Genomic DNA, 144,179 nt, shown 5'->3' with positions numbered 1-144,179 from the left:
CCAGCATGTAGGACACAGCCTGCCAATATGTATCAGTCCCTTGTGAACCACATGAGGTCCGTCAAGAACATCTGAGAGAAATTACAGGACAGTTTTCAGGACTTCTTGCTATCCCTCCACCGTCCCAACTCCATGGTGGTGTTTCTGGGACCTCCCAGAGCTCCTGGTTGCTTTGGGGAAAGAGTGGCTGGTGGAGGGGGAGCTGTAGAAGTGAGGGAGGGATGGTAGCAATGCTGTGAACAAGCACCAACTGTTAAATGGTGGAGCTGAGGAAGATGAGGGCAGGATTAGAGTTTCAGGATTAGAGTTTCCTTGGTTTCTGCAGAGGATGAGCTCTGCAGTGGGAGGTTTGGCAGCAGCAGGCACCCCTTCCGATGAGTCACAGGAGGCTTTCTCAGAGGAAAGGTCTAAGAATTGCGCTAGTGCTGCTCTTGCTTGTTTTTTCCGTTCCTTCTGAAGGCCTTTTTGCTGCCATGCAGTACCTGCTCCACCATCATCCTTGTCCCATACAGGCTGTCTTTGGGGGTTACTTTCCTCCATTTCATTGTTCTCCTCACTACTGTGGTGATTTAGGGAGTGGGGGAAAACTGTCAGGTCAGGAGAGATGCTTTTAAGGCACTAGGATCTGTTTATAGCAATGAGGGTGGAACTTCTGGTTGATGCGAAGTTTGATGGATGTGTGAAAAGTCATCTTGGCGTGGTTGTGGGGGAAGGCAGAAAGGAATCGATTCCCTTTGCAGCCCTCTACCCCCAAAGTTTTGGGAGAGAAGCCCTGAAAATCCATGGGAGATTTGTTACTCCTTCCTGCAAGCCCGTTGTCCCTCTCAAAGGTAGATGGGGTTTGTTGGACCTCTCCCAAACTTGGTGGTAGGGAGATGTTTTCTTCTCCTGTTGACATCCTTTGCCCTCAAGGGCTCTGCTGTAACAGGGACTGAGAAACAGCAGCTTGCTGTTGGGAAGTGGATCTAATTGGCTTGTGTGTCCTGACTGCAGAGAAATTTAAGGTTGTCTTCAGCCCTTAAGAGCGTGGTTGGGCTCATTGGTTTCTCTTGACTGCTCCTTTGCTGTTTCTGCTGTTTCATTACAAACTTACAAAACTCAAAACCAAACCAGTTCATCTTTCAACTTTTTCACGCTCTCTTTTTTTAAAAAATTCCTTCATGTTCCTCTACCCCTTCTCTGCTGCCCCTCCCCAGTTGTGCCATGCCTCCTCCCAAAACACTGGCTGATCTCCCAATTCACAGGTCCCTTGTCCTACTCAGATTAACATTGTTCTGGAGAAAGCCTTGGAACAGGCAGATGAGATCAAGGTAAACACGATGGCTGAATAGTGGCAGTAAAACTGGACTCCTCACGGCAACTCGTTTGCGAGCTGAACTGTGCAGAGAGCCCTGTTCCTCTGTTGTATTAGTCCTGAAGGGTCCCTGCTCGTCCCTACAGTCCTGCAGCACTTCTGCGTTTTCCCTGGGTTTATTTCCTGTTGGTGTGAATAAGCAAATGCAAGGCTCAAATAACAGCATAGACGAGCTGGTTCCAACACGTGAACAGAAGTGCTAGATAGAAAAATAAAGGGGGAGAGTGGATCGCCCGCCTAATCCGTAATGCAGAAAATGCTAAATCCCTCAAGACCTCCTTTTCAGCGTGTACCGTCCGTAAAACCTGTTTAGGATTTGGATCGGCATCGCAGTGGAAACCGGGTGCGCTGCTGCCTGTGTGCAGTGCGTGCCTGTGTGTGTTTGGCAGCAGCACAAAAGAAACCAGTTGATGATATTCATAGGATTAAAGGCCCGATTCCTGGGGACACACTTGGTTGGATGCAATTAAAATGCCTGTCAGGCATTTGATACTAGCAACCCCTTGACAAACTGCTTCAGCAGCCGCGAGGTGCAGCATCCTATTGTAAGTGGATGATGGCGGAGCCGGCTGGTTTGTCATCATTCTCGAAATTTCTGTGGCCAGTGAACTCCCTCTTCCTCTCCCACTCACCCTCTTTTCCTTTTCACCACTGCGGGGACTTCTTCTAATTTGCAGTTTTCCTTTTCCTGACTTACACATGGTAGATACAAGCTGGTGGCTTGCAGACTGCGTCTGTCTGGAGATAGGCAGCGAGCTGATGGATAACAACACTCCAGGAGAATGATTATGCAGCAGTTATTTAAGGATAGGCTTCTGTGGTATGGCAGCATATGAGCTGGTAATGATTTTCTTTTAAAAATGTCAGCTTTGTTTGCTTGTTGACGATTTGAAAGAGTTATACGTTTGTGCTGTAGCTTTTTGGATTTAGTCTGCTGTAGATTAAATTCCATAGCGGTGCACACTGGATGAATTAAAATGTATAGGTAATAAACTTCTGTGGTTTTGTTTATAAATATATTTGATGCGTACATAATGTATATTATATGCACACACACCTCCATACACACATACATGTATGGATATGTTTATGCATCTATGTCTTTATATAATAGAAGAAAAACTTTTCTCACAGCTGAAAACTGTTTTTCAGCAAAAATTAAGTGTTTTCCATTTTTTTTTCCCCCTACCTTTGTTTTATATTAACAGATTCTCCACTATATAGTCTTGGACGTGACGCACTGATTGGAATCTGCTTGTTCACCGATCGAAAAGGTAGGGCACCTCTGTATTTGAATGTGATTTTGAGAGTGTGGGAATGAATGTGATACAGGGTGTGGGCTGTTCTTTGTTGTTTTTTGGTTTGGTGTATTTTTTTTTTATTTAAACAGTAGTTGTTATTCTTCATTTTGTCAAACTATGTTTTGTTGCAGCTTCACATAGATTTTCAAATTGTTTTGGCAGGCACTATAAAGTTATTTTTGATGTGTACGCATATGCTTTAGCTATTTAATTAGTCCTTTCAGCTGCAGCTACCAAAGGGCGAGATACAAACCTGAGTGCTTGTCTATTGTCTTGGGTTAGTGTAGTGGGGGTGCAAAACTGCCTCCAGTCATATCGGATGTGGAGTCATCTTAATATTGATTTTAGCATCAGCAAGAACAGGGTTAAACTCAGTGGCTTGCTCAGAGCAGGTACAATCTATCACAGCACACAGCAGAAAGCATAGTGGTGGTTTCATACTGTATCGCTTTCATGGAGGAGGGAAACTTCTTTTAACCCATTCACTGCTGCCAAAACCTGCATGTGTCTCAGCTCAGGGTTTTTATGCACAGCATTTCAGTAGCCTGGCAGGGTGGGGCAGTGCTGGAAGACTGTCTGTCCGATGGCTTTTTGACATATAACTGGCACTTCAGAAATTATTTCTACGTATCAAAATGAAGCAAAGAGACTGGGTTTTTTTGACAGTGTCATTGCTAGTTCCCAAGAGAAGTAGTTTATTATCCTCTTCCCCCTAATACCTTTTGGCTTTGGTTGCTTTAACCCCTTGATGCTGTAAAAGAAATGGTGAGGTAAAACCCTGCAGAATAAAAAACATGAAGCGACTTTCTTTGTATTGAACTTTTAGATGTGTCAAGTGCTTAAGGAATACAGATCTCATGGATTTGCAGTGGGGACTGTGCCCTTAAAAAAACAAAACAAAACAAAAATCTAGGCAGGATTGAAAATCTGCTCCCTCCACCTTGATGGATAGAGGCAAAGGTACGTCCATCTCACATTAACGAGGCAAAGGTATATCTATCTCACATTAATGAGGCAAAGGTATATCCATCTCGCATTAACTTCTCAGGTGCCAGTTCTCACCCAATACCTTCCAAACCAGACTTTATCATGTGTTGTTTTTCCCAGGTGTCCTACAGCTGATCATACTTCTTAGCTCTGCATGTAGACCTGGAGGGAATATGTGTGTTTGTAGGGCAGCAATCAAAATCTGCATGTGTCTTTAGTCTGAAGTTTCAGGGTACCTTTTGAAAACCAGAATAAAAAAGGTGAGAAATTCTTCAGGAAAGGCAGTTATGTTTCCAGCCTGGGTAAATGAGGAATAATGATGACTCTGTGAGAAAGCCTGGTCTCCTGAAATGTCCAGTTTGGGTCCCTGGACAGGCAGGAACCCCAAGCCAGAACGTCAGTACTGGCAAGGATGTGGGCCATTGCTAGCAGCAATGCGTCCCTCTAAAATGTGATCAATAATCAATTTCATTACAATAAGTTGCTAGGGCTGATTGATAGATGCTGTTTCCTGGAGGAAAGCATTTGTGAATTTTTCAGGATATTCTCTCTCCTGTTTTTCTTATGTACAACTCTGTTCCTCATTTTCTTCTTCTACACATCTTTCACTTCTCTTGCCCCTTGTATTTTTTTTGTCTTTGGCAGAAGGCTTCTTACCTAATAGATTTTCCTGGCTAAATAAAATTCGTCAAAGGAATGCTTTATTTGTTTGTTTTTCTTAGTTGCTTTTAATACTACTTCCTCCTGCTATCAACTATCACTAGACTCATTGAAATAGAAAAACCTGAAGTAAGTAGTGTATAAAATGCTTTAATTCTTGGAAAAAATTCATTCAGTGATCTGTTTTTAGCTGTGAGCAAGTCCCTTCTCTTCCCTCTACTTTTAATTTCACTTCCATTATCCAAGGGCAGCAAGCCAAACTGCAGTCTAATTCTGATTTCATTAATGTTTTGCAAACTCTGTCTCAAGGACTAACACTGCTTGCTGGGCTTGATGTCAAAATCCACGGTTTTGCTGCAGCATTGGAGAAGGGGAAAGGAAGGATCTCTCACAAATAGCAGTGATGGCATTGTTAGCAGACAAGTAGAACTGTGCCTAGTTTTTACAGTACCTGTGGATAATGAGTCAAATTTGCTGACAACATGATCCTCTTGGATGAATGGTTTACATCTCCCATGGAAATGTCTCTTATCTCCTGTGCACAGCATCTTATCAGTCCTCTGTGGTCTCCTAAAAATAAAGAAAGGGTGTCAGCTATTTGTTAATAAATCAGAGTTGGTGAGGAGGCTCTGGTTTTGTTTGTTTGGTTTTTAAATAAACAATACATAGACATTTCTTACACCTCTGATTTATCAGTCATTTTAACCTCCTCCTTTGATCCGAGTTTTTAAGATTCACATTACAAATCGTTCCTTCTGACTGCAAAGAAGAAAATGAGATGTTATGCTGGCAAAAATGGAACTTATTTCAAACAGTATAATTTTCTTGAAGTAGAGGTAAAGGGCACTTACTCTGTAAGGAGAGAATTAATTCTAGATTGATAGGATTTAAAAATCCTATGGCCACAGGGGTAGCATAAGATGGCTTGGAGTGTCAAAAGAAAAACATTTTGTTAGCTGATACAAAAAGGCAACAGAAGCCAGAGCGTGCAGTGGCAATGAGGTGTGTTGGATTACAGTTTGTGGACTCCAGGGCACGCACCCAGAATGACGTGATGTTTGGCACTCGCCTTCATTTAAACAAATGACATGGTGACCAAATACGCCACAGGCGTTCAGAAGCAACTCGTGGCGTCAGTTCATCCCCAGGGCTGTCTTGCGGGGAGCAGCATCAGGAGCGAGCCTGGGCCCCCATGTCTGCCTCCATCCTCAGATCGTGATCCGTTTTGTAACCCCACTTGTTAGACGGCCCTCTCTTAGCACGTGCGATGGAGGTAAGGAGGAATTTTGCTGGACGGCTATTCTAGGCTGGGTTTCAACACCCTTGGTTTGTTTACTAGCATTAGGGTTAGATCACCAGTATTAACGTTGTCTTGTGCTATGATTACATGAAACAAGTATTTTTTTGAGCATCGGAATTAATGGTGCTGACTTTCCTGCTGATGTGTGTCTTGTGCTTGATGACGAATTCTCAGTGAAGATTTTCCTGCTGTTTTACTGATTAGAAATAATATCTCCTAGGCAAATTTTTCAGTGGCAAAAATGGGTCCTATGTTATGGCTTTCCTTTCAGTTGGGACATTGAGGTGGATCACTTGCAGGGTCTGTCTCTTCTACTTGGATGTCTGGTTTCATGTGACTTGTAGGAAGGCAGTTATCTCTGCTTCTGCACCAAAGCAGGTTGAAATTGGTTGATGGACTCAAAAATTATTAGCTGGGGAGAACGTAATCCACATGAAACTGGTTCTCTGTGGGTAAGACTGGAGCTAATGTATCGTGGTCCTGATGAAAGTTGCTTTCCTATGGGTTTACATCTTTTGTGCCCCTCCTCCCCTACCACATCTTCCCTTACCTTTTTGCCAGAGTACCCCAGTTTCTCTGTGGCTGTGTGCTGTCAGCTGGGCAGGACACGGCATGCGCTAGAGCTGCTCTGGGGTGCGGGCTGGCCATCGTGTGCATGTACTGCCTGGCTGGAAGATCAGAGGCAGCAAGTGGTGGGGTTATGTCAGTGTTTTCTTCATTTGGGGGAAGGGAGGACTCATTTCTGCTTTGTTTTTAATTTCTAGGAAGAAAATACATTTCTGTCCTTCACTCTCTGCCAAACGATGTTTAAATATTAGGAGTTAGGGACAGTTAGCCAGTTAGCAGAAGTTTGGTTTAGTAACTTTAGGAAGGACCCTGTATAACCTGTCAAGAAAATAACCATCAAGGTGCACAAATGCAATGGAGGATGAACTGGACCAGGAGCTCAGTTCACGTGGCCTCAACTGGAGAAAGAAGTGATTAGGTGCAGGTCTGTAGTTCCCGTGAAGGGCTGTAAGCTGCCAGGTTCATTTCTGAAAGCTTGTGTCCTCCTTCTCTTCCTTATTTTCTTTGTCTTTAAAACAGACAAAGAAGTGCCAGTGTATTCCTCAGTAGGGGTATTCATCAGCTTCTCAAAATGATTGAGGTCCTTGGTTAGAGGAAGCTGCATATGTGCAAGATTTGATCGTGAGACTTAGTATGGTGGCTTTTGTCTTGGCTGCAGTAACAAAGGGGCTTGTGGTATTACTGTAGTAGCAGTACCAATAAAAAGGTTAGGATACATTTAGTAAAATACTGGATTTCTCCTGCCTTCACCCACCAACTCTTTCTTCCTGTGGAGCTCTTTGCTCTGTAGAATTATTTTTAATTATTGTGATCATACAGGTTTGCGATGGCTTTTAACATGATAACGAATAAATGGCAATTAATTCACCTGTCCCATTTCATACAAAAGGTGGCTATTTCCTGATGGACACTTAAGATGGCATAACAAAGCTGGGAAAGCCACAAGAGGCTGTATTGCCAGTAGCATGCTAGGAAAAAAAGTCTCCATAGCAGCAATGCTGCTGACTCATGCTTTACAAACCTGGAACATTCCCTGAAAGGCTGGAGATGTAGATTAACTTCCTTTCCCTGTCCTGGTCAGGGGACAATTTGTTGTTTTATTTGCCACCAAGTGAAGCCTCTAGATAGTTATGCACTGCTGCGTTTTCACTGACATTTTATGGAGTGCATTAGCATGGAGCTTGCGAGAAATTATGGGCAATTTATTTTAATACATTGGGTGTCAGTCGGTGCTAAATCACAGAAGCTATTTACATTTGTTTTCTGAGTCATCCTTGTGATAAGGTGATTTTTCAATATGTGTGGTTAGTAAATTGGGTTAATCTTTTCTTTTTCTTACTTTGTGTGTATATTTGCTCTTAAAAATGCAAACGTATGCCTTAATTGGCTAAAAGAAAATGAGTCACATTTAAGAAAGTGCCTTTCTTTAGCCTTTTCATCATCAACGGGAAGAGGTTCATGACTGCTAGAGACAGGAATAGAGAGCAGTGGGGGAGACATCACAGAGCTGTGTATTTAAATGTCAGTATAAAACTCCTGGTATCGTCCAGTTGCCTGTGTCTCTTTGGTTCCTAAACTGCTTCCATCCACATGCCGAAAGGGACCTGAGCAATGTGCTGCTCAGCATTGTAGCATTTAATACTGAAAAACTTCATCTTATGGTGGACTCCACAGCCCTGAGTTTGGCTGGGGAGAGAAAGGTACCTGTGACAGCTCTGGGGACTAATGTGCAGCACATCTTCCCCTTCCCCGTTTCAGCCGTTTGAGTTATGGACGTGGAAACAAATCCACAACACATCTCTGTGAAGAGTTCCTCGACAAATCCCTGCCAACTTCGTGTATGGGGCAGCATGGTCCACTGCATGGGTAGTACGGCAGAGAGGAAATCATGCTAAACTGGTGTCTCATTTTTGTACCTAGTTCTGCTCTGTAGGAGCGCTGTTCACCTACTAGGTATATCCTTATGCTGCGAGGCAGTAGAGTTGGTCAGTGTGCTGTCAGGCCCCACGTGTTCTGGCAGCAGTGCACAGGCTAGTGACTGCTGCTCCTTTGCAACTGTATTTTACATCCTCTGTGAGCGTCGGGAAGACTGTCGGTGTTTCATTGTCATTTCTGTGCTGATAATTGTCAAGGTAAGATGGGGAGTTTCACAGGGTTAGAAAACGCTCTTGCCAGGGTGGATTTTCCAAATTCTCCTGCTTTTTTTTTTTTTTAAGATATTTGAGACGTCGTGGAGAAAGGGCAGCAGGGGTGGAAAACATAGGGCTGTAAGGATCTGGAGGTTGATCGGGTTCTGCCTTTGGACACTCTAGCCCTGGAAACCAGGCTGCCCTGTCTGGAAATCATCACTGCTGTACCTTTCTTCCCTTGTATCCAGCCCTGAGCACACAGGAGAGCAGTCTCACTCATAGCTCCAGCTTGCTTTCGTTTCTGTCTGAAAGCAAAGGCATAAAGACCCAGTTCACAGTCACAGTCCACCTGAAGTGGTCTCCGACTGGGGTCAGAGAAGGGACAAACCCAGTACCATTTAATAATTTAGAACAGAACTACCTGCTTTAGGATTTCCATAGTTGTAGCAGTTTAACTGAAATCTGTTTAAGGGTGGATTTACTTGCATCAATCCAAACCCCTTCTCAGCACTTCTTAACGTGATTGCGGTGGCTTGTCTGATGGATTGGCGTTAGGGCCTTCCATGTTGACTTAATGCAGTATAAACTGAGTTTATAATGATTCAAGATGGCTGATACCTGTATTGATAACTTGACAATAAATCAGGGCTTAGTTACTGCTGCAGTTTAAGTGTATGCCAGCAAGTCTGCATTGCCAGGCCTCATTGTGGTGTTACAGCAGGGTGTAATCCTGGCCAGCCGTGGAGGTGCTCAGCTGCTCTAAGGATCAGCTGTCCAGGGAGGACAGATCCCCTGCCCTGATGACATACTGCTCTCGTGACTTCCCCCGCAAAGTTGACTGTAGTCTAACAGTTGATCTTGTCACTTTGTAAAGTTTATAGGAAATCTGAAACATGCATGCTTTATTTTTAAGTGAAGCAAACTGCAGCTGAATGTGTTGTGTAGTGAGCTCCTCACTCAGAACACATGCTCTGCTAGAGCCAGCATGCAGTTCCTACACTGTATGCTCTGAATCTCTAAAGGACAAGACAACAGTTGAGTAATCTTTTCTTAGGTTTAGCAACATGATGATAAAACTAAAGGAACATTAGATGCCAAAGAATGAGTCAAGATTGCACTGATAATATTTTTTTTCATGGTCGTGATAAGATAGAAGTTAAAGCAACAAATTGGGATGCTCAGTAATGTGCTGAATGCGCTCAGAGGAGATAGAAATCCGAGATATAAAACTCTTGTGATCCTCCCCTCACCCCATAGTCCTATACATATGCCAAAGGGGCCTCCATCTCTTTCCAAAACCCACTGGGATCTGCAGAGGTTTGTACTCTCAGCGCCTAGTGCTGTGGGCTCATTGTACTCATGTCTTGGTTTCGGCTGGGATAGAGTTAATTTTCTTCCTAGTAGCTGGTATAGCACTGTGTTTTGGATTTAGTATGAGAATAATGTTGATAACACACTGATGGTTTAGTTGTTGCTAAGTAGTGCTTACACTAAGTCAAGGGCTTTGCAGCTTCCCATGCTCTGCCAGGGGCACAAGAAGCTGGGAGGGGGCACAGCCAGGACAGCTGAACCCAACTGGCCAAAGGGCTGTTCCATACCATATGACATCAGGCTCAGTATATAAGCTGGGGGAGTTGGCCGGGAGGTGACTACTGTTCAGGGACGGGCTGGGCAGCGGTTGGTGTGTGGTGAGCAATTGCATTGTGCATCACTTACTTCATATATTTTATTATTATTATTAATAACAATAATAATTTATTATTTTATTTTCCCTTCCTTTTCTTCCCCCCCCCCCGATTGTCTCCCCCATCCCACTGGAGATGGGGAGAGTGAGCGAACGGCTGTGTGGTGTTTAGCTGCCTGCCGGCTTAAACCACAACAACTCGAGCTGCTGTTGATGTTCCCCTGAGCAGGAGCTTGGTTTCTCCTTGGATGGATGTGCAGTGCCTAGGAGAACTGAATCCTCTTTCTTGTTGCCACAAAGTACTGCAGCAATACAACTAAGCATATTAATAATCATTAAAATAAGAATTGGTGCTATTATTTGTAGCAGTGGTGTTACGTAATGAATGATGAGAACAGCAGTATTTGTAACGGCAGCCGTGAGACGTCGACAGAATTGCTTACTGCAGCAATCTTTCCTGCAAAATACACAAAACGCCTTTGAGTATTAAAACGAATGTGCTTATTCTTAGGTTTATTGTAGCTAGTGTCCATTAGTAAACATGTCTTTCAGCAAACACTTGTGGAAGTACTTATGAAAAGGTAAATGCAAGACTGATGTATGCAACTACTAAAAGCAGTTTTACAGTTGTAGCCAGTGTGTGTAAAAACTTCAAATACCATTGTGTGCATTACTCACAAGAGGAGACTTGAGTACTTTAGTCATTAATTACAGGACAGAAGGGATGGAAACCATGCTCCATGGTACAAGCACTGCATCCATGTGACTCACAAACAGTATACAAACCAAGAATAACTCACTAAAGAACATTTGAATTTAAAAACAAAACAAAACAAACAAACAAAAAACCCCAAAGAGAGTAGTTTTGTGGCTATATCACAGACAAAAGGAGACAAAGAGATTGTCATTCTGAACTGTTGCATGTCTCAGTGATCCCCACTCAGTCTGCTGCGTGCCCTCAGTGTCGTGTTTGCCAAGGGAGGGTGTCAGAGCAGGGTAGTCCGAGATTTTGATCTTCATAGACCTCTTAGTATGATGTGGCTGTACAGCCCTGAGTACAGTGGGACTGGCTAGGGAGGATTCTTGAGAGTTTTTGAGTGAGGATATTGTCCTTATGGTGGAATCCTGTTATTTTCAGTGTTCTTGTCCTGTAACTGTTTCAGCCTCTGAGTGACATTTACAGATCCACCAACGCTTAGGCCCTGCCTTTTTTTTTGTGTGCTGTCGTTCCTCATTCATGTTTTTTTGCAGGAAATGCAATGTGTTGAATTTTATTTAGCATCTTGAATGCAGGTAACAACAGCAGAAGGGTGCATTAAATGTAACAACTCCTCCTCCTGGGAGTTTGTGCTTGGCAGCCAGGCAGCCCAGGTGCAGGTCAAGATCCTGCAGGCAGAATGCTCTGCGCAGTTGTATTGCTGCAGTTTGACTGCACAGCAGTTGTATACACGGATGCCTTTGGGTACGAGGGTCTGCACGTGGCCGAGAGGTGCCTCCCGGTTCTGCTGTCTCCGTGCTGGTGACATTGTTCTTCACTGTGTGTATGAAAGCCACCGTTACTGCCGCCAGCTGTATAACTCCAGGGCTGGGACACCAGCCCTCCTGCGCCAGGAGAAATGAGGCAATTGCACCTTTTGCTAAAGATCATGCAGCACTCCTGAGCAAGACCTGGGCCTTGGGAGCTCTTCTCCTGACACCAATTTGAGTGCTGTAGCAACAAGACTGTCTTGTCCTTTCTTTCTTTCTTTTTTTATTTTTTCCTCTCCCAGTTGTAAGGTGATCTGTGGAGGGGAAATCCCTCCACCTTCTGCTGGTTATGTTTAAACCAGGGCTCCTGGAGGCTCAGGGCTGTTGCAATATCCTTTAACAGGCAACTTGGCAAATGGTTGTGATTTTGTTCCAGAGACATCTCGAGTGCTGGAGCCACCTCAGTTACCTTTTGGATTGCAATTTGATACCATCATGACTGCCCTATAAAATACTTCTTGGCTGTGAAATCCTAAACTTATTTTTTGTTCTTCATATGTTAAAGGTTAATCTGTGCCCAGCAGAGCAAACACAAGTATTCAGCCATAGTGTCAGCTTTGCAAAAGATCTGTGAGTTTCCTCCTAAAATACCAATCTATAATTAAAAATGGAGAAAAGCAGTGGGACACAGGGAAGGAGGTATAGTCACAGTATTGCATTTGCATCCATGTGTTCACTTACATTTTGTTAATGTTTGCATTTACATTTTCCAGAGCTCTCTTTATTATGAGGAGCCCTTGTAATAACACTGTCTTGACCCATAAAATGCCGTTCTGCAGTATCCAAACAGGCAGGAGAAATACCAAAACAAAGTCGTCATCTTAATACTGGTGAAGGAGTGCTGGAGTTAGAATTATTTTTATGAGGTCTGTTGGAATAAAGTACTGTAGAAAACTAATTCCTGGAGCAAATCAGCTTCTTTCAGTAACCAAATATGAATTTGGCCTGTGTATATATGTGTGTATAATCATATATAATACAGAAAAGTAGATTTTAAATCTGCAATGCTAGGGGAAAAAAAAGGAGTGTACCTTCTTTCACTCACCCAGAATTTCACTCAGTTTGTAAAAACCCGGTGTTTGGGCCATTTTTTGGGGGGGCTTTCTACATCTGTCAAAGACGAGATATTTGCTTCAATTTCATTAGGGAAAAAGATTATTTATGCCTTCTGAAATGCTGTTACTGAACAAAATTGATAAAATCATTTTAAAAAATACTCTTACTGGGCCTAATCCAGCATTTATGGAGTTGACTTGACTTGAAAAGCCTTAGGCTAGGCTTCTAGTGAAGGATAGTCACAGATGTGAGCATCTCCTTTCCACCTGTACTTCTGTTTGTATAGTTTACTAAATGTAATGAGGGGTCCAAACTGCTCATACGAATTCTGCCAAAAAATTTTATCACCTTTGGATTCAATTCATGTTACAGTGCTAATATGCTTCCTTGTGGTTATGTCCCCTTTTCTCTTAAAACAATGGAAAGAAATAGTTGTATAATAAACTGTGTCATGGGAAAGAAAGTCATATATTATGACAGAGCTTAAAAAGGCTTTTGAGGATTTACAGCCGTGTTTATGAGAACTGAACCCAGAGCATTTTCATTTCCCAGCAATGCTGCTTGCAGAGATCATCAGAAGACGGACGTATATAAAGATGAAGTAGTGCAGGATGTCAGTCAGGTGGGAAGCAGGGGCACTCAGCCCCTGCAAGAAGCCGTAACGGCTGGCCACGCCTGAAATCCTGACTTGCCAGGCTATGCCTGATAGGCCACCTCGCATCAGAAATACAGCGGCACTCCGTCTCTGGGTAGGTTTGCTGTAGGAAGGTTAAGCCCATGGACTGGAGTAATCCTTGCAATATTAAAAGCCCCAGCCTTGCAGTGTCTAGGGGGGAAGGGCCCATCAGACTTCACAGAAACTTGCTGAGATGGTTTGTCTTACCAGTGCCCTGGTGCCTCCCCTCCAGCTTTTCCGCTTGTCTCTGCCTCCTGGTTTCTCAGGCTCATCAGCACCTGTTGTGTTTGGTAAAAATGGTCCCCATTGCAGAAATTGGCCTTGGATCTGAGGCCCTTGGTTGCTTAGTAGCATTAAGTCTTTCACTGATCCATGTCGTTCAAAATTCACTCTGGCCACCCTGGCTGATACTGGTGGTTTTCTGTTTCTTTTTCCCTGTATCTGTCACTGATTCTCTCTGTACAGAAAGTCTGCCTGGGGACAGCCTGCATCTCTGAAGTGAAACGGGTATCACTTGTGCAGCCCTCTGCCATCTGTGGCAGCTTGTCTCTGCCGAGGCTCAGAAATCTGATGAAACACTGGGCTTGCCAGGCTGGCGGCTGCATTTCCGATGCAGTGCTCCTCTGCTTTTCCCAGAGCTGTGCTGCTTTGTCCCGGGGTCCGATGCACATGTTTGGAAAGCACAGAGGCGTAGCTTATCGCTGCTGTGCAGGAGCATCTGTTGCGGGCTTTGCTTGTTTTGTGCTTGACAGAGAAAATGGGCAAATTTGTAAATGAGAGCATGACCTCTGCACCTGTTTCAGGTTAGAGGGCTCCATGCAACGAGAGCCAGTCTTTGAATCAGCACATGTCTAGAGCTGGGCTGGGCGTAGGAAGACTACTTATCTGTTTAAGTAGACTTGATGGCTATTGTGTGGCTGCCATCTGTCCTCGTTCACACAGGATAACTTTGTTTTATCTTTAACCATATCTTACTAGGTCTCCAAACTGCTGGTCAGTCTGCATTCATTGTTGGATAAAGGAGCTGCCACTCTTCTTAAAAGAAAATAATCGTACTACAATAGTGGTAGATGAGCCTTTTCTCCTCCTTTTTGGCATGAGTGCCTTTCTGCACAAGAATGTGATTGGTAGCAAGGGCCTTACCACAGCATTGATGATCTTGATTAATCACTGCACTTCTAGAGTGCTTTGCTTTAAACAGAAGACAGTAGCTATATAAACAGTAGCTGGAGCATTAAGCATTGAAAGCCAAAACACATTTTATGATTTAATATATTAGGAGGGAAATAAATGCAAGGTTTGGAGGAGAACAAGTGTTGGACATGAAAGATGCTTCAGGGAACTCTGTAAAAAAAAATTTGCTAGCTAGAGTTGAGAGGTTTGAAGGAGTTTTGAAGTGGACTAACAGTCATAAAAATGTAATGGTAAATGTGTAACATATTGTAGGCACTGTTCGTTGTGCCAGTTCGTATCCAAGTCAGTCTGCTTACCTGCTGTCAGGAGATAGTACTGATTCATAAGCCGGTGGCTGGTTCTGCTGTCTGTGTGGCAGTGTTGAGCAGACTGAAGGTCTCTGCATCTCTGGACCAAGTCCAAAGCCAGTTACGTGCAGCAGCTGCAGAAGGTCTGCAGCACTGCATGCGAGTGGGAATAGGAGTTGGTCTGCAGTTCATGTTTTATTGATTTATTCCATCCAGGTGTTCTCAACATCAGCAATAAAGACTTTTGAAGGGCTACAAACACTGAAGTGCCCAAGTGAATTTCAGCTGTCCAAGTTGTAAGAATTTTAATAAGTGCAAGAAAGCAGGAATATTCTGGAAGATTTGTGAAGGTCTTTGTCATCCCAACAGAGGTGAAGCCCATGTGAGTTCAGAGTCCACCACCTGCTGTTGGAGGCATCCTCCCACTGTTGTGCTCCTGAGAGCTTACAGGGTAGGCCCATGGTTTTGTAGAGACCAGAGACTATTGAATTGTCCTTGGGCACTTAACACAGCCTGTTGCTTGTCAGTGCACGTCTGTGAATTAAAAATTGAATGGTATCTTAGCTCCATAGCAAAATCCTGTACAGCTTTCTGTGCTGACAGGCTTATGGGAAGGGGTCAGTCCTCCAGCATGTGAAATGTGGCACTACTCTCAGGACCTTGCTTCCTTCACCAGAGGTGAAAGTTGGGAGTTGGTTGGTGCATGAGCAGGTTAATAAACAATTGAATTTTGAGGTCTTTGCTATTACGTGTTGGTCTCTTTTTGCCAGTTTCCAGTCTGTGTCCCAGAGATACCTGTTGAGCTTCCACAAAAGATTTGAGGTGCTCCAATAAGCACTGCATAAATCCATTCTTAATGTATCCTAAAGGAGATGATGTTATGGAGTGCTGTGCCTGGGTTGTTGAGTCAGTGGTGGTGGTCATCGGCATATCAGCAAGCTGAACGATGGGACCAAGAAAGTGTTTCCTTTTGGTGCTCCTGGTCACAGCTATAGCGTGTCAGGGGTCCCTTGCAGGGAGGGGGCTGCTAGAGGGGCAGTATCTATCTGCAAAGCTTAAGCAGGAGGGAGTGTCTTGAAAAAGAACAACCAACCAAAAAGAAAGGTGGTGGAGGAGGGAGAGGAAGAAAAAGATCCTTTTCTGTTTTGAATTCCTGTTGAGACTAGCCATTGGTGTGGCTTTGGTATTGTTCTGCAGTGAGTAACAATTTGTAGAAAACAAACCTTCGTCCCTCCTGCGCTAACAACCTTGAGCATCATTTGCATTCAGGACAGGGGGAGGAAGGACTGTGGGACTGCTGCAGTCTTACTTAAGCAAAACTAAGGAGCAACTATGAACCAGTCAGACCATTGTAAAAGAAAATGTGAGTAATTGTAGATGGTTAGGCACACTCAATAAAACAGTTTGAGAGTCGAGAAACTGGTGTGGGGACACTGAGACACAACACGATTGCACATATGAAAATATATTCTTAGTTACTAAATAAGCTTCACTCGTGATTTTTTAAGTTCAAAGCAATGGAACAATTGCTACCCTTAGAGGGTAAAAAAAATGGATTAGAGAAAATAAACACCTTCAGGTAAAAGACTTTTTTCCACTCTACAGCACATTGTATTGCACATGTAAAATGTACTGGTTGGGAAGACAGGCGTTTCCAGGACTTGCAGCACATCGATCACAGTACTGCTATGGGAGCCTGCTGCCACACCTTCTGGGTGCCTGTGGAAATGGGTGCTTGGAATTTGTCCAGCAGCAATTGCATGTTTGCTGACTATTGCTCGGGTCATGTTGCCTTTAGGATTTTCCCCGCTTTAGTGTTTCAGGTCTGTTTTTTTGTCTTTTTAGGCTCCAGTCATGCAACTGATAATCCTTGCAAGCCCCAGTGATTTCATGCTGCTTACCTGATATCAGTTGCAGTTTCTGGGAGGGGGAGAGGAGAAGGATGGACATGAAGGAGCAATCCACAAACTTCAAGTAGCTCATGTGATGGGGCAACTCTGCAGTGCTTAACATAAGAGTTCTATAGATGCTGTTGCACAAAATTGCTTGCATGAAGGCAGTTTTCTCCTAGATCTTTCACCGATTGCTCTGTAACTTGGGATGAGTCATCTAATTTCTGCCTTCACACCTGACTACATTTCTCAGCTTTCTTACCTAGAAAATGTGTGGAAAACTGCAAAACCTTCATGTTTCTGGAGGCTATGTGGTAGATACATACAATATATGCATTTATATAGTTATCTAAAGTCTGTACATGCCCTATATTGGCTTGAAACTAGAGTGACTAGGTCAGTCACTTGCCAAGACTGGACCTAGATCTTGCAAAAGGATTGCAGTCCTCCCAGGGGATTTGCAGGTTGAAGGCACTGCTGTGAGAATGTGCCGTTGATGGGGTAAGTGCAAAGAGCTAAGTGACAGTGCTTTGTTTTTTGGAGCAAACAAAACACTGCAGTCTGCAGCATGGGAGGGCAGTAGCCTAGCAAGTGCTTGTATAAGCAGAAATGGTGAATGCTTTTACTGTGATATATGAGACACCAGAAAAGAATGTTTTAAGTGCCTAAAAATCACCCTGTGTAAAACTTGGTATTAGGGCCGAAGGTGTATTGCACAGCATCTGTTATATGAAACTCCTGTGGGTATCTTGGGTCTTGAAACTGCCAGGAAAGCCACTTTAAGGGTGAATCCTATTTGATTGTGTCAAGGCAGAACTGTCAAAAGGCCTGGGTTTAGTTGTTTCCTGGCCTAATAAAGGCCCAGTTGTTGATACTGAACAAAAAAGATAAATGCTTCTGGACTCAATGCAATGAACTCCATATGTCTGTTTTCTGCACTCCCTCAGAGACTTGAGATCTAACAACTGATCTTAGCACTTTAATATGCAGCTTCACCTACCTGCTGTTCGTCCTCTTTCTTAGAATCATCTAACCTCGCCATGGCATGGGGTGAATTTTGTGTGTGTGTGTGTGTGCGCCTGCAATCAGTTCTTGTAGGCTTGTCTGTATGCAAAAACTGTACCATTTGACCCATACATGCATTAAGGGGCTATGGATAGTTAAACAAATGTGCATTTTCTTTGTTATATGGTCTAAGAAACTCTGAAGTTTCCTTTATTCTGGGACTATGTCCCTCTTCTTCTTTTCAGTCTATCTGGCTCTTAGATCTGTAGAGATTTTGATGTTACGTGGGTCCTTGTTTGGTATCATATCACTCGGATACGATGGTCTGTGTGGTCTCAGCCTTGACATGCGAGTTCCCTTTTGGGAGAGAGTACTCTCTCCCTGGGAGAGGGATAGGGACTGGGGGTGATGTCCACAGGGTCAAATACTCAGCTCCTAGAAACAGCCTCTGTGCATGACTGCATCCAAGAGGGAATCAGACTTGCTTACTCTGAGGATATACTCCACATTCCCACTGGGTCTCTTCAGCTGGTAGCTGTCCTTGCACCACAGCTGTGAAATCAGCTTGTGATGGATTCCCGAAATCATTGCTTAGGTCCTAGGCACTGCTGGTATAACAGAATGATCCTTTTGACCACTCTTTCCTTAAGGTAAGGGAACACAGGATTACATTAAAACAGGTTCTCCCCCTTTTCCCCTTGTGTATCTTGTAGGAAGTGTATGATGGTATCAACAGGACTTGATCCAAAGCCTACTAGAAACCAAAGTAAAACTTGTATCAGCTTCGGTGGGTTTTGAATTGGGCCCCTAAGGAGCTGCTTTAATCAGTGAAGAGACCACACTGGACTGATTTAGATACTGGCATGAGAAAGGCTGCTCTTGCTAGCAGGGGCTTTTTTTGCTGAGGTCTGCAGGTGAAGACAGTGGCTCTTTGGGTTTCCTTCTACTGCTGAGGGAAGGAGAAGCAGCCTGTCTGCAGGGCATAAGGCAGCTCAGCCCAGAAGCCGGGGAGGAAGGCATGTCAAATGACAGATCTCACAACATGCAGAGTACATGTACAAAGTGGAGCTGAGACGGCGTGACCTACTTGGCTTAGAAGAACACTTCACCTCCGCTGCAGTCAGTCTTGTTCTGAGAGAAGACGGAGCAAACATGCATTTTTTAACAGGTGACCTGTGAGATAAAGATGAGGAAACTTAATTGGAATTGTCACCATAGAGTCTTTTGCCAGAGGCTGTCATTATGCTGAAAAGTGATGTTAATGATGTTGGCAGAATGGGAGAATTTATTGTTTAATATTAACTACTAAAATACACCTTCTAGGTACTCATGGTGAGCTGATAGAGCTTTGGCTTGCTTTGGTTCCCAAATTGCCATTTCCTCAAAAATGCTCATGGCTGCTGTGGATACACTTGTAATACAGCCCTTACATCTAAAAAGCTCTAAACATCTGCATTTTGCTGGTGGTGTCTATTTCTTGGTTGATCATCTTTAGCAGAGTAAATTGGTATAATGACATCCCATACATTGCTGGTTAAGGTGTAGTTGTGGTGTGAATGTGGAGGTGTTTAGGTATATGCTATGTTTATACAAATGATGATGTTTTAATTCACATAGCTACATAATTATAATGAATATATAGGCAATAATTGTGATGGACTTAGCTGAATGTTTAAAGGTAAGAATGGTGGGGGTAAATACCAAAAAGGCTGTTTAAAATAAATTATATTTCTTTCGAGTGGTTTAACACATGTAGCTGTGTGGGCTCAACCTTAAAAATTAAACTCACGTTGGAATGCTTTCGTTTCCATATTCAAACAGATTTGTGTGGTTTTATTGACTGGTTGCAAACAGTACATTAAAGCATATGCTGTCAAAGTTAGGGCACTGATTCCTACAGCGTAGTTCCTTTCTGCATGTTATTTACTCTCTCCAGCTATGGAAATCCTAGTGGCAGAAGTCCCTACGTATGTTGTCCATAAACCCACCAAGGATGTGTGTTTTATACAGAATGGGGCTCATTAACAATGTGAAAATGGTGCAGACTTTTGACACAGCTTTTAGCTTTCTTGTACATGTTTCAGGATTTCAGAACAAGTTAGAAGTGATTAGTTCCCGTTTGGGCACCTTCTCAGCTGTTGGAGAATGCTGGAAGTTGGATGCAAGCTTTGAACTCACGGCATTCATAGGACAGGCCACAGTGAATATCCCCCCCTTTTGCTCCCTTGTGAGCTCTTTTAACTGTTGCCAGTTGGTGCTGGTTTCCTGTTAAACTGTCTGTCTCGCTTTTGGAAATTATTTTCGATCAGTTGGTGCTACTAATAATCAGTAGTAAAAAGTAATGTTATGGAAGCAGCTTTTAGCAGGGGATCCTTTTGGCTCAATTATAATCAATAAACACTTTCCTTTGCGACTGGTGTGACAGTGTTGGATGGGTAAAAAGGTAATTGGCACATTGTGCTCATCAGGACTGTCCCGTGGTAACAACTGGGACGGCTGCGAGCAGCTTGGGAGGTACACGGAGAGAGGCATCTTTCTGCTGCTGTGCTTTCACCTATGGATAGCAGGAGGGGAGTTGGGACTTAGCTGTCCTCTGATATGCAGGTGTAGGGAGGTAAGTCTCAATCTCAGAGGGGTCCGTGAGGCCATAGTTGCCCTAATGCAAAGGCAGTTATCCTTTTGTGTGTGCATATGTTGCAATAGGAAAGAAGCCTTGTGTGCCCTTGTGGCTCTTAGTATATCTCTGGAAGCCAAGACACACACTAGCCCTCACCATGCAAGGCATTGCCTCATGTGCAACGCATTCAATTATTAGTTCTGATGATAAAATATCTTTTGCAAGATTTTTTCTGTAGGCGGCAAGATTAGGGTGGATTGTTTGTTTCTTTCAAAGAAAGTTACCTTTCTTTTCTTAGGCATAATAAGCTTGGAACGAGTAATTCACAACATGCAGTTTATCCTAAAGAGTTAAGTCCCTTCTTCCAACCTCTTGAGGCATATAAGCACCCGTTAGTCTCTTAGCATTAAAACAGCCACATGGAGTAGTGTTAGTGAGACTGTTTCTTTATTGAATGTTAATCAACAACTGAAAATAGCTGAAGCAAATTTATTACAAATGCACATGTATATACAGGAAATTGTTTTATAGTTGTATTTTCCTGCTTTATATGGTTACTTTCATATCAAGCGTGTGCTCAGTCTTTATTTCAGCATTTCTTTGTTTCCTTGAAGTTTGGGCTGGTTGGTTAAATCCTCTTCAGCTCTTCAAGCTGTTACTTGTGAAGCTATGACTAAGGTATGCCATCTCCTATATCCATCTGAATTGAAAATACCATGGCTAAGTTTGCAGAGTGAGCCACTGAGATGCTAGAACATAGCAAAATTAAACTTTTGTCCAGTAATTACTGATACCTAAGGGGTTGGTTTCACCTAGCTGTGCAGTTTCCAAGTAGAGGTTGCGTGACAGCAGGAGGATGTAGGCTAATTAAGGCAAATCGATTATTTATCTTGTGACACTGAGCACATGTACTGGGTTACAGGAGATTAATTTTCTGTCTTTTCTTTCCCACATTTTATGGCCCCACTGTCACACATGATCAGGATGAGTTGTGTCCGTGTTTACTTCTGGTGGAGCCTTTTATTGGGACACCATATGTCTCTACAGAATTCAGACACAAATTTTTGGTACTGTTATTTTGGTCGCAGCTTCTCCTCTCTGTATGCCTTTGTTTTTCCCTGAGTGAAGAGCACTGTGGTGTGGTTCTGCTTTTGTAACTCAGACTGGACTTAGCAGTTGCTGGTAGGAGGCCTTTGAACTTCTCTGTCTCAGCCTTAATTCCTGTCTCCCACTATCCTCATCATTAAACTGGGATGCGGCACAGCCTGCAGCACCCACCTTCTCTGGGCTTTTGGCCACAGGAGGGAAGACTGTAGTTTCCCTCAAGTAATTTCGGGCTAACGCCCCCGTGACTGGGGTATAGCAAGGGCATAAAAGACCATGACTGTCAATAAGGAGAGCAAAATACAGCTTCACAAAAATATGCTCAGCCAAGAGGCAATTTATTTTGAAAACAGTTTTAATTGGTTTGGCGTAATTTGGGGTGAGCTACTTCACATGGCATATGTTTTCTGGGAGATGGGCCAGCTCAGTAATAAGAGGTCACCAGAAAATTGGCACTATATGTGTCGATGGAAGGGGCTTGAAGGAATGAAATCTTAATAAAGGCTGATGCTATCTGAATAACCTCAAGGGGGCTCAATTCAGATGCCATGTAGTTTCTAGGAGTACTTTGAGGTCTATCTAAACTAGCTTCTGCTTTGAGATGATACCCTCAGCTGGTATAATCTAGAGTTGTGCCATTTAGGTCACTGTGGCTGTTTTGAGTCAGGTCAGGTGACCATATACTTCTTTAGGCACAGATACAGTTCTGGCCAGGTAAGCATAGAAAATTGTAAGTGTGATGAAGTTAGGTGCAATTGTATTAATAAGGAACAGTTTTATCTTTCTGACATCTGGCGGTGTCATTACCAGACAGGGTATCATCCTCTCATTGGCAGATCCAACCCGGACCTGTTCCCACAATCTTACGGCATCATCCCCAAAGCACACTTAAAACTGAGGAGACTATCTCCCCAAAGGAGGGAGCATGCGTGTTGCATATCTGTTACCTAGTATTCTCCCTCCGTACCCAGTTGAGTCCTCATCCAGCACGAGAGAGAAAACATACCACATCATGGCCAGTCCGATGAAGAGCTAGATGTTCCTTCCTTTTGGTGAAGAAGCTCTTGTTCAGCAAAATGTCCTAGTCCATGCTCAGAGGGACAGGTTGGAATAAGTGTCTGTCCATTTGTAATAGCTGACTGAGCAAGGTTTTAATTCCTTCCACATCTCCAGTTTGGCTGTTGCCTCCTCCAGTCTCCAGGCAACTTTTTCTCATCAATATGTGGCTGGAGGATGCCCTTCAGCATGAGAAGAGTGAGACTTCCACCAGCAAGAGGATGAAGGGGCCAGGCAAAGCTCCCTGCTACTCCATTGCTCATTTCATGTATTTTCCCAATTCCTACAAAACCCAGAGAAATCTGTTTCTTAATGCCTGAGAATAAGAAGCAGCGGAGCACTGGGATTTCTTAGTTTGCATTCAAAATACCATGTCTTCTAATCATCTCACAGCAACAGACATGAAAGCTCCTTCCAGAGAGATGTCACAAAAGGTCACGCATTTTCCTTTGAATGATGAGTGGTGCTTTTAAAGGAGCTTAAGATAAACTTCAGGCCTATGGCCCCTATGATCTGTTTACTGCATACAGAGACTGCAGCTAAGCAGGAGCAGTGATTCTGTTGTTAGAGCTCAGATTGAAACTCAGAAAATCTTGCATGAATTTCCCTGATGTGCTATAGAGCCCGTGCATGTTTTCAGGCAAGGCATTTTATCTTCCTTGGCCTCAACTCATAATCTTTAAAAAAAAAAAAAAAAATGCACACAATACAACACAGTTCTTAAAACTATTTTCCTTGAAAATGAATCCACAGATAATCCTCAAAAATCAGAGGCAGTGAGCAGGTGATAGCGCAACAGCTGGAGAATAGGAGACAGGTTGTGGAAGACCAAAGGCAGATAACTTCCCTGTTGTATAACTTATGAATATAGTCTGCACTGATACTGAATTACAAGTTGTTTATTTATTACAGAGAGCCTCTGCATCATAAATACAGGTACATGGTAATAACTGGGGTTTCCTTTTCTATCTTCTCTTTGTCTATATTGGGCTATAAACTCTTCAAGGACCAGTGCCTTTTCTCAGTGTGTGCACTGCCTGCTGTAATGGGTCCTACGCTCAGCCAAAGCCTGCATGTGTTAAGGATGTACTTAGCACGTAGGTATAAACAAGAAATAAGTAGGATCAAATCCTACAAGGTTGTTAGTACTTGCTCGGATGATTATAGCTGATGGAACCATGGTATACAGAACTCAGTGACAGTCTGCTGAAAAAATGAAGTCTTTCAGGTCCTGTGATTGAAAGGAAAATCTTTTTTCTCAGAGTTCAGGCCCCTTACTTCCTAGTCCTGATCTACAAGACAGCTAGAAAAACTTGAGCTGGTTTAGTTACACCCTGGGGAGCTCCGTAAGCTGCAGTGCAGGGCTGACTCCATAAGTGAGACAGGGCTCATCCTGAGCTCAGGATGCACAGGGTTGCACGAACCGAGTCCAGCAGCTGCTCTCCAACAGTGCATGGCTCTGTGATCCCAAGAAAAGGAACCCGTGGCTATAATAACTGGCAGCACTGAGAGGTGGCTGGCTAATCATGTTGCTGGAATCTGGTGGTATCTTCCACGTGTACAGAAAGAGCCACCTATTTCAGCTCTGGGAGCATGTGCCAGGGTTTTCTGCCTCTGCACAGCAACCATGGAAGTTTGCTGTTCCTCTTGGCTAAGGAGGCTTTGATATATCACTCACCTTGCTTATCCTTTTCTAGCACAGAAGTTTGCCTCAACAGAGCTCATTGCCTGACAGATGCTTGACCAAGAGCAATCCCTGAAATTTGGAATGAGGACTGCAAGTGTTGCCACATCCACTTGCATGTGATATGATGGGCAGAACATGATTCTAGAGGTGAAAGTAAGGCCTTTACTTGTGGCATCGTGTTATATCCCTAAGCAGTATGGTTCATCATCCTCTTTTAAGGAGATCTAGTATCTCTTTACATTTATGGAAACAGTTTTTGAGCTACAGGGTGGTTTTTTTTGAATTGTAATAGCCTCAAAATAGAAAGTAAAAATTTTGTTAGCAAATGCATTAATGCAGAAATTGAGATTCTTCTTATTGTGTTCTTCATTGTTATACACAAGTGTTTGTTAAACAGAAAATGTGCTTTCTATTGCTCCATAATGTTGTCTCCAACTATGTGAATCCATTTTCAAATGTGTGAATTGAAAGTGGATCAGGAATGTAAAGAAAAGTACCTGCCAGGTGGGCAGAAGTTCTGGTCTCTAGATAACTGAGTTTTCTTTAAGACTTTCCATACTACGTGTGACTCATTTGGCATGAGGTCTCAGTTGTGCTAAAGTACCTGAAGTCCTCTGTTACAGAAGGCTGCAGCCATTGTGGTCAAATGGGTCAGTAACCTTTGGTTTTCAGGCACATTCTTTAATCTTTATTAAGGTATTTATGTAAGACAGCATAGTGTTTTAAGGAAGCTATTACGCACTTCTGAGTAACAAACTTCTGTTTTGAAAGTTTCCCAATTTTTACATCCTAGCTCTAAAAAAGAGGCAAGTTTGCTAGGTAAATTAGGTAATAAAATATTTGTTTTTAAAATTGTTCCAACAGGTGTTTGGTGTTAATGGCTTTGTTATGTCCCATAAAGTCTGTACTCTTAAGGTCAAAGCACTATTTTTGACTTGTTCTGTCTTCATGAAAGTAATTGCAATCAGCGTTGTCTTTTGTTGGAGAAAGCGTGGCACTGTGAATAACGGGTGCAGCCTGGTACTTACGTAGTCTCCAGCAAGTGAAATACAGCTTTCAGCCCGTAAATCATTTCCTGAGATTGGTCAGCTTAGGGAAAATCATTGTTATTTTAATGCATTTTGATACAATCAGAAGCATGTAGTGCTGAGAGAGAATAATAATTTTATTTACAGGGATTTAGTTTCAAGAGGGTAGAAAATCTATTTGCCCTGCTTTTCTTGTTGGCTTGCCACTTGCGGAGTGTTTTCAGATGCACCATACAGTTCTTTTTGAAGGAGGAAATAAGGCATCTAATGCTTTCTACTGTGTTGCACCATGGTTTCTCATCTCCTTAGCACCACCTGCTTGCTTAATCATAAACCAATTAAAGTATAATAATGAAATGCACTTTTGAACTGCTCATAAAGAAAGGGAATTATCAGAGAAAGGGTGACAGAAAATTGTGAGGAGGAACTGTGAGCATTTTGGCCGGTGGTATGGTCTGTGCCTCCTGCAGTGCTGGCTATTGATGTTCAGGGTGAGTTTGTCTCATTTCGTCCGGCCACCGGCACCAGGATTTTCAGAGGAGGGAAGGGGATGTACCATGGGGATTTGAGAGAGCACCAGGACCCCTTGAACTTCTTCTGGTTTCTATTTCATTGCTTCGTCTTGCACTAGTCTCATGTCACAATGTTATCAGCTGTTAACTAGTTCACCGTTGGGCAATGTCGATATCAAACAGGATCTGAGGCAGGTCTTGCTGAATCCACGTGGCAGAGACCCCTGCCTGCCCTGGGGCGGCTGCAGGCGAAGCCTGTGCTGAGCTGCAGGGCTTCACCCTGGGAGTGATGAAGCCTCAACAGATCAGTGCTCACCAGTCCCTCTTTTCAACTTATTGCTGGAACCAAGGCCTTTCACATTAACCTGATCTCAGCTGATGTTGAAAACCTCCATAATTTGCAGAAAGTTGCCTTTGGATTTGCAGATTCCTGGTCTTAAAAGCCAAGTCCCATGTCAGGTTAGTGGCAAGGTGGTGGGCAGTAACAGGCAGTGGTGATTACTGCTTCATCTGGTGGTTCCTCTGTGTTACCCATAGTGGCTGGGAAGTGCAAGCTTCAGCACCCAATATCAACCACCTGAGCTTTGTGAAGCAGTAAACGGGCCCCTCACTACAAGAAGGACATTGAAGTACTAGAGTGTGCCCAAAGAAGGGCAATGAAGTTGGTGAAGGGTCTAGAGAATAAGTCTTATGAGGAGTGGCTGAGGGAGCTGGGGTTGTTTAGCCTGGAGAAGAGGAGGCTGAGGAGAGACCTTATTGCTCTCTACAACTGCCTGAAAGGAGGTTGTAGCAAGGTGGGGGTCGGTCTCTTCCCCCTAGTAACAAGTGATAGGACGAGAGGAAACGGCCTCAAGCTGCGCCAGGGGAGGTTTAGGTTGGATATTAGGAAAAACTTCTTCCCTGAAAGGGTGGTCAGGCACTGGAACAGGCTGCCCAGGGAAGTGGTTGAGTCTCCATCCCTGGAGGTATTTAAAAGATGGGTAGACGTGGTGCTTGAGGACATGGTTTGGTGGTGGACTTGGCAGTGCTAGGTTAATGGTTGGACTCGATGATCTTAAGGGTCTTTTCCAACCTTAAGGATTCTATGATTCTATGAAATGATGACAAATCTTCTGCAGCTAGAGGCAGTCGCTGTCACAGGCTCACCCTAAGGTGTGCAGATGGCTGCAAAAGAGGAGGCGGCACTGATTTCTGTAGGATTTCTAGACCTTCAAGCCACACGAAGTCTTCCCAAAATGCAGGAACCTCGACACAGCCTCTGGCTTCTAACAAAAGTAGTCACAAGTTAGCATTATTTTTTAATTATATGAAAAAAAGTGCAACAGTTCCTCGTGAAACCACAATATAGTGGTCTCCCACTTCTGGCAGCTTCTAGTTATTTTAAACTTTGTGAAAGATGTAGGCTATTTTTTAAAGTGAACAAAATTATCTGAAATAAGTGCTCTAAAAGGAAAACACTCCTGTTTTTACTAAATCCCGAACCTTTAATGAGGACACACGAGTATGTCTTCTTTATGGGTATGCTGGCCTCAGCTTGACCTCAGCTAGCCATCTGGATCTTTATTTCTTAATAACATATAGTCAGCTGAATTTGGCTTTTATAACTTATAGCTTAAGCTATTAAATACAGAACATTTGGTTTTGCAGGAACTACATAATTTTCAAATAAACAAGTGGTTGGAATATAAACATTATGGGAGAGAGTCCTCACAGCAAACTCTTCTCCCAAATGAAGGCAGGTCAGTTTTTCCTGTCTTATCTTTGGGGAAAGTAATGAAGGACTTGTTTCCCAGAGTTAGGTTAGGGGTTGATGTTGAAGCTAGGAAGTTGAGCTAAATGGATTTTTTCTATTCAAACACTTTTTTTTAATCAGAAAAAAAAATCATAAAATGAAAACTGTTCTTGGGAAGGGATTAGTTTCAATAAACTTCCCATTCCTGAAAAATTTCTCCCCCTTTTCTAATTTTAAAATGACTTTTTAGACATCTTGAAAATGGGAGGAAAAAAGTCATTCAGTTTAGAATAGCTCAAATTTCTCAAGGAAAACTCAACTCAAAGAAAAACGAAGTAAAACACAGTTGAAACATTTCAGTTGACCTAGTCTGAAATATGCAGTGGATTTGTTTTTTTTGTTTTAGTTTGGTTTGGTTTTTTTTAAATATCTTGAACTTGGATTGAGAAAGCATTTCGGAAAGCTTGCGGGACCTGGCAAGATGATTCCTGCCAGCTCTGGGCATCCGTGATCAGTGCAGCACTGTGCTAAGCAGTGCTGATCTACCTGGGGAATTCCCACCTGGTTCAGTGCAGCCCAGTAAGGAAACACTAACTTAGGTTTCAAAAGCAGCACGACTGCTTTGCCTGGCACCTCAGCCCAGCTGAAAATCTTCATGTTTCAGCAAGGCTAAGAGGCTCAGGGTGTGGGGTACTGGCTCAGCCTGGGGCTTCTGCTGCTGCTGGAGCTGAGAGGGTCCCCACAGCATGAGGGGACCCCTGCAATAGCTGCCTATTTACCAGCATGTGGAGAAGACCAGTCCATAGTTTCTTTAGAAGCAAAAGAATCAGCAAATTAAAAGTTTAAAACAAAAAAAAAAAGAGAGGAGGAAAAAAAAGTTATTGGTCAAGTGGGTAGCAGCAAGACTTGTGTCATTAGCTTTATTTATGGGCACAGTGTTTCGTTCCAGCCCTGCTGCCCGTGTCCTGAGCAGAAAGATTTCTCGCAAGAGCAGGCAGGCAGAGTGGATTAATGACAGGATGCATTTCCAAGTGCCCACGAACCCCAAACACAGCTGGGAAGTGTGATCACTGCTCCCAGCTGTGAGGCTGGCCCTTTGTGCCCGCTTGTTATAGAGATTGTAATGTTGATGCTGGTTAGCATTGAGCCTGGATGGGGACTTGGGTAATTGGCGGGAGCCTGTGTGGGACTGCATTCCCCAGAGCCTGTGGAAGGTAAATGAGCTGGGGAGTGGGGAATGGAGGAGTCAGAGGTTTCTGCTGTGAGTTGGCCTCCAGACTTTTTACTAATTGTATAATGGAGGATGACAGACTTGCTGAGTGTAATGGTCTAAACTCTGTGACTAGAAATTGTTTATATGTCCACTTTGGAGAGAAGATGTGAAGCTGGCATTGACAGCCTCTCAGGAAGCACCCACAGTCTGTTTTGGAGCCTCCACCCCAGCTCAGAATTCTGTAAATATACTGATGGGACTGGGCAGAGGGCTGTCATAAAACAGATTTCTTGCCTGCATACAGTGAGACAGCTATGCTTGAATTCTTATCAGCTGACCTCACCTGTACTCTACGGCAAACAAGCAAGGGCTTTCATGTAACCAGGAGTGCAGGAGAAGAGTTTTTGCTAATATTTTCTTAATTTCCATATTAGATACAAAAGTAAGAGCTTTTGGTTTTAGGGAATTTGGGGACTGAGGCTCTTAGGGACTGGAGAACTATCGTTCTTCAGTCTCTTCAGACAATTTTCCTACTGTTGCACCTCTGGGAACCATGCAACTGTGGTGCTTGTGGGACCCATGTTCCATGAGCATCACTGATCTTCTAATGAAGTTGGCATTTCTTACCAAATGCCTGATGTTAGGCCAATGTCATTTGAGTTTGTTGCTCTTAAGAGTTTAGCAAGTAGGAGGGAAAAGACAGGTGAACAGTGGAATGAGGGGAAAACAGGAGAAGGGATCAAGGCTGGATGTGGACGTGCTGGTGCTCAACCACCCTGTGTTCTGGGGCCGAATATGCGACAGCTGGTGAGTCCTGTTTCACAGTGGAAACATCTCTTCCTGGCTGGTCCTGGTATCATATTCTCTCTGGCATGGAGCATTGCTCATTTACTTAAGTCATCAGCATGTTACTAGTTTTTCCACGAAGCAGGAACCAGGTGCATGCTAAGAGGAATTTAATGGCAGGTGTGGTCATTTCAGCAGTCCCTGGCCTAGGAGAGACAGTCCACTTTTATGAGCATTGATGTTGGTCAAGCAGAAAACAAAGTGATGCTGTATTTCAGATTTGGGGATAGATGTTGTTTGAGTGAGAAGGAGCCAAATTTTTTCAAAGATCGTTACTTCTTATGGAAAAACTTTCATGCTTCTTACTGAATTATAGGAAGTCATGCATATATGGAGTCTTTGTCTCCTTCCACTACAAGTGGCTTCATGGAGTGTGCAGTCCCTAGTGGTTGTGTCTGGCTGTTTGTGCAGTAGTTCTCCCACACACAGCCTTCCTGACTGACAGACAAAACCCAGCAGCATTCACTGTCATGACTTCAGATGTTCCTCACACACGATGTCTGCTCCACCCCTCTGCCCATGGCGGTCTCCCCCGCTGGAGGGGCAGCAAGACAGACCGTGTCGCGGGGCTCCAGGTGACTCAGGTCAGAGCTCAGCATGTTAGGTTGACCTACTGACACGGCGAGTGTGAGCTGAGATTCAAGAGGAATGACAAAGTCAAACAGACGAGGCACATGTAGCTATTTTCTCCATTCCTCTGTCTACCTGGCAGGGCACCTCCTGCAGCGGAGTCAAGCAGTTGGCCTGGGACAACTGTGACTTAACCGTGATGGCTGCCTTGGTTAGACTGTGTCTATCCAGAGCAGGGAGATGGTGGTGATTCTGTCCTCAAGGGCTGCTGTCATCCCCTGTCCTCTCCTAAGCCACCTCTCACTGTGCATTCTCACTGCAGACCCCGGTGAGGTCTCGGTCATGGTCTCTGGTTCCTCTGGTGAGCTCTCCCCTGGCACAGAAGGGAGGCTGGCACTCGCCAGGGTTGAAGTCCAGTCTGTGGATGGATGTCTTTTTGTGAAAGCGTCTGGCACCTCAGGGGCTTCCCCAAAACCTCTGAAGCTGAACAAGGAAGTTGTTTGCTGGGCTGTCCCGCTTAGCAGCTCCTGAGCTGGTGTGACGTGGCCTAATTAGGCTGGTAACAGTTTATAGACACTGTCCCTGGGGTGCCTGGCTGGGATGTGCAGGGGGTGGCGGTGGGCATTTCTCACGACTCTGGAGGTGCAGACCTTTAGGCAGGCCTGGAGGAAATGACGTCAAGGGCTATCTGGAAAATCCCTAGCAAAGCAGGAAAAAAGCTTCCAGTGCTCAACTACCAAAAGGCTTTGCTTTACTTAATTCCCTTTCACCCTGTGACAGGTGACTTGTGCATTCCAGATTGCTAATGGACATAAGCAGTTTAGAGGTGATTTAGAAGATAAAAGATTTAAAGCCTCTGGGAGCTTTTGCTCTGTAGTTGTATGGTGCATGAAAAGTGCGTGTATTACTGGGATGAGCGTGAAATGGGTCTGTCAATACAATCCTGAGCAAAGCCATGTGGTGCGTTCCAAAACAGTGCCAGTAAAACTTTCATAATGCGCCATGAGATGTGGTCAGTACTGCCACGCCACTGCTTGGCTGGGACGCTCTGAACTGGGCAGAAGGAAGAAGCAGAAATCCAAAGTATGTTACTAAAATTTCTGCAAAAAAAGGCTGGGAATGCCTGCTAACCTGTACTGCATCCCGTGTCATGTTTGCTCCCAGATGGAGGTCTTCAGGCAATGTTTTTATGCCATTTGTATTTATCTTGGGCATCTCTGGTGGCACATATGCTTCAAGGATGCGTTCTAGCCAATGTCTTCTGCGTCCCTTCCTTATTTAATCTGGTGCTTCGGTCCTTATTATGTCAAATAAATCCATCTCGGTGTAAAACCGCAGCTTAAACTCAGTTACCATGGGTACCGCACAATTTGCACAGCCTGCTCTCCACTCCTCAAAGTTAACTTTGGAACATTTAAAATTAGAGATAACATACAGCCAGCTGATTACAGGAACCTGTGGACTAGCTGTAGGCTAATGTGGCTTCCCCACACAGCCCCAGAGCAGCCCTGAATCCTGCACCTTTGCTCTTCTCCTGGCATCACATACTTTGTGTTAACAGGCATGCTGGGACAAGGCTGCACTTGGTTACTACAGGAGTATGGAGTTACATACCATGTTACATCAGGGGCAATGTTGGGAATATATGTTTGACCTTATTATTAGAGGCAGGAGCTGAGAAACCTTGGATTTCTCCCTGTCTTGGGCAGTAACCCACTCTGTTACCCACAGGAAGTCTCTCAGTCTACAAACGTGCAAGATGGGATTTTATGACTTTTTTCATCAGAATCATCTTCTGAAGTTTAATTGACACCTTTACAATGTATAATATCACACCGACAAGAAAAGCAAACCCAAGCCAAGCCAAAAAAAAAAAAAAAAGACATATTTTTATTGTGTCTTACTTTGCATTTCCATCACACCTCTGAAATACTGTTGACTCTTAGGCATAGGATGTACTGAAGAAATTTTCTGTCTGCCTAGTATATCACAGGAAAATCTGCAGGATGAACAGAACTGGTGTGTTAGAAAAGGATCCTCAAGCAAGAGGATGGAGCCAAGCCAGTGCAGCAGCTTTTGCTTTCTAGCCCCCTCTCTTACATCCTTCTTTATTTCTCAGCTGCAGAAAGCCCCATTCCTACCCCTGAAGCCCTTCAGTAATGGTGAAAGACTCCTGTGCTGTCCTTTGGAAGGCAGTTGTTGCAGCTGCCTTGTTTGTTCACCTCCACCCCACGCATGGGCTATATCTGTATTACAGCCCTGGATGCTGTAGGGAAAGGAAACTCACCTTTAACTTGGGCAAGGGAGCCTGAAAACCAAAGCAGGATAGAGCTTAGCATGGAATAATATATGGCTGCTTTCCCTCTGGGGTGAATCTTCTACCGCTCTGGTAGGACAGGACTCAACACCAGCAACTGAGAAAATGCCATCATTGCTGCTAGGTTGAAGCATGTCCCTGGAGTAGCAGTGTAGGCAGCACAGACCTGTGGCCAGTCTGTGGTGTATGCTCACACCAGGCTTGTCCAGATGCGCAGGGTCCTGCCTGCTGTGGGTGCTCTGGGCAGCGCATCTTCAGCTTCCCTAAATCCGTGCTTAGCAAAGCTGGAAGTGACTCTGCCCAGCCGTCAGTCCCATTGTGATGCTTTGTCCTGACACTTTGTCCCAGCTCCTCAGGCCCTCTTCTTCCCTTCTCTCCGCTCTCCCCTTTTCCTCCCCCCAAATTACTGTGATGTCTAAGGGAAAGACTCCTATACAGTTGGTTTGCAACAGCTTGGCTGTCAAGGCTTTTGTAAGGAGATGAAAGGCAATGGCTGATTTTCTCTGTTGATGGTGTCTGTCACTCATGACTGAGACAGAAAGCCCTCTGCAATCTTGGCACATCCTGGCTTTATTCGCTGCAAGAGCTCTGCTTGGGAACAGTCTCATTTCAACACACACTTTTGGGTTTGTGTCCATGAGCTTACTGAAAGCTATGGCTTGTTTTAGAAAGTACTGTTAGTTAAAAGACAGATTAAATGCAGTGTTTAATAAGATGCATGTAGTACAGTACCCTTGTTCTGAAGTAGGTAATTTTTTTTTTCTGCTGTTCATTAAGAGGGAAAAAAAAGGGAAGAAATCACAATCGCTGCCTACAAACTTATTAGTAGTGTTTGGCAAGGTCCTCACCCCAAGAGGTAGGGGGAATGTAAAGTAATGTCCAGCATCCGATGGGAGCTCTGTGTGTGTGGTGCTAGACCCAAGTGTGTAAACATGTCTTCTGGTGTGTGATATTGAGGTGAGGACACCCTAATAGGTGAAAGATTTCTCAGTCACAGATCTTAAATAAATACTTTTTCTTGGCTACCAACTTGCAGGGTTGCTGGTTTCTGTTTCACTGAATGACTGTAGCAGACTGTCCTTGTCCAGAAAGGAGTCTCTGGTGAGCTTTTCCTCTCCAGCATGTGAAGATTTAGCTTGCGTCCATACAACAGTTTAATGGGTGTCTGAAATAGCTGAGACTTCTTAAAGCAAATGGCAAAAACTGTGGTACATTGCAATGCCAGCATAGCAGCGAGAGTCTCATAATGGCTCTTTTCCTGGAGGCCAGATTCTTCTGCGGAGGAGGCCAGCCAGAGCTGCGGCTGAAGGGGGCGTCTGGAGGAACTCAAAGTGACCTGAGCTTTTTTTGCTTTGCTGACGAACTGAGAAAAAAATAGGCCGGCAATTCATTTTACAAGTCTCTTAAGCTATCATAAGAATTTATAGGAACTCATTATACAATAAATTATAGATATAAAATAGCAGGTGGCACATCTTTCAAGCAGTATGCATTAAAATTCATCTTGACAAGCCCAGGAAAACAGCCCCCAGACCTATCTTTACTGAGCAACTGCAACGGAAGTAAGTTGTAGTTAAGAGAAGTGGAGTGTTAATGACAGGTCTATGCCAGTAAACGTGGCAAAATGCCTCAGCAGTAATTGTCATCAGAACAATTTCTTTTCCTGCTAGTTATAAAATCAGATACACTATTACAGAGACACCATTTGTAAAACCCAGACACCGTATACTTTCATCAAATGTAGCAATTGTCTCTGTCTCTGAGGTTCCTGAAACATAAACCCCCTTGGGGTCCTAGCTGGGCTGCTGTATGCAAGCTGTGAAAATATTGATGTACTCATTTTATCCTTTGCTTTCCTTGTCCTTCTCTGTTTCCTTTCTTTATTCCTTACTTACTGGCAGCCACTAATGGAGCCAAGTTACTTCTGCGCCAAGAGGATGAGGAAACTGTTTCCTCCCAAGCCAACAATGCTGACACTGCTAACCTTGATTTCCATAAATGATTGAACAGTGTCTCCTGTCTGCAGCGTATTTCAGGCTCCAGTTACCCAAGATTCTTGGATGCTGAGAGAGCTTTTCATCTTCCCCATCTCCTCCTCACAGTCATAACCAAGCCTGACTCTGTCTCCTATACCTTCACGGCTGTGAGCTGCTCAGACTAGCAGTAGCACCCCCAAGATGCTTTTCCCCATGAAAAGACTTTTCTCAACTTGTAGGGTTTTTAAAGTTTCTTTTAACCTGCTGAAAAATTTGATGTGGATATTATAGTGAAGAGGAGATTTCTGTAGTCACTGGAAAAGCAGTGGGAATTAAAAAGTGTTGAGAGTAATCCAGTCATTTGTAACACAGAAGGAATTCAATAGCTTTTAGAATAAATAAATTTGTGATGCCAAGATCAGCATTGCTTGTTTTTGCCGCATTAAAACTTTTTCTACATCAGATGAGTCAAAAGGGAACACTTCCTAACTGACAGTACTGCACAGCCAGCTTTCAGACATAGGCATATTCTAGGAGTGAGAGGAGTTCTGAGCTATGTGCTGCCTGAAGCCCATTCAAACTGATGGTGAAAATTTCAGTAGGGGTTTTTCTCAGTCAGGGTAGCACTGGACTTTTGATTCTCAAGTTGAGGTACCATCCTACTGCAGTCCTTTCTGAATTTCTGGGCCATGTCTGCAGCCAGGGTAAGCTGCTGACTTCTGCCGATTGTCAGCAATTTACACCAGCATAACCTGGCCTCTGGATTGCCTCCTTTAGCTGCAGTGCTTTAAAGCCATTCACTATCCACATCAACACCAGCTGAAATTCAGATGTATGTGACCTTCATTCCCTAGCACTTTGGAAACTGAATAATAAGTGTGTAGTGAATTCTGCCCTCCAGATATCAGATTATTTTTCTTTGCATCCTTTTGAAAAATGTTTGTTATCTTATTTTAAGCCTCTGCTGCCGAGGGGAAAGCATGAGGGGGATGGGAAGTAAGAAGGAGGAGAAGAGTGTACTCTGAAAGGAAAAAGCTATGTGGAAAGCTTTGGTGCTAATGGATCGGATCCATTTGCAGCCTTAGTGATTGCAGACTAACGTGTATAATGCATTGTTGGGCAAAACACTAAATGCTTAAAAGTAATTTGCAGCAATTTAGGTTTTTATCATTGCTTGCACGCTGCTCTGGGGGAATATGTAGCAAAAGACAAGCTCCCAGACTTGAAGAGTTTATAGTCTTAAATGCGCAATTCTGCAGGCAGCTCAGTGAAGCTAATAGACCTCTGCAAGGCAGAGTCAGGGCCTCGGGAGGACAGGCTGACCCCACAGGATGACAGCACAGCTCCTTTCTGAGGGGAAGTAGTAGAACAGCTTAGGAAAAGTATGCACTTAGTCCTTATAATTTTCATCACAAATAACTGAATAGATGCATGGTTTGATAGGAGTCTTTGAAAAAGCCCCCCAAAATGAAAGAAACAGCTTCTGTAAAAGACAGATACTTTTTTCTATTGAACAAAATGTATAAATCTATCAAGCCAGTAGTTTTTGAAAATTTAATAAGAGGAGAAGCAGGAGTAGCTGCGCATTAGTGAAGAATAATTACAAATAGTTTGTTCATGAGAGCTTAGTCCTCTGTTGTGCATGTGTATGTATATGCACATTGGGTTTTTTCTATCGGTTTTTATAGGCAGATGTTAAAGTGTTTAACAAAAAGAAGGAAATTCAATCCCTAATATATGCAACAGGGGAAGTAGGATGCAGTCAGTGACATGCTCTACCCACAGGTGAGTGGCAGAGCCAGAATAAACAGGTATCCTTACTCATTTTGTGCTAGGTTGCAGTGCATCCAGCCTAGAGCTGTTTAGACCTGTGTTAGTCTGCATCAACAGAAAAACTGTACAGTGTACTTAAGTAAACGTGTGCTAAATGTGCTTACCAGTCCATATTTGTGAACAGGACTGCAGCAAGGTTTATTCATTGTGATAAACTTGTATGATCTGATAAAGATTTTTCATATCCAAGATTGAAGGGTCTCTGAATGGCAGCTTCCCATTAGGAGTGAAAAATAGCTAGTCTGTTTTGTGCCCTGTCCCTTGGAAAGGGTGATGCTCAGAGCAGCCAAGGTGCTGTCCCCTGCAATCCTGGTGCCAAAGCACCAACAAGCCAGCATGTCCCTTCAGCAAAGCACAAAGCTTTTCTAAAGGCTGTGCTAATTTCAATGAATTCCTTACTGGGACATGTTCTTCAGGGACTTCTGTCTGAAGCAAGAGGAGAAAAACAAACAAAAAGAAACACATTCCTAACACATTCTGCACCATGATTATTAGAAGATGCTCATAGGAAGTGGAAAACCCTTCATATCTGTGGTGGCCAGGTACTGACCAGACATTTAAATGTTAATGTCTTGCTTTCTCGATAACTGCCCCGAATGTGGAGCTGTTGGCTTCTCTGTGTGGGTAGGTCTCTCTCCTGTTTTCTAGGGGAAGAATCTTTGAACCATCTCATTTTCTTCCTGGTCAGCAAGAGGTGGAAATGCTGATTACAGCCTGTCCCCAGCAAATGCCTGGGGTAGAAAAACTGCTTCCCACTTCTGGCATCTTGTATTTTGATTGTCTGGTATTTTTGGTATTCTGCTGCTGGCTAGAATCACATTTATTGTGGTAGACTTTTAGCAGAGAGGTGATTGAGGTTTCAGTTCAGACTATTAGAGTGTATGTTCAATGCTGGTGTAGTAGACAATGTGAAAGTACCAAGCCAATTTTTATTTTTTTTTAAATTCATTAAAAATTCCATCTGGTCATCTGGGATTTGTTGTAGGTGTGTCCCTCCTTCTGTTAATGTCCTGTTGAATGCCTCTGTCTTCTGCATTTACCTCTCCCAAGAGGCGTGCATCCACCTCCTCTGGTTCTGACTACGTGGCATTATTTTGCATCAGTGACACATCAGAGGGCTGTTGGGACGCCGAGTGCTGAACACTCAGCTGTCGAGAGCATCGATCTTTCTGCTGAGCCAGAGCAAATTTAATTAGCTTATTTTAACATTCCTCTTCATTCTGCGGGTGGGTAGAATTGATGTTGGCTGGAGCCTCATTTCCACATAGCTCATTTAGTGTAACTAATTATTGCGTGTAAGTGAGCGGTACACTCTGCTGACAGCCTCTGCAGTAAGGTGGAACAGTCGTTTTCCATTTATTTGCTGTCAGAACTGTCTGAAACCTTTCCCCTTCAAGGCAGCAAAAATTTTTCACTTCTTGCTGGATGTTAACTGGGCAAACTGGTGGAAAGCTGTAGCTAGCACAGCCGTATGCCAGTGACATGGTGCAGGAAAGGAGACTAACTCAGCGTCAAAGAATGAGAGTCCAGGCTTGGAAACAGGAAAAGCCTGAACTGCTCTCCAGCTTAAGGTTAGTCCCCTTTGTGTGTGTGCATTGTGATTCTCTCTAATTGCATACATGCATCCTATTTTTTATCATTACCTTAATACTATCCTTCTTTTTAACTTGGTTTTAGTCATGTATTTCTTACTAATCTAGTTCCTGGAAATGCCTGGCCCATTCTTGCTGAAGCTTTAAAACAAACAACTCCCAAACCAAAGCATTAGCTTGAGTCAGTATCATATATGGAGAATTAATTTCTGAACAATTAAAATCAATAAAGTTACAAGCATCTGAGAGGCAAGGAACTGAGCAGCCTTAAATATAGGCGATAGTACCAGCTGTCCCCATGATACTTAGGGAATACTCAAAGACACATGTAGCAAGGAGACCCCTTTCTGATTGCAGCCATTTCAGTGTCTGTCTGCTGCTTGCATCTGTAATGTTTTCCCTGGTGGGCTCTGATCAAAGACTTAAAATAAGGAGAGAGGGTGTGTAGCAGGATGTGCAGAGGAGGTTATTTCAATAGGCTAACTACATTTGATGTCCAAGCATTTCTCACTGAGCAAAGAGGAGCACAAAAGGAGTAGTAATGTCTGTGGTAACCTTTATTTATTGAACCTATTTATCCCAGATAAACTGGAGAAAAGTTAAGACCCTCTGCTATACAAGAGAGGCAAGAAAAACAGTCTTAAGAAGAAATTGGAGTAGTTCCCTGCACTGATGTCTTCAGCTGCAGTTCCCTGCACTGATGTCTTCAGCTGCTCTGAAGTGTCTTGCTGGGGCTCTCGCTCTTCTTTCATTACTTTCTGGGCATTTTTGCAACCATTTTCCTCATTCCTATTTGAGATCCTCCCACAGCAGAGGTGGTGCACACAGCAGCCCCACCAGATCTCCCAATGGAGGGAGTCTGGCTGGGAGCGTGCTCTGCTCCATTTGCGTTCCCTAATGGCTAGCTTTTTGGAGCCATTGCCAGCTTTTCTTAGAGCAGGCCTAGGGATTAAGCAGTTCCTTGGTGGTCCCAAAGCAGACTGGATCTAACAGGGGATCTGAGTTAATGTGTCTCAAGTGAGCCTTGGGAAATAAACCTGAGAGAAAAAGGCTCAGACGTAACTGTACAAATATGCAACATCTTATAGTCCTTATTGAGTTTATGCTAAATTCACTGAATAGAGACTAAATAGAGTGTATATTTCTATTTCTTTATAGGAACAGAGAGTTTCCCTTGTTTAACAACCAGACACAGCATCCTATCATCTGCTTAAACAGGTATGACCTTTTTAATTGTTAGCATAGTTTCACAAGGAGGCTGCTTCAACAGACCAGGGAGGCTTGAGAAAAGAGCAAGAAGAAAAATCCTCTAGCTTCTGGAACACTTTATTTTTCTGGGGTTAGTTTCCGCTTTTGTAATCTTCCATGTTTTTTATTTTAAAAGCCTCCTGTGTCTGATGGGAGCCACTGTACCCATTGTCAAAGCAGCTGTCTTCTTGCTTTTGGCTTAGCAAGAACCTGCTTACAGCTTTGGGTGGAAAGGGCGTAGGATGGTGTTGATACAAAGGCAGAGCATCTGAGAGAGGTGACGGTGTTGCTGCGTGCTGCTCTGGTTTGTCATGCCCTGCCACTGCAGTGAGTTGTACCACAGAAAAGATGAGAACGGTTTGGCAGAGTAAGGGCAAGCATAATACTGCCTCATTTCCATAATCGAAAATGATTGGGTTAGATGAAAGAAATGCACTTTTTCTCCTCTTTAAGAAAGAGAAAACTTTCAAGATACCCCTGTCTCAGAAGACTGAAAACAAGTGTTAGAGAGAACCTGTGCTGCCTCTGTCATGTGGATGAGCAGATACTTGTTTTGCCAATATTTTCTTATACACGTGTATTCATTTCAGTTTGATATACAAGTGAACATAGTTTCTCTTCTCACAAGCACAAGGTTGAAATGCTAAGAGAGAATATTGAACTTTGGGAAATGGGAATAGGTTTTGATTGAAAGACTTCGTATGAAGCGTAAGAAAGAAATGCAGGAGGGCAGAGTGAGAAGGGTGGCAAAGTGCCCAAGTTTCTGCTGTTGTAACTTCACTTGGGCAGGGCAGGGTGAAATACTGCCATTCTTTTGGGGTGAAGTGTTGTGTTCGCCCTGGTCTTACAACACAACCTAAACAAGAGGGTTTCAGTGAGCTCAGGAGATGCCTGTAGAAGCTCACAGAAGGTGAGACGTAAGGCATACTGGGATGGTGGTCGCCTTCCCAGGATCTCCTCTCAGCTCAGCAAGCTAGAGAAGGTTCAAACTCTGTATCTTTTGAGGAGTAGCATGAACACACACACACACGAGTTTTATTCAACTGGTAGAAGTTACCTCCTCTGTGGTGTTGTTAATAAAAAGGTGCTGGATTATGCCAGTTTAGGACATGTTTCTTCTGTGAGATTATACTTAAGTGGGGGGGGGGGGGGAGCAATTAATAATGAGTGATTATTTGGGGATATTCACCAGTCAGCGGGCAGTCCATTCTGGACCTTATTTTACTGAAATTTCACAAGCTGTCATTTTTTTGACGTCTGAAAAACGTGGCAAGGATTTGGTTTACAGAGAACAGACTGTAGGATTATGGGGTATTTTTAAATCTTTTGTGTTTTTTCTGCTCTTTTGTGAGCAAAATGAGTCTTCCCTATTCCTCCCAAAAATTCTGTGCCATGCTTCTGAGGCTGCTAAGATACTTAATGATGAAAAAAATGGAAAGATCAAGCACAGCTTTAAAAGAAGGCAAGCTACAGAATGAAAAATCTGTAACAGCGTATGATCTGGGATCTATGTGTACGTGCATGCATGCACTTGCATGTGTAAGTGTATGTATTGGGTACAAGGCTGGTTTTGGACTTCTTGAGCTTTTATAAGGCCATAAATCTATCCATTTCCTGATCAGCCCCCTAGTTTATTTCTGCATGCAGTCTCTCCTGGCCCTATGAATTTGAAGGAAAGGGAAATCAAGAATCAAGTTTGGCCCTCTAGGTTTTCAGGCTGTATAAAGCACACACACAAGTACCAGGCAGTTCACTTTTCATCTGTGAACTTTTCTCTCTCACAAGCCATGGCAGCCCAGACCTGCCATGGGCTGTGGGAGTCAGATAAAGGCTGTGTGTTCCAGCCTCTCCTGTCCCTGAGAGACGTGCTGCAGGCATACCTGACGTTTAGGGCCTCTGCATTTCAGTGCTACTCCTCTTGGAAAGCGTGGCACAAGCAGCCCAGCAGTTTGGGAAGGAGCTTTCTGGATGGTGAACTGCTGCAGGGCAGGAGCCGCCCTCGTCCCGGCATTTGCTCATGTCAGGCTCCCTGGGGGCAGCCAGCCCATACAGCAACCCAGCGTGCCTGCAGGCTGGCTCCCTGCCAGCGTCTGTGAGGGTGGAGGGCAGCATAAGGCTGCTTACAGTGATCCTGCACGCTTCAGGAATTTTCCCATGGCCCCAGAATACCCTTGCAGCAGCGTGCAAGTACTAAATGAAGGATTAAATTAGCCTGTAAGACTTAAAGTAACGGGCAGTTTTATCGCGTTCACCATTTCTCTATTGGTAATATTCCACTGGTGATAAAATAAATTCTCGGACATCTACTGTGCAAAGCTTAAATTGTCTGTGCAGGTCCTATCTTTAACTGACAAGCCTAAATTATTGCTCTTGAAATAAAGAGTATATCTGTAGAGTGCCCCATAGCCTCTTGGTGCTGCTGGGATGCCATAGACAGTTTAAGAAGTGGGCAAGTCTGAAATGAAAAGAGGGAAACAATCGTACATCAGAACTAGCATTTTCTATACTGCATCAGCAGTTGGGAGATAAAACCAGGTATTTCTTCTCAGCGTTGCTGTCTGTCCTGTGCCCCTTTGTCTCTGACTAAAAGTAACAGTGAAAACTAGCAGTGGAAATAATGTGCTGCTGGTGGGTGACAGGGGAAAGTTGTGATAAAGGAGGTAGGCGCTCAGGAAAAGGAGGCTGTCACGTTGCCTCCAGTGTAAGAGCATCCCCCAAGGCTGAGCTGTTGGACTGGGAGGAGGAGTAACAGAACCAGCAAGGTGGCACAGAGGGCTACAGGGATGGGGGTGATAAAGCTCACATCCCTCTGAGCTGGGGTGTCAGTACAGCCTGTTGGCAGCATTTGGAGCTGCGGGCTCAGCTTTGGAAGCATTATGGCATTCTCTAATAGTGTGGTTTTGCTTCTGATGCTTCTGGGGCTGCTGCACTCTTCATGCTGGTCACTGTGCCCCCTGATTCCCTGCACACTGTGAACAAACTCAGCACCTCCTTCTGACACGAGCTTTTCACTGTGCTGTCTCTGCGTGTGAACTGGTTCTGTGAAGGCACTCCACAACAGGAAGGTGCCAAGACAGTTTGCTCACCTGGACTCTGCCTAGGACTGATGTGGGGCTGTTTCTAAGCAGAGAGGGACCTAACACCCTCCAAAGGCTCAGTCATGTTGAGATTCCTAATAATTTTGAGTAGCCTTTTAAGTATAAGCATTACTTGCGCTTCTTTTCTTACGGTGAATCTACTGATGCTCAGGAGAGGCACATAGATGGGGAAGGTGTTTGGCAGCAGCCCTCTTGTGTTTGAGCAGAGGCTTGAGGACAGCATGAGGCCAAGGTAAACCTCTGGTGTACTCAGGGAGAACGTTTGTGTATCAATATTTTGTTCGATTACATTGTAACCTCTTCAGATACAAGCGCATCTTACATGAATTCTGTAAATAGCTAAGTGCACTTTAAATGACTGCACCTTAAATACACTGTAGCTTGTATTTCGGGCTTAGAAATTTCCCTCACTGCTGGTTGGAAGTTAACATTGTACAGAAAAATGTCAGTGAGCAATGATTAGAACAGTTTTTAGGAAAAGGGATGTGAATTGATACCTGCTAGAAGGATTTCTGGTAGTACCTACAGATGAAATGTTCTCTTGATTCTGGAGAGTCAAAAACTCTATAGATGTTCTCCTTTTTCATTTTGCTTACTTTGTTTTTTTTCTCGATGATCTTTGCAGCACTAGGGAAAGATTATAAGTGGGCAGAGTGCAAGATATAGCTTAGTGGTGTTATTGGCTCTTTTCCCATGCAGCCGGCTTGAGTGTCTCCTGTTTGGCATTGGGAGAGTTGCAGGGAGGCATCCCCACCTGGGTGGTTCTGACGCAGGGCTGAAGGAGGCGCTTGGCATGCCTGCTGTCACAGCCAGTGGCATCCAATCCTCCGTCATCAACCTCCCTCTTAAAAATAGTTTCCCGCCAACCAGTAGGCTGTTATGCAATCTCACTTGCAAGAAATCTTTAGCTTCCAGCTAAAACTTATCAATGGTCATAGGGTTCTTGTGCCAAACTAGCCTTTGGTTTTTCCTCCTTTGTGTTTATCCTTTATAATCAATCTGCCTCTTTCCTCCTTTGAAAGGACAGCTGTCATCAACCTGTCTCCTTTCTTCTGGTTTTCTTAATAGCCATTATCTGCATCTTCTTACGTTTGAAAACACCTGTTTTGAACATAAGCTATAAAGGCAGAACACTGTGTTACTTGTATTTATCAGCCATCAAAGGTAGCATTTGCTACATTTTGAAAGGATTCAGGTGTGGTTGTTAAGCAATGGAAAGGAAAGAGAATGTCCCCTGTCACTAGTAAATCATGATGATGGTGGTGGTGGTGTTAGTAGTAATCCTACTGAACAGGCTGAGTCACTAGTAAATGCTTAAAACTTGTTTACAGCCAAGAAGCAAGGTTGTTCAGGCAGGAATTGACAGGCAGAGGTTATATGACTTGCTGTGGCTTTTTAGTAAGCATCTCCCCAGCTTCTTGGATGCAAGAGGTGGGCCAGAGGGACAAGGAGAGGAGAGGAAGAGGGAAATGTCATCCTTCCTTTCCCCTGTGTACTGATGAGCAAAGGAGCTTAATTTTGAGGAAGAGATTGGTAGGTAAGGGGAACTGGGACTGTTCTGTGTGTTGCAGTTTGTGCTCGATGCTTTTGTCAGGATCAACGGCCAACCCCAATACTGAGCTTTTCCACTCCTGTGCAGTACTTAAGTGACTTTATAGAGGGGCAAAATTAAGCAAGGTGAAGGTGAGTTGACGAGCTGATTTTTGGTTTTGTGAAGATTTACTGCAGTTGAGAAGTATATTTTCTTTTGCATCTCCAACAGTAAAGTCGACATAATACTTCCTGTAGCTCAAGAACCAGTCCAGTGTGCAAACGTTGAATTCTCACAACTGTGAGTTTTGTTCTTTGAATCACGTGGAGGGAAAGAAAACTCAACGCCATGGAGTAGGAACTCAGCTCTCCTAAAGGCAGTTGAATTTTTGCCATGGACATCCTTTTAAAAACATATAATCTTGCTAAGGATTATAGCTTTACGGCTATATGAAAAAGGAATTGTCCACCCTTCTAAAAGTTATAGTTTAAGTTCTGAAAGGTATACAGTCCTTGCTGTGTGGTGCGTTTGCCAGCCCTTCATTCATGGGAATTGGAGGGCAACTCTGTCAGTCAGATTATGCCATCCATCAGGGTGCGACCAGGCTGGTGACCTGCGCAAAAAGGCCTTGTATCACTTGCCTCCTCCAAGGGTCTGACCTCCCAGATGTCCTCTGTTTATCTTCACAGCAAACCCTGCTGCTGTCTAAAACCACCTTTGTCCATAGCATCCTACTGCCAAGTTCTTCTGAGCTGTCCCATGATGCATGTGGTTCTGGTTGGCGCCAGGGCCAGGATACAGTGCAGGGGGATGTGCTTTCGCCTGTCAGCACTGAGGGGGGGCTGGAAGTCGGTGCTGCCTGCGAAGCATTTGTGGAAAAAATGATCCCGTTCCCACTTGATAACTGTACATGGCTTAGTAGCACGAGTCACCGAATGCCTAAGCATTACCAACCCCGTTACCTTCAGTGCTGGGAAACCTGCCGCTCGGAGTTAAGCCTGAGTTACGTGTATTTAAGCAGTTATGTTGGTAAACACACTTTTGAAAGAGATAGTGGGAGTAATGGGAGTGCTGTGAGCATTCTTCATGAGAAGAGTTTGAGAGAGGCACAGGTTCGTTTGTATTGAGGAGCGAAGCTTATGAGAAGAACAGATGTTTGAATCATAATGTTCTTTCCAGCATAGTCGATGAAAGAAAACTCTTTATAATTGTGACAAAAAAATATTCTAGTTGTCATCCTTAAGATGAGTCATTCTTTTCCCTCATTTTTAATCCCTCTGAGACTTCAGTCCCTTCTGAAGCAGGAAGTTATATTTCAGTCCAGTCTCTGGCCATGACACGTTGGGCAGCTGGAGTAATTACGCAGGGAGAGGGATGTAATATGCCGTGCGATTCATGTACAAGTGAGGTCTTCACATGGAAAGGGAGATCCTGACATTACAGACACACCTTGTTCTCTTTGTTGTTTTCCAAATCACCCTCCAATTCTAAATCAGAAGGCTTCAGGATGGTTTTGTAATAAAATTGTACGTTTGCCTGTTGTTCTGCCTTTTGCTACATCTGTATGGGGGTATCTGGGGTAGATTGCAAGGCACCTTGATCAGTGCCTTAATTTCTTAAAACTAAATTTCTTAATTTCTTAAAATTAATTCATAATGTTACCGCTACCTCTGTCTGTAAGATTTCTCTGCAGCATACTCTTAATAATAACTACCTGGTATCCTTATTTTAGTTATGACTTCTTTTGTGCAAAAAAATATTTTGCTTGCTTACACAATTATTCTTGCACCAGTTTTGCTGCTAAAAAATCGTAAGAACCCTGAAGAATTATGTTTCCCTTTTATGAGTGTAATGAAAACAGAATTAGACACAACAGGCTCAAGTCTAGGGTTAATGGCGGCATGCCTGGGAACCAGCTACTGTGTGCAACAGCTTTTGCTGTGATTCTTGTTAATGCTTCATGATTCATTACTGTAGCTACCATAATATTAGTAACTAGGTGTCCAAGTCTGGATTAGATCACTGTTGTGTTAGATGCTGTGTGCTCAAACAGCAGAGTTGCTCCAGACCCCAAAGAGCTTACAGTCAAATCTACAAAGAGGCGTGGAGGTGTAAGCAGCCAGACAGCACGCTGGTGAGACCGTATTTGTCAGTGTAATTAGTAGCTTAGAGACTCCGTAGTTCATGCTGGGAAGTTGTAGATGGAAAACCATACTCACGTGATGCAGTTCACCTGGGACATATCAGCATGAAAGCACATACATTATGCAGCTAACAAGGAATCTAATCTTAAATTACTTGGGTTTTCTGACTTAAAATCCGGTGTATTATGGGTTGTAAAATACATCAGGCCAGCTTCATCTCTAGTCTGTCTCTGCCGTTTTAGCATGTTTTCCATTGGGAATATTTTTCTCTCTAATACAGCAAAACTTCAGTTACTAATGCAGTCTGTATTTCTGCATATTGGCCACTGTAGCAAGTAACAGAAATGGACAAAATAGTTCAGCTCCATTAAAAACTAATCTAAATGTTGGCCTTAAAATGGAACTAGATCTGCCCCTCTCCCCTCCCCCCCCAAGTTCTGCATGTTTAGAACTGGTTTCAGCTGGCAATAAATACACCAAATTAAGGTTGAGGAAAGTTATTCTTTTCTGGCCTGAATGAGGAGGATCTGGTGAAGTCATGAAAGTGCCTTCTCTCGCAATCTGAAATATACCTATACCTTTCAGACCAAATCTGTACTTTGAAATGCCTGAAGTCAGGTCTTCCTCTTGGTTTGAGTTCAGCTCACTGCTGGAAATGGTTTTGCCAATTAAACTATTTTGTAAATTAAAATAATTGGTATTATTTATCAGCATGGGGTGGTGTCCAGCGTCGGCTCTCTACTCACAGCTTGTGACCTTTTTCACCACACTACCTACAGTCTACCCCGAACTCTCCAGCCCCTGTAGTCCCTTCCTGTGGTACCAGGTACCACAAGTTTTCTTATCCCCTTGGTTCCCTGTGAAAGATTCACGTTCTCTCCTGTGATCCTTCAGACCCACAGCACTTGGTTCTTCCCTGCATCCCCAGCTCTCTTCCCCTGTGTTTTTTCTGATTCTTCACCAAATTATCTCCATTTACTCCTTGGACCTTTGGGGTCTCCTGACTTAATTTGAGTTCCACATAGCATTTTCTCAGCAACTGTCTACATCCTCTCTGCAGTGACTTCGCACTCTAGGTTAACCAGCACCTGTTTCATCCTCTACCTGTCTTTGCTTAGACAGTTAATTGGGCCAGAAAGAGCATAGGCTATGGCTGCATGTGAGCTCCACGACTACTGATTAGACCACCAGGACACCACCAAACAGAAGGAATAATGGCTGAGCTCTTCTCCTTGTATTTCCCATCACAGAGGCATTAATATCTTCCCTCTCCTCTACCCATCTGTGGATTTCCTGAGGTGGTAGGTAGGAGCTTAGTATCTTCTGTCAAACATGATAGGAATTGGCCAATGTGACTCACAATTGTGGATGTGCATAGACACAGCAGACAGGCAGAGACAGGAAACTGGAGCACAAACATAATGAGAGAATTAGGGAGCAAGTATTTTTGGATTGCTTGTACATTCACACATCTTCAGCTGAGTTAACCGGCAGAATTGAGCAGGGGGTTGACAATACTGGTTTAATGTCAGGGAGAAATTTTAAGGACCTGTTATGTAGTTGTGGAGGCAGGTTGGTATCAGGGACTTGATGCATACGTTGTGATTTATGTTTTCTTCAATGGATTCTGGCACTACATTGTGTCACATTTTTAATTGCTACCAAAGGCAGTTCTTTGTAAAAGTATTTTTAGAAATGAGATCCATCAGAAGAAGAAATGCAGAAAGCTTTATATAGATCCCTGGAGGAAAGAGGGGGGAAGTGTTATGGAGATTCTGTGAAAGAATTAAGTCATTTAGAGACAACCCAGTTGGTCAGGCCATCAGCCCTGCGGAGTTCAAATAAGAATCTGCATTTTCATTCGGTTTTTATGCTAACATCAACAGCAGGGACTCCTTAATGTAGTTTCTGGGCTGCAACCTTCATCAGAGCCTTCACATACATATTTTAAACTGTGGCTATTCTTGATAGTCGCAGCTGATCATTGAGAGTTTTAAGAGATCAGGGTCCCTTTCAGCAGTGCCGGGAGCCTGAGCTGTGCTTCTAGGCTCCCAGGGGCCAGAGCAGTTAGACAGCCAAAGCTCAGGGCTGCCTCTGTCCCCAGAGCTGCCAAGCAGGCACATGGTGTCCTGGATCCCTCCACTTCCCCAGCGTGCTCAAGAAGCAACTTGGGCTCTGGTGTCAGTGGCCAATGTTGCAGTCCTCTCCTTTTGGGTCTCCTTTTTGTGGCTGCAAGTTTGTTGTGCTGCCTCCAGGCAGATGCTGTGTCTGATAAATGTCCTTCCTTGAGCAAAACTTTCTGAAATCTGGATCCGAAGGTTTTGGTTGGGAGCCAGAGCATCCTTGCACATATGGGAAGAGACAGCCCTTGCCCTGAAGGGTTTGCAGCAAAAATAGGCAAGTTACAGACAGCATGAACATTATAATCCCTGTTTTACAGCTGGGAGAACTGAGGCACAGGCTTATCTATTCATAAGTTCAAGGTCATGGAGCAGGTGAACAGCAGAGCCCTGGACTGAACTCTGATCTTGCACCTTAGTGCCTTAACCATAAAACTGTTCTGCCTTTTGAAAGATCCTCATGATTATAGGAATATCTGTATTATACCACAGTGGTAGGAGAAAGAAAACCTCTAGCTGAATGAGATAATCTTGAAGGCACTTAAATCGGTGCATGGATTTCTTCATCCTCTGGTCAATTTTAGCAAATTCTATGCAGCTAATGCCTAATGGAAGAAGATAAACTGCCAGCAAACAATAAATTAACAATAATCCAGAAAAGAGGTGAGACAATCATAGTCTCAGCAGTCTATAGATAATAAAAGGGAAATCTCTTTATTTAAAGTACCTTGTAATTGCTAATGTTATTAATCTCCTGGAAAATCCATGTCTATGAAGAATAAGCCAAGCTTTTCCTTGAACACAAAGGAGAGAAGTTTTGTTTTTCATCACTGGGAGGTTTGCATGATCGTAACATTCTTCCTCCTCTCTTTGCAACCCTATGGGAGCATGATCCCAGATTCACTGCAATTAGCAGAAAGAAAGAGAGAAGGAAAGGAGGAAAAAAATAGAAAAATGATGCCTTTGAGCCAAGAGGCTGTCTGAGCTGGTCCTGCTGGCCTAAACTGGCAGATTCACAGCGTTGCATGTTCTAGGTGTGGAAGCAGAGCTCAACTGTGGCTGCTGTAATTGTGGTTGCTCTGCATGTCCCACCTTGGCCCTCTTCTCTCATATCTCTTTGCACCATGTTCCACCCTCAGCTATGATATGCCCATTGTCTCCTGTGTCTATAGGGTCAAGCTTTGCTCACATTTTGCGTGCATGATGTATATCCCATGGAAGTTGGTGGGAGTTGGTCCCTGTACGTGTGTGGGAGCAGGAAGGGGTTGAGGTGGAAGCTCTAGGCAGCCAGTGGGTGCCACATTCGGAGCTGGGGTAAGCCAGGGTAGTTCTCTTGACTTCACTGAAATCACTTGTGATGGGTGCCGCATAGAATTCGTCCCCACGATATTGATTGACATTATTAAAAAAAATCTCCTTTAGGATCTTGCCTAATAGAGGGTATGACAAATTCCTCGTCTGACCTTCTAAGTTCAAGCAAGTACACTTTTATTTTACTGCATGGCTGAGAGCCTCCCGTGTCACTGGAAGATGTTTGTGCCTCCCCCAGCCTAGATGGTACCACCTCCCTGTGCAGCCTGAGCAATTCAGATGGGACATGACCATCTTTTAGGGCGTCCCCTCCTGCTGGTTCATGGATTTGTTACCTCCTCGGGTGAAGAACTAATCTGTGATGCTTAACTCATGGCAGGTCAAAGTACAGCTGCAAACACACACTTTATGCATAATATTCAAAATGGATAGACCAACTACTGATGTTGTATAAAGATGCAAGTGAAGAACTGGGAGACCTGCCTACTCCACTGAAGTTATATCAAAGGTCTACTTTTTCCCCTTCTTTTAGCTCACTTTACATTTCCCTCTTGACAAGATGGTAGCCAGGGTTTCTGCCATAGCGCATGCCATGTCTCTCTGGCTGATAGATTTTTTTTTTTTTTTTTTTTTTTTTTTTTTTTTTTGTCTTAGAGCTGATTTGTTTGAAGTCTAAAGGATGCCTAGTGCTCTGGCATGGACAGTGTCCTCGAGAGGGTGATTGGTCTTTCACAGGGAAATTCACTCTGTTCTCCCCTTAAATGGGATACAGTCTGGCCGGTCTGGTAATTACAATAGCGGTAGTTTCCCTCCTATGGATGAGTAGATACGTCTTTTAAGAAAGAGCTGTCTGAGATGACTCCTTGAGTAAGTGGCTAGTAAGTTATTCTGATCAGAGGTGTGAAACTCTTCCCCCTTCCTAGCCCACCACTGGCTGCATGCTGTTCCTATAGTCTGCATCAGCTCCTGCATTTAACACTTACACTGCTGAACAAGCTACTTTATGTAGTTTATTACTGGCTCTTGATTCAGCCACAGTGCTAATTATCTGCTTTGAAGTGGCTGCAGGCTTGGGGTGCCTGTTATGCAAACTCTGGCTCCTAGTCAAACTGCAGTAATGCAGTATCCATAGCCATTAATCCAAAGATGATGGGACTGTAAATTAAAAAAAAAAAAAAAAAAAAAAAGGCAGCCTAGATGATACAGTGCTATCATTTGAATTTCCAGAAATATATATACATAAAAATCAGCCTAAATTTATAAAGCTAGCAAATGGATAAGATGGAGGGGAAACCAGAGTGTTTCATAGCTTTGATTTATCTCAGATATCACCAAAAATAAATTTTTGTCCTGAGTGGCTGTCAGTGTTGTCCCCGCCTTACACATAAACGTAATTGTCTAGCTTTCAAATCAAGCCTTGTAACATGGTGCAGAACATGTATGTGTGCTTCATCTTCCTCGAATGGAATATTGCATAATAGTACTGGGTGACAACCATACTGTCAGCTAATTTTTTTCCAGAATAAAGTATTCAGCAAAATATATCTGTCTGGGCATCTCTACTGCCTCTTACTGCAGAAGGTTGTGGAGCTTATGAAAACGCTGCAATGCAGCAAGTGTAGTACCACTGATTAAAAGTAGATTATTTTTGCTGTTGTTGTTGTTGTTGTTTTTTCCCCCCTTCTGCAAGTTTGTGGGTGGCATTTTAATCAAGTTCTCATGGTAACAAACATAATTTAAAAGCACTGAAGCCTACAAAATTAGTCTTTTTTTCTGTATGTGCTTGAGGTGGGTGTTAAGTCATTACAACTGCAGTGATGCTGGTTATTTCAGTGTTTCTGGTGCAGAGATGACAAGGGAAGTAAAATGGAAGGAGGTGTTGCTGAATGCGGAAAATCATCATCATCTTTTTACCAGGTTCTATTGTTGTCTTTTCTGTAAAGAGGGTGCAATTAAAGTAATGTGTAATGTACTCCTTGTGTTGCTTTTTCATTCTTTTATATGTATTCTGGCATCATAGTTATATCACGTTTGTAATTTCTGAGAGAGGCAGATTTATTGACAGGTGTTTTGATTCACTACCGTGAACATGAGCCCCCATCAAAACACACATGTAAATGCATGAGAAACTAGGGAATGCTGTATGGCATTATAATTTGTTTCAGTACATATGAATGGATGCAGAAAGGAGCAGCAAGAAGGGGTTGAAATTAAATCAGGGAGGATCTGAATTGAATGCTTCACTTTCTGTTAATGAATTGATCTTGAAAGCACCACATGGCTAAAACATGCTAACTCATGGAAATTAGGCAGTCATGTCTGATCACTAGATGGTCTGCTGCTTTGCCATGTGTAATGTAAATGTGTTCAATTGCGTTTGATGCTTTCTGTGTTACACTTAATGAATTCATACTGCAATGTATTTGCAGTCCTGCAGATACGCAGTGATCAAGGGAATACAAGTCAGTAATCCTGTGGGGGTGTCAGAAAATGTAAGATACAGCTCACCCCTAGCTGTTGAGAAAGAAGTGGATTTACAATGAGAAAATGTATTGGCTATTTCCTGCTCTTAAATATGTGTGGAAGTAAAGTTCCAGTGTTTTTTTTTTTTGTTCTAATTTTTTTCTTTTTTACTATAGCTTGCCTACAGGAGATTAACTGCGTAGGATTTAACACTGTAACACCCCAAATGTCCTTGCCTAGCTTACCTGCAGAACAACTACAACCTCGTCTCAGGAGCTGTATGTCAGGGTTGGTTAATGCACATTGGTGATCTCCCAGCATAGACACGTCTGACTCTGTCAGTAAGACCAAGCCCACACCTTCAGAAAAGTGCTGAAAGTAGGATTTTTCAGAAATACCAGGATTGCCAGTAAGACAGAACGCTGCAGTTAGGTGTTGGGAAAGGGCAGAAACATCTCAGCTATGGGGAAGAAAGCTCTCCTTGTCTCCCTGGTCTTCCACAGAGGTATTGATCTGCTTTGCAGCAAGACAGGACCACTCTGCTCTTCCTACTCTTCAAGAACATGTTGGATGCTTGGACTTTTTGCTGCAAAGGGACTGGTTATTTGTTTTAGTGTAAAAAGTCCAGTCGTGCCCTTTCCTGTCTAATTTGGCCTTGCATAAACACTTCACAATGATTTGCAGAGATGGGACAGTCCAGGGACCTTAATGTATTTTCTAGCATGGCTACAGCACTGGGCTTTGCCGTTCCCCCCCATTTTTATGATCTTGTAACTTCCTTGTTCAGCAGTTCCTGAAGGGGAAAAATGAATGTTAGGAATTAAGTTGCAATGATTTTTTTTATCGGGATTTTGAAGAAGAGCTGGAGTGAGAAGTGTCTTAATGCCATGTCTTAAAGTGTTTTCCCTGAACATTTTTCATACCACTGACTAAGAACTGGTCTGGGAATTTGAGCAGAAGACTGTGAATGCTGTACTGATCCTCCCTAACCTGAACGCCTTCTGCGCCTTCCTTGCTGTGGAAGATTGTTCTGGCGTGATAAGGAGAACATTAGACAGTGTTCATAAACCTCCCCATTGATTTCGGAAATCTTTCATGTTAATACCTCCTGGGATTCTGAACAGGTAAACCAGTAGAGAAAGCAGTAAAAGGTCAAGAGCCAAAGAAAATAGAGCCACCTTGGTTTTTACAGTAGGAAACAGAGAGCAATGAAATATTAGCTATATGGAGACAACTGATTATACAGTAACTTCCTGTCACCTTTGTGTTCGTTTAGTAGTGATAGAAAGAAGCCTTCTATTTAAAAACATGTCTCAGTAGTCATTTCTTGCTGTGGAAAAAGGAAGAATACCACCCTCATTTCAGAAGCTACCAACAGTTATGTGCAATGCTCCTTGGAAGCAGTACAGCAAAGTAAAGCACAATATATTCTTAAAAGCAGCATATCATTTGAATGATTGATGTTTGAAATATCAACTGTATCTTTTAAATGGTAATTTTTTGCATTTGATCATGGGCTTTATGTCAAATATAATGATGTGGATATTGTAGTCTTTATTAGCCCGATGTTAACAATTCCCACTTCACTAAGTAAAGTCCCTCTAAAATGTTCAGAAATTTAAAGAAAATTGAAATGTGTTGAGGATTGCAGTTTTGGAGTATTCCCCCTCATCAAATCCTTCTGTGTCAAATAACGTGCCTCTTCGAAGGACAAGTAAAACTTTGCTTCAAGAAAAATCTCCTGACTTTTGTAATATTCCCGGAGAACACTGACAAAGCACCAGAGTAAATCCTCACTGAAAATCTCTGCCGATTGGCATGCGCACAGTAGGGTTTGATCCTAGCAGTGCTTCAGGAAAAGGAGCTTTAGGGTTTTATTCTTCTAGTTTGTGCTGCAGCCTCAGTCACGTAAAGTGTTTCAAACTGGGAACAGCTAAAAGGACAGCAGCAGAGTCCTCCTTTTTATAATATCTAAGTATTGTATTTTTTAAAAAAAAAGTAGTTTTCATAATTTCTTTGTTCTTGACAGTGCATATGTAGGGTACCCAGTGATGCTAGAAAATACCTTGATACAGTACCCTGGAAAAATGCCCCCAAATGCCAGCTCAGCCTAATACAGTGCAGAAATCAGGTGTGGGGTGGGAGAAGACTTTCACTATCTGTAAATTGATCAGGAAGTCTCAATGCCTGAAACCAGTATTTTCATCTGTGAGCATTTAGCACTGGCCATAGAGGTCTTTCAAAGATTGGCTTGAGGCTAGACATGGGCCGTACACTGAGGCATGTCTTCTCTTGTGCCCAGAGAGGGGATAAGAGAGGAATGAGACTGAAGAGGGACTCTCTGGTGCTGGGGCAGTTCGTTTGTATCTTACTGAATTTAGTGCCTGTTTCTTCATGGGTACCTTCTTCACAGTTTTGTAGGAGGTCCCAGCATTTGATGTGGGGGCTCTTTTGTTCCCCATGGTGTAAGTCTAAATGCAGAGAAAGTAATGGTTGTTTATCGCTTCAGAACATTTTTGGAGGTTAGAGAGGTGTCTGGACTTCAGAACAAGGTGCCCTGCTGTTCTGCATGTGGTCTGTCCTGTGGGCTGTGAGGAACCTCAGTATGGCTTTTTGGGCTACAGCCTGGGTTCTGGCCAGGACAAACCTCAGTTTAGGGCCCAGGCTGAGTAAATTCAGGTCCTTTTGTACCTTTGAGACAGGATCTGGGACAAGTATCTTGCTGCCTGGTACTCAGCACTACCTTGCTGTGAGAAGAGATTAGGGGGAGGCCCGAGCATGGTGTACCCCTTTGGATGGCTGGAACCTGCCTGGGGAGGGCAGGTGGGGCTCAGACACATAGTGGTGGCAGCGCCAGAGGAAAGGACCAGAGATTATGGGATCCACAACAGGAGGCATAAATGCTGCATTACTCTCAGCGAGAGGGGCCCAGAGAGTCCAAAGCCATTCCCTTTGCGGTCCCAGCATCCATGCTGGGTGTTCCTCAGAGCCACTCCAGCAGCAGCAGGAGTTTGGGCAGGAATAGAGCCCAGATCTGAATGGCAGGCAGCTCTCTGCTGATGAAGAGGGTATAGCAAAGCCTTTGAGATGCCTTTGTTGGGAGCTCTTATGCTTTCCCCTGATTGAACCTATGCTTTCTTTCAGGGGATACAAAGAAGGGTTGTCTGCGTCTCTGGAAAAGTCTTTCCAGGTCTCTTTACACCCTGTGCTTCAAATCAGACCATCAGACTCTGGCCTGCGGTACTGCCAGTGCATTGCTCGCCATCACTATGGATACGGCGATCTTATCTGCTAGTGCATCTCTGAGCATAACATACACATCCTTTCACACACGGTCCGTTTGCTGATAGTGGTGTCCTAGGTGAGGCTGCCAGCTAAGGTAGCTTGCTACTTTCCATTATAAGACCCTGTTTCTATTACCACTTTGCCAACCTTTTTGTGGTTTAGGCTGCAATTTTCCTCTCTGGCAGTCAGGCTCATCTTGCTCTCTTATGCATGTGTTTTGCCCCAAGCTGCCCTTTCCTGGAGCAAGGCTGTCTTCCCGGGCTGGGTTGAGGAAGCCAGGTTTGCTGGCTTAACTCAAGATCTTGTCTGTGAAGCTCTTTAGCATCCTTGTTGTTGAGAAAAGGACAATGTATCTTTTCAAAGTTTGCTGAGTGTCAGGAGAGACTTGCTAGAGCCTCTGCTGCTTCCAGCCTCCCTGAGCCTGACCAGCCCAATTTATGTCATGTCATATCACTGTGAGTGAAAAAAAGAGTAAGCTGCCTCTCCTTTGCTTATAGTCTCTGGGAGATGAGAAAGTCCACACTTTCAAATGCAGAGGCAACCAAAGTTAGAAAACAAGGCCAAGAACTTGTGGAAGCAAGGGGTCAAGGGCAGGAGAGACAGCTCCGATAAAGGATGCATGGGGAAAGGTGAGGATGGGTAAGCAACGAGGTGGAGGCAAGTTGTAGAGACAGACTGGATGACATGTCCAGGAAGGAAAACTGGAAGTTAATAGAGGAATGGGAATGAGGAGACCGCTGTTTGGGATGAAACCTGCAGGAGAGAATCTGAAAGTGGACCTTGGTATGAGGAGGATAAAACTTTCAGTTTGCAGTGGTGAAAGCCATAGTCTGGACAGCACACATGAACAGGCACTGGGTGAGGGACTGGAGCCCACAGGGGCAATGCCTGGGCTGGGCTGGGAAGCTGATGCAGTGGAGACTGGGAGGCAGAGGGAATGAGAAGAATAAAATATGTTTATTGAACTAGGCAGTAGCTTAATACATATGCAGAAGGGGACCCAGTTACGATTATGCAGTCATCTCTCATTTCTTTCACAGCCAAACTCCCAAGGTGTAACCTTGCAACCTTAATGTCATTTGAGATAGCTTTGGATGTGTGATATATGTTGATGCACCTCTAGACAAAATCCAATTTGTTACTTCGTTTTCTCTTTTTGCATTTTTGGCAGACTTTAATATGGTCTGTCAACAAAAGCAGAACAAAACTTTCCATTCCTAAACAAATAAAGTTCAGCACTATCCAGATGTGTATATTTAAGTGGCTGCCATGGCTGGATTTTGTTGCTGCCAGATAGACAGTGATTTATTCTGTAAGTTTTGTGCCCTGAGCTTTCAGAAATACACTTCTTTTCATCCTGAAGCCCAGCAGAAGTCTAGCAGTAATAATTAGCAAGCCATAAAAATCGACCTGATTTGTGGGAACCACTGAAGGATGCAAAGAGACGTTTCTGTTCAAGGAGCTAGGAACAAAAGTGCGTGGTTACTGACCCAGTCATGTCAGACCTAAATTTTGAGGGAATCCCAAGTGATAAGCGTTCTGCAGCCTGAATACTGCCTATTCATTCAGCCCTTCCAGCAGAGTGAATGAATCATCTTTTCAACCAGAGACAGCCCCTCTGGGTCAGAGTTGAGGTCAGTGGTGGGGCACGTGTTTCAGACTGCTTGCCCTAAATGAAAAAGAAAACATACAAGACTTTGCTTACGCTGTTGCAGCTTCCAGCATCTCATCTATAAAACATTTACATATAGTATCTCATGAGACCTCTTACAAGTGGCAGCTCTGGATACATAACCTTCTGGAAGGGCCATCTGTCTTCCTAACTGCTCATGTGCTTTTCTCTTCAGCGTCACCCCTACCCCAGAACACTTTTCTCAGCTGATCTTCCTGTTGATGTCCCCAACCTAACCGTTAGCTCAGTGCCACCATGTGCTCTCTGTAGATTTTTAGCATGAGGTGGTGAAGTTCATTCTTCAGAACAGGTTGAAAATGAGCACCCCCTTTCCTCATCTGGTCAACCAGCCCCACACAAGTGGCAAGACGTAGTCTGCAGAGCCTGTTTTTGCTGCATCAGCAGAGGGACATGGAAGAGCACCTGTCTGGGATGTAATGTCATGTTTCAGTTAGAAACTTACCAGACCAACAAAGCTGTTCATTTGCTAGAGCCTGGCTGTGCAATAGGTGCTTTTGGTTTACAGTGAATACAGTCTGTGTCATCCAGTGTATTTTCATTTAGAGTTTGTTAAACATTGTGATGCTCAGCAAGGGGCTGTGACATTCCCTTACAATTGATGGGGAAGGGTTGCCTTTAAAAATCAATGACAGGAAACTACACAATTATTTAAAGTTAATATTAAAATAGCAAATAAAGCCTCTAAGACACGTTAGATCTAGATATTATTTACGTGGTAAAAACATTCCTTTCCCAGAAAAGGCTCTCAAATTGAGAAACCATGGGCAAATTAATGGAAGAAAAATTCAGCAGTTGGCTTTTGAACCTATGTAAACTTTTATCATACACCACCTCCTGCACAGCGTAATTCCCTACAGTCGGAAGAATCACCATTCATTTGCAGGGAGCCTGCCACCAGCGATTCTGTTTGATGCACCAAAGCTCTTTGTGGAGAGAGTGATTGATTGTTTTCTCTTCTCTGCTTATCTTCTCCATGCTGCATGTATTTTTATAAAAGTCTGTCCTGTTCCCCTCTTTCCCAGGATGAAGAGTCATAGCCTGTCTCATCATTCCTTGCACAGAAGCTTCTCCAGATCTTTTATCATCCTCGTTGAGCTCTCTGTACCTTTTCCAGGTCTACTTTATTTCATTTGTGATTAATACTTAATGCTTTCAGGTGTCCTAAACCAACATCAGCATTAACGCTGCTGAAAGACTTTGCAAAAGAAAAAATACAGAGAAATTAAAGATGAATCATATGTTGGATTCTGGGTGCCTCTCAAAAAAGACATCAGAAGCACCTGAACACATAAATACATGCGTGAATTTTCTGTGTCCATCAATGCTCTGCACGTCCTATATCTTGTTGTGCTTTTTGTGTCCTGTTGGCCTTTTAATGGAAATCTCTGATGGCCGTCCTTGGAAGGACACAGGTAGGTTACTTCCCTTGTCCAGAACGTCACCTTGAGGTTATCTTCTGTATGCACTGCTTGTATTGGAAAGAGCATGATGATCTGGATCCTCATAGACATGTAGGCACCGGGCTCCAATGGAAATCAGCAGGTCTATGTCACCGGGTGGAGACTTTGCGCATTGAGAACACGTCGATGGGAGACTGAAGCCATGTGGAGCTTCTTGCCTCTTCATGTGGAGCAGCTCGTGCTGGCCACTGCTTGTGGCAGGAGTCTAGGCTGGATGGTTTGATTGGAGATGGCAAATCCTAGCTTCCCTCCTTCCCCCGGCTGTCTCTTTGTATTAAAACAACACACATTCAGCCCCATGGCTTGGGTTTTTTCCAGACTTTTTCCTCAGTTACTGAATTTGTTCATCAGTCACATCTTATCATTCTTGACATGTACTTTCTTCATCCAATGCAACCCTCTTACCCTTCCCTACTCCTTGGCCCCGGGCTTGTTCCTCGCCTCCCACAAAACTCATTCATTCTTCATGTTATCCCAGAAGAATGCCACTGACTTCACGTACATACGTCAGCCCCTTGGCACAGGGTGGGAAGAAGAGGCGTGGCAGCAGAACAAGGTTAAACCCAACCAGCAGTAAGAATCAGGTAATTGCATACACCCATGGGAGCTTGGGGAGGAAACGAGACTCTGAAATAGGTCTTTTCTATGACAGCATGTCCTGCAATTAAGATTTCAGAAAGGCTGAATGACTCAGTGAGTTGGTTCCTTCTCACACTTTAGATACCTTAATTTTCTTAATTCAAAAAACCAAGGAATTAAAAATTAAATGTTAAAATCGCTACAGTTAAAGTACAAGTCAGGGCACATAAAGTCCTCTTTCTGTTTCAGTGCACATCTCAAGATCTTAATTGAAGCCCTTTTGAGGGAAAAACTTTCTCAGAAAGCGAGGGCTGCAAAATCAACTTCTGTGGCTTCACGTTCCTTCAATACTGGCTCTGTCCTCCCTGCACTCCTGCCCCTGTGCCTGAACAAGCTGGAGGAGTGGCTGCTTGCTTTCTTTTCTTTTGTAGGCAGTAGAGTTGGTTGAGCAAAGATTTGGCAGGGAAAAGCTACCACATGATAAAATTATATCCCAAATATTGTGATTTTACTGTCTAGAATGTTTAAGAGCACAAAAGATTTCTGGGTATTCTCATTTCCAGGTAGGGAGAGATTATTTTATGTGCCTGAGTATACAGTCATGGGTCATACGAGTGGGTGGCTGAATGTGGGTGGACAGCATATTTTTAAGTCATACAAGCATAAGGGTATATTTAAGTTAAAAGAAGTCTTTTGTTTGTAACATTGTTGGTTAAAAAATAATATGAAGGGATTAAATAATCCTACTACTTCTGTAGGACCAGGGTTTTGCAGCACTGCTCAGACATTCCCTAGGAAGGAAAGTTCTAGCACTAGCCAATCCATGCCAAGTTTGCTGTAAATATAGAAGCAAGCAGACTTTGCAAATAACCTCTTTCCCAATCAGTTTTCCAACCCTTTGTCTCCTTATTTCTATTTATTTATTTACAGTTAGATGTTTTGTGCTGCAGTTAAAAGCATTGGCTTCAGTTGGCTGTAATGGGTTCCTGGGCCCCTGCCTCTAAGGTTTTCTGATCGCGAAACTGAGAGTCAGAGATGCTTAAGTGAGTCTGGATGGAGGGACCTTGGAACAAGCTTTCTTCTGTCTGATGCTCTTTTTCAGCATGAATAAACAATGCCTCTGTTAGACAGTAAGACGCTTCTGCTTCTACTGTGTGCCTGGCATGATTGACTGGTGTGTCTGGGTATTATGAAGTGAAGCTAAAAGCACTCTCAGCAAAGGAATAATCTGCTGCCCTTGACCTGGGGAGAAAACTTTTTTCACGTGAGCAAGAATTTTTACTCAAACAAACTGGAGCAGCACATGGCCTTGAAGATCCTTTCCTGTTATGACCTCCATACTTCATTTTCACATCAGCATCTTTGTGTTGCTTGTTTAGTTGTGGAATAATTGACTGTGTTCCTTTACTTCAGCATATGGAAGGACAGAATTAAGTTGGGATGGCAGCTGGATCAGGAAGTCCAACCCTGGAGTTACTGAACTACCCCTTTTTTGGGGGTCCATGGCCCTGGAGAGGGCACAGAGAGCTGGAGTGTGGTGTAAATGCTGCATTCCAGATTTCTGCTATAGGCTGGTTCTCCTGCCTGTATTTACAGGGAAGAATCTGCCAGAAATTAGCCCAGACTATGCTTTTTACCATTTGTAGTAGCTGACGTGATGATGCTCCCAAAGATAGCATCTGGGTATTTTCAAAGATTGTACTGTAGCAGGGGTGGAATTATTTTTAGAAGTTAGGTAAGACCTTTGAAAAATCAAAAAATGCAGACACATTTGTAGAGGCAGCATTTTTTTTCTAATTAAAAGCTCACTGAGTAAAGTTAAGATCGTGTGAAAATGTGCCATGCTTGATGAGATCTCAGTGAAACTAGAAGAAAAAAGGGATGTGAAAGTAATTCATGTATGCGGAGAAGGAAAAGACGCACTAGTTAGTTAAAGTGCTTATTCTGGATAAGTGCAATTTTGTTGTGTGAGTTTTTGCTTAGCAGTTAAGATTGTAGCACCTCTCTGCTAAATGGTCCAGTTTGCCTCACCTGCATACAGAGTAGCTCCACTGAAGTTGGCAAGAGCATAGACCTGTCCTACGTGGAGAATATGCAAGTGACATATTAGCATAATTAATTAATTCCTCGCTACCTAATCTGAGCTGTCATCTATTACGGAGTCTCTTGAGAGAAGAGGTGCAACATCAAATCAATGTGTCTTAGCAAGGTCAGTGTGGGGAAAAAAAAAATCCTGCAAAATTTCACTCCAGCCTTTTCGTACCTTTGCCAGACCCTATACAAATACAAGTATTGAATAGTGTGACTTGAGAGCAAAGGAAGCACGTAGCTATGAAGCCTGTTTGCAGTAGTGGCAAATACAGTTTGGCTGGCACTCCTTCAAACAGCAGGCTTGAAAATATGCGTCTAAGAATTAGAAGATAGTAAACTGGATAGAATTATTAGAAGATAGTAAACTGGGTAGCGTGTGCTGCCGTCACCTTCTGTACCTGTGTGATAAATAAGCAGAAGATGATTTTGTTTCAGCTGTTTATAAGCACTGAAAATTATAATGGAAGTGGCAGTAGGGAAGGGAACCAAGCATTCAATGTTCATTTTTATTAGCCAGCCAGTGTTTGTTTCTGACAAGATTTCAGCTGGCCAAACTTGTGAAATGTTGGCAGCCACAGTGCTTTTAGTGTGATGTATTTGTGAGTATTTCTAGTAGTTCTACCTTTTTTTTCCCCAGCCTGCAATGACTATATTGAGTTGTATACTACTTGTTCCCTGACTGATGAAGAATTTTTCCCCTTAAGTAGTATTTTGAGCACCCTTGTCTTATATAGCCTGTCCTCCAGCCCGGCTGTGGTGTTGTTATGGATTTTCAACTGTCTTCTTGCCAAGGTTTGAAGTGACCATTGTGATAAGAGGGAAATATATATTAAAAAAGAGGGTGTTTCTTCTATTGGAGACATGTTTCCTGGATGCTATCTGAATCTCCTTTTCCCTTCAAAATCATCTCTTTAAACTAAAGGTTTCCTCTGTTCTTCTTAGCTTTTTGAAAAAGTATTTGTAATAAGTGAGGCAAATCTTCTATCATTACTTCAGTAGTGAAAAACAGACTGTGAAAGTACAAATGCAGACTGAGTTGTTGTTTATTTCATTGTCTTAAATACAGAGTTGAAAATCTCCATTTATTCATATTGTGGAAGAACCAAAGCGTACTATGTAGAGATGTTTAATTTCCAGCTAGATTATTGCAGTGCTTTGAAAAGCAAGGAGGTTAGGAGAGGGAAGCTGTGCAGAGAGTAACAAAGTATTTCAATGGGGAAAGCCTACTTCAGTGTGCCTGCCCTGAGCAACCCTGCATAGCAAACTGGTGAGCTGAATTCCCCCTGAAAAGCCCCGCGAGGGCCACGTAGTGCAGCTGCTTCTTTGAACGTTTCCCTGTCTGGTCACACCCCACATAACTTTATCTGCACATAGCCCTTGGAGTTAGTGCTGTTTATTTATGGTGTTTTTTCTGTGCCTCCTGCACTGACGGTGAAAAAGCCAATGTAGCCACAAGTGTTGGTGAATCTTTTTCTCTGCCGGGATTGTAAGTCAGGGCCTTGGCACAGGTCATTTAGATGGTTGCTGGCTAATGGCTGTGGAGCCTCATGTTTCAAACAAGCCTGCCAACTGCAATGCGTTCTCTAAAGTGCATGGAGAGGGCTCACGATGCCCGTTTGAAATTGTGCTTGGTGGAAAAATCAATGCAGCGTGTCTGACTCTGAGGTGCTCCCCTGGGAGCAATCCCCTCCTTGTTCAGGGCTCATTTCAATGAGTCTCCTGGAAACAAAAGACTCCACTGAGAAATTTGGGAGTCTTCTGGCTGCCAGGAAACATCCCGGCTTCCCGGCAGCACTCCTTCCATCCTTCAGCCCCTCCGGCTCCCTGAGGCAGGAGAGACCTCGGGTAGGATTAAGCAGGGACTGCCTTTTCTCTTTACTGATCAGGAGAAGACAAGGCTGTCGTGGTGCCCCATCTTAAAATTTGCAGAAGGATTGTGTGCAATTTAATCCAGAGAGACTTGTGTTTCTTCGTGTTGGCACCTTTACTGACAGGTATAGCTTCTTTAGTGCTTTTGCCATCCTTATCATGGAACAAATTTATTGGTAATAAGTTTTTGCCTTATTTCTTGTTTCAGATATCACTTATAGTTGTCATGGTGCTGTTGTTATGGTTACCATCTCCTTCACCAGCTAAAATGCCTTTCCTCTCTCCTGCAGGAAGCAATTATGGTTAGTGATAGATGGGTGTGTGAGGGTGTTTGATGAATGGTAAATGGTGTAAAAATGCAGCATTGTGGATAGAAGCGATTTATTGAACAGGGGTTGTGTTGGAGCCGGAAGGGGTGTGCAGGGTTTCTTCTAGCTTTTTAGCTAGAAGTGAGCTCTATGGTGGATAGTTTTTTTGCAGGCAGAAGCTGCTAGTACCATGACTTCACCATTGCAAGAGAGAAGGGCACCCAGTTTTAGATCTCTGGAGTTTGAGCAAGTTGAGGCAGTCCCTGGGGGTGGGAATGAGGGCAGACCTGCATGCCGGGCAGCCGTGTGTCTTGGGAGGGGAGCATCCGACGTCAGGTCGGTTCAGTTGCGCTCTGCTTTCCAGCAGCCCAGAGAAAGTAATACCTTCCTTAGGGAGAAAGAGCTCTGTCAGTCAGGAGTGGCAGCTGAAAGACTCGTTCTCATATGTTTACCTGTCCTATGTTCTGCAGCAGGATGGACCCGCTTGATACCAACAGAAATGCAACTGGTGCTGCATCTTGTAGACCTCCTGTAGACCACTTGGGTGTGCCGCCTGGCCACGCAGCATTTGTTACTCGGTACAGAGCAGGGGGGCTTTGTCAGGTTCACACTTCTCCAAGTGAAAGCATTCTCCTTCATCAGGAGCTGTGCAGCTCCTGTGGCGGGGTGACCCACCCTTCCCACCTGCCTGCCCCCGCTGATGCCCAGCCCAACCACGGGAAACTCCGAGAGGGGTTTAAATCTCTGCACCCACAGGGCAGGGCACCGTGCAGGAGGGAGCGGAGGAGCCTGGAGTATGAGCAGCCACTCCTCTGGCTCTCTGCTTGCTCTCTGCCGTGCCAGTGCTGCAGGTCTGATCGACTGCTTCAGAGGCTGCAGCCATCCTCGTTCTCAGCTCTGGCAAGGATGCAGATTGCAGTAAATTTTCTTGATCTTTCCACAGTGAGCTTCCTTTGTTCGGCCTCTGGTCCAGGCACCATCCATTAGTTTTTATCCATTTTGTAATCCAAGGTACAATCAAAAGGATTTTCTACAAAGAATATGTGACTATTGACTGCAGTACAGAAATGGAAAAGCCTTTAAAAACTGCCAAATGCTAATACAAGTGCGAGATGAACACTGCCTGCATTTTTAATAAATGCAAGGTAGTATTTAAGAGGGTAGTCTTGCTTGTGTTGTCTAGAACAAGGGATCTAGCTGCGAGCTAATACCTCAAGCAGTGGACAAGGAAGAAATAAATCATATTTGTATAAATTACCAGAGAAACCTGCTTGTCCTTTATTAGGCTTGAGAGGTAGCGTGGCTTCAATTGAGAGAATGTATAATTCTGCCTAATAATATACCGTATTACTAGAATTATGGTACTCGGACATTTAGGATCAAGTGGGAACTTTTGTTAATCATCTAGCAGCTTGTGGACCATGACTGAGCGTTTTGAGTAAGGGGGAAGCTAACGTGTTCTCTGTCAGACGCCATGAGACTTTCTCCCCATCCATGCTGTGATTCTTTTTGATCAGTGTGAGGCACACTGCTCACATCCAACAACAATCAAATTAATTTGAGAGAAGATGCATGTTAACTGAAAGGAAAGAGTAAACTTTGGGTGCAAAGTTCTCCATGTGTTCATGGCATCCAAAATTAGCCCTTGTGCTTTGTAAATATGTGGAGAGTCTATGAAGAGAATAGCACCGATTAGGATTTGGGTACTACATACACTACAGGCTGAGCTTTTTGATGGTGACAGGAGGTTATTGGAATTTGTCCATCTAGATTTCCCACTTTCTGTCTCTTCTTATTTCCATTCCGGCCTCCTGATACCTACCCACTTTCCTTGGCTTTTCTAGACATCAGTTGTTGGTAAGTTAAATTTACTGGCAAATTCCCTTGGGACCTTTTAATCCACAGTGCCTGATATTTAATATTCACACACATCATCTGAACTGGCCAGTTACTACGTGGACATGAATTAAAGGTTTTCTTGGGTGTGTTATTTACCAGTATAAGTTAGATTGCACCCTATTCGTGTATGTTGTTTGCTTTTTTTACATTAAGGAAGGATTTTTTTTTTTTTTAAATTTTTTTTTTTAGTGTAACTCATTTTAGAGACGTCTAAATTTCATTCTTCTCTACTTCTTGGTGCCCTGTTTTCTTCAAGAATTTATGAACACCTCACCTCATAAATTTCTTTTCTCTAAAAGAAATTCTCTGAATTTCTTAAATTTCATAAAAAATTGTCTTTTAGACAGTCTCATTCAGGAGTTTTGGGAACCCTGGGTACCTGAGGGCATGCCTCTGCGCCCCAGCCTGCCTCTGTGGAGCAATCCCCACCCTCTCCTGGCTCCGGACTTGGGAGCAGGGTAGCTGAGTCATTGCTATGACGCATCTGAGCTAAACAGCCCTTTGGGAAGCAGGATTTGGCCCTGGAGCTGTACAAGTGGCACTTCCCCTCTCCTCTCCCTCCCACTAAGCTCAGGATCTGGCCATGCCCCCTGCCAGGATTTGTTTTTCTTTTTGGAGGAGTCTGTTGTCTCCTTTTAGGAACCTCCAGTGTTATTCTCTCTCCGAACTGGAATTGTAGCTCTTCCTCCATGTATCCGGGTGGCTGTTTCTCTTAGTTAACAAATTAGCTTCCCTGAAATCAAATAACCTCATTTCACTGTGAATGGGCTCATAAACACAGGAGTAGGTAAAAACATGGCTTGAAGCAGGAAATTTGCAAAGTCCTTCAGTATCGGCCTAATTCTGTTCTCTTAAAAAGTGTAATTAATAGAAAATTCATCTGCTTACTTGCAACGGCAATGTTAATATAATGCTAAGATGATTCTGCAAGATGTACTCACGAAAAGCCCAGCTAGCACAACAGGATGTTTAAATCAGCATTATCTTGGGCTTTGCATATCATGCTCTCATGCTGTATTACTGTGGGTAATTTGTTCTGTTTTGAGTTCAAAGCACTCAGGCTTGGTTCAGCCCAGCCATCGCAACAGGAGCTGGTATCACATAAAAGAGCATATGGGTTAAGAAACATTTGTACTGTGGCTGTGAAAGGAGGAGGTAACTGCAAAGTTGGACCACATGTTCCCCACGAGCTTTGTCCTTCTGTGTTAATTCCAAGTTATTTAAGTATTTTTTGTCTCTATACAGTTGCCAAATGGCTGGAAAGGATGGGGGAATTTGTTCTTACCATCATTTCTGCTACAAGTGATTAGTTTAGAAGGCAGAATGTCCAGTTCAGATCCATAATGCCATCCCTAGTGCCTGAGTTACAAGGACATGAATTTAAGGTCTGTGAAGTGCCTCTTCATGGCTGCTGCTGCTGGTGGCTGCCCGTGGAGCGTGATCTCTCCAGATGGGGAATGGCTAGGGTCTCAGGAGCATCCTGCATGTCAGCCTGGGCAAGGAAAGCCTTCTGGGGAGGAGGGCTGTGCATGACCCACAGGAGATACGTGTCCGTATCACTGATGTGCTCTGTGGTGCGCAACTGCGCCTGCTTGATCCCTCTAGAAGGAAGGGGCATTTCCCACTCCCATACCCTGGTTTGCACAGTTGGTTTTGATCAGGCTTCAAGGTGGGGAACGTAATGAAGGAGCAGTGTTTCCACAATCCCATGCCATGTACCTGGCACAGCCTGTGCTGAGGCTCACACTCGTGCCCCCTGGCATATTGGCGTGTGTCACCAGGATGGCTTTGGAGCAAGGGGCCGTGCTGGGGCATTGGTGCAGCCAAGCCTGGTATCGCCCGTGAGCTCCGCCACCCTTCCTGCAGCCTCCTGCTCACCGGTGGCTGCCATGGTCCAGCATCTGCCTCGGTCACCCTCTCACCACCATTAACTTCAGCTGATGAACAAGAAAAACAGTGAGAACGTACTAATGAGAACGTACTAGTAAGATTGCTGCTGCATATTCTCTGATATTGAGGTTCTGCTATAATGGGCAGGGAAAAAAGGCTCATAAACATCCAGATTAATTTTTAACTAAGCAACATGACATTTTAGAGGACTGGCTGTGCCTTCTTTTCTGATATTTTTTGAAAGCCTTCATTGCAGTTTATGCAAAGAATAAGAAAATCATAGTGGAAAGAGGAACTTTTTGCTTCCCTGAAGTACTGTGCTTCCCTAGACTGTCCAAATTATTCCAGGTTTCTTCTTTTTATATAACTAATGCTATCTAAATTCTGCTATAATATTTGTCCACCCTTGGTATTTCTGTGTCAATATTTGAATTACCTGATTAATTTAACAGTATGCTAATGAAATGACAGAAAAACAACTAACCTGATGGTAAAAAGCACACCTGTGTATTCTGGATTTGAACGTGAGCTGTGGATGAATCACGCTGTACAGCAGATAGTCATTACTAAATTGCTGAGTACAAAGATGCATTGTGACTCACTCACTGTGTTTCTACTACCATTATAAACTCCGAGAGCACTTGATGAATAACAGAGAGTCAAGAATGAATTCATCCATGTTTCACTCTGTAACCATCTATTATAAATACTGAGCCAAATTCTGCCTCCAGATACACACAGCTCTCATTGAAGCCTGCCCACTGTATTTATTTTTAAAGATAAAAGCACTTCTGTTACTTTCACAGAGGACTTCTGTGACACAGTCCATTGTAAGGATGTGAATATCCTTCCTCAAGAGCTTCAAGTGAAGCAGGGAGTGTCTGCCTGGAACGGGGAAGGGCACTTCAGGGATAATAGCCTCCAAACTGCGGCAGTGGGATAATAACTGTTACGTTCGTCCCAGTGATTTTCAGAACCGTGTTCCCCACGCTCGGATCTTGCATAACCCTCCGTCTCCCTGCCGAGGCTCTGGGCTCCTCACCTGGGTGACCCAGGGGCTGAGCTGCTGAAGCTGTTGGGCTCCTGGGGCTCACTGTCAGGCTCAAAGCACACTGAATTGGTGGGGAAAGCCTTGAGTTGGGCTTTGGGTTTTTATTTTTTCTTTTTTTATTTTTTCCCTGAGCTTCCTCAGGGGACATAGATGAGAATGTCTTATTTTTTCCCAGAACAGGCTCTGTTCTGTCCTTGGACCCCAAATGTCGGTGGCTTTGGATGTGTGCTACTCTACAGAGTGGAGTACTCTACTGCACGGAGGGAGATGTTTGTCCCGTGGCCTCATGTTTTGGAAAAGCTCTGATCAGAAAATGTTCTCTAGTGTCATGCAGTAAGCAGACCTAGACGCAGAGGGTTATCTCCCTAGTATGTAGAAGATGATCTTTGCCCAGCATGGGCTCTTTCCTCTGTAATTACCCCATCAGCTCTTCTGGTATGATTTGAGAAGGCTGCATTAAGGCTCTTGCTGTATATGCAGAATGGCTCACTGATGAGTGTCCCGTCAGGGTAAAGGAGGTGGGGAAGGCAAAGGGATGTGGAGCGTGTTTACTATTTCTGTGGTTGATTGAGGCATGTCTCATTGCCACTGAGCTTTGTGATATTGCTCAGCACACCATTTTCATTACAGCTCAGAAGAAATGCTGGGCTTGGAGTTTCACCTGCTCCTGCAGTCTTTATGCAATTAGTTATCCCTAGGGAATGGTGCTGGGTCAGGGTGAGAGCAGACAGAGCTGTGCTTCCCAAAACACAGTGGTTTCACCAGGAGGCAAAAGAGTTATTAGTCCTTTTTTGGGGTGGAACTACAGTTTGAATCACATATTTATTGTGAATGAAATGTAATTTTCATGATTCACCATGATTTTTTTAATTTAAAGTAGCTCTGAAAGCCGTTATTATTAAACGATAATATCTGATCAGAAAGGGGTTATCAATTGTGAATGATTTATCTGACAAGTAACAACAGCTTTTTCTCATATTTAGAGGTTTTCTGCAAACTGACCTGACTCTGTGGAAACTAGGGTTTTTTTCTGGTTTGGTTGGTTGGTTTTTGTTAAATGTCTGCAGAATATATGCACCATCCAGTTTTGTGCCTTCTTTTCTAGATTGCTCAGCCTCTGTGATACGTGGCTGGTTGACTACATTCAGCTGATTTCTTTTAGGTGTTTTTTTTTCTCCCAGGAGAAAAAAGGTGGCAAGTGCTTTTGGAAAAGGTTTTCATTTTGAAGTAGCTAGCTCAGGTCAAGCCTTTCTCTCCTCCCCAGAGGTTACTTTATCATGGAAACGCGGATTACGATATGTTGTCTTCCTAGGCTTACATATTGAGGAGCTACTACTACATTTTTCTGTGAGGAGCAGCCAAAGCCTGCACCACCATGGCTGGTGCAGTGGCTTCTTTTCCTGGCTTGGACAAATGAGAGCTAATTAACAGGAGTGAAATACATGTGAAGTAGCAAATAATGATTAGTTTTGTTTATGTATAAATACTGATAGTCATGAGAGAATGCAAATGCTTGTGTGGGAAACAACTGTTCCCCACAGGCTGTTCTGGACAAAAGGGAATGAGTGTGAACGTTCACAAAACAGCATGTAAGAGGGGATCTAAACAGGGTCAAATAGCACATATGTTCGGGAACCCAGTGAACGTTCTCAAACGTCGTTTCTGTCAGGGCTAGCAGCAGATTGCACGTGCTGCAGAGGACGCATTGCCCTGCAGTTCTGTGCCCGAAAAGCACTCGCTCTTTGCAACTGCAATGAAAATTACAATAGCAGCTTCACTTCTTTTAGCAGTTGTGGCATTCCTCCTTTTATCACCCTGGGAAGATGTCGGTGCATTATGATGACCGATTCACTTCTCATTAAGTGGGTCGACATTTAACTGTAATTAATGAGTTAAAATCACATTAACGAAAGGGCAGCCCTCAAGAAACTGGTGCTAATAATTGCAAGGCATATGGGAGTCAGGGAGGACTTGACCTATAATTTTTACCGCTTGTGGTTTGTTTTGGTTTTAAAGCTGTTCACTCATGCCCAGGACAGACAAGCAGAGACGCTTCTGCATTTAAACCCTCTCTCATCTGCCAGACACAAGTTTCCCTGGCAGGACTGGTGGTAACGTGCCTGTGCTGCGCCTGGCCGCTGCCTGCCAGCCAGGGGCACAGTCACCCGCTTGGAGCTGATCTCTCCTGCTAATGTCGTTACAGGCCAAGTGGTGAAGGCAAGGAAACATGGCGGAGGATAGGAAAGACGAAGCCAAGGCACCGCACTGGACTTCAGGTCAGCTAACAGAGGCTTCTTCACACCCACATTCACCTGAAATTAAGGAACAGGGTGGCGCAGGTGCCGGACTGGTCAGAAGCGCCAATGGATTTCCCTACCGAGAGGACGAGGAGCCAGGGCTGGGTGGCCACGAGCAGCCGGGGATGTACGCTCAGACCAAAGAGAATGGGATCAACGGAGAGCTGTCGGCAGGGGACAGAGAGACAGCAGGTAATGCACCTCGATGCCCCACCACGAAACACGGGGCTCTGCAGACCACTGGATGATATTTCTCCAAGGAGAAATGTTAGCTGGAGCTAAACGTGCCCCGGGGCACAGGGGAGCTGACATGAGGGAACATGTGCCTTGGAAGGGCACTAGCTCCTCACATCAAGGGCTGCGTCTTCATCTGGGTTTGCACAGCTTGCATCCTTACCCAAGATCCTGGGCAGTGCTCTGAGAAGACTTCAGGAAAGGCATGACCGTGCCTTAGTGCATCTTGGTAGATGGGACAGGGTCACCTCTCTGGGGACGAGAGAACAGGTTGATGTACAGCAGCCACTCAGCTCCTCTGGGCTGGAAGGGAGTAGGAAACCGCTCAGCTGCTGCGCACGGATAGCTCATGTTGCTCTTGTACGCGTTTGTGTGTGCATGAAGGATAGGCTTTCCTCTTATTGCTCACAAGTAACAACACCTTCTTGAAACCACCAACTATTTGCAGAATAATGTGTTGCTCAATCTGACCGGGAATACCACAATTCAGCGTCAGCATTTATTCACCCATGCCCAGGCGTATGTCGGGGTTTAACCCCAGCTGGCAACTAAGCACCGCACAGCCACTCACTCACTCCCTCCGAGTGGGATGGCAGAGAGAATCAGAAGGGTAAAAGTGAGAAAACTCACAGGTTGAGATAAAGACAGTTTAATAGGTAAAGCAAAAGCCGCACGCGCGAGCAAAGCAAAACAAGGAATTCATTCACTACTTCCCATCGGGAGGCAGGTGTTCAGCCATCTCCAGGAAAGCAGGGCTCCATCTCATGTGACGGTTACTTGGGAAGACAAAGGCCATCGCTCCGAACGTCCCCCCCTCCCTTCTTCTTCCCCCAGCTTTACATGCTGAGCATGATGTCATATGGTGTGTCCCCTGCGTCCCCTCCTGACTCCTTGTGCACCCCGAGCCTACTCGCTGGTGGGGTGGTGTGAGGAGCAGAAAAGGCCTTGACTCTGTGTAAGTCCTGCTCAGCAGTAACTAAAACATCCCTATATTATCAACACTGTTTCCAGCACAAATCCAAAACATAGCTCTATACTATCTATTGCGAAGAAAATTAACCCTACCCCAGCCAAAACCAGCATGGCATATTTCGCTGGATACTCACTGGGACTTTGTTTGTTTGTAAACTATGTTAGGGTTTTAGGATTCAGCTTGTTATTTGGGGAAAAAAAAAAGTGTGACTGTGTCAAAATGAAATATGCAAAGCAAGTTTCCTGTTTTAGAAATAAATGCTAATTCTCTCTCTGCAGAGTTCCCACGTTAAACCCCAAACGCACAGTGCAAGAGGAATTTCTGTTGTACCGACACAACTGCCCTTGATGCATCCATCCATGCATGCTAAAGAGATCTTTCTAGCAATGTTTGTTGGCTGTTGACGGCATTTGGAGATGCCATCCATAATTTCTCAGCAGCTGGAAAATTTTAAGGCTCTTGGACCCTACAGTCATTTCATAAGCAGTTCTGCTGGAAATGTATCTCTCTGCTAAAAGTAAATGGGTTTAGATTTTAAGAGTCTCTTCTTGTGGATAGCCAAAGCTTGAAAGCCAAAGGTAAAAGAAATCCTGTGTGAGCATTCAGGTGAACACACTGTTCATGGTTGTTTGGGGGGATGATAACAAGGTCTTGTCTCTTTGCTGTAACCCGACTTTGTGCTATGCTTAGCCAGCAAGTAAGCAGAAGCAGATGTACAGGAATCACCAAGGTAAGATGCTGCAGTTCTTAGGGGTTGGCGTGAGCCGTGGGAAGACTGAGCACGTTTGTCGTCTTTGCCACAGATTTTTCATGCTATCTTGGACAAGTCCCGCCCATACACATGGAGAAATGGTAATAACTTTAGAGGATGAAGGGGAACTTTCCCTCCTTAGAAAGGGAGGAGCAAAGTGCTCTTCTCAGGCTTTCTCAAGCTCAGGTTCTGAGCAGTTGTCAGTGTCTGAGAGAACCCTGAATGTTTAATTGAGGAGTGTGCAGCTGATGGGTGAGAGGAGGTGAGAACCCACTGCTGCCCATCAGCAGGCATTGTAGTAGTGTATTTTCATGTTGTTTTTTGAGGCAAGGGGTTAAACAGCAGAACAAGTGAAAATGAGGCAGTATAGTCTAGAGGAGGCAGCAGGACTGGGGACATGTACTTGCCAAGGGAACAAGACTGCTTTTGATCTAGGTGAAGTTTGCTTCAGTCACCACTTTGTGGCCTCATTTCCTCCTCCCCTGCTTTTTTCTCACTGTCTGCTTAGATTGCAAGATCTCTGGTGTGTGGACTTACTGTCGATACACACAGTTTTTGTTTGGGAGTCTTAATATAGCTTATCTCGTGGCATCTTTGTCCTTGAACACCAGAAAAGTCCCTAAAACTGCTTGCCTTCATGCATGAATTCCTAGCTCTCTGGAAGCTTATGCACTGCATGCTCGCACAGTGGCTAAGCCTGTATTTAATTAATGCAACGTAAATCATCTTAGGCTACTTAAGATATATTTTTAATCCTTTTTCTCTTTTTGAAGGAGAAACCTGTTGGCAACCCACTGTGGTGATAGAAAGGGACTGGGGCATGCGTTGCCATTTTACACTAGTATTTACTAGCTGGATGTGCTTAATGCATTATGAAGCAGGAAGTTTAGAGGTAGATTTTTGGTGTTTGAGAGTTTGATCTTGAAATCAGGATTGCCATTCACCACCAAATTCAGTCACCTTTGCTGTGTTTGTCTGTAAATTTTAACTGCAATGGGGTGTTGTACCAGGTAGGGTTTTTAAATGCCACTCTGATACACATAATTACCAATAATGTGAATCGTTTAATCATTTGTAGTAGCTAACTGACTCCAGACAGCTGAGGAGAAAATGCACAGGAAGCCAAGGTCACCAAGATAATTAAGCCAAAATGTGGGTTTGAGTGGATTTACAGGGATTGTATTTTCCCTGGTGCAAGTCCAGCACAATAACCTAGGAAAATATCTGGCTTCTCAGCCTTCGTGTCAGAGTCCGTAAATCCCCAGCAACTGCAACAACCAGCTCATCTGCAGCGGAGCACTAGTATAAACAGGGCATTTCTCAGGCAGCCGCCTATTGCCGTGTCCCTGCTGATGAGAACTCAGTTATGTTTTGAGGCGTTTTGCCTAAGGAAGATCTGCAGCACCTGACTGACGCAGGAGCTGGCATTTAGTCATGAAATGACCCTCTGCTAGGGAGAGGTATTCTGCAGCACTGCAATAGTCCCTTCGGGGCACAGCAAACATCAGGGCACCCGTTTGCAGGGCTTGTGCTGTAAAATCTGAGGGCTGTGTGTTAAGGGGAAGGTTAGAGTCAGGCCACCAGGACAAAGGCACCTTATGCCAACAGTGATGCAGAGGCGAGGGGTGGTATTGGGGGAGGAAATAACAGTTCTTGCCAAAATGCATCCAATCAATCACTGCAAGTGACATTTTTAGGTTTGCACAGTTAAAATTTGCCTTCGTGTATATATGTGTGTCTTTTTCTCTTGGCATCTGTCTAAGAGTTAGTGAGTCTGACCTCAATTTTGGAATCCTCTGAATCTGGCTGTTGTGCTGCCTTTGATTGATCTGTCTCGGTATCGTGCTGGTAATGGCTGCATTATGGAGACACATCAATGCCCTCCTTTCAAATGGACCGATGGGAACACGGAGAGTGCACAGGGCAGCCTCAGGGCCTGATCCAGCATCCACTGAAGTTAAAGGCAAATACATGTGAGAGAATAGGCCGGTTTTTTTGGTATAGCCTATAGGAAGCTGTTGTGGATGTGATATAAGTAAGGGCGGTAAAACAGCTATTCCTTTTTATATGTATTTGTGTGTGTGTGTGTATATATATATATGTATATCTCTACTTGGGATGCCCCTGGCAGACCAGCTCAGCCCTGCTCCATCCTGAGCCCCATGCCTCTGCCAGCCACGAGTCTCACACTGCTCCCAAGGAGCTCCTGAAAACACCTTGCCTTTGGGGCAGTCTGCAGCACCCCACAGCCCAAGATCCGCTGAGTTTCATTGTGCTCTCCCTGTGTGTGCCTGTCCATGTCCTTTCTCACCTGCACACAGACACAGCATCTTTGGTGAGGATTTTGGAAGTACTAGGAGGGAAGGATGACATCTGTAGCTCTTGTCAAGCCAAACATTTTCACATCACGTGAGATGTGTGCTGCAAAGGAGGCATGATAGCATAATCTTCAGAAACTCACTCTGAAGTGGGCTGATGTGGAGAGCTTTGGATTGGACCTCATGGTAGAGCATGGGATGTGTTTTACTTATAATGAAACACAAGAGTAGCAGCCTTTGCTTACTGAAAAGTTGTGGTCAACTGTGGGAGGAAGCACTGAGGAGCAGTACAGATGCGCTGCAGTGTTCCCTGGGAACCAACAGTTTAACACAATCCATCGTATTTGACTTGCAAGGAACATCAAGCTGCAAAGGTTTGTTATTTTACACTTAAAATGCATTTATTTTTCTTTTCAGTAATATAATGACTAACCTGTCAAATTTATATAATTAGGGGTAAAAGTAGTTAGATGCATTGTGAACCATCTTCTACAATATGTCTTTATGTACAGTGACTCAGCTGATTGAGTGCTTTCTTCATTATATGCCAAATTAGGTTTATAATTGGAGGGGGTTTGGATTACCCACACAGTTATTTGATGAATTATTTTTTTGACAGATGAAGGAAAAGCATTTCCTGAAATCCTATTACCAGAGCCTCAGGTCAGTGGCTCTGTCCTGGTGTCAAGTCAATGTTAAGGACAGTAACGCGTCCTGCCAGAGTGACAAACAGAGCCCTTCATTCATTGGCAGGGTACCCAAACCATGTGGGATGCAAAGAGACTGCCGGAAAATTGTAGCAGACCTCCTGACACAGCACAGTGGACTGACAGCAGGTTGAGCACTCCTACCTTGTTTTTCAGAGCCCTTGAGTCATAGGAAAGGTGGGTGAGAGGGAGCCCATGACAGATAAATGAGAGAGGCCGAGATTTTTGGTGGCTGGGGGGACCCACAGGCTGGTATGTGTTAGTCTAGAAGTGGAACAGAAAGAGGGGGGAGCCCTAGACCTGTGAAGAGGAATGAAGAAGTGGCAGCGTTGAGCTGAGGGGTGAGTGAGGGGCTGAGGAAGGGTGGGGGAGCAGACTTAGCAGCGGGAGAGCGAGGAGAGGTGAAGGGCCGAAAGCTGGTGAGATGAAAGCTGTGAAGGAGTGAAGCAGGGGTGGGAAGTGGCAAGGAAAGAAGGAAAAATGGAAGATAAGGTAAGGACAACAGAAAGAGGTTCAGTTTTATTTGTTCATCCAGAGCCAACACAGCTTTTGCATGATGGCAGATATTACCCGAGAGAGGAGGGGATTCGGATGACAGAATAGCACAGTCTGCATGGAACAACCGAGGAGAAAAGTGGCGAGGGACAATTCATGTTATAGCCCTGATTGTAATTTATCCTCATGCAGCCATTAGTTTTAGGCTTTGTTCAGCCAGACTAAATGGGCATCTGCAACAATTCTATTCCTGTGACCAGCTACTCTTTAAACTTATTTAAATAAGCTGTGGGGAATGTCAGCCTGAAAGACTGCCTGGTCATGGCCAGTAAATACTTGAGCAGAGGTGGGGAGTCCCTTTAGGTTGGCTATGCTAAAAAGCTGTGGTGAAGATAGGGATAGTGCTGGTTTCAGCCACCTGGCAGTGTCCCAAGGAAACCGTCTATATCCCATTATCTTTCTTAGCCTTGCCTTGTAGTAGCCACTCTCCAGGTAAAGAGGATCTTGTTCATGGCCCTCACCACCGCTGTGCTGTTAGAAAATCACCATGATGCTTAGTTCTGCCGGCTCAGGGTGCTCCGCCCACGAGGGCCAGGACTGGAGCTGCGATGGCGAGTGCAGCATGTGCGGGGGCAGGATTGCAGCTCTGTGCAAGGGGTCACAACAGCCTCTTCAGGATGAAACTGCACCAAGTCATCACTTGGTCCCATGGTGTGTTAATGTTTTTTTCCCCCTCTAGTGACTTCTCATTTAATCTTCTTTTCCTTTGTGTGTCTTTCTCTCTCTCTTGCCATACAAGTGATAATGCTCAGATGGCACTGCCAGTAAACATACAAACAAGCCTTCTTTGTATGGAGGCCTTTTTAGGCTTTCCTTCCAACAGGACTGCTTTGTCAGAGCTTTCCTTTTCATTTGGCTGTTTGCACTGGCCATCCTGCTGCTGCCCAAGCCCTCCTGGAGTTACCAGAGCCCCCCACAAGCTCCCTGAACGCCTGTTCCCCAAAGGTACCTCTCAGCCTTTGTGTCAGATGTGCATTTTCAGCAAGCAGCATGTCTCAAGCAACACAGACCAAATGCACAGAAGGATGCAAAGTCAATGACATTCAAAGATTAATGTGATTGCTGTGTTTGTACCGTTTCACTTGTTTATTTTACAAAGCTGGAAGAATGTATCTTACAATGTCATTGATGGCACCCATGGGAAAGAAGCTGTTAATTAGGCATTTTGATCTCCCTCCTTTTGCCCAGGAAATGTGACAGTAATTACTGTGCACCATCATCTTTGCCAATTTAGATACAGGCAAACATACCAGACTTCTGAAACTTTTCTGTTCTGTGTTAAGAGTAATGCAAGTGTCATTTTCTAGGACACATTATTGGAATATTTTAGACATGTTCAAATTATGTTGCTGAAGAGAGCATAGATGGAGGCAGCAGAACCTCTTTGGTGCACTCATAGAAAAATAGGGTTTTTTACCATTCTCTGTTAAGCTTGCTGTAGAGGTCCTCTCGGCTGTTCCTCTGCAGAGGACCAGGAATGAGGCCAGAGAAACTCCATCTTTTCCCAAGCTTCTCCCACCCCCAGCTATCTTCTTCCTGACTCTGAATATTCACTAACTGCTGCAGAGACCAGTCTCTGCAGGTTTTTCTGTGGCTGGCACTATCAGTCACTAAATCCAGTAAGACATCACATTTTGTGCAACCCTAACCTCTCTGAGGGCCTGACTCTGCCCTCCCACCTCCTCTTGGGACTTCAGGAATCAGTCAGTGATTGAAATGTACTGGTCGGAACTGGGGGGTCTGGCACAGTTTTGGGCAGTGCAAGCATGCAAAAATTATTGCCCAAAAGGGAGTGCGGTGAGATAACCCAGTGTGCAGGTGCTGTTGACTCCCATGGCTGGGAGTCAGACACCTGGAGAAGTTCAGACATCAGTCTCTTTTATCCGTAAATCTCTTCTGAAAATGTCAGCGTGTGGTTTAGATTCACTTTTGAAAACCGTATCTCAAACCAGGTGCAGTACCACCATTAGAGTGAACTGCTGCATTGTGCCATGTCAGCGTTGAATCTGGCCAAGAGAAAGCATCAACTAGACATTTCCTTTGGGCTCCCTGTTGGTGTTTTTATTCACTTGGGTGTTTTCTTCTTACTGCATGAGCATTGTAAGAGGGAATTGCATAAGCAGTTGTGCTTCCTTAAGGAGTAAGAGCAAAACGCATGTGAGTGTGTTGGCCTGGCAACCAGCACTCACTTGATGCCATCAGTGTTCCCAGAAAATGCAATCGATAACAACCTCGGAGATGCAACATGGAGCAATGAGGCCGGGATATGGAGGAAATATCTTTCATAACGTGTTGTTTCAACCACACTGGTAATTCAGGCTATATGCCATGAGTGCTGTTTGTCCAAGGTGCCTTTTGAAAATATCTGCAGCCATTCTTCAGGGGCTGCTGTAGCCAGGATAGCTATTGCTGCTGCAGGATTAATATCCCGTCAATTACAGAACACATCCTGGGAGTTAAGTTTTTGCTTTTGTCTCCCCTTTTTGTGAACAAAAATTTGCCCTTTATCTGTTTGCCTCTGCCCTTCCTCCCCGCCATCCACGTTTGACTGCCTGCTCTGATGGGGGCTGTAAATCCTGACTTTGCTGTCTCCATGGGCCGGATCTCGACCCTCCAGCACTGGCGTTAGCTGAGTGACTGGTAGGGCAGTTGTGTCCAGATGCCACGTGCTAAATCATGGCCCATTGTGCTGGAGTCCTTTTCAGTATATTGTAGGAGTCAGCTTGTGCATTTGTGAATTACGTAAAGTAGACAAGGCTAGTAAAAGCCAGGAGAAAAGGCAGGCAGGTGTGAAGACAGCTGCCCCAGGTTACGGAGGAGGGCTGCGGCAGAGCCACGGGCAGGCAGCACGGCCCTGTGCAGGGCTGCGCACTGCCTCTCTGTGGGCTCCTGCCCTCTGGGCTTGGCTCAGCTCTGCCCCTTGCAGAAAGGTGAAGGTGGAGTGCTTCAATGGCTCTTGCCTGTCGTGTCTGAAGGGAAGCCATCATGGTCTCCACCCCCAGGATGGCAGCATGAAGGACATGCAGGAGCACTGGGCAATATTTGGCAGTGGGCAGTGGTCTTTGCAATTGCAGCTGGAAGGTGGTATCGCTGGGGGTTGTGCCAGCATATAATTTTCCATTCCAGTTTTGATCTGAGGGCAGGAGGATTTGGAGGGAGGTTCATTACCAAACAACAGAGCCTTGTTGTGCAGACACACAGCTGCTCTTGTTTTGGGCAGATCTGAAATGGCATCTTCTTCTCCAAAGTCACCTTGAAAGAGAAGCAGCAGGTTCTTAGCTGACAGCCCGGGACGTGCTGGTGGACATTGCCTGCCTCATTTCCTGGCCCCTCGCCCCGTATGCAGGCAATTATCAGCTCTCAGGGTCTCACACACTGTGGAGCAGAAGAGCCCAGAGCCACAGTCATTAACCCGCTCACCCCCACGCTTTGCAAATCCCTTCCTTCCCTTTCCCCCTTACGGACGCTCATGTGTGCAGCTTGGTGCACTTTCCAGCCCTGGCTAACCACAGGCTAGCCCAGCACAAGGCACAGCTCCCTGCTGTCCCCAGGTGCTTCTGATGGAGGCAGGTCCTCCCGGTGCACAGGCTGGATGTCTGCTCTTCCACACGCAGCTGGGCGTGGGTTTAACCTTGGGCAGAAAGGAGGTAAGGTACCATCAGATCACTTACAAAAATGAGAGTTGCACAAACAGTCTGCTGCTCCTGCAAGGAGTGCCAGGCGTTGCTGATTTCTTTTTTCTGTGTTGCCATGCCAACACGTCCCTGCGCGGAGTGAGATCTCTTTTTAAGCTCCACCGAGAGAAAGTATGTAGCCTGGGAGCTTATTTAGCATTCAGGAGTGCACAGCCTCTCTGTAACGGCTCTGAGCCACAGCCAGGCTGTCTGACAAAGGAAAGGAGGATTTAATTTTTTTTCCTTTTCCTCTAGCATTTGCTTCTCAAGGTTAAGGGAGACAGGGTAGATGGGGAGAGAGACTGGGAGTGCTTTGCGATGGGGACCTCACTGCTGTCCTCACAGAGGCACGACTTTCATGGAAATGAAAAGGAAATATTACTTTGGGGCATATTTATGGTGCAAAATACATGTGTGTGAAAGAGAGAGATGCGCAAATTTCTTGGTTCAACTAACCCTGATGAGCTACCCTGTATTAAAATCAGAAAGCAAAGGCAATCTGGGTCTTAATTTGAGCAAGAAACTGAAAAGATTAGAAGGAAGCCAGGGACAAACCCCTGTGTTTGTCTTCCCTGCTGTTTTAGTCTGTGAGGTTACAATATAAAGAAATCATCTCTTTTTGTGCTGTATTCATATCCTGAGTAAGGACAGCAAAACCTAATGTGTACTGGTGTTGTGGTTTGGGTTTTTCCATTTTGTGGAGTTGCTACTGGTAGATTAGCTGCTCGCTTTAAATTAAATCCTTATAATGATTGTTAATACAGGTTTGCTTGCCTTTGCCAGCTGAAAGGATGGAAATCAGCATAAAGTGGCTGGCATTAGCTGGCAGATAAGCACTGATGATTCAGTGCCTGTCCGTACCAGCTGTGAAAACTTGATGTGGAAATTCAAAGGCAAGACTCAAAGTGAGAGGGCTACATGCTGGTTTTGACTCTGTCATTTGTTCTTTGGGAGATGCTGAGCAAAACATTTACGTTTTCCTGTGCTGTTTCACAGACCGACTGCAGAGCGGAGTCAGTGGTGCTTGGAAAACCCATTCCGAGGTAATGGTTTAGAAATGCAGTCTTGGTTGTTTTGGGGGGTTTTATTATTACTGAGGCATTCCTCATGACATGCAAAAAGTACAGGAAACTCAAGGCACCCCAGCTGTGTACATTAGGTCATGTGAGTGAGCCCTTCTCCTGCGTGTGGAAAATACCTGATCAAAACTTTAATACTTTAATTTTAGTTGCATGCAGTATATGGAAAATAACTGTGAGATATCATTATCTCCAAGGCAGGAAAACCTGTTAGCTGCTTCCCAGAGAGTCATTTTCACTCAGGACTGAGTAGATTGAATACTTCATGGAAATCAGTTTCACTTGGAGGCACTATATACTTTGGGAGGGGAAAATAAACCCCAGGTATTTCACTTTTTTGTTCCCGTTTCTTTCCTTGAGACTAATTCATAGTGATATATGGTTAGTTTGCTACAGCTTCCAGCAACCTGTATAGCCTATGGCAGTTATGATAAAACTAATTTACAGTCTGGTCTTCCGTCCATGCAGCCTATGCATCTGGCGAGACAGAAGAGCAGAAGTATCAGCTGCCAGTGCTGCACAGATGTGGCAGTCTTGGTGACGTACCCAAACTGTTTTCATCCATAGCCTTGCACCACGTATGAGAGAAGGAAAAGGCTTCAGCTGTGACTATTGTTTTTTACCCCAAATTCAGACTATGTGCCAAATCCAGGGTAACGCAGCCTGCACAGGTTGTTGGGGAGCTAATCCTTAGCTGTTCCTGTCCCTGAGTTGCTTTCCCTTTCCTTTCACTGTCATCCTTTCTCTCTATTTAAGAATATATTGTCCTTCTAAACAATTGCTCTGTCAGCTCTTCCTCTTTTCTCATTTATGTTGCCTCTGGCTTTTTTTTTTTTTTCTTTCTTGTTCTCGCTATGTCCTCCCAGCTTTGTCCCAGCCAACCAGTGTAGCTCCTCTGTGACCTTGAATTTCCACAGCCACTTCTCATTTTCTGTACACTTGAGAGCCTTTGGATGCAGACCTCTCCCGGTGGCTGCAGTGACCCAACCTTGGTCTCAGCTCTCCCCACAACATCACTGTGGCAGCAGAAGCTTGCAGGTGTTTAAATGCCCAGAGAAGAGAGGTCCGTCAGAAAAAGTGCAAGAGGTAGTTCAGAAGGTGCATGGATGGCTTTTATGTGCCTCTCTCACACCTTCGGCAAGAGTAGGTGCACATTTCTCTTTCCTAATCACTTTGCACATTTAGAGGTGTGGGCCAGTAGTCTCCAAGGGTGGGCAGGCAGTGGATGGGAGCAGGGGGTGTGAGTGGTGAGGGATGAGTCCCAGTCAGAGGTGGTGACCCCGCAGCGACGAGACTCCCTTCCACTGGGCCAGTGCCAGAACAGAGGGAGAGATGGCGGAACTGCTGAGCGGGGCTGAGAACTGCTCTGAAAACCCACTCACATCACGACCTCTGCGGGACGTGGTTAATTTGTGTGTGACACGGGACCTGTTCTGCTCCGCCTGTCTGTGGGAACACTCTCACGCTCATTTTTAAGTACGCAACACCGTTCCTCACAGCCGGCAGGAGAAAGACATCTGGCTTGGTAGAGGCACGGGGCAAGGCTGGGAAGCAGAGCTGGGAAGAGAATGGCCGTGCAGCTGTTGCTGCATTGCAGAGCTAGCTGGTTAAGCAGGGTTGGGCTGGCAGCGTGTGAGCCCTAGGGTGAACAGGGCAGAGTATTGCTGCATTTTATATGTCACAGTATCCCCTGAGAGGATGAACGAAGATTCTGTTGCATCGACAGAATGATTTTCAGTCCTTCTGACCAGGCACAACAAGAAATCCCACACAACGTGTGCACAGGTTAATGTTAATTTTAAACTTAAATTCAGCAGAGTTCGTGTAGCATACTTTAAATTCTTTTGTAAAAAGATCACAGGGAACACTGTAAAAAGTGTTTAAAATCAGCCCAAAAGGAGCTAAAAATGAACTTCAAGGGACATGTCACCTCCAGCTGTAGGTGGCTGAAGCTCCATTGACTTCTATGGGCTGTTTTCCCATAGAAGAGAACTAGTTCTTAGAAGTCTGTTTATTTAAAATCTTAACATGTACTGAAGTTCAGAACAAATACTGATTTAAAAGTGAGTTACCTGTTACGTGTATTTACTCACACTCAAAGGATTAAGTATCCGGTTCTGTTTTGAAGCCAAAGTGGTTTCTTCTGCATGAGTCCTAAGGAGTCCATGTTTTAAAGAAAGGTAACACGACTGCTTCATCGTGCAAGTGACGTTTTTAGCTGATACAAAGTCCTAGGAAAGGCAATGGGACCTCACTGCATTGCCCTGGGTGAGGGTCTGGTGTTGTCTGCTTCGATATTGCATGTTAGCTGTAAATTGTGTTGCCAATCCATCACACAAAACAGAGCTGATTAGCTCTTCCCACCTCTGACTTGGCAGGGAAATGCTGACAGTAGTAAATATTTTGTTCCAGGCAGTAGACTTAAGAAGATACGACTCAGGGGGATGCACAGGGAGCAACTATTTGCAGTAATGAGGGCTCATTTTTAAAGCCCTGCTTTATTGTACTGACATTTGTACGACTCCTTTTTAACAGACTTTCATATTTCAAGGGTGGGCGTGTGGTGTGGGGACTGATCCCTTGGTGTTTTGTTTTACAGCTGCTAGACAGCGTGGCACAGGCCTCTGCCTAGTGAACATGCACTGGGGTGTGCTGGGGAGCTGGAGAAGAGGGCTCACTGGAGCTTTCTGAATTGCTCCTAGTACAAGTCACTTTGGATTTTGCCACTTGTGTGCCTTGAGATTTGGACTATGTGTCCAACTCTCTCGCTGAAGAAGGTGATCAGGAAAATGCAGTCAGGGCAGTGGAGGTGAAGCACAGGCAGAACGTGTGGAAGCAGTCCAAGGACAGACAGCCCATGCCCTGGGCCGCTGCTTCCCCAAACGCTGCAGAGCAGCCAGGGGTGCATGGGAAAGCCACCCTCCAGTCTCCTGTTTGTACCAGAGCACAGCCAGTCCGGCACAGCTCAGCTGCAGCCAGTACACCAGTTTTGTACCAGATTTACTCTGCTATAAAGCAGATATGTTAAGGGACTGGATAATGATGATTCAGATTTACAATCTTGAGTTTAAGGAGAGGGTAGGAGGGGCTGTTGAATACCTGAAGTACTCCAAAACATGGATGCATAAGCCGTTTGCTGTTGGGCTCACCAGGGTGTGAAGCTGCTGTGTCTGGTATCCAGCTGTAGCTCCCCTGTAGATGCAGGGAGCATCATCCTTGGCACATAGTCACTGCAATATATCTTTCCCCAAAGGTAGTCTGAATGTTCATACCTTTGGGGTTCAATGCGTTAAACAATCAAAGCTCGCTCTTTCCCGAAACATGAGCCTTTTCTGACCTGTTCAGTTGGTTAGCTGGTAAATCCTGGTGATTAAATTAATCTGTCACTATCGTCATTGGTGCTACAGTAGCTTAAAGTCAACAAGTTTATTAGGGAAATGATACTTGTCAGTTGTGTTGTGATTTCATCTAATTTAAAAGCTGATATTCCCATTATTTGCCATCATATCTCCTGCCAATTACTGTTGATATTGCCAACATCCAGATCAAGGACCTACTTACAGCAAAATATTTACGCTCACGAAAGCCTTTTGAGAGCAAATATTTGACTTCTGTAAAGCTATGTTACTGTTTTTTTCTTCAATCGCAAGCACTAATCTGTTGGCATTATTCGAGTTTTGTATAACTTATTCATACTGCTTTGATTGCTGCTGTGCATTTCTCTTTTAATCCGAGTGCGAAAGGCGGTACTTAGAGTTGTCACGATCCTTTGGTTTTTCCATCAGAAATGTCACTGGGTGAAGCCCAGGTCTTTTTTCCCCAGCGTTTCAGCGGTCTTTACTGAAACAAGAGTTGTCCACCAGCTTCCAGGAGAGCTGAGCGTGAATTCAGGACCTGTCTTTAGGGGACTGGCTAATGCCTCTAAACAAATCAAATAGCTATTTGGTTTTTAGTCCTGCTGCACTTGGAATTGTGGTACCCGGGGCGGGGAAAAAATCCGTAGGTCCTGTTTGCTTTTCAAATTGTCAAAGATAGCAAATAGCCACTTCATTTCTTTCCTTTCTGCAGGAATATATTTGGGGTATTTTGCCTCACGAAGCAGCGCAGGTTGGTCTGTGCTTTTGTTGTTGACTCGTTTCCACTGTGCCAACAATTAGCGCTGGTTACCTTGGAAACTGCTCTGCACCCCACTGGGGATTTTGACAGGCACATTTTGGCTGAAATTGCTTTGTTTTCCCAATTCTGCAAGCACACATGTAGCTAATCCTTTTGCTGTGCTCTGCCTGTGTTCCTTCCCTAAAATGTAGCAAAATTAATGAAACATATTATTTTATCCTTTCCATCTGTTTGCATCTTTCTTTATCCCTGTTTTAGCCTCAGTGCTCCAGGAGTGTTAATTACCCTTTGCTTTAACCAAGCTTACTGTTAATTTTCTTGGTAGGTGTCTGAGGGGTGACATTGTGAATGCGTATGAAGTTTTGACACAATTTTCGGTCTCCTCCTCTCCGTCCCTCCTTCCTGTCATCCCTTTCCTTCAGTTTTCTCCTGGAGCATTTGTTGTGCCGTGTGGTTCCAGCACGTTAAACTTTGTTTATGCCTTAAACAAGCTCTGCTTTACAGAGACCAGATGGCATCTTCCATGGCTACGGCAAACTCAAGATCCGCTGCTACCGTAGTGGTATCGGATAGAGCTGTTGCTAGAAAGAGTGGGGGCTGATGTTGCTCCAGTCTGTGAGGAGTGTCCCCGGTGAAATTGTGGGGACGTGAAATGCTTTTTTGTTTTAGGAGGAGCTGTCCCCATTGCTGTGAAATGGGTGCTCAGGTGGGAAGAAGTGATAGATAGGTGGGCTGAGCAAACTGGCTGAACGGCAGTAATAAAACACAGGTGACTACAGTCGGGGAAGGAGAAGAGCTGGGGAGACAAACTCTGGTCTGACTGGGGCAGCTCTGGCCTGAGAAATCACTGACACTGTTATGTGAGCTGACGAGCCGGCTGTTCCCCGGGGAGAGCTGTACCAGCTCCGGTTCCTCTGCTGGCAGGAGTCCTGCGGCAGCACTGGGGCACCTACCTGTGAGGCAGGAAGGTGCCACGAGCCCTGCCCATAGATGTTTCTCCTGTCAAAAACAATCCTCAGAATAATAATACAGCATTGCATAGAGGGGTAAGAGGGAGAGAGAAGAAGATAAAAGGTACTGCTGGATGAGGGCTGTCAGAGGCAAATATCTGAGCCTGAGCAGTTTCACCTAGGAAGCGGTGTTCATAGCAAACTCAGCTCCTCAACGGATTGAGCCTGAGGTTATGGTAGATTGGAAGAGAAAAAGTGCCTGAGTCTGAAGGAAAACCATTAAAAAGGGCACAAAGGGAGCAGATACCACGCATCACTGCAGAGATGTGTCACAGATCTAATTTTTGCTCTTGCCATTATAGTTGCCAATTATTTCTAACAATTTTCTGGAAATATTTGGTGAAAGCTCGGGCACCTTTTTTAAAGACTCTTGCCACCATCCGTACATCTGTCTCTGGGGCTGGTAAACCTGTCTGTTAAAAAACTTAATGGACTGGAAAGGTTTCCTGGGAAATTAAAATAATGTAGGTAATGGATTCAGGTGCCAGTGGAGACATCTGCAGTCGATTGACAACCACAGCAGCATCAATAAGAAATGAAGGAGGGCTTTGAAATGACATCTTGGCCTTGTACAGGATCTGATGTCCAATCTTTGGCTCTGCTGTAGCCATACTTTGGCATGTAACCTCGCTTAACAGCCCCTGGTTGAGTCAGTGAAGGGGGGCTCTCTCAGGTGTCTGGAGGAGTGTCTGGATGATGCTTGCTGCGGTTTAAACATCAATGCCAGTGCAAGCTGGGGGTGAGGACTGGGCAGCTGTTGTGCCATAGGGCGTGTTTATGAGGAGGGCAGCAGCTTTTGGAGGCACCATGCCTTCTAAACCCAGCAAAGAGGAAAGGTTGCAGCTCCCTATACCATCAGCAGCTGGTTCAGCGTCCCCTGTGCATCCCAGTACTCTGAAAGGGTTTGTGTCCCTGAGTTATCTGTGGGGCAGGGAGATTCCGGATGTCCTGATTTGGTATGCTGGGGGCTGGGGTTTGTAGAAGAATTGGGCTGACTTGCAAAACCAGGAGCAGAGAGTGCTTACTCGTTTTTTAACTTCAGTTTAAATTAGCGTAGTGCCCAAGACAGGTGCCTGCCCTCTCAGCAGGGCAGAGTCCTCTGTTCCTGCCAGAGAGCAGCCATGGCACTAGTAGCAACGGGGCAGACGTGACCTGACAGCCCCATCAGAACTTGGTCTGAAGTGACAACTTTTAAGGGAGCAGCAGAATCGCCATCCCTGTGTGTTAGCTCCTGGCCTCTTGGTTCAGCCTGCTCGTTGTCAGGGGGCTTTTGAAAGCTCTCACTGAGGATCTTTCACAATGTCTTCTCTCTGTTATGGACATCACATTCAAGGACCACCTGTACTTTTGGGTACCACATTCCCTGAAATCAAACTGGGAGACAGTCTGTGTCCTGTATCATGAGCAGCTGACATCTCGGTAAAAAGGAGCAGCATTTTACTCTCTGCAAAATGCAAAGGAAAGCGATGTTACTGTTCTTCGTTGTGCTGGAGTCTTATGTGAAGCCAAGGTCCTTGTTGCCTTTAAGAAACATATATTTGTGTTACTTGTCGATTGTTAGTGCTATTTTAGTGGCACAAAGTAGAGTCAGAGAATGTTTACCTGCTTAAAGAGAGGGAAAAGAAATCTCTACAAGCAAAAGTATCTCTAATGAATCCAGAGCTTTTAGGCTGTGAAGAATTTGCCTGGCATCCAGGCTGGCTAACTCTTCTTTTTCTTTTTTTGTTCTTTACCATTAGGCTTCCTTGAACTTTAACTGAACCATAAGGAAACTATGAAGAGTCTCAATAGCTGCCCTGTGAGGATTTGACTTACCCATTGGATCTGCTATTTATAGTGTCCATTAGTACAAAAATGTCTGTCCTTTTGCAGCAGTCATGTATAGCAAAAGCACTGCTCTTCTGGCGAACTGCCTGTGCCTCCTGTGTCACCCAAAATATCCATCAACACAGTGTTCAGAAGTGAGCCTTTCTTGATTAAAAAAAAACAGCCAAACAAAAACAAAAAATACCCCAACAAACCCCAGAGGCCATTTGTATTTTTATTTACTTATTTTGCTTAGCCTGAAATTGAAATTTCCATTTTTCAGGAGGCAACCTTTCACCCCCAGCCATATCTCCCTGTGGAACATAATCTTTGTCCCAAGCAAATTAAATCAGGAAGAGAGCTGACAGGGTGGGAACTGTCTTCCAGCCTTAGGGAGCCCATTTGCACCCCAGAATCAGGCTGGATGTGAACAAGTATAAATTCTGTAACAAAGGAGACCATTTTTAATAGGGATTCATCTTACCTTGCTGGGAGGCGGCTTGCAGTAGCTTGGGTGATGGAGAGCAGGTGACTGAGTGGGTTTCCTTTGGATATGCTCTAGGGTACTAAATCTGGTATACATTTGCATATTCTATATCTGAAAAATTAATTGGAGCCTTTTCTTAAAATTTTCATGTGAAAATAAGCTTAAAAAATTAATTCTCCTAACAGTCTTCCTAATTGAGTCTTGATTTGTTCATCTGACCTAACAGTACAGACTTGATGACATTACTTTTGTCAGTAGTATTGTGATTAGTAGATTCCTGGCAATTTTGAAAGAAGGGTCATGTATCACATCCTCCAGGCGTAAAGCAGTGGTGGCAATCAGCATGGGGGGGTCTTCTGGAGCTGTGGTACTCTGCGAAGCTCTGTGCCGTTCTCCATGCTCACCAAAGCTGTCGGGGTGATTCTCTTCCCTGTTCTGAAAGAGCAGAATCTGAACAGGGATATACCAAGTATCAAAGGACGCTTTATGGACGAGCAGTTTGTTTCCTACCCGCATGTCCCACCCGTGCAAGGTGCGCAGCACGCCAGCTGCATGGCGTGGCATGGGAGAGGGCACCACGTGTCTGCAGGAAGAGGACGGGCCAAGCCGCAGGTTCATTCTCCCAGTTTTCTCCAATGTTGCTTGTGCTTTGCAGTCTGCGTGTGCCTTATAACACAGGGAATTGTCAGGGCCTGTAATGATTCCAAGGAACCGTTTGTGTCCAGTCCACTGCTCTGCAGCAGCAGCACCATGTGACAGTCTGGGAGGTGTCTGCTCCATGTTTCTCACCAGAGGAAGGAGTTGAGGTGCTGAGAAGCACCCCCAGCATCCAGGAGGCATGGAAGCAGGAGACATTCAAAAAGCCCCAAAATGAGGTGCAGGCCTCTGAAAGGCAGCTGGGAAGGTTGATGTGCTTTAAATCAATATCCCTGTTCTTTGGTCCATAGGACTAGCCACATGCATGACTTGATTTATGGGGTTATGGTGCTCGATTCGATCTGCTTAACAACAAAGTGGAGTTTCATCTCATACTAGGGGCACGTTGTTGAGTAGAGGGACAGAGAACTAGAGCTGCCATTCGCAGTCTCCTGCTAATACAGGCATCTATATCATATGTAGTCCCTTTCATAAATGTATCGAGCTCCATCTCAAAACCAGTTGAGTTGTTTCCTGCTATGTGGAAGGCTGCCAGAACTTCACACCCCTAACAGTAGGAAAGCAGCATCTTCAGATTGCTAGTCTGAATTTGTCCTTGGCAAGTTTATACTCATGTATTCTTGGGCTAACAGTTTTTGAAATCAGCTTATTTTTTTTGTTGCTTAGTAGTTGTTCTGACATATTCATCCGTCTACTCTTTCTACTGGCTGCAGCTAATAAAACTATTGCAGTTACTGCCCTCCTGGCGACCAGTCAGGAGGGAAGTGAATTGTAAGATAAAAATACCAACAATTATGAATGTTCTTTGCCAGTGGGTGGGTTTTTTTAATATCTCATTACATAGTTTGTGCAAAAGAGAGATTAACATAGCACTTTGTTTTTAGACAAACACGACTGTGAAAGTCAAGTAACTCACATCTATGCTTTTTGGAAGAAAAAAATCAGCTTTTCTAAAGGACAAACGAAGAGAAATAACTTTACATTAAAAGTACAAAGGAATTCTGTAAGAGTACTAACTGTGAGAAGTCATCATTATTAATCTAACGGACAGCATCCCTTGTTAGGGTGGTTGCTGTAAAGTTACATGTAGGGCATTGATTTAAATATACTTCCCCTTCACAGCCGGTCCTTGCCTGAAGGACACAGTAATGGGTGAGCAGAGCACTTTTATTTCTGCCCTCGGGATGGTGATTAATGGGGGCTCTGGGACTGTCTCCTGGCAGGAGAAGGGTGTGTTGCCGTCTGCCATTAGAAACCTCTGTCTCTGCGCGAGGGGTGGAGCAGCACTGAAATTCTTGCTCTGTTTTCAGGTGTGTGCCCCGCTGTGCAGCAGGTGGGCCCACGGCTGTGCAGCTTGTTGCCTTCCCGAGGGCTCAGCTCCATGTCAGGTCCCAGCACCCTGCGTTTGAAACAACTCTCAGCCAGCACTCAGAAATAGGTGGAGAGTGAAGGGGTTTATTTCCACTGAGTTTGGCTATGAGAGGGAGGAATATGTTGATTAATGAGTAACGGAGACTGGGCTAATACACAGATAAGAAAGCTTTTTCTAAAAATTCCTTTGTAGATGGTTCTGCTGGACCAACCCTTAAGTCCTTGATTTGCTAGATCAAAGGTGCCTGAACTGCCCTTAGGGCAGGAAACCTCTCTGGTTACTTCCACAGGCAGTTATGTGCCTGATGACATTTCACTGCACCTTTGAGACGGTCTAGAGCCGAGATGAGATACAATTTCTCATTTTGGAAGTATTTACTCCCTGAGTGGTCCCACTACCATCCTCCACTCACAGAGCAACCGGTTCCTCAGCCCCTCTCGGTCATGCCACACGTTGAGGTGGTGGGGAAGAGCAAAGCACGGGGTCCTGTGGCACCCGGGTCTGTCAAGCATGCCGTGCCTCAGCGAGTCCCCCTTCCCTGCTCCGAGCATAGCAAGAGCGAGTGGCCGGGAGCCAAGCCAAGACCAGGGCCTGAGAGCCCATCCGACCAAACAAATGTTATCCTCTGCAATCCCTCTGCATGATATTCAGACCTACTGTTTAAATAAAGCTTTGTGTTGCAGTCTTAAAACGGGTGAGGAGGACAAAGCATACATTTTAATCATACAGAAATGTTATTTGGCCCTTCTTTTTCAAGTCCCTCATCAGCATAGATGTCTGTCTGGGAAGTACCTTTAATGCATACTAACTGTGTGCTGATGAGGAGGAAATATCATCCAAAGCATGTGTAAGAATGCAGCTAACTCCATATATTAAATGTCAAGAAATCCCATTACTCAGCTGGCCATTCTACCCCTGTTTACAAAACAGTACCTGCAAAAAAATATTTCTAGACATTTAATAAATGATCATCTTAGAATTTTGCAGTTGCTGCACATTGTCCCTAACAGAAAGAACATTTAATAATGATGCTTTGTGCATCTTACTGTAAAGGCTGGGGTCCTGGTTTTTATAAATACTCAGCATTTTCCACTGAGATCTTCAGAATACCTGGTCCTTCTATTTTATTTTTAATGATTTGCTTATATTTCAGGAAAAAAGATTACCCTTTAAAAATGGATTAAGTCAGCCTCCATTTTTTATTGTTTAAGCTAATCTTTATGATTTGAAAACATCGTTCTCATTAGCATACTTTTCTTTGTTTTTTCTAACTTTGCTGCTGCCACAGAAGAAGTGTCTGCCAGGATAGTACAAGTAGTAACAGCTGAAGCTGTAGCAGTCCTGAAAGGCGAACAGGAAAAAGAAGCCCAGCACAAAGATCAGCCTGGACCACTACCTTTAGGTAAAACGAGCCAAAGAATGTTCAAAGTATCCTCCTGTCTGCAAATGTGATACGTATGTATATTACAAAAAAAAGCAGTTACAGCTGTGTATTCACATAAGTTACGGTCATGGGTAAACTGCAGCACCACTGGATAAATGCTGGAACCACGTAATAATAGCGGTATCCTTGTTGGCCCAGCTCTTCACGGCCCTGTGACTGTCTCATTCACTGTTTGCTCTAACAGCAGTTCTCCACCTGGTCTCTGACTCCTGGGCGGCGCAGCTGTGAATGTAATTGATGGTAGTGGTTTTGTCGTCGTGTTTGGTGGGACCCAGCAGTGCTCGGAGCCCCTTTGTGTTCAGCCATGTACAACATGAGAGAGAAAGATTAATGTCTGCAGAGGCAAAGATTAGAGGAGAGGCATATAAAAAGAAAGTGAGGCTTTGCTGGTTGGGTGGTAGCTACTCAGAAAGATGGAGGAGGAGCACCTCAAAAGGAAGCAGAGAGGAATGGGGCACACGGGGTGAGGCTGGGAGAGGGGTTAGCAGCTGGGCAGGGTGAGGGGAGATTGTGGGAGAGGGAGTTATACGTGGCAGGAGCAAATGCCAGTGGTCCAAACTGGGAACGGTACCACTGCCACTGGTCCATGCTTTGCCCCCATCCTCCTGCTGGCTCCTTTGTGAAATGTCTCTCTGAAATACAAGTATGTGTATATATGTGCGTGTGTATATATCTATGTAAAAAAAGTAAGTATAGAGCTATTTGTACCTACAGTGCTTTCTCCCTGCCAGAAAACTTCCAAGTAGCTCAAAACATGTACACCAAAGGCCAGAGAAAGGCCATACTCTGTCCTGAGGTAGGGCAAGTCTTGCAAGCCTGCCTCAGGATAAGTTCTGCTGAGTGAGCGTACATTGTGATCAAATCAAAATGATGCCTTGTGGTATTTTCCCCACAGGCACTCTGCTTTGTTTGGTACGGTGGCTGGACCCTGCTTAGGAATGAATTAAAGTCAATGAGTAATTTAGAATGTTTGTTGGAAATTTGGTTCGCAAAGTCTTTTGCTTCATTGAACTAATTTTTGAACTGCAGCAGGGAGATGTGTTGATTGGTAATTACCTTCTTTACAGAAACCCATTTTTACATGGAAGACCCCAATTCTGCAAAACACTTCATACATATTTAAGCAGAGATTGCTTCACTGGGGCCTGGGTGAGGCAAAATGGATATTCAGTTTCATCTAGTTAGATAAGACATTTTAAACATGTTTTGAGAGGTATGTCTTCAGTTAGCAACTGTTGGCATTACAGTTCCTGTGGTCAGTGACCGCTAAATAACTGCGGGTAGAATTGCATTGTGACAAAGATATAAATACTCTGTCCCTGGACAGCACATCTTAAGGACAAGTCATGTAAGAGTCTCTTCCAAACGACACAGAAATCAATAGGAGGACGCCTGGCAAATTCTGCTGGGGCTTTGAAACTGGCCTTGCTATGCTTGGGAAGAAGCCCTGAATCAGAAATTGAGATCTGCCTGTTGAGAGGTGCTGTTTACGAGACAGATCTGTTAAAATAGATTTGTTACTACTTTTTTTTTTTTTTTTTTTTTTTTAAAGCATTGGTTAAGCCCCAGGAGTGGATCTGTTTTTAAAGAAAAATTCCTCAAAGTGATTGGTATGAAATCAGATGCAGAGGTTATGCTGAGTTCATTTAAGAAGCAATTTCTTTAGGATTTCATCGTACTTGAATTGAAATAATTGAAAAAGCATCATCTGGTTTCAGTATCTGGTCTCATGACTGGGAATGAATCTAAAAACCTAGTCTAAGTGCCTCTAAGATTTCACTGCGCCTTGTTCAGCTGAATCACTATTATGTCATGGCTGACATAAGTTCCCTATGCTGATGTGTTTTGTATTTAGACAAGCAATATTTGCATGTATTCTGTGATTAACCTGGAACTCAGCAGCAGAAAAAAAAAAATTGTGCAGAATGTTTTTTGTTCATGTACTCAAGGTAAATTGAAGAGATTGGATGCCAGTTTCTGATAGTCAGCATTAATTTATAAAATCTCTCATGCTCAGATGCTTTATTGTTGTTGCCTTGGGTGACTGAAGGTTTTCTAAGTGGCAATACTGGTTTAAAAGATAATTTCGTACCTGATTTTTGTATCGTACTCTATGACCAGAATTTTGAAAATAATTCATACCATCTGAAAAAAAAAAAAATCCTTTTATAATAACTTTAAAAATCCATGTATTCTGAAAGGGTCTATCTGAAAACCCACCAGGCACAAGTCATCGAATAATTCTCTCAGGCTAACTGCAGCTTGTATCAGGCATCGGTCTCCCGGGAATTAATTGCTGTATCTCATTTTCACTGTTTGATTTCTAGCAGTCGAAGAGTCAGCCAACCTGCCTCCTTCCCCGCCTCCGTCGCCAGCTTCTGAGCAGACTGGAGCTCTGGAGGAAGGTAAGGGTCTCCTGGATGTTGCAGGCACAGCTGTCAGCAGCGGGATGAGACATGAATCTAAAGGATGGGGGAATCAGAAAATGGAGATACTTTCTGCAGCTTCCTGTGAAAAGATAAGGCATTCCCCAGCGATAACTCCCCATCTGCAAACCAGCTGCAATGTATGGATGAGGTAGACACATATGCATAGAGGTAACTGACAGGATATGTTAAGTACATCCATATAAGAAGATGGTGATGCTCACCTTTTTATCTGTTATATGCAATATGAGCCAAGATGTCTGCTGTCCCAATGTTGTCACCAAAACTATGATTGACTATGGGTCATCTTTATTTTCTTCGGGTTTGTTTGGCTGCTTTTTTTAATTACCATTAGCTTTGGTTTTGAAATCTTAAATGCATGAAAACAAGGAGATTCAGAGTTGGATCATTTCTTTGGTCTTCGACCTGTAATTCATGCTTCCATGCCTACGTGTATTGGGGGTTCTGTACACAGAGTGCAGGACTCAAATTCTAGTCTCACAAAGCAAATTTCTACTGTGTTCTGCACAATGAATATTCTATTTCAGTAGCCCATGATCACTACATTTTCCGCCTGCTAAAATCCCCTCCAGCAAAGAACTTAAGTGTTGACTTAATTTTAAGCAGAGGCCTAAATCCCAGTGAAGTTGTCACAATAGTAAGCACCTGCATCAGTGCTTTGTTCAACAGAAGGTTGCTGCATCAAGGCCATCAGTATAGGGAGACAGCAGTATGTTAAAACTGAGCCATACCATGTGGATATGCAGGAAGGATTTGGGTTCAGAATCTCCAGAGGACTGTCAGTTGAACTCTGCCATGTCAATAGCATTTTTATGTATGCATTTATTTCCTTCTTGGATTGTCTTTTAGCATTTTTTTTTCCTTTTTGTTAAATAAGTGCATGAAAATAATTTCTTATCATTTGCCGAACAAACTTTGTTGGTATTTTAACACAGAGCCTCTATTAATTTTGCAAGTGGACAGTTCCTGTTTCATGTGCTAACGTAGCCTGATTCAGTTTATCAGGACACTGCAATTAGGCATGTTCCATCCTGCGGTCATTTTTGAGATAGTGCAATTACAGGCTGTGTTAACAACAACATTTGTCAGTCCACTGTACTAGAAATACCTACTGGATGCTGTTAGTAACCAATATAAAAAAAATTGATTAATTGATTGTTGTTTTTTTAAAAAACATCTGCACATTGTTTAAAAAAATAGTACAACAGTTCCTAGACTCATCACCCAGAGGTAATGGCAATCAAAACTACTAACTGAAAAGGAAGCTAGTAGGGTATTAGCAAAGGCTTTTAGAATTGTTACCAGAGTTTTACCACTAATTTTAAATATATAGTTCACTTGACTAGTTCAGCATATGCTTTTTGATTTTTCATATCACAGTAAAGGGCTTGTTGTTCTGCTTCAGGCCAATGTCAAGGTTCTTACATCATACATCCTTAGTTGAGGATTAGCTTTGCGTACTGTTTTTATCACCAGTATTATTTACATGTATTTTAGGATTTTATAAAGTACTTATATTAATTAATTGACAGGAGGTTGTAGATTGCCCCCTAAGCAAATGGAAACCATTTTGCTAGTTGTATTAACACAAGAAGGTGGCAAAACACTGTACAACTTGAGGTTATTATGAACTACCGGACTGTGTTGCTCCCAGCTGTGCATATGACTCAGCAAGTCACTTAACAACGTTGTTTTTCTCTTTCCTTGCATGTAGAACTAATATAATAGCACTTACCTACCCCGCAGGGGTGGTTGCAAGGACTGAAAGGTCAGTGTTTGGGAGACGTTTTGATGATTTACGCAGTTTTTAAAATCACTCGAATAATTTCCTTTAACATTAGCCAAAAGAGACTTTTCTGTGACAAGATTTTGATTCAACTCTTCATTTTTCAGAGCAGATGGCCTGTAGAAATCCTGAAAGTGTAGGTTTGTAAGGGAAGTATGGACAGAAATGATATGCCGAGTCATTCATGCACTCTGCTGGAAGCTTCTTGGTTTTGTCCGGCTCTGAAACTGGAACTCACAGTAGAGTTGACTGATGAACAGAAGGAACTTCTTGAAAAAAAATTTCACCAGAAGTATATTATGTTGCTTTTTTCCCCAAATGTCACTGTTGTCAATTCAATGTAGTTAGCTGTAGTAAAAATCTTGTGTTTTTCTCTGTGTTAGAAGATGTGGTCTTTATTTTCGGTGGGTAAGTTGAGCTTTTGCTGACTTGAGTGAGCGAGACCTGTCATGTTTATTCAGTCAAAGCTCCCATTCAGAAGAGTTTGCCTCAGTTGGGTTTGACCCAATACTGTACTTGTTAAACCTTCAGTTCCCTATACCATCTGGCTATCCATCCTCATGCACCTTTACATTGTTTGTCTGTCTTTCTGCTCAGTAAAATACAATTTATGAATTTAACCCAATTCTACAGTTGTTGAGCAAAAAAGGTGAGCACTTGGTGCGTGTATCTCAGACCTCCTTTTTTTCCCCTTCTCTTAGAACATTCTCGTAATGCACTTGTCAGTGTGTGTTGCATTGCTCTGAATCCGAAAGAGACTTCTTCAGTCATAGGAGGAAGGAAATCACTGTTGTAGACGTGACATAGGTGGATGTGGCCAGCCATGCAGCAAACACAAATTAAAAAGAAAAAAAAAAAAAAGGTAGAAAAGACAGAGAGGTTTGTGGGTCAAGTGTATTTCACGAGAGAAAGGAGTCAGTGGATGTAGGTTTCTTTCTTTCATTTGGCTGCAGAAAGACGTTCAAATGAGTTTGTCCATTTTTACTGCTGCAGAAGGTAAGATAACTAATTTGCCTTACTGAAATGATTTCATTTATTTCAACTATAGCAACATAATTTTGCTCAGGAAATGAAATTTTCCCTAGCACTGTCTAATTCTTTTATCGGTTGTATCTGGTCATGCAGGGCTGATGCAATATTCTTTTGCCAACTTGGCATTTCTTTTGTGCCCTGCGCCTTTTGACAATAGCCAACAACATCTTCACGTAATAATTTTTCTCAATGTTACAAGATAGAAGGATGCCTTTGATGGACTGTCTTCTGTTTTGAAATAGGCATGTCAGGTTAAGCTTTATGTACCAAATAAGAATATTTTGCAAACTGAAAGGAACCAACTGTCCTATAAAAATTGATCTATTTACAGTGAAAATTACTTCTTGAAAGGCATTTTCTAAAGACACCTGAAGCTAAAGCAGAATTAGCCTTTGTGAGAAGTTATTTTAATCTTGGACTTTAGGACACATTGGGGATTTTTCCCACGCTTTGAGATGGAAAAGAACTATTAGAAGGGGCTAAAACAACAAAGAAAGGATTTTTCTTGCTGCCAAAATAAAAGCCTATCCTCCTTTAAAGACATAATTATCCTGTTAATGAAATTATCTGCAGTACTTTTGAAAATATCTTTATTAAAACTGATACATAAACAATGTAAATTTGTAATAGCTACAGACATAACAGCCCCAAACAATACTAGGCTTTGCACTCCTAATGATTTTGCACCATCACAATAATATGTATTAAGCATTTTTACTGTCGTCAGTTCCTGTAGTTTTAAGGAGCAGAGGCAGGGCCTGTGTTTTCTTGCCTGCAATCCATTCAGAGCCTATAAATAACGAGTTTTCAGCCTTGTTTGCATCAGTATAGAGAAGTCCTGGGATTTCATCTTCACTCTTGTTGATGCATTTTACTTCTGAAGGGCCCCTGGATAAATATGACCCACAGCGGGAAGGAGAACCTTCCCTTTTGCACATCCTTTTTCTCCGTGTTCTGCTTCTGACCTTATCAACCTTCTGTTCTTTTCTCCACAATGCCCCAGTTCCAGCAGAAGAGATGGCGACTGCGTCAACCCTTTCCACTCTTGTCCACAGTAATACATAGATTAGTGTGAGGGCACCCTGCAAAGAAGCAGGAGTTGTAGTTTTGAATCTTCTCAGGTTTAGGAGGGAGTTGGTTCCTGGTCTGTCACATCCTGAGGCGTGTCCTCACCCCCTGGAACTAGCCTTTTGCAAACCGTGAGCTCCCTCAAATCTGTCACTGAATTTTGTAGCAGCTTCAATGGAGAAGAAATCCACAGGTTCTGCATTGCAGATCAAGGATCAAGATGCTTCCCTGCAACCTTGCTGCTGGCTCTTAAGTACTAGGGAAAGGTGGGAAGCTCAGGTTCAGCCTGTGTTTGGCATTTCCTATTGCAGTGCTCTGCAGAGCTTCCTGCTTGGCAGAGACGGGTTGCTGGCTTATCTTTCCACACCTATCTCTCTTAAGCATGCATAAACCCCTGAATCTGGGGTTTGGATTCCACTACAAGAGCAAAGCAACTAAACTACCAGTGGTTCAGACACTCTTTGTGCCCTGAAAGAAATTGTGAGAACGGTTCTCTTAAACTAAGTTCCGTGGGTGGTATTTGTGTATGTGCGTAGGTGCATGTAGCATACCTTCAGTCCTGGCCAGCCTCAGGGCTGTCCCAGAATCTTAAACATGGATAATCTTCCTTTTGCAGCACGATGACATATATCGGAACTACTAATATTGCCATCAATGAATAATTTTTCTTCCTTTTTCCGGGTGATTGACCCTGAATGGGTTGATATGATAGCATTCTTTTCCCATGCAGAAGAAATATATGTTATTACATTACAGGATACTTGCTGCCATGTCGCTGCAGAAAGCAGACTCCTTTAAAGACACAGATATTGTCTCGTCATGGTGTGCTATTGAAAGAAATTTAAAACTTAGCGTTATTTGCCAGGAAGAAGCTTAGTGCTCTTATAAATGGAATTGGTTTGGTCACAATATGCCACCAGATGATATGGATGGATAAAAATTGCTTTCCAAGACTTGGGTAATGGTTGTTACAGCAGCATTTGTGAGCTGTCTTGTTTTTGGGTCACACACAGAAACCCGGTTAATATCTGTTACACTGCCTGTGTTAAAGTCTTGCTTTCCGATGCAGTGTTTTGGATCTGAGAGAAAAGTTTTGGAAGCTCTGGGAAAACTCTTTAAGTTGTAATTGCCTAGAGAAAGGCCAGGGACACTGGGCATGGACTTGTTCTTGAAGCTAATAGGAAATCCAGTGGGATAGCTGCAGCTGCTGAAGGCACCCCATGAATGCGGGGGTGTTCATCAAACTGCCAGTTGTCACAAACACAGACAATGGGCTTAAACATATTTTCTCTAGTAGTCAATGCTTAGTTTTTCATAGCCTTATTCATGTGGAGGGGGACACCTTAGCCTACACGAGCTCTCAAGTCTCCCCGTTAGGTTTGTATGGATCAGGTGGTAGGCCAATCATTTTTATTGGGCTGTATAACTTCTTTGTCTTGCAAAACCAAACCCAAGCTCCCCCTCCCTGTAGCTGTCAGTAGCTGGTGTAGTCCTGAGATGATGATGTGATTATCTGCGACGCTACAGTGACGGGTGAATAAAGCTGTCATTGCAAAGCACTGGCAAATGCCGAGGTGGGAGCTAGTTCACCCACAGAAACGTGACACAACAGCGTAAAATATAGGACTAACAGAGATTTCTGTGAGCAGCTTTATGTGGCCTTTATCGGAAAAAAAGGTAGCTAGCAATTTGGGGAAGGGTTTTTTCTTCTTTGTTTAAATGTTACTTATTTATAGGGAAAGGAAGAAAGTGGGGACATTTGAAATAGATACAAATGAGAAGTAAAACCACCATTGATGGAAGTGTAAGCTGGTTTGCTTTTTAATTAAAGGACTTTTGAACATTTACACTTCCAAGTACTTCACCTGATGACTATGAAAGATACAGCTGTGTCAGGATACCTCAGAGGTTTTCGATACAGTCAGTCAGCTATATAATACATGACTATCAGTGCAAGTTGTGAGATGTGGTTTGTGTACAATATGTATTCCTCTAAATAATGAGTGTATAGTTTTGAAATGTGCTTATTCCAACGGTTGGTTTCCAGTGTCCATAAACACTGTAGGAAACGCCACATACATGGCCCATGTGTTAAAATGCACAGCTGCCTCATTCCTCCATCCTGCATTAACCTGTAGCCTGGCTGATTTCATCCGCTCTGCAGTATGACATAGCGGCTGGTGTTGCTAGTGCATGTGTCCATCCTGTCTTGTCTTTTCTTTGTCTGTCTGTCTGTCCTGCAGTTTTTGTCTGTGTATGTCTATTTGTAGATGAAGGGGCGGAGGATAAGGTGGGACCGCTACAGCACTGCCCAGGCTGTGGGCCTGCTGCCAGCAGGGAGTGGCGTAAACACCTGGCCCCCTCCATTTCAGTGTCTGTGCCTGATGATGAGCCCTACAATTCGGACGAGGAGTACTATGAACACCCTTTGTTCAGCTCGGAGTGGACTGGCTCTAGTACACGTCCCAGTGCCACAGTGAAGAGCACAGAGGTCTTGTTGGGCCATGATGAAGGTGAACTGAGCATGGTCCCATTTTGTTCCTCTTCCCCTCTACCCACCTGCCATCCATTCCATTATATATGTGCCTGGGTTTGCTGCTTTCTGGGGAGGGAAACCTAGTTGTGTTTTCTCCCCGCATGGAAGTGGCGCCCCTCCAGAGTCTCACCATCTCAAAATGAAGCTGCAGCGTGAGCAATGAATGCAACTTTGGGGTCAGTGAAACCATGGTCCCTGCTTAAATCAGGGCTCTTGTTCTACTGGCCTGGCTTATAGCAGAAGCAAAAGTAGCAGCTAGTTGAAAGAAGCATAAGCTAATTTGTTCTTTGTGCCAGAGAATCACTGCCAAGAACAGTGTGCAAAACAGGCCAAAAGATTGTTACTGGAGGTAAGTCAGTTGTTAACACAATGGGGAAAAAAACCATGTCTATACCAAAGATAGCAGTGGAAAGTCTTTAATTCTCCAGTAGGCACAGGAAATCAACTTTACCCCAGTATACATGGGTGACATCAGGCAGTATTGGGTCATGTTTGATCTCCTGTTGTTTTGTGGATGCATCCAGTTAACATTGTGTCAGCTGACTGCAAACAAGGAGAAAAAGAAGTTTACTGTTAGTGTGTTTTTGTACCCTCTTTTTCTATGGCCTGAGCGCATCAGTAAGTATTATTTTATCAGTGGGGGTTGCACAGAAGTGGAATGGCTTTTGAGGAATCAAGGGAGAATGTATTTCAGTGACTAACAGGAATGCTGACTTCTTTTTCCAAGGCAAAACAGATCACGTTTCATCTCGCAGCATTTGACTAACTCAATCTTGGGACACAGGAGCTGAAGTTAAAAACAGTGCTGAATCCTCTAAAGATTTGTGTTTCAGGAAGATGGAGGTGTATACCTGAAATTGCTCACTAGGTCATTTCAAGAAAACCAGAGTTGTTCAGAATTAACAGGATATAATATAGCCTAATACTGCAACAGCACCAGAAAGAGATCAATGCTAATAATTGCAGATTGTTAATGTCAGCATGTCTGCCTGAAGCTAGGGGAGACAGAAAATCACAGGAGTAGCCTTACTGTAGCTGGGTGCCTATAGCTGCATTTACAGCACTCCTGGATTGGTTAATTTATGGGCAGCTTCCTTTTCAGTCGTATGCATCTACCTCTGGTGAAAGCGTAAGATCTCAGAACATCTAGGAAGAAAAACAAACGGAAATAAGCTGGATCATCAGTGAAAAGATAGGCATTAGGAAACAGCCCTCCTCACTTGCTGCCTGTAAGCAAGCAGTCTCTTTGGAATAAACGAGTCTGCTGCACAAAGGGAGTCTGTAGGATTCCTTTGTTAAGTCAGGGATAACTTTCTACTTTGGTGAGTAATTAGTTTTAATCATGTGGCATTGTGTGAAGTGTCTCAGGAAATGGAGGTGTATACCTAAAATTGCTAAAATGAGAGGTTTTCCTTAAATTTTTTTAATTGAAAGGGGTGCACATACAAAACTACATAAAATCGGAAAAAGAAAAGTAAAGCAAGTTATTCAAGTTAGGGCCTCTTGCAGCTGGATACCTGCTGTTCTGCCAGGCTGCTTTTACAATCTGCCCATGTGTAAATATCCCTGTAACACTCAGGCATCGGTCCAGTTCTGATTCTGAATCTTCTGGCTTCTGTTCATTTAAGATATAGTATCTAATCTTAATTACATTTTTATATGTTATTAATAATGTGTTGTACTTTACATAGTGATATTTTCTCAGCCTCAAATCGTGTTTGTGTTCCCTAAATCACTTTTTAAAGGCCATAACTGAAGTGGATGATTGATTGTCTGGTTTTAACCAGGCCAATCTCAGGAGAAAAATCAAGCCCTTGTAAAGAGGTTTTACTTTAATACCAAGAGGCTGGATACAGCCACTTCCAGATTTGAAACAACTTTGTTCTAAGTCTGATTCAGCAAAGTCCTTAAGTGTGAGACACACTTTAAACCCAGGGGGGTCATCAGGTTGACTGCAGCATGGCTGCTGGTCAGCTGCTTAAGTATGTTGCTGAATCAAAGTTTTCACGCTTAATCCTCACTTCTTATCAGAAGGGATACTAACAGAGCACAGTAATATTCTGTCTGAGTAGCAAGGGCAGGAGTGCAGTCCAGAGTGGAAACTTTGCTAATCATTCTTCTGCCATGGCATGAGTAAAGACTGCTCTTGATACTGCTGTATGGATCCTAACAGCCCACAGTCTGAGTGAAGTATTTTAGAAATTCAGATGAACAAATAGTTATATTGCACTCATTGGTTTCTTTGACTTGGTTGGTGACGAGAAGCCTGGGGGCTAGTGGGGAAACAGAAAAGAAAACGAAGAGTCCTTGTGTTAAATCTGTGGTTTTCACATACAGAGTTCAGATGTCAGGCAGCCTAAGGGAGAAACTGTTTATAAATCCACTTGGTGAAGGAATCTTAGCTGAATTCTTGCAAAACCATTTGTTATCAGCTATGCACAAGGCTTATTAAGACTATGGAAGTGGCTCAATTTTTTGCCAAATCCAGGATCCATGAGATAGATTGACGTGCTGGCATTTAGCTGTCAGTGTTGCCAAGGTCAGTGGAAAGAAATGAACGCCTCATACCTTCCTCCACCTCAGCTGAATGTCTTGTACTGGATTAAACAGCACATTTATCAGAAAAATATCAGTGTACTTTGAGCTCATTGATGCCCTGGTGTTGTCAGGGCCATGCATCATTCAATACCATCTCCATTTGCAATCAGTACTTGACCCACAGCCATCTTTGGGAGAGGTATACCTGTGAAACACTTTCAGCTCTCATCTTACAGCATAAACATGCTTCTCTGGGGGAAACGGGTTTTTTGTTTTGGTTTGGTTTTTTTTCCTTAGGAAAATTCAGTTCCGCAGTGACTAAAATGGGCTGGATACTAGCAGTCCTTTGGCACACTTAAATCTAAACTGTTCAGAGCTGAAAGTGTTATGCAAAAGCAGTCCTGTTGAGCTGTGTGCTTGGTGTTTACTGTTGGTGTTGATGTTGCCTCCTTTTTCCATCCTCAAGAAGAAGAACCAGTAGAGAGTCCAATGGCTGTGGAAGCGAAAGCTGCTGCTCTTCCTGGGAAGCAACTGGGGAAAGAGCATGGGCCCATTGAGCCTTTGGACCAGGCAAAGGGCCTCTGTGAGGGTCAGTCGGATTCGGGTTTGGAGGCCAAAGTGTGTCGTGAAGACAAAGTGCCAAGCGTGGCATCCAGCAGGGAGAGTGTAACTGTTGTGGCAGAAACGCCCCTGAAAGACACATCCCTTTCCTCGGCCGAGGAAGGTGTGTCCTCCTTAGGTTTGCATGTGTTTGCTGCCAGTGAATCCTCCTCCAGCTTTCTCCAGTGCTTTCCAAGGCTGCTTCATTTCCCGTTCTTCCCATTTATTAGTACAACTGCTCTTGTTATTATGCTTGAAGAGTGTGTAGCAGATAATATGATTGCATAGGTGCTGTATGACAACATGGTTTCCCACCACTGTGGCTGATCCCTGATTTTTTACTTTGCCATGATAAAATACGCTTTGCAGCTAAGCTGATTCCTCTGCGTAAGCCTTTTTCCCTCATCTCAGATGTGTTTGCCAGTCACATTGCTAATCTATGTATATTTTTTTCTTTTTGGTGCAGAGATTCATCTGCTTTTCTTTCAAAAAGTAGATTTACTGACTTTGACTATGACATAAAGAGGCTTAAACTGTAGAAATGTTTTCATTTGCAGTGTGCAGGGTTTTTTTTTGTTTGGTTGGGGTTTTTTTGTGTATGTGTGCTTCAGTGCATTCTGGTTTTGCTTCCCTAAAGCTATCGCTTCTTATGTCATATCCTTGCCATTCATTGCAGTCCACCCCTCCTCTCCTTGATCATTGCCAGAACTCTGATTTTTTGTGTGTCTTAACTTATTACAAATGTTTAACCCTGCTGGAATGCCTTGGTCAGGCAAAACCTCCATCACTTCCACTGGGATGTTTGCCTTCATAGTGAAGTTTAGGCTTGGGTGCATAGAGTGAAGTTCTGATCTGCTTACTGAACAAAATATTTACTGCAGTCGTCTTTCAGTATGTAAGAACTAGGCTTCAAGATGTTCCTTTTAATGGTATTTTCTCTTCAGCCAGTGCAACAAGGTGTAAAGACGCATTGTATGGAGTAGTGATGTACCCATTCACTACCTGGCTAAGAAATGCTGCATTTGGGAGGCTGGTGTTCTGGCTGGCCCAGCTAAAGAATATTAAATTCCTTTGGCAGTCAGAATATGTTTCGATGCCATTGGTATTGTTCATTTGCACTACAGTAAGAGGCACAGTAGGATACATAAAGGAAGTCAGTATCTAGCTATTTAATTTCTGTGAAATGAGGATGACATCAGCTCAATGGCTGATAAGAGTTTCAACGTAAGTCACCAAATGTAGAAACATAAAGGAGCAAAATTACTGGAGTTGTACACCTCTCCTTTTTCTACCTGTGGAGTTTAGAATGGCCGTTGCTTTTTTGACTAAATGTTAACATATGCGAATATTTAAAGAATGACCAATACTTTGATACTAATTGTTCTAAAAAATTCAGATTCGTCAGAGCAAAAAGATGGCTCCATGGACTTTAAATCAGAGATGAGGAGATTCAGAGTTGGCCCAATGCTTGTTGTAGCAAGCTTTAGAAAAAACTCATAGAACTTCTACAGATTACTGCAGAAAGTTCTGCCACATTCTACAGTATCTCTCTTCATATTTTCCATGATAGGAAGATTTCCATATGATAGGAATCATAATTTTCTGTAGGATATTAAAAAAGAACAAGCTGTTAATGATTAACAGAGCGTGTATAAAAAAACGTAACTAGGTATTGCTCCCTAAAAATATAGCAGCAGACTGTAAAAGTAGCATTTTTAGTTTCAAATTAACTTAATTAGGGCCTGACCTACAGTCATTGAAACATGCCAAGTATTCTTTGACTTCAGTTACAGCTGAAGATGGCTGGCCACTTTGAAGACCAGACCTTCAAGATCTGGGACTATTAATAGCTGCGTTGCTGGTTTACACATACCAGTTTCATGACAGCAATGAGATTTTTGTCATTTGCCAAAGAGTAAATGTCAAAAGTTGGTACAATTAAAAAACCAGCCTCTTCTGACACTTGCAAAACCTTTTATATGCGTTATTTCTTTAGTTGAGGCTGCATGTAGAAGAAAAATGTAAAATAGCTATAGAAACGTATAACTACGTATACTACTGATTGGATCTTGCAGGCTTTACTAACTCAAAACTAACACAAGTTACAGAGTCCAGCAAAGCATACCAATGAAGTGTGAGGATTACTTGTGGTTTTACTGTTGTATACAAACCATGAAGATGAAGAATTCACATGAAATCATCTCATTTCAGTGGTCACATTTATATGTGTACAACTCACATTTTCACTATAAAATCTCATATATTGAAAGGAAAGTAGGGTTTAACACTTTAAAGCAGATTTCTAGGTGGATGGCCTTGCTGCATGTTTGCATCTTTCTCCCTCTCCATTCCATCATTCATACCAAGATGTTGTTGTAAGCCACATGACTGCCTGCCTGTAAGTGCTTTAAATAATTTTGTTATAAAACCCAAACAAACTACTTCAGATTTACTTGCAGCCACGAAGATGGAATTCCGTGTCCAGGAGGGCGCACGCCCTTTCACAGCAGAACCATTAGACACAAAGCAACGTGAATCTGGCAAAGACAGTAAGACTGGTGAGCAACCTAAACATGATGCCTTAGTTCCACAGCCAGCAAAAACAGATGCTATAGATAAAAAGGATTCACAGAGCAAAGACAAAGAAAAAATGCCTTCACCTCTATCAGAACAGATCTTGGAAACTGATTCACAAAAGAAAGGGGAAGCCAGTTTTGCGGAACCTGCTGCCAAGCCTCCTGCTTCTCAAGAACAGAAAGACTCGTCCTCTGAACTGCCTAAAGTGAGCAAAACAGAAGAAAGGACTGCAGATGTGCCCTCACCATCCAACCAAGTTATGTCTATGAAATTTAAAGACGACCTTAAAGATGTCCAAGATCTTGCCATCAGCCATGGTGAAAGTCCTCTGTTGCTATCAGAACCCAAGGCAGAAGCAGCCAAAAGCGAGCTTCCTTCAGGCCCATCTCCCACTGTTCCCCAGGAGCTTCCACTCAAAGACAGTTCCAAAACAAAACAGGAACCCACTGACCAACTGTTTGCCAAAGATCTCACTAAAGATGAACAGATCCACAGGGACAGGACACTAGCTCTGCAAGAAGTCTCAGCAGTAACTGTAGATGGCCTGAAAACACCAAGCACCCAGAAAATCCCTCCGTGGGGGGAGGAAAAGGACATGACCAAGGATGAGAGTGATGAGGAAGAAAGGTATGACTTCTATGATAAGGGGGAGGCTCGAATATTAGATGATGGTAAATTTACCACAAAACCTGAAGTTAAGACACTTTCCCTAGACAAAGCAGACTTTCAAAAGGATGATGAAGCTAAAATGTCAGCTGATATTCTCAAAGCAGAAAAAGAAGTGGACCAAAGTGGGCTCTCAGCAACAGCAGACATGAAAAAGGAGGTCCAGCCAAGCACACAGGTACCCCCAGCCAAGTTAAGCCATGAACTGACCCTTGAGAAAACAGTAGAGCACCCTGATACCACTCAGTTATCTGGAATAACAGAGAAAGTCCCTGAGGCACGAAGTTTAACCACTGACGAGACTCCTACTCTAGAACCTTCTCAAGAGAAAGATGTTAAAAAAGATATCAAGGAGGATAAGACAAGTGTTTCAGCTCCTCATCAAATGAAAGAGGAGGAGGATCGATCGGGAATGTCGAAGTATTTTGAAACCTCTGCTCTGAAAGAGGAAGCCTTCAAAGCAGACGCTCTGAAACAAGGCAGTGATTACTATGAGCTAAGTGACACTAAAGAGAGTGTGTATGAGCCTTATCAGACAGATCGTCTAATACCTGAAGACAAAGAGGAAGAGGAGGAAGAATTACAGACAGAATTGGATCAGCAGCAGACTGGGCCTGCTCATGAAATAGGGTACAGTACCCTGGCACAGAGCTTTACACCAGACAAATCTGAAGAACCAAGTTCCCCAACAGAAAGAATGTTTACTATTGACCCCAAAGTCTATGGGGATAAGAGAGAACTCCACAGTAAAAATAAAGATGACCTAACTCTGAGCAGGAGCTTGGGACTTGGGGGGAGATCTGCAATTGAACAGAGAAGTATGTCTATTAACTTGCCCATGTCCTGCCTGGATTCAATAGCTCTAGGATTTAGCTTTGGTCGTGCACATGATCTTTCTCCCCTAGCTTCAGATATTCTAACTAACACTAGTGGAAGTATGGATGAAGGTGACGACTACTTGCCAGCAACCACACCAGCACTGGAGAAGGCCCCCTGCTTCCCCATTGATAGTAGAGAGGAAGATGAGCACATTGAAGAAGAAAAAGCAGTGGCAGAAGAAAAAGTCCAGCCTGAGACCGTGGTTGAATCCCCTTCCCTAGCCAAAGAATATTACAAAAACGGGTCTGTCCTGGCTCCTGACCTGCCTGAAATGTTAGACTTAGCAGGGACAAGATCTAGATTAGCCTCTGTGAGTGCAGATGCTGAGATGGCGCAAAAGAAGTCGGTTCCTTCTGACACTGTTGTGGAAGACAGCAGCACAGCCCTGCCACCTGTGACAGATGAAAACCACGTAACACTAAAAGCCGAAAGTCAGCTAGAAGACTTGGGCTACTGTGTTTTCAATAAGTACACAGTCCCACTCCCTTCTCCAGTTCAGGACAGTGAGAATTTAACGAGCGAAACCTGTCCTTTTTACGAAGGCACAGATGAAAAACTGAGACGTGGCCTGGCTCCTGACCTGTCTTTAATAGAAGTGAAGCTGGCAGCAGCTGAAAAATCAAAAGAAGAATTCCTTAGTGAAAAAGACTTAAGTCAGCATGCCACTGGTGAGTCCATTCTGGCAAGGGACTTTGAGCAGGAGAAAAAAGAGAAGCTGGATACCGTGCTAGAAAAAAGTGAAGATCAAGTTGACTCTAAAGAGGCCTATCCCATTAAAGGTGCCGAGCCAGAGAGGACAAGACCTGAGGCAATCTTAGAAATGAAAGAACAAAGTGTGGCTGATAAAGTTCACATAACCGATGATACTATGTATGACAGAATATCAGCCTCAGAGACAGCAATAGAAAAAGATGCTGTTTCTTTGTTGATGGAGAAGGAGGAGAAGACTCTTAGTGTTGTTCCTGAAATAGCTGAGAGAGAAGCTCCAATAAGACCAGATTACAATGCTATAAAGCACGATTTGGAAGTGGCTGCAAGGAGAGCTGACCAAGAATATCAGAGTCAGTTAGATGCTAAGATCAGTGAGGTTGTTTCTCTTCCTTCAGGGAAAGACAAAGCCTCTGTTAAAAGAGCAGAGCCTGAGCCCAAAGACACTCAACAGAAAGATCAGACCATCTCGTCCAGAGAAGCAAAGGATGCAGATGTACTTTCCAAGACCGAGCCTAGTTATGTGAAGGACAGCACCAAACTGTCTGAAACAGAAATTAAGGAAAAAGTAACTAAGCCCGATCTGGTACATCAAGAGGCAGTTGATAAAGAAGAATCTTATGAATCTAGTGGAGAGCATGATCAAGCCCAAGAAGGTTTGAATGGCGAATCCTTGAAACCAGAGGATATCAAAGCAGAACCTCCAAAACCTCCCGTGTCTGGGGAAGAGATGCCTGCACCGTTACCAGCAAAGGAGCCTTCTATGGAGCTCCTCCTTCCAAAAGCTGAGCCTCTCCAGGAAGAGCCTGCTGAGATTCAGATGGAGAGCATACCACAGCCTGCAGAAGGAACTGAAAAGATTCCTGATACAGCTGTGAAACCTATGGAAATCCAAAAGCTGCTGCCATGTGAAGTGACAGCTGGGGCCACAAAAGGGGAAGAAGATGAGGAAGAAGAGGTAGAAGTAGGGCAAGAAGAAAAAGAAGAGGATAAACAGCATCTTATATCAGAAATGCCCCCAGAAACAGACTTCAGGGAACCTGCTGCTGAAGAAACGCTAGCCAAGGGTAGCCCAGAAGCACTGCCTGAACTGAAAGGCATTATTGAATCCGTGGTGACAGTAGAGGATGACTTTATCACAGTGGTGCAGACAACAGTTGATGAGGGTGAATCTGCTTCTCACAGTGTGCGCTTTGCTGCTACTCAGCAGGAAGACATCGAAACAGGGGACTCCCAGGCTGAAGAGGAGCTGGAGGTTGAGGAAGTGGCTGACATGCAAGTTGAGCCCAAGGAGGGCTCCCCAGAAGCTCCTGCTTCACCCCAGAGAGAGGAAATCCTGCTCACCGACTACAAGACAGAGACGTGTGATGATTACAAAGACGAAACAACAATCGATGACTCCATCATGGACACAGACAGTCTCTGGGCAGATACTCAAGGTGTGCATTATCCTTTCTGTTTTGTCTGTTAAGTATTTTTGCTTCCAAATCATAATGATCAGAAAGCGAAATGATTATAGTTGTAACAGTAATCTCAGCATGTTTCAGAAAAATGGTAAAATAGTCTGCCTTTTTTTATTAATCCATCTGCTCTGTCTTCGGCTATTTTTCCCTGCTCCACCACAGTATTGTTAACATTTGTTACTAATCTTTTGTTTGTTGTTATAATTTGCTCTGATCCTACAGATGATGATAGGAGCATCATGACTGAACAGTTAGAGACTGTTCCTAAAGAGGAGAAGGCAGAGAGAGAATTGCGAAGATCATCTCTTGATAAGCATAAAAAAGAGAAACCTTTTAAAACTGGGAGAGGCAGGATTTCTACTCCTGAAAGGAAAATAGCTAAAAAGGAACCTAGCACACTCTCCAGAGATGAAGTGAGAAGGAAAAAAGGTTCATTTAACACTCCCTATTACAATATATGCTTTTTGTTTTTGTTTTACTGTTGTACAGTACTATCCGGTTACTCTGTTGTAGATGATGTGCACCTTAACAGTATTAACGGTAGTGCTTTTTAATGAGATGTTGTACAACTATATGAAAAGCCACGTGCAAGGCTCACTGCTCCACCGGTCCCGTTTCACTGTAGGCTTCCCCACTGATCACTGGGTAGCATATCTGAGGTTAATGCACCAGTGCTCCCCCTCTTCTGACTTAGGATTTGTTCGCCCCAGTAAAAGCGACGCATCGGGTTGGAGTTGTGGAGCAGTGGGCCTGCCACTTGATGTATTGTCATGAAACTGTTTGCTGGTTTTTTCCTGATTCTATGTTTTTGTGTTTTCTTGTCCATAGCAGTGTATAAGAAAGCTGAACTTGCTAAAAAAACTGAAGTTCAGGCCCACTCTCCCTCCAGGAAAATCATTTTAAAACCTGCTATCAAATATACTAGACCAACTCATCTCTCCTGTGTTAAACGGAAGCAGACAGGTGACTGCGTTCTGTTCAGTTATGCAATGTGGCTGGCAAACATAGACTTTTTTTTTTTTTGTAAATCTCATGGCTATAGCAGCTTCTCTATTTTTTTATTTTTTCCTCCAAGAATATCAGTCTTCACAAATAGTATTGCTTTTTTAGTGTTTTGTATCATTTTTCTTTTCTTCTTTCATTCCTGGTATTTGTTTGTTTATTTAATGGAGGCCATGATCATGTATGCTTGTCATTGCTTGGACCTCCAAGTGCTGTGGATGTAATTTGGCATCGTGCTTATAGTGTGGTGTTGTAGGAATCTCTACTCATCATTTTGTTCTTTTTTCTTTTTTTTTAAATTATGCTTTTTTGGTTTTTGCTGGTGGGAAAATGTTGACAGCTTAAACCATGGTATGCATTTCCATTATTTTGCTTTTTTACTCTCATGCATAATAAGAAGTGTTTCAGACTTATATTTTGTTGATTGATGTTATCTGCATTGACACTTCCCAATCTGTCACTGATGTTTATGCTGTACAGTCAAAATCCACAGGGGGAATCCAGCCACATGCAGCATGAAGCTGAGAGAGAAGAAATCTGGGCTCACACTACGAATGCATTCCAAGCAAAAATCTTAATATTTGGTAGAGGAAGATGAAAGGACGAAACAAATGATTCCTGTTACATCTTGATAGGTGTATCATTATTTAGAGGACCAAAAATAACACTTTCAGCATTTTCATTGTATTACTTCTTGTTATTGTGAGTTCAGGGTGGAAAGATGAACATCTTGACTTTTCTGGTGATCTTAAAAAAAAAAAAAAAAAAAAAAAAAAAAAAAAAAAACTTGCTAAAAGAGGCCGGGTTTTCTGTCATGTAACATAGCCGCATGCTGCAGTGCGGTTGTTCACGAGTGAAACTAGGGCTACTAAGAGTAGAACCATGCACAGCAGTGCAGAACTACGTAGGCCTTGTCTCATGGCTTAGAAATTAAGAACAGGATTTATTACCTATCCTACAGGTAGACAGTGCAATACCAAAAGTGTTCCTAAGAAGTCGCTCCCATCCAGTTTTGCACCAATGAGTCACTCCTGTTCTAAATTTAGACCAGTCTCAGTATGGAGGTCTGACTAGTGAAAATACAGTAAAAGGATAGTTATGCGAGGGTAGCTTTAATATCATGCCTTAACTGTATGAAGTGTGTATTATCTCCTGGTTGTGTTCCATTAGGACAACAGCACTAAATACTTGGTCCCATCGCCTTGCTCCTGTGAGGGAATCTGGCGCGTTTACTCCCCCCTTCCACAAGAAATGAAGCCAGGGAAGGAAAGGCTGATCCAGGCCCCTCTGTGTTGCAGTGATGGCTCCTCCTCAGTTTGCAGTCTCTAGGCTGTCCTAACTTGCATTCTGGACAAGATCTACCCAAAAGTGAGGAGTTTTAAAAAAGGATTAAAACAACTCTTCTTGCTACCTCTTGCTGTTTGCTGAAGCACAGCTTGATCGGCTCAGGAGTTACGACCCATAATTCACGTATTCTTTCGAAAGACCCAGGGGGTTCAATAAGCAGTGGAAATGAGGGGGGGAAGGTGTCGGCTTTGTAGTGTTTTCAACTTCATCTACACTCCTGCAGCCATGTGGTCAGTGCTGTCTTGCCCTCAGATACTCTACCACTAACACCTCTGAACTCTTCTGGCCCAGTAGCGTCCTGGAGAGGTCTGAGTCATACCGGTAGACTCGTATAAGGAAATCTACCCGGTGCCTTAGATGTGTGCTGCCTGGCAACTGACAGAGCTTTTTCTCTCTCACTCTTAACACCTAGTGAAGCAGGTATATTAGTCAAAGTGAAAAATGTAATACAGAAATGACCTCCCACTACATTTAAATCATGAGATGGAGAGCAACCAAAATAATGGACCCAGATTGATCATAAAATTTGCAGTAATGTGGGTTGAGCTTTGAGGTTTGGGCTCTAAAGCAGAGTAGCTTGAACCACACCACGAAGTGAACAAAAATATCTCCTAGAATGTTTCACCACGCTCAGCGTTGCTGGAAAGTTCATAATGTCCCTTATTTTCTTCTACCTCACCTTTTTATACTTACCAATGGGACTTGGGGGGAGGCCACGTGAAAGGATATCACATAGCACTGCACTCTTAAGAGTGTAGGCAGTCATATGTTAACCTACATATCTCTAAGCCTGAACCAGTCATCCAGCTCTTTCCAGGATTTGGAATTTAGAGGGATGTTTTCTCTCTCACCTTTTTCCTTTTACATAAAATATAGCACTATCTCTTGAAGCCAGTTTTGACTGTCAGTGTGTCCTATTTGGAACGGTCTTGTCAGCTTTAGTGATACCTGGCCAATGGAGCCCCACCAAAAGTCCCTCGGCAGTGTCGTCTATACAACTGAGTGTACTGCAGTCAGTTAAAACCTCCGTGCTGCATTTACTGTGACTTTAAAATGAAACACGTCTAGTCATAAGTGTCTACCAAAAAAAAGTTAATATTTGCTCATATTTTCTGCATAGTGACCCAGGAAATGACATCTTTCCCCTATTTTCCCTTGAAAACTAGAAAAAAACTTCCATGTCACTGTGAGGTGAGCACTGGCAAATACAGTGCCATATCCATAAGGGTGGGACTGCTTTTTAAGAGACTCATCCTTGCCATTTGAAAAAGAAACTGCATGTCCAATTCCAAGGAAAGAGTTGTGAAGTATTTGCCTTGACTGATGTAGTTCGTGAGTGAAACCTCAACCCAAGTCATGTTTTATTAGTGGCTGTGAGATGTCGCTGCCATTGTGCCATCAGAGGAGTGTGTACGTGGCAAGGGCGGGACAATTACCTGGCTATGAGCGGAAGTCACTATGTGATACGCTTCTGTTCCTTATCTTCAGTTCTGGGGTCACCCCCAAGGTGAAACATGTTTGTTGTGTACTTAATCTGGCAGCAGAGCCTGTAGAGATCTTTTGTTCAGATGGAGAAGTTGTGGTACTTTCAGGTAAGTCAGCGCAAGCAGCCCAGCTATTCTTTCCACTTCATAGTGGTGGCTGGTTAAGGTTCAATACCAAGGGAAGGAGGAAAGAAGCTATTTGTGATTAGTTAGAAGAGATGCAAAACAGACCAAAACCAGCAGTAACAGATGTGGTAAAATGTGATGCAGGAGGGCTGTGCTGTACTTATCCCTATTACAAATTGAGCAGAACTGAAGTACGCAGTTATATATTCTTTTCCTCCTCACAAGTTTTCTCTCCTATTCCTTCAATTTAAAAAAACAAACAGCAATGAAATTATATTAAGAGGGTAGAACCGAGTGGGAAGTGTAGTAGAAAACCAGAGATCTCCTCACCATGCCTGGGATCTGCACAGGGAAAGGAGAAAATTAATTGGTTCTGTCCTGCACCGTGTGTTAGCGTTGGTTTTACAGCTGGCAGACAGTTGGGTTTACAGCAAAAGGTTGTCATCTGTGACCACTGTCCTGCTTCTGCATTTACTAAGGGCATCCTAGCACAGATGCCAAAAGATTTCACATCTAGTTTTTGTGTGGCAAAACGCTTCCTGAAAAACAGTGTTGGGGTGAAACTAATAACCTGCTTTCCGAAAAGCTGCCCCATTCCAAAACTTTTTGTAAGGATGGAATCTAAGTCAGAGAGAAAAATCTTACCTCAAATCATGTTGTATCAGATAAGTGAAATACTGAATTAACATACTTGATGTCCCAGGTACAAGTTGAGTTGCTAAAGTCTGAGGTCTTAGTTGACCCATGGCACACTGACGTTGTTGACACAACTAGGATGATAATTCAACAATGAATCTCTCGCTTTCCATTAGCTTTCCATTAGGAATGTTGGCTAATATTTTGAAAAGTGGTGATTTCAGGGGCCTCTCAAAATTTTCATTTGTGGATTACTTAAAGGAGCCTGATTTTTAGAGGACAGTCCTGAAAATCAGGATGCTAAGGTGTCTGAGGATTGACCTTCAGAACTAGAGGCTCTTACAGTTGTCAGCTATTTCTTCAACTTTTTACTGTAGTTTCTAGACGTCTAGGAACATGAATACAGAATTTCTTTTTTTTTTTTTTTTTTTTTTTTTTGAAATGTGCAGAATACCATTTTACCTCAAGTATGATGAAAATAGGACATTTTTAAGGCAGGTGCATTTCTGCATAGAGTTCACTGAGAGTAATTCACAAAGTAATTGCTTTGCACAGTAGTTCCAAGGCATTTAATTGTTCTAATAAGTGTACTAAGTGGAAATGCTTATTATTTTTGTGTTTAACTATCAGGTCTTTCTTTGGGTCTCTCAGCAGCAGGTGGTGAAACAAACCAGGCTCCTGGTGTATTTAAACAAGCAAAGGAAAAACTCTCAGTGAGTAAAATCATCTTATCGTTCATCTTTATAATATTATTTCAGATCTTTTTGTGTTAATTCCATAAGTGATTGTGTGTTCCATTTAAAATGTTTGCCATGTTCATTATTCATTTAAAAGGGTAATTAAAACCACCTTTCCTGAATAACCTCTGAATTACAGTCCTGGGTAGTAGATGATGACAGTTTGCAGATCCACAGGGGGCACACAGACTCCAAACTGCAGGAGTTGGATGCATTTTGAGCCAGGTCATCCCCTGGGATAAACTGTGTACCTTGGCCCTTTCTGCAGCACCTGACTCGTACTGCCGCCTTGCTCGATTGCTGTGCAGGCAGAAACCCTCCCCCAGGACTCACTGGATGTCTTCTGATGCACCATTATATAGCCATGCATTCTGCAGAGGTCATGCCTGTGTAGAAATTATTGGCCAGTAGCATTTTATATATGATTAAGTGCTTTCTGAATGGCCATTTCCTGGCCCGCTGATTTCTGTCTGTGTTTTAACCTGACAGTTATGTGCCCTGCCTCCAGCTGCTCTGCAGCCTGTTCTCCTCCCTGCGTCTGGCTCTCCTCTGCTGAGTTTCCTTCAGCAAATACTGCAGCACCTCTCCGCCCTGCTCCCATGCTGACCCTACGCTCTTCCTGTCCCACCACTCAAAAATCCCCAGGAAACCAACCTCCTTTCACTGTCCCCTGTGCAACCTTTTTTTACATGACACTGACACATGCTAAATCACATCTGCAGCATGACAATACTTCGTCATTGTTAGCCATCATTGACAATGAAGAAGTTCCTTAGGATTCCTCTAAATTTCCTAATACGTTCTATGGCTGATTTGTTTCTTTTGTCTAACCAGATCATCAGTTCTTTGGTGAACAAAAAACTCTGTCTCATAAAGTGCTGCACATTATTTATGAATTGTAAGAAATTGTTAATGATGATAGCAGCATAATTGATTGGAGGCTTTGGAGGAGCTGTGAAATTTAGACCTGAATTCAGCCGTAAATTCTGGGATTTCGTGTAGTTTTTCAGGTCTGACCCATTTCAGCTCATAACTGGGAAACTGGTAGAGCTTCTTTGCTAGTACATTAAGAAATATCTGGACAGGTTTCTGGTCTGAGTCAACAGTATGGTTTATTACTGTCTTTTCTTGGGGGTAATCAACACTTACACAAAAGAAGTCAATACTGGCCCATTTTCAGAGTCATCTGTGTTCATGGAGTGCTCTAAGTACAAGCACTGCAACATCATTCTCTGAAATTATCTGCTTTCTATACACCTTTCTTACTCCTGTCCCTTACATTATGGCAAAGATGAGAAGTCTGTCCCCTGCTTACTTCCTCTCCCTGTTGCCTCACTTCTCTGTTTGCCACACTCACGCATCTCTTGGACATTTTCTCTTCTGTGCCTTGGCTTCGCCTCTTCACCTCCATAAAGACCTTTCCCTTTCTGTTGTGTTTCTTCCTGATTTTCAGCTTTTATGTCCTTCAAGTGCGGCCTTTTCCTCTCTACTGATAATGTTAGATCATCCAACCCGGTCAGTTTTGTTATCCATCTTCAAACTACAGTTTACATACTGCTTTGCAGAACAAGTTCAGGAAAGGCTAAGCAGTTCCATCTGCTGGAAGGAGCTGTGTACCTGTGGTAGCGAGATGCTGAGAACATTGGTCATGTGTTAGGAACACCTCTGAAATAAAGTGAGGTTTCTGCATCCCAACTTCAGCAATCCCTGAGTCTTATTCAGGGTTACATAGATCTTTGTCCTGTGGACAGCTGGTACTGCCAGCAACATGAATTATAACAGAGGTCAAAGGTAATGTATTGCTAACAAAGAATAAGAATAGTTTTCTGGCTAAAGCACAGGCAGGGACTGAGGCATTTGGTTTCTTTGTTTGCTCTACCAGCCTTGGGCATGTCACTGAAATCTGGTTCGGCCAGATTCTGCTGCTGTTACTGATGCTAAAAAGTGCCTTGCTCCCTAAATAACACTGAGGGGATCTAGACTGTGATAATCTCAGAGCAGTGCATTAGCTCAAGGTCATGCCTTTTCCCCAGCTGTTCCATTGAAAGATCTCAGTCTTGTCCATCTTTAGCGTCCCCGTTAGATGCACATATTCATGGAGGACACTGTATGCAATATGAGTGAAAAGGACGAGGTCTCTACCTTGTGCCTAGATTCTTAATCTGTAAGAGTCTTCCAGTCTCGTTACGGGAACCATTTTGCATGACCCACAAGTTGAAAAAGGCAAAAACCATTGAATGAACACTTGGGCCTCAAACTGTGTGTGCTTAGTTATATCTCAAGTTCAGAAAACCAGGTGAAAGGCGTTTGCAGAATGTCTGCTTTTTGGAGCCACCCAGCATAGATACCCTGCTTCCACAGAGTTTCAGCATCAATAAACAGCTTCGTGGATTTGTAAATATGGCCCAGAGTTTCACGAGTGGATGGGACCAATAAGTTGAACTATGACAAATCAGTCAAAGTCAAAGTCTGAAGATGCTGTTCAGTTTCTGTTTAAAATAATTATTCACTGATTTTATTCTGTGTATTGTCGGACAGTGAAATAAGTATTGAAAGAAAGAGACGTAAATATGTTGCAAAACTCATTCTAGGAATATATTCTTGCTAGTAAAGCACTTCCATCCTTTGAACTAATTTTTTGTCTTGCTCAGTAGAGCTACTTGATATGGATGATGATATCCAATAGAAGTCTCCTCAGCTGTGTTGTAGGACTGGAATTGTTTGTTACACAGTTCTGTAACTCTTAATCATGTTGATGATGTCATGGATGACATTCAGCACACCAGCCTCAGTTTTCTGTAGGCTGGGTATGTAGCCTAAGCCAGATGCCTGTCAGTAGAGAGTTGACAACCCATTCTTTTCTCATTTTCAAATAAAGATAACTTAAGGAGTAACTCGGACACCTTTTCTGAACATTACGAGAGTCTAGGTGACTGACTTAGATCAAATGCCAAATTTTTCATGGCTAAAGTTCTGTACCAAATCCCATAATTACAGGCCCATTGGGATTGGTCCTGTGTGTAACTTCATGCTTGTATGAATACAGAGAGAATGAGGACTACATTGCCAAGATAACAGCCTTGCAGTTGTTTTTTGTGGTGTCAGTTATACCCGTGGGAGAAAAAAAAGTGTTGCTTAAGCAAGTAGCCCTATTCTCTTTCAAGGAAATTCCTTTTTGCAAAGCAGTTGGGTGCTCCTAAGTGTCAACAAAGAATTTTCAATCTGTCCTATTGATGTTTAATTGTTCTTTCAATGGGATATTATCATTATTCAGAATCAGACAAGTATCTGATCACAATGATGTATCAGGTCAGCCTTTCAACCATATACGGGTTTCCTCATCCCAGGACTCCACACTGTCACTCTACAGAGTGACACCAAACACACAGAATACGGTGATTGGGATGCATTAAGGATTTTGTGTGTACACAGTGGTACAAGAAGCAATACTGTCATGTTGTTCTGCCATTGTGGGAATACTGGTGTAACTTTGCTTTTACAATTCTCACTGTTTTATTCTTGGGATAAGAGGGATGTATTTCAAATGCACAACTTTTAGTTTTAATGGACTAGGATCTCTTGGTGCTCCTGTAGTTTTGCACTTGCTTCTAATGCAGCCAACCAGCAGCTGTAGCAGTTAAATGCCATACCTAGCACCCTTTTGTCCTAATTAACACAAGACAAAAATAGCATCTGCAGAAAAAGGCACTTCTTAGAATCAGTAACTCTGTCCAAACCCAGATGGTTTTAATCAAGCAACACAGAACTAAGACTTTCATGCATGTCAGAACTGCATAGACACCATTACCAGACACAGGAAAAGTATTAATTCATAGCTTGGCTTTTTTTTTTGGTCCATGTTGCATGTGTTTTCCTTTTGTCCAGCTTCATGTTGTGTTTTCTTTTGTTTGTTTTCTCATGACTAGACTGCCTTTTTGTCAAAGATTCCTGCCTCAAAGTCTAGAGCAAAGTCATTCCTTCCTCCAAGACCCAGCTCAGCTTGCTCATTAACTACTAAAAGGGCCACTTTTCTCGATACAGACAGTTATTATGTACGGCCTTCCTCAGCAGGCCCAAGAGACTGCTTGCCCTACTCAAAATCAGATGCTAAGGTAAGGTAGCAGAGTTGGTAGAGAGAGCTAGCTTGGAGATGTGTACATGAATTCCATGGATCACATTCTCTCCCCACTGAATGTGAGTAATTCTCTGTGAAGCTTATGTGGGATTACTTACATCCAGTGGCAGGAAAACTGATTATCAGGCTACAAGATTTGTGCTACAAAATGGATAAAAACAAAGGAGATTCTCCAGAGGAAACATAAGTGAAATAAGTTATAACTAGAAGGACATATCTTCTTTCTATTGGTGATACGGATGCTGCTTCATTGACTGCTAAGAAGTTGCACCCATTTGCACGTGGGTAAGTGGCAAAGCACAGCAGTACTAATTTGCCTTCCAAGTTTAAAAAATGTAATTTTAAACCACTTAATATTCTCTGAAAACAAATTCAGTCCCCAGTGTAGGAGGGTACAGTTCTAATCACCAGCAAGAAGGGTGGAAGCCAAATGCTCTAGGAACCTAATTTGGTCTATGCATGGGACCATGTTGAAGAAGTTGCAGTATAAATTTAAAGAGATGTTTGGCAGTCCATCCTAGCTTCCCCATGTTTACATTTCACTTGTGTTTCAAATCTACTTGATGCTGAGTTCATGCCTATCCCATTTAAAAACTGTTTTCACTGTTAACTTCCATTTTCTGTGTAAGGCTATGTTTGGTGTGTCTTTTACTGGTTGGGATCATCATCGTATTTGCCTTTGGGAGGACTATCTGCTTATGCAAGACTGTCTTTGGCTGCCCATCCCATAAGTTCAAAAATATTCTAACATACATGTCCATTGCTCTAACCCTGGTAACAAGAAGGTGTCTGCTGATTTCAAAAAGTAAGAAGATGAGTATGGAAGGAAATAAGAGAAGACATCAAGATTAATAGTCCTACACTCAAAAAATAAGCTGTAGCTAAAAATTTTTCTCCGTAAAAAAAATTACAAGTTAGTGTTTGAAAATGCAAAAATCACGCATCACCTAGCAATATAGCGTGGGGTGTATTCTGGGCAGCAGTACTGCAGTTACTTTGCAGGTAAATTTACATAAGAATTTTACACCTGAGCTCCAGAGATTTTTTCTTTACTTTCAGCTTGCACTAAAAAACCCTTGTTCCTTATTAAGAACCAAATGTGGAATCCATCCATATTTAGATCCAAGAGTATCTCTATCTGTCTTAAGTAGCTCAAAAGATGACTGTTGGGTGTTTTGATGCAGTAAAGAGGTGGCTGGATCCCCACAGCTTCCTGTGTGAGTAGTAAACTGGGCCCATAGGATGAAGTTTCCCCCTCTATATATAGGTTGAGAGAAAGCACAGCCCAGAAAGTGAGTTTTGAAAACTAAACCTTCCTTTTTTATTTTGCTACTATTAGGATGGAGTAAGCAAGAGTCCCGAAAAGCGTTCCTCTCTACCAAGACCTTCCTCTATCCTTCCTCCTCGAAGAGGTGTATCAGGAGACCGAGACAGAGAGGAGAACTCTCTCTCTCTCACAGCTTCACTTTCCTCTTCAGTACGACGGACCACCCGTATGTTTTTTGCATGTTAACCTTCTCCTGCTGCTGTGAATGTCTCCCATCCTTGTTAGATTTGTCACATTGCCATAGCATCGTGTGTCCCTACCTTTTACACAGAGGGGTGGGTCTGGGGTATGCTGTTGGAAATCAGAGCTCCACAGACTGTTTCTGTTCAGATACCAAGTGCTGAGCAGCAAGGGCTTGAAAGCAGGGACAGGATGCACCCTTTCCATAGTCTGCAGTGCCCAGAGCTAGGACTGCTGTTCAGACTAATCACTAATATTATAAAATGCCTTTGCAGGGAGCTCAGCGCTGGGCAAGATATTTAACACAGGGCATTTCCAAACAGCGGCAAGAAAAATGAGACAAACCTGAAGTAGGCAATATAAAATATTCTGATGGATCTTGGAAAAGTGAACCTAATATTATAGTCATTAACTTGCTGTTTCACAGTAATGATCTCCTGGTGCTCTAATCCTAGGGTAGAAACTCTGCTGAGAATTGAGATGTTAGCTAGTGGAGTGACTCATTGGGGGAAGTTAGGATAGTAAACCAGCAAGGTCCTGTTATGAGGACCAATGTTATCAAATCACAAGCCAAAAGAAATTACAGGACAAAGAGAGTTTTACCGAATACCCCCAGAACTTTTAGATAGATTTGCATTCAGCCCAGGCCTCAGAACCTGGATGTGGCTCCCTGCTTTCCAATAGGAATTCCTCTAGTTTCTCTCTTTAGAAACCAATCTCGGCCCCTTTTAAGACAGCTTAAGGGAAGCAGATGATAAATTCTACAAAAAGTCCTTTAAAATTCTTGGGTGATGCTCCAAGGGTAATACAGAGACCCTTTGTAAGCAGAGTGGCCCCCAGCTGGCACAGCAGCCCATTCTGCTGGCTAGGAGTGAGAGGCCATTGAGCATTTGCCAATGTGGTGAAGGGCTGAGGAATGAAAAATAAATATACCAAAGCTGCAGGGAGCTGGGGAAAAAAAAAATCATTCCCTTTCTGCCTCAGTTGGTATAGTGAGAAGGTTCTGGTTTAGGGTTGGTTTGGAAAGAAAGAAACCATTCAGGGAAACTGCCAGTGAGAGTGGAGTATGTTCCGTCTAATGAGTCACGTAGAGCAAAGAGTTCCTCCTGGACCCCAGGGGCAGCAGCGCGTTGCATTTGGTCCACCACCATTAAACAAACAGATTGATTAACAAATAGTTTAAATAAGATTTTGATTAGTCTCACTGGATGCTCTAGAGAGGCTCATTGGATTTTATAATTCCTGAGCGTTTCAAAGGTGAAAACATGTATGCAGCCATTTGGCATTGGGGTTTTCAGGCTTTGGGGGTTGGTTTGGTCTCTCTCTCCCTGAGCATTCTCAGCAAAGCTTCGCTTTAAGCAGCATATGGAGATATCTTGGCTTCTGTTCATTTGTGTTTGAGAGTTACCAGCAGAGCTGGCTGCAGAAAGCACAATACCACTACTAAACTGATTCTTGTGCTCAGTGAAAAGGACTGGCAATGCCATAAACACTGAATGGAGCTGCTACAAAATGTTACAGTATTTATTTATTTTTAACTTGCGTGCAGATGTAACTAGAATGTGACTTCTAATCAAGGTTTCCTTCTGTAATTCCTTTCTTTGACTGCACTAATGAAAAATAGCAATTGAACGTGAGGGACATCTGCCCACCCACAGAATAGAGCTATGACTTGTTCATCAGCTGAATGTTCACCCAGGGTTCAGCTGCAGACACCAGATTACCAGCAGCAGCCAGGCACTCAGAGTCTTTAGTTTCAGGATTACAATCAGAATTTTCCCCACTCTCTAGTTTAATGCCCAAATCCATTGAAATTGGTGGCAACATTCTTACTGGCTAGTCAGGTTGTCAGGTCAAGTCCCAAAGGTTAGATGCCAAGGGTGCTTCTAGTCCTTTCCCCACGACAGAAATCGATGTGATATTGTGCCTTGTTTAGCAAGCTTTGCAGGAAGCATAGGTGTTGTGGGAAGCACACCTGTGTTAGAGAGCAGAGAGCTCAGTCACCACATGGGCAATTTACCAGCTCGGCCACATGTGACAAGGTAACTCCTGGCAGGCTGATTAGCAAAATGAGACACAGAGACAGACATCCAGCTAGTCCAGCACTAGCACAGCCATCTTAGAGCTGTATCTCGCTTGGCACACAGGGACGTGGTCTTGGGAGGTACAGAGGGAAGAAGAGCTCTATTTCTGTGGGTCTAATGCTGTTTTTTTTTCTTGCATACAGGATCAGAGCCAATTCGTAGCAGAACAGGAAAAAGTGGAACTTCTACCCCCACTACTCCTGGCTCCACTGCCATCACTCCAGGGACACCACCAAGCTACGCCTCCCGTACCCCAGGCACTCCAGGGACACCCAGCTACTCCAGAACACCACACACTCCTGGGACCCCCAAATCTGCCATACTGGTACCTACTGAGAAAAAAGTTGCCATAATTCGCACCCCTCCTAAATCTCCAGCCACTCCGAAGCAGCTACGAGTTATTAATCAGCCTCTACCTGACCTCAAGAACGTCAGGTCCAAAATTGGATCAACAGATAACATCAAATACCAGCCCAAAGGGGGGCAGGTAAGGATTCTACTCTTTATGTTCATCCATATGTGATGTAGTCTTATGTGAGCACCTTTGGGATAGATATGGAATAGGAGCCATTTTGAGTTGCCTTGCAAGTGCTGCTTCTATTGTCCATATACATTGGTTGTTTAAGTGATGTTAAATGGCAGGGGCCAGGACAATCTTCAGAAAAGTATTTTGCCACCTGAAAATTAATAGTGCCTCACTGAGATCTGGTAAAAAATTTGAAACAAGCGTTTGCACTCCACGCCATAGATATGTTTCAGCCTGAGTCTCAGCAGTTGCTGCTTACTTAGTCTTCATCAATACCAGCAAATGAAAGAGATGTGTTTTAATTCAAGCAAGTTCAAATTCAACTTAGATAGATGTTAGCAGGATTGCACAGCACCGTGACTTTTTCCTGTGTCATTTTACGTGATGTGCATTGTGTTAGGTGATGTTAGTGAGGGTTGCAGCCTCCAACCTGGTAAATCCACCCCAAGTTAAAGATGATGGGAGGGGACAGGTATTAGACTTAACTGTTTTTCTTGCTGCAGGGTTTGAATAAGCAGGAACAGGGCTTAAATTGTATAAAGAATGGAGAATGTATATAAAATAAGAAAAAGTGAGTGTGTAAGAAGGCAGATCAGGATTGTCTGTTCTCACTTTCTGAAAGAACAAGAATTCAGGGACATGTCGATGCAATTAAAAGCTGAAAAAAAGAAATCGTTTCATAGCTTGCGGTGTTATGCAATGAAGTTCATTGTCATGAGGATGTCTATACTTTCCTCTGAAGAGTCTCTGCTTGACGCCTTACCAAGCAGAGCTATGGCCAGAGCTGGAATAGTCTCTCATTTTGGGCAATGCAGAAATGGTAACACAGATGGCATTAAAAGCCAAAATTATGTCCAAGCAATTTTTTTGTCTTTCTATTTGGAAGAACTGTTGTTCTAGCTTACAGGATTAAGCGGTCCATTTTATTAATGTCTAAAGAGTTATAAAAGCATTTATAACCTGAAAGAAATCCTATTTTATTTAGAAACAAAGAGGCTGAATGAGGAAAAAGAATACAGCTTACCAATATTTATGCTACAAATATGGACAACTCAGTCTTGTGGGTGTAAACAATTACGTTGATTTATTTTTTGCAAAAAGTACCTGCGCATTTCATATTGATTCTGGACACAACCCCGTGATGAAAACACTCAGTGGCCCCAGCTCCCTTTTGCTTCCCTGAGATCGCTGAGTTACAGCCGTGGCAGTGTGCGTGCTTTATGAAAGGTTCACTTCTCAACTACCTCCAGGGACGGGACATCAGGGTGAATAACATGCTCCCCCATTCAGCTGTCCTGAAAGCAAGACATTCCAGAAAGCTGGGTTTCACAGTGTTTCCAGATCAGATACTTCTATATATATAGCTGAGTTTTGGAATACAGAGTGGAACATACGTAACAGTGAGGTCTGCCGAATGCTGTCTCAGAAAAAAATAATAAGTTGGATCAAAACTTAACATTGCAACCTTATGCCTAATGCAGGTCTTCCAGAGAAAAAACACAGGCTCATATATTAAGCAGAAAGGTATCTCCTAGGCGTTGATCCTGTTTTCATGGTAAATTAACACATTCAGTACTTTCCAGGATTTGGGCAGTAGCCAGTTACTCAGATAAAGTCAAGAAGATAATGCCTCAGCAAAGGTTCTTCTGCCTTTATTTTACAAGTGTCTGTGTAATTATTTTGTATGGGAGTTCAACTCCCATTTGACATATTGCATAGGAGAAGGTCAGGGTGCGCAGGGGCTCCAGGAGGCTTGGAACACAAGTTCAGACTGCATCTGGATTAGCATTCCTCATAACAAGTCCAGCTGCTGGACATGGAGCTCAAAACGAGCACCATGTTAGCCTGTCCTCCTCCTCCCTGTTACTCTCTGTGGACTCTAACAGCTGTACAAGACCAGGGGGCCACAGCAAATTGTATTTCTTTGTAAACACCATGCCTAGACAGCTACATTTCCTTAGCAGTTCTACAGAGTTGCACAGAGTCTTTGCTGGGTGGTGAAGTATGGCACAGCAGTTGGCATTTCACTCTTTCGGGGATCACAGGGGAAATCTGCTGGGTGGACATAATGTCACTGAAGCTAAAGCATTTTTTAATTCCCAGTGGTATGTGGCCACTGAGCTGTGAGTTGGGCAGAGAGACTCGCTGGGTTTTTCCTTTATGTCTCCTTTATGCCATAGTTGCTCAGTCTAGACAAGAGGTTTTAGGATTCATTCTTTTCCAGTTTCGGCAGTTGAATTTTATAGGGTCTGTGAGAGGAGCACATGAAAGCTAATTTCATTTCCTTGTGTCTGCTCACTTCTTTAATGTCTGGTGGCAGATATTGCACTGGCTGAAATGAGCTGTTATCTGCTCTCTGCTTTTAGTGATGATACATGAAACAAACAGAAAGCTGCTCAAGTTTTATAACCTGAATTGGAAGTGCTGATAGCCATAACCACAGGAAAAACAAGCAGTCAAAAAGCCAGCATATATCTGGGCAAGTTAAGTACATAAACAGGACATGCAAATCGCTAAAGGAATACAGATATGCAGCCAAAGTGTCATCTGGAGACAGACTATCCTTTTACCAGAGGCATATCTGAACCTAGCACAAGGTCTTCTCTTAGCTTACAGCTGTCTCAGAAAAAGAAGCCGCACTCTGAAACTGCCAGAGGCTGAGGTATAGAAATGAACAAGCAGGGGATGTCTGAATGCTAAATAAATCAAGAAATGCAGTGCTTCAGCCTTGAATTTCATCAAAAACTCATCAGACAGCAGACTGATTTTACTTCAGCTCTGACTTGCCAGCCACAGAAACAAAGGAGAGAAATCACTCCACCTGACGGGGCGGGGCGGGGGGGCGGAAAAAGGCCATGGTTCTAGGGGAAGAAGCAAGCTAACTTTGCACTGCATTAAGCTCCTACTAGGAATAGATGGCTTGAGATGTGTTTAATTGGTATTCTGCAGTCTGGAGAAATGAGGGCTTCTCCGCTCTGTGATGCAGCCAGTAGGTGGTTGTCTGGTTTTCTCTTTATAGTAGAGCATGGTGAAATGTATCATTTTTGGCAAAGCTCAGAGGCGACTTGCTCATGGGTATGTCTGCTGGGCTTCAGATGGATTTTCGCACTGCATCAGCTGTGGAGGAAATGCTGTGCTTTCAAAAGTAACCCATTTGCATCTGTTATTTCTCAGACAGCCCAAGGGAAGCATGGGGGAACTGGGGGAAGGGGTCGGAAATCTGTTTCACATGCCAAGAATGGGGTTTTTCTTTTCTGTTCGGATTTTTTTTTCTTCTTGAAATTCTGTCTATGGATATGGTTTGTACCATATCACAGTACAAAAGTGCACCAGTTGAATCTTTTCATTACTGACCAGGCAGAGCATTTATAAAACATCAGAGGAAAGCAACCAAGGATGAAACCAACCTAGATATCTTTTAATTTAATCTTAAAATGTATACATCAAAACTCAGCCATAGGCAAGAACTTCAGTGGACATAAATCGGCATAGCTTCATCAAAGTGAATGGAACTGTACAGACGAGAATGGCATGCATAAGGTTTAAAATATCACTAACTATAGTAACAGCCAGGCACCTTGTAAGAAGTAAGATGACACACAGAAAAATGAAATACCTAAGCCATGTTGAAGAATGAAGTGTTCCTTGAAGGTTTTTAGGAAGATTAAGAGAGAACTTCACCATCTTCCCTAAACTGTAGAAAGCAAAGTGCATTTAGTCATGGGTCAGAAAGTCTAAATAAATTGATGGCACAACTATTCAGTAGAACCTGTCCAGAAACCACAAAAATTCTGGCAAGGAGAAAAGGCATCTGCATTAAAGGATTAGAGAGACCAGCACAGGGAAGGATAAGACATCTCAGAGCTGGGCAGAGGAAGAGGCTCGGATGGGTATCTGTTGTCTTCTTTGCACAATTTTTTGTTAGCTTCAAAGTCAGTTTGGATAGCAGGAGAGATTCCCCCACAGCACACCCCCCCACCCCCCCATCATCACAATTTATGACCCAGTCTGCAGAGAACAGTAGGCTCCTGAAGCGTTCCCTGCCTCAGCTACAGCCTGCCAGGATGCAGAGTCAGTGCAGAGACAGACAGGTCTGGTGACCCAGCACAAGCTGAGCACCTCCTGGGAGAACTGCAGGTCAAAAGGGTATTCAGCAAGTTCCCCTGGAGACAGCATCTTATAAGTCTTCCTCCTGTTTCACATGTCTTTGCACCATATTACAAACACTGATGACGGCCCAAAAATTAATCTGAAGATCTAGCTTATATACTATTGTTGCACTGGTTGATGAAGAGTGTCCTAAAAGACAGTGGAGAATATAGGCTTAAAAAAAGCGCAATCTGAGTTGTTACTGGGTCCCATTCTGTCTCCTGTCTCCTTCTGGCACATCATGCACTTTTTTCCCAATCCATTGTGATCTGCAACGTAAGTGAGCTAACACTTTGAGAATGTCCCTGTTCAGGGCAGTGATGAATATAAAAGAGCTATAAGGTTCAAGCTTTGGTGCTTTCCCAAACCAGAGCCACAGGAGGCAGCTGTTTAGGGTGGACTGATGTTGTAACATGGCTGTTGTTAAAGTACTGAGCTAATGAGAGACTGGAAGGCAATTGTTTCCACACTGTTAGCTGCATTCATTGGAGTGAGTTTGTGCATTTACCAAGTCAACAGTTCATAACTGAAAGATAAATTAATCTCTGTCAGTCTGCTTTTGTTTCCTTTATACATTCCCAGTTTTGTGGATTTACAAGACATTTGAAGGGATTTGTTCTGGACTGAAAATTAGAAACTGATTAATCCCTTGTTAATTGCAGATCTACAAATTCAAAGAGAAATTAGGAGTTTCAGGCACAACTTCAAAACTCTGTCACAGCTCAAAACCATAATTTTTAAATTTTTGAAATTTAGGATTTTGGCTGATCATTGCAGATTGTACAGAAATGACATCTTGCAGATTCTGTGTTCAGACTGCACTCATTTAATGGAAGGCTTGCCTGAGTACAGTCTGTACAGTTAAGCCTTGAATTATTCTGGATGACAAGCAAGATCCTTCTTCCTGACTCATATTTTAGAAAAATGAAGCAATTGTTGCCAGGCTTTAGCAAGTTTCAGAAGGTTTCTTTAAGGAAAGGTGTTTGGTTGGTAGAAACGAGCAGGGAAGTGGGACTTTCTATCCAGATCGGACATTCACTTTCTATGTGGCTGGGACAGAATAACATCACTGCTGTGCCTCAACCATCTGTAAAATGTGCACCATGCTCATTGAGGACAAACTGTGAACCACAATCAGGAGGGTCATAAGCTGTCTGATGGGGCTCTAGCCAGTAACCAAAACTTCCACCGACTACGGTAGCCATAAGTCGATGCTTCTGCCTCTTTTGAAGGCAGTCAGCAGCAGTGCACTGATTTCTGCCAGTCGGATGGGGTGTGTTCGATCTGTCTAGCTAGAATTGAAGGTATCGCTTTCTGGAGGATTCAGTATCTTTCCACCGACTACAGCGGCAGCTTAAGTGACCAGTTCCAACTCTTAGCTGGCTAATGTTAGAGGAGACAAATCCCTTCCGTGACTTACCATACGTTGTTCGTCTCTTGTAATAGCAAGGGAAGAAGCTGTATTTTTCTCCAGAGTAGATTGAAATTACCAGGACATAAATTCCTGTGAAAGTCTGAGTCATCCCAGCAGCAAGTTCAGCAGAGGAGGCATTTTCAGCTGAGCTCTAACTAATCTAGATTTTGGCAATAAAATGGGGAAGGTTGTTGTTCTGGGAAAAATGTTCAGGCAATACATAATCTGGATCAGAGCTGTTTAGTCATGTAGTAGTGTACTGTCTTGCACGGAAAGGTGAGAAAAAGAGTTTATTTTGCTAGATGAGAAAGGGTAGGAAAGGAAAGGATAAAAACCTTAGTTTTTATCTTGGAAATTTGGATTTGAACAATAAAAAGAGATGCTAAGGGACGTACCTGCTGAGTTTTGGAAAAGCCAGCTTGCATGAAGAGGTAAACACAAGACGTTTTTTTGAACTTGAGCTGAACAACCTAATTTTGTCCATTATGCTGGAGTAAAGAAAATCCAAACATAGTGACTCAAAAGTCATCCCTTCTTAAAGACAAAGAAACTGGTTTGAAAACCCTGATACTTGATGCTCAACACTTGGTATTTGAAACTATTAGTACTCTTTCCATGAATAGGGACTGTTGCATCTAAAATTTAAGTATCAAACTCTGTAGTTTAGCAAAATCTGTTTGGTTGGTTTCTTGATTAAGGGAATACTAAAACAAGGATCCTGTGTTTTAGCTGAATTAATTGAGCTCCTGGGATCTTTTTTTATTCATTTTGTGTGAATCTCCTTCAATTTCTTTTACTATTCTTTTGATCAGCTCCCCAGATTTAGTGAGGAGTATGATTACAGAACATGTGTTACAGTTCATCTGACGTGGATCTTGCACTTTCTTGAGCTGTGTGTTAAATTCAGCTGTTGTCTCTTGACCATAAGCTATTTGGCATGGAAAGTGGTCATTTCTCTTTGTATTTCCCAGCACAATTATGCAAAACCTCTCAGTGTTTCTCTGTAGGCCTTTCTCCCTTTTAATGATAGGGGCATGCCTAGTTCAGCGTGGCCGCCTTATTAATTAGATGAATACAGGAATTTGCAAATAGGTAGAAAGAAGCTTGTAAATCAGCCATTGTTGTCCTATTAAAGACACAGCTGATTGCAAGGCATCTCTTCTATTTCACTGATACTTTCCATTGGAAGTACCTATTTTCAGTTGTTTGTAATTGTTTCAGAGTTTAACTGTTCAGGCTGAAATATTACATGCTCAGTGTCTGCCTCTGGGTACGTTTTTAAAAGTCAGAAATGAACCTATCTTGTTCACCCTTTGCTAAGAGCAAGATGAGGATGGTACATTATTTTGCCTATGCTATGTCCAGCGCAGCCTTTTGTTTTGAATCTCACCGGCTTGTAGGCTGGCAGCTTCACTGGTGCGTGTATCCAGCGGTTTCAGGAGTGCAAGGGCTGAACATGATCACAAGCTCTGTTTGTAGATGTGGAAAGTCTGAGGCACAGTCTTTCTCTTCAAGGGCTTTGCTAGGCCAAATACATACCCTTCCCCCTCCCTTTCCTCTACCTGTAGCCTCTGCCAGGAGCATGAAAACTGTAGTATCATCTGTCCTTGGCAGCATATAGATTTGGAAGCACTTAGAACTGCCTCTTGATTCTAATCAGGTTTTAACCTTAACCTTGCTTCCTACGCAAGACCAATTATTGTCTCACTCAATCCCTGTGTTAACCAGGAGATCAAACACTGAAATAATGTCTAGTTCCTGGGATGTAGCTGTGTGAAATCACTGTGATGCTGTGGTAAGTACAAAGAACTTGCCCTCTTTGATAAATTGTTAGGAGTCTGGGAGCTTTTCCCAATATCACAGCCCCACAGCATGTTCAAATGGCAAGTGGAGGCAAGCTAGAGTATTTTTAAATGCTTTAGGCACACTGTTTGTGGCAGAGCTTCTCAGAGGCCATAACTGCAAAGCAATGAGAACATAAATCATCAGCTTCTTGGAAAATATATTCAGAGCCTGTAATTTTATCAGCATCAATTTCTGCTCTTTGAGTATCTTTGTTTTGGTGTGTACCAGGGTAGTAAGCCACAGGAGGGAAGCTATTTATTGATTCTCTGCCCAGATGCTGGTAAGTTAGGGCCTTTCCCTCTTGTTGTGAAAAGCAGCTGAACTGAATGATTCTGGGCAGCAATGGAACATAATTATTTCTCTTTCATAAGCACTTTTCAATCATTGATGTTGTCTTTAGCAGTGAGGCACAACTGAACTAAATTCTCCTTTGCATTTATTTGCCTTCCACTCAGTGTTTCTACAAATTTTTGCTCATCTTGAACACAGTGGTACAGTACTGACAGGAGAGAGTGCTCCCGGTCCCCAGACTGGAGGCTGTTGTACATGGAGACTTCAAAATCCAAATTCCCTTTCTGTGCACAGACATAGGGAGGCATATATCTAACTGGGAGATTCACAGGTATTGTCAGCCTGTCATGTCTCCTCATGTTAGCCAGTGTAACCCAAAACATCCCCTCTGATCCAGTGCAGACGTTGCCCTCGGACCACAGCCCTTTCGTGTTTAGATTGCCAGTTGGGCTACTATACGTAGGAAGGGAGTTAGAGTTTATCCTGCTGAGTGCAGATCAATATATGCCTCATCTAAATGAACTCTCAGAAAAATACCTTCAACACTGGGTTTCCCAGCAGGCTACCCATAAATGCCCTGCATCTCTTGATGCTTTGACAGACAGCATTCAAACAGCACAGAAGGTATTGGAGCACAGTGTCTGATGCCTGCTGGGGAGTACCTAGAAGTAATAGGAGTCAGTGAGGTTGTACTGTGTGTACGTCAGCACACAGTCAGCCCTGGACTTCACTTCTGCACTACTGCTGAGGAATCATCAGAGGACAGAGTGGGGGTAAGGTCTGTAAGACTTCCAGGGCTTCAGGCAGAAGTCATTTTTATCCTTGGGCAATGTGGTTTTGTGGAATAAACTCAGCATTGTCTGCAAGGCTTAATTTTTTCACTGTGGTTTAACTTCACGTGGATGTGACAAATGCTGAGGAACCTCAACTGGGTCCTGGTCAAAATACTGATTTCCAGGCCCTGTCCAGCATACCTGCACAAACCAGCATCCCATCAGAAGAGAATGTACACATTTCAGACTGGCAGGTCAGTGCACAGGTTATGAGGGAACCTGTCAGGACATTGTCTTGTTGGGATGTTTAGAGAGCGTGAATAGAAAGCAGTCCTGTTTCTGCCACAGACTAAAATGTTCCCTTTCCTGAAAGAGAGCACGAGGAGGCTTGATCTTTCATTTAATGTGCAGCACAACTGAAGTGCATATATGTACTTCCCTACCACACCTCCACCCACGCACAATGTACATACACATTCAGGAACACAGAGGCCTTCCTGGTGAGTCATGGTGTTCGTGCTGTCTCTGTCACAGGCAGCTGCATCATTTAATTCCTTTCATCAAGTGCCATCATAAAAGTTTACCATTTTCTTGTCGTAGCTCTGTTCCCTTGGGAGGCAGTTCCAGAGCCTCCCTGCTCTGATAGTTACAAATTTCCTTCTATATTCCAGCTTCAAATAATTCACAGTCAGTTCACATTCTTTGTTTGCAAGCCAAAGTTTCTCTTTAGCCTAAATAGTTCCTGTCCCTCTCTGGTACTCTCCCTCTGATGTTTACAGTCTGATTGCTCAAAGGAAACAAAGCTCGTGCAGTCATGCTGTCTGGCTGGCAGTCTCAGCCTTCCTCAACTCATTTGTAACTTGTTGGCCCATTTCAACCAGTGCTGGCAAGGGAGCAGTGGCGAGAAACACAGGCGGTCCCTCCAAGTTGGGTGATAGTTGTTGACTGGATATGAAACAGAGGCTCAGCAAAACACTGTCATGGGGACAGTGTCATGGGGGAAAGGCAGTGATAACTCAGCCCCTTCTCCACAATCAGAGACAACAAAGAGCTGGCCAGATGTGTATTGGCTTCTATTTGCCCAGTCTAGCAGACCTGGGAGAGAGCTTGGGAGATATTGCTGGCAAGAGGGAATAGGGCTTGCTGAAGAATATAGGATAGGATGGAGGGATTAAGCAGTTTAAAACCTTATGTTATAGGAAACAAGGCTCCATTAGTTTGTGGAGCACTTAGTTATAGAGGGCAGTCATGATTTAATTATGTGCAGGGGTATTGATATATGCCAGGAAAGGGAGAAACAGGTCATTAGGGAAAACCTGGGTCAATGCAGTTCCTCCCTGTGCCAGATGACCAGCAGAACACATCCACATCACTCGGCTCACTTCAGCCCTCAGCATAGGACATAAATGATACATAGGTCTCCTGCTGGCCCCTCTACACAGGGGCACATTTTACCCAGTGAGACAGAGAGAATAATTGAGATGATTGGTCCTTTACATATCTGCTAGCCAGGTCCATGGGCCATGAGACTCATAAACTGTCAGACTTCCGGGTGCAAATCAACCTTTAGGCACTTGATCAAAGGCACCCTCTCAACTTATCACCTTGCTTTGATTCCATTTTTAAGCTACAGGCCCCCAGTCCATAGCACTGAGGTCTTGTCATGACCCCTAAGTCAGCATTTTCAGAGCAAATGCATCCCTGTGGCCATTGCTAAGAGGTGCTGCTGATCCATTGCCGAGAGAGATGTGCTCAGAAAGTGCTAGGAAGGCTTTCTGGTTTGCCCAGTCGTGTCTGGGCTGAAGCTCTCTGGGAGCCAGATCTGACTGCACATCTGATGTGTGTTTCTATAACTGATGTGACACCTGTCTTGTATAGTACTGGGGTACGTTTTTAAACAAATAGTATATTGAGAGAAAGCAAAAGCTTAAAACTCTAGAGGCATTTGCTTTCATGTTTCACTGGTTTACTTGGACGGATTAAGCAGGCAGAAGAGGGAAAGACAGAAGTCAGTTTGCCTACTGAAGATGCCCTTCTGAAGGTGACTTACCAGTTGTGGAGTTTTCTGGTGCTGTCATCGCCCTTATTGCTGAGCATGCCATCACCACAGATCTTTACCTATTAAAGCGAGAGAACACTTAACATTCTAACAGTTTGACTGATGTAGTGGTTACGTTATTTGTAGTGAGGGGGACCCATGAAACAGCTTGCTGTGAAGGAATTCTTCACATTAGCTGCAAAGTGTGGCCCTCTGAAAATATCTTCTTGGAGTTTACTGGGCTTAAGTCAAGAGTGCGCTCCAGGTGCTCAGTAGCAGAGGATTCGACTTGTTATCTAAAATGTGACATTATCCCCACTGCAGGAGCCAAGAGCTGTGAAATCTGATATCCCTGTAAGGGGGCAAATAGTCTTTTCCTAGTTTGGAGAGGTGAGGCACAGAGGGAGTGATTTGTCTCCGATTTATCAGGGAGCCTGGGGCAGTCTGAGGACCTGAAGCCAGGAAGCAGAAACTGCACAGGGTTCTTCCTCCTCCCACTGACCACACCAGCTGGTTTGCAGCTGCTTTGTGTTCCTGGCATGGTAAGAAGCCGCAGTATGGTACCCCGGCGTATCTGTCCCTCTCTCTTATCTCAATATCGGTTAGTCACTGTAGGTTTACCTACAACAGCAGGCAATAGGACTGTGCTAAGTAATATGTCAGTGAAGGCTTTACAAGTGCCGTTTAGCAAAATGAATAGATAATGTGCGATGTGGCTTTCTGTAAATTCATATTGTATATTAATAATGTAGAGATAAATAAAATCCAACATAACATTTGAATAAAGACTTCGTATTTAACCCAGAGAAAGAATATGCTGCATGGGTGGAACTCTTTGAGTAAACAAAAGTTCCTGGTGCAAAGAAGGCAGGTGCAGCCTTGGCCAGAAATGCCTTCTCACACACTTGAAAAGCCTAACACTAGTGAGCACAATCCCCTGCCTGTGCTCAGAAAGAAGTCTCGAAGTGGTGTCACTCAGGTGTGTGCCCTGCACCCAGTTGTCCCTGCCTACTGGTAACTGCCATCCAGCAGCACATCGTTCCCTGGGAGGACAATCATTGGTGGCTCCTGAGTTCTGCCAGGTGGAGGAACTGCTTTGACATGGGGGTCAACGTGGGGGTCAAGCATGGGACAGCTTGGCCTTCCCTTTGCAGAGTTCACCTCCAGGGACTGTCACATGCCTGCAGTGCACCTGTGGCCAAGGTGAGACAGAAAAAATGTGGGCTCCTGGCATCTGTAAGGGAGGCTGGCACCACCAAGGGAAAGTCAGGTACTTGTTCTGCCAGAAGAGAAGAGCACAGAGGAGAAGCACAGTGCTGACAGCACCAGGAAGTTGTTGTGACCAACTTTATGGCCAGCACCAGAAATCAAGAAGCAGTGATTGCAGCTGTAGGTTTCCAGATGCTGTTGTTTTCTGCATTGCCCTTTAGTAAACGACAGTAAAGAGAGAGAGCAGTAGAGAGCTCTGACTTCAGTTTAATTAATTTTGTCAGTCCCCTTTCACAGGACACTCTGAGGTCTGTTGTATGAATGTAGCTGCTGTTATGGCTGTATGGCAGTAGGAGGGGCAGAATTCCTCAGGATTTCAACCCGTGCCTGAGCTGGCTGGACCTGGGATTTCTGCATCAAAGGCTGGGGTGCTGAGTTGTGGGAAGGAGTGTTTCCATATTCTCCTTGTGTCCAGTTGAGCAGAAACACTGGCCATCACTCAAGAGAGCCTAAGACAGGCTGTCCGAGGACTATGTCCAGGACAGGCTGCCCAAGGAGTTCTTTGAGCTTTTCAGGGAAAAACCACCTATCTCCCAGTATAAAAACTTGCCCCTCTGTATTTCATCACCACTTCGTGAGGTAAAAAAAAGAGCAGCATAGTACATTTACATATGCTGTGTTAACATACTAAGCATAGAGATTGACATGGTTTACTTTCTCACATTTCAATACAAGTGTCAGAAGAAGGAGTCACAGCAGGAGGAAATATTACCCTGACTCCCTTGTCCTGCACCGTGGTGGAGTGTGCGTATGGTATATAGTAAGTTACCTCCGATTCCTTTTAGGTTAGGATTTTAAACAAGAAGATCGATTTTAGCGATATTCAGTCCCGGTGTGGTTCCAGAGATAACATCAAACATTCTGCAGGGGGAGGAAATGTAAGTAGTACAGACACCCTGTGAACAGGCATCTGCACTGTGGTGACCCACCTTGCACAGCCAGACCCCTCTGTCTCCCTTCCTTTGAGCACTACTTTCCTTCTCGCTACTGTTTCACATGTGAGTCTAGTCTGGTAGTCATGTGAGCCCTGTGTATGCAGTGCTGGCCTCCTGACCTTTCTCCACAGAGCACAACATGTTTCCAGAACTTGGACGGGAGAAGGAAATGAGAAAAGAAGGGTTATCTCTAAATGCTCAAGGGTGCTGACATTAAAAGTCCAGTGTGAGCCGAAATGGTTCAGTGCCTTTTGTGGGAGTGGCCCAAGAAAGTCAGTTCCAGAGACTCCAGCCTCACAGCTGGGCATCTTCCAGTGCGTCACTCCTTCCTCAGCTAACCTGAGAGGAAGAAGAAGAAAAATAAAACATAAGGACAAAGAAAGCTCGAGAGAGGGTGTGATCAGCCAGTGTGCTGAGTCCTAATGCTAATGCCACAGCATTATTCCAGTACAACAAACTGAGGTTGCTCAGGGTTTGACCAGACACCCATTAGTTGCTGAAGTCACGCTGGAATAGCTTAAGGCGGTTCTGACCCCTCTGATGGAAATGATCAGATGGAAGAGCTGATGGTGTGGGCATGTCTGAACCAAACAGATTCAGTACAGCCACCAGTGCTGGCTTAAGTCATTCCTGGTGCTGTGAGGAAACCAGTGGCATTGCAGTCATCCTGGAGCTCCTGTCTGGCCTGGAGGGGCTGCAACTTCTTAAGACCTGCTAACACAGCCACTGCGATTGTGGGCTGCAACTAGGAGCGAGCTGGGAGCGCAGCAAGGCAGGAGTGTCTCTCCGTGGCTGTTCCCGAGCTGGGCTCAGCAGAGTCACGGCAATGCGGCTGGCAGCAGGGCACAGAGCAGCAGGAGGAGGGGGGGTGCCTGAGCCGCTGCCTGGCTGAGCAGAGCAACGCCACTGCTATCCAGTGAGCACCACCAAGCCGGCTGACTGAACACCAGCCAGCTCAGGTACAGCTGCAGGAGCCACATTTGTAGATTCATCAGACTCTCCATAGTGGATTGAGCTGAAATGCATACCATATTTAGGTGCAGAAAAATATGAAACAGATGGTAGAGGAAAAAACACTCACTGAAATATTCCTAGTTGCCAGGATGCACGTTCAAGAGCAGAAGCAAACGGGATGGGTCCTGCTGCATGCAGGGCTTCAGAGCATCCACCCTGAGAGGAAGCTCAGAAACATTTTAGAAAGAACCCACAAGCTGATCTGCTTTGTCCTCCTCTTTGTTTTGCTAATAGTAAAGCTTAACCCAGCTCTGTCATTTCCCTAGGTGGGGAGAAAGCTTGCTGTATTAATCCAGGTGTTTCCTCCTTTGTGTCATGGTCTGTTTTCTACTAACCATCTCTCCTTTTCCAGTCGTTTGTAGAGGCTTGGGCTCTCTCTCTGCTGGCCTGGGCTTTTTGTTTATTCATTTCATTCCTGTAATTTGTGTCTGTGTGTGTGCTTTTGACAGGTACAAATCGTAACCAAGAAGATCGACTTGAGTCATGTGACTTCCAAGTGTGGCTCACTCAAGAACATCCACCACAAGCCAGGTATGGTAGGAATTTCTGGGATGTGGGACAAAGCAAAGACCTAATCCTGTTATGTGAAGGAGAAATCATGGACTATACCATTCTCTTTTATAGTCTAAGAGAAAGTAAATACGCTTTGGTAACTTATTTTGTTTGATAAGATACTGAAGTCAGCAAAATACTTAAGCATGTGCTTAAATCCCATGAAAATCAGTAGGGCTGCAGCACATGCTTATAGTTAGAGTACATGTTGAAGATTTTATATTTTACTGACCATGCAGCGTGGTATTCTGGGCTTCTCTAAAACCATTAGATCTCAACTAAAAGGGAAGTAACATGAGTGCACTCGTGTGCATCAGGTCAGACTTTCCTGAGCCATTCCAGCCTCTTGATCTGCGTTTCCTTTTTCTGTGTAGGAGGTGGACGTGTGAAAATTGAGAGCGTGAAACTGGATTTCAAAGAAAAAGCTCAGGCTAAAGTTGGTTCACTGGAAAATGCCCACCACGTACCTGGCGGTGGTAATGTCAAGGTAAGGGGACAGCTGTCAGAGAAAAGGCTACCACTGTGTCCCTGGCCCAGTGAAATTATTAGAGCTGTGAATTCAGTGATGGCTCTGAATTGAGTAGGAAACATCTGTTTGTTCTCCTTTGAGCACGCTCACATGCCATTTGCTCCCTTTGGAATTTGGAATGACCAATCTCGCATCCACATCTAAGCTGAGAGTGAATCTTAAAGTGAAACGTCCTGTAGTTTGTGCACTGGCTTTCCCCCTAAAGATAAACGTTATTTGGGACCGCTGTACAGCATTGGTATGATCTAATAAGTTTGTAGTATGGGTATCCCAGAGGATCATGACTGCTTCGTGAAACAGGAGAAAGACATCTTGGAAGTAAGATCATTCCACAAACATTTGAAAAAACAGATTTCAGAAACAAATTTAAAAGACGTGTAGATGTGGTGCTAAGGGACATGGTTTAGCGGTGGACTTGGCAGTGCTGCACTAATGGTTGGACTTAATGATCTTGAAGGTCTTTTCCAACCTAAATGATGCTATGATTCTATGCCCATAAAATGCCTATTAAATTCTTACAGCTAGGTACAATGGTACTGCTCATTAAGGCATCCATCAGAGAGAGAAATAGTAAGAGAATGTAACATAGTAAGCCAATATATATTAAGGTGAAAAAATCTTTGGTTTCAATTATTCTAAGAAGTGAAGAAGCTTCAATCCTTGTAAGAGTTCTCAAAAGTAAACAAAATGAGACCCAAATGATTATCTATAACAAGATAATTTGGTGAATATATAATGTGTTAAAGTCTTTGCTTTCCTGGAGCAGATTGACAGCCAGAAGCTAAACTTCAGAGAGCATGCCAAAGCCCGTGTCGATCACGGGGCTGAGATCATCACGCAGTCACCAGGCAGGTCCAGCGTGGCTTCGCCACGCAGACTCAGCAACGTCTCGTCCTCTGGAAGCATCAACCTGCTTGAATCGCCCCAGCTTGCTACCCTCGCTGAAGATGTCACAGCAGCCCTTGCTAAGCAGGGCTTATGAATTTGCTCATTTCGCGTTGTATGAAGTAATAATATTTAGGCATGAGCTCTTGGCAGGAATGGGCTCAGAGCAGGTGTTACATTCATTCTTTACCATGTCTAAAACTAAGTCACATCCCAAGACTTGTAGTTACCATACAGTTAAAAAAACAGAAAAAAAAAAAGTAAATAGATGCAGAAATTGGCCTGATCTCCATTTACAACAGGAAGACACTGGCTTTATATGGGTATACAACTGCAGTATGTTACATTGGACAATTATTGTTGCTCTGCTCTGTCTTGCATGGAGTACCGTACTATGATAAAATGCATTTTTACCTTTCATGTGCCTGAAGGCCATCCACCTCTTTCTGAAGAGCCTTGCTAATATCCCAAGTTGCTCATTTCACTGTTCTGTTGATAGATGGGGAAATAAAAAAAGTTGCCCATTGTAAGTTATTACAGGTTAAATTAACAGTCTGCTTACCAGAAGGAAGGGCATATAGAGAAATTCAAGTTTAATTAAAAAAAAAAAAAAAGTGTTATTTTGTATAAATGAGTAGAACAAAAGTTGAATTAAGTTATTAACATTTTTTTGGACCTGGTTAATTATGTCAGTGTATAGCTGAAAAGCCAATAAATTATTTAACTAATAACTAAAAATAGTAGTTGAAAACATTTGAACCATGCTGGGGGAAGTGACGTAAAAAAGCTGTTGAAAGCAAGCACTTCCACCCCAATGGACTTGTGTCTGATTAGAAAGTTGGTTAAGCGGCTAGATTTGTGTACGCACCACCAGTTTCACATCCTTTCCATCTGTTTGATACAGTATTATAGATATATATATTTCTCTGTGGCCATTTGTGATATGCCCTCCTCATATACTTGAATATTCTACTTCTTTATTCACAGTATCTGTGTCTCTTGCACCCTTTGGTGTTGCAATTTTAGGTATGTAAAAGTAGATGTTAGCAGGGTTTTTTTTCCTATTCGTAAGAATACATTTAAAAAAGATGAAAATTTTAGCATGAAGTTGCTTTCTGTAACAACTAAAAGCCGTGACCCTGTTTTAGTGCCAGATGCAAGTCTCTTCTGTGATGGTAGAAAAAGGATTCCTTCCCTCTTCCCTTCCCTCCCTTTCTTCACAAAGGTATGATTTTTGTGGAGTCCGGACATTTGTAAAAGGGTCTCCAAAGATGGCTGAGTTTGGATTCTGGATTTTTAAAAAATCCACAATAGTTTGGTTCTGGCTTTTTTTCTTTCTTTTTCTTTTTAACTCCTGTAGTAACAGTGAATGTTAGATTTATTTATTTTTTTCTTTTGCTAAAGTTGAAACACGGAAAAAAGTATTAAGACGTCGCTTCCACTCCTTCAGTGATGTATACACTCAGGCACTCAGATAACAGTGATAAACATAACAGAGATGCCTGTAAATTATAGTACGTGAATAAATAAAGTGAGCTCCCTAGACTGGGTTGCCATAGCGATTCATCAATAAATAGGGCATCTTAAAATGTGAGCAAAGTGGGATTATATTGACTATAAAAAGTATAAGAAAAAGTGTGCATAAAAGATAAAGGGCAGAGATATATAAACAACCGATCTAACGGAGTTACCTGTGAGAACTCCAACACTATCTTACAGACACTAAGAGAACACTGAAGGTAATATGGTAGTATTCCTCATCAGCGGATAATAATCTGCTGATACTATATGTACAGTAGACGTTATGAAATGACCAGTTTACATTCTTGCAGATTCTTTGATCTTTTCCTTTTGAAATCTCTTAACTAAATTTTGCACTGTCAGTTGAGCTATACTTGATACATGTATTAGGTTAACATTGTGTGTTGGAAGCTTTTGATCTGTTCTTTTTCCTTCTTAATTTTTATGTGTGCGTGTGTGTGTTGGGGTTTGATCTGAAAAGACTCACAGAGAAGATTTTTGTCTGTGGAGAAGGATTCTAATAATAGCACAGGATTCCCCATCATTAAATTCAGGTAGTAAATGCACAGTTACTAGACAGTAAATAAGTGGACCAAAGGGGGATTTTGGCTAAGCTGTCACAGGAGTACAAAGACAAATCAAAATGATTACATCTCTAAAAATTTTACTGAAGATGAACTCCTAACAGCCCCACACACAACATTTCAGCTCTGCAAAAAGCTTTTTCACACTATAAAGTACCTAATACTGTTCGGTTGTTTTATACAAAGGACAGTGAGTTTACAACCATGCTAAGTGCATCTGGAGGATTCTGATTTCTGCCTTGTATTTGTTATACTTTTGCTTAGAGTAATCCTAAGAATTCACATAGAAACAGTGTCAAGTGAGGTGCATTAAAAGCCTCTTCCCGTTTTTCCAGAAAAACAACAGAAAGAAAAAACAACAAAATAGTGCTTATATCACATTGCTCTGATCATACTATCAATTAATATAAATTAGCCTTGCAGTGGGTTTTTTTTATGCCTTTTGCCAATGTGGAAGAGAGTCTATGGTACTCCTGAACCTCAGCTTCTCTGAAGCTAAACACCAGCTAGTGAGAACAGTGTTAACCTGAGACTCAAGGTTTTTTTTATTCTGCTTTTAAAATTGACATACTCTAGAAAATGAAGCTTAGTTAATGCACCTATGAGTCCAAAGTTAGAGTGGTGTAACACACCGAGTCATTTATTTCATGCATTAAAATGAGCTTTCTTGTCTTGATTCAAGCAAAGACCTTTGTAATCGTAATCATCCTTCCATAGAAAGAATCCTAGAACACTGTGGAGTTAGATGAAAAGAAATCAAGAGTTTCGTGCTGTCAAATAAAAAAAAAAAACAAACAAGTTATGTTACATAACTCTAGATGTTCACTGAAAAAGCTCATATTAATCTTAACTTCTCAAGAAGAATGTTGGTTTTAAAAACAATGGTTTTGTAAATATGTAATGCCCACTAAAGACGATAGAGCCAGCTTCCTGGAAAGTGCATCTGTTGTGTTTCTTTTCCACAGGCATGTTGAGCCAGCAGGTGTGTTGGGTGCCTGAGACCCAACGCTGTAACAAAGCAGAGATAATCCAGACAAAAGGAATGGTGAAACCTTGTTTGGATAGCTAGGGGAGAGCCCCAAATTGATAATCCATCAAGTTGTAGAGACAAAAGAAAAAGTGCTTCTGCCCCATCTGCAGAGTGCTGTTTCTATGTAACCACAAGCAGAAAGAAATCTGTCCAGCAACAATAAAGGAAAAACTAACACTGATGAGGGAAATTGTGTGCCCACAAGGGCTATGTATATTTTCACTGTACAGCAGTAAATGGTATTATCCATTCAACGCTCTGCTAAGGTACAGTAGTAACCTCATCGTGACTGCTTACAAATCTAAGTTTGCCTATATACACGACCCAAAGGGAGTCGACAGGCAGCCTGTGTGGACTACCACATGCGAGACGAAGTTTTTCCCATGCTGGACCAAATACTGTTTGAAACCCAAGTACAAATGTCCCTTCAAAGGCAAACGCCTTGAAGAGTAGATCACGTTTGCTATGAAAATCGAAGCAGGTAGATTTCTAGCCTAGGTGTGTGTCGAGTTCACTCGCTAGTCAGATTGCTAACGCAGCTCCCTCTGCAACTCCAGCAATTCCCACTGCAGGAAGGTAAATTAGTTTCACACTTGGAAAAGTCAAGCGTATAAAAGCCACTTCAACTTTAGCAAAGAGAAAAAGCCAACAAATAAACATGCTGTATGCTGGGATGTCAAGGAATACAGTCTGCTGTTACAAACCTGTGTTTTTTCTGATAATTCTAGAGCCTGTTACCATAAAAGAGGCATTTCTTGAATGGCTGGTGGTAGGTAGTTCATGTTTTTCAATCCAATTTGCAATTGTATTTGTTGCTGTATAGTGATTGTTTTGCAAAATAAAATCGCTTGTCATCTAATTACTTGTGTTGGTTTCCGCTGTTTGTGATACAGCTCCTCCTGCGTTCAACCACTGTGGATCGCTGCCCCACATGGAAAAAAAGTATCATGCACCTGCTGGTATTGCATAGTCAGCCTGGCCAGGAGAAGTCAGAGCGGATTAAGTCATATTTCTCAGCTAGTCCCTGTTACTTCTTGCCAAAAGAATCAGTTTTTACAGCTAGCGTCCTCTTCTGCGGGGTAATATTTCCCGCTTTGTGTGAATACGTTATTCTGTCCGTCACCCTGGGGTCCCAACCTGGAGGTGAGGTTTAGCATCACCCTGCACTGAGCAACTGAGCCCTCCAGGCAGAGGAGGCCCACAAATGAGCCGGCTTCCCCGCGCTCGTCACCGTGTTTCCTTCGGCTGCCTTCAGCGCAGAGGTGTGCGAAGGTGTCGCCAACAGCCGGAGCTGTCCCTGCGTCACAGGCTGGGCCGCTGGCGGGGACTTGTCACAGTTACGGGTCACGGCTCCACCGCTTTCTCCCGCTTGGCTGAACGGTGGGGCAGCCTCCCTCCTTCCCTCACCCCTACCCCGACGGGCAGGAGCCGCTGCCCTTGGCGGGCCTGATGCCGCGAGGGGCAGCGGGGCTGAGGGCTGCCGCCCCACTCCCCAGCGTGTCCCTCCTCAGGGAAATGGCGGCCACCGCCCCACCCCACTGCCTGGCGCGGCTCGCGCGGCCAACGGCTGCCTCGCGTCTGAAGGGAGGGCACGCGCTCCGGCACGCGATAGATACCGGGGAGCCGTTAACGGTCCCCGAGCAGCCGTTGGTGTGGTGGTGGTGCAGCGCTCCCTCCCCTCACAGCCGCAGGGAGCGCCCTCAGCCGCCGAGAGGGGCGCAGCCCGGCCGGCAGCGACGGATGAGCGCGGTCAGGGCCGGCTCCCCGCAGCCTGTTGAGGACGGCGGGGTGGTGTGGACCAAAGATAATGGGAGCTGCGGGTGATGAGCTCACGGGGTCGTCCTGAAAACTAATGGGGAAACAGGCTGAAGTTTGAGGGCTGCTTGAAGTAGTTTGTTACTTTGGATCCGTTGGTGGGTGCTTAAACCCCTGCCTGAGCTCGGGTCGGGGAGGAAATGCAGCTCTACGTTGCAGGTGGAACGAAGGAATACTCCAGAAAATGTTTGTGTGCTGACCCAAACCACCTGTGTGGATCAGGTGCCTTCTCAGCATGGGGCTGTGGTGCGGGCAAGCAGGAAAGTCTCACCTCTCAGGCTTTCCTGCCCTTGCGCTGCCCTCTCTGGACCTGCTCAAGCAAGGCTGCTTCTGATGCCTCCTCCTGCTCTGATACCTGCTCTGGAGGGTTTCAAGCCTGTGCCATACAGATGTGGATGCAATGACGCAGGTGAAACGAGAGCTTCAGTG

The 144,179-nt window shown here is 43.6% G+C and overlaps 1 protein-coding gene across 1 annotated transcript; it reads left to right on the top strand.

The window, feature by feature from the left end:
- Positions 1 to 69,969: 69,969 nt before the first annotated feature.
- Positions 69,970 to 139,225, top strand: MAP2 (microtubule associated protein 2; the record flags this gene model as incomplete). Its single annotated transcript, XM_082311440.1, has 12 exons — positions 69,970 to 70,231; positions 91,067 to 91,180; positions 93,550 to 93,627; positions 105,689 to 109,498; positions 109,745 to 109,951; positions 110,351 to 110,485; positions 114,769 to 114,830; positions 120,329 to 120,482; positions 122,724 to 123,067; positions 137,284 to 137,365; positions 137,761 to 137,873; positions 138,682 to 139,225. 12 exons carry the CDS (start codon positions 69,970 to 69,972, stop codon positions 138,895 to 138,897), a joined length of 5,577 nt encoding a protein of 1,858 aa, XP_082167566.1. The 3' UTR covers positions 138,898 to 139,225.
- Positions 139,226 to 144,179: the final 4,954 nt, after the last annotated feature.

This window comes from Platalea leucorodia (assembly GCF_965183815.1).
Source record: "Platalea leucorodia genome assembly, chromosome: 5".
Lineage (NCBI taxonomy): Eukaryota > Metazoa > Chordata > Aves > Pelecaniformes > Threskiornithidae > Platalea > Platalea leucorodia.
The sequence above is the reverse complement of the archived record's forward strand: the minus strand, read 5'-3'. Positions and strand labels throughout refer to the sequence as shown.